This window comes from Microtus oregoni, unplaced genomic scaffold, assembly GCF_018167655.1.
Source record: "Microtus oregoni isolate MIOR12 unplaced genomic scaffold, Mior012 000038F_ref0000394, whole genome shotgun sequence".
Lineage (NCBI taxonomy): Eukaryota > Metazoa > Chordata > Mammalia > Rodentia > Cricetidae > Microtus > Microtus oregoni.
In genome coordinates, this window is record NW_024543097.1 from 24,613,142 (window position 1) to 24,746,470 (window position 133,329).

Below are 133,329 nucleotides of genomic sequence, written 5' to 3' on the forward strand. Positions count from 1 at the left end.
AACGGTCACCTCCATTGTGAGGCCCAGGCCCCCGAACACTGGAATCAAAGAGTCAAAATCTATCAGGCACATGACTGGGCCCCCTCCCCTGCAGCAAGACACTCCTGTCCAGAAGGACAGGGCACACTGTCTTCCCAGCCAGCTCCTACGGCATTGGGGCAATCATACCAGCTTCATGCAGTGGCCACTGGAGTTACAGAGCAAATGTGTCTGTGTCTCACCTCCAGGTCTCCTCTCCTTACTCTCCCCTGGGACAACAAGCTAATTTAAGTCCCACCCAGCCATAGGATGATGTGGATAACCCAGGTTGTCATCAACATAGCCATTGGAAAACACTGTTGACACACCACAAGAATCCACCGAGTCTTTCAGCAATGAGCATTCCTGCATGGGAAGTACAGATGTAGGAGACCAGGACCATCATGACCAGTGCCCAGACCCGAGATGCTAGCAATGAAAGCAAAGTTACATCCTATCCCAAACACACAAGTCAAGCCGCAGCCGTGGGAATATACACATAGGGTTGGGTGTGCTTATGTAAGGAGTGGGGCAAACAGAAGCATGGTATAGGGTGTGTGTGTGCACTGTATATGGGGTATGGGTGGCATGTGGGATGTATGGTATATATGTGGTATATATAGTATATGATATGTGTATGTATATGTGTGTGATATATATGTATGTAGTGTGTGTAGTGTGTGAGATATGGTATGTGTGTGGTAAATATGGTATGTGAAATTAGTACGTGGTATGTATAGGTCAGTATGTTATATGGTATGTCTACTGTGGGTCTGGGTGGGTCTAGTGATATATATATTCTACATGCTGCTCATGGTATTTGTCATGTGTGGTATGTGGTGTATATGATACGTGTGATACCATATGTGGCATGTGATATAAGTTGGGGAATAGGAGCTGTGAGGTGGCTTTATGCTATTTATGGCATGTGAGTGAGGAGTGGCCATATGTAACTATAAGATGTGTAGTTCGTGTGTCATGTGGCTTGTGAAGTATGTGTTGTATGTGTAATACATATGGTACATAGTGTCATAGTTAAATGTCCTGTGTGATATGGGAGTGAGTAACTTGAGTGGGTATATATGTGGTGTAGTGATCATGGTAAAGCCCGTGTGTGTGTGTGTGTGAGAGAGAGAGAGAGAGATGGTGTGACATATGGTGTGTATATGTGTATATGTAGTGTATGGAGGGGGACCTGTCAAGAGTGGGGATATTTTGTACATGGCACATATGGTATGTGTAGGGAGGGTAGGGGTTTGGTGAGTGATTGTGGGTGCAGAGTATGCAGGGTATGGGGCTATGATGGGAGGGCTATGATGTATATACGATATATATCTTCATATGTATATTATTTAAGGAATCTTTATAGGTAGAGGACTAAGATAAAAATGTTTTTAAGAAGCCAGGAAAGAGACTGAAGATAGAGTTCCCTCTCGACATGCAGGAAGCTCTGGCTCAGTCCCTACATCACACAGACAGCATCTCAAAAAATGACAAAAAAATGACCAGGGGAGAGCTGGGCATGGAGGCGCTGGCCGGTATTCTCAGCTGCCTCAACTGAGGAGAGACGGTTTCCATCTGAGGCCAGCTTGGGCAACTGTCCTGGTTTGCTCGCAGTTACTGGGATGAAGACCATGGTGAAAAGCAACCTGGGGGGCTTACACATCCCGATTATAGTCCCTGATTGAAGCCCTGGCTCAACTAAAAAGGGCTGAAGCTGGAACTTGGTAGTGAAGAGTTTACCTGGCATGTATGAACCAAAGCCATGTTTTTAACAAAAATAAACCAGGAAATCATGTGTGGCTCCCCCGGTGTGGCATGAGGGAGGTCACTGAAGACACTCTTTCAGGGCTGGATCAGCGCTCAGAGGTGTTAGCTCAGGTTTCCATAACAACAGACCTCAGACTAAGCAGATGGTGCAACATGAATTTATTCTCTCACAGTTCTGGGGCTGGAAGTACAAGGCCAGCATGCCGTGCGGCCAGCCTCTGCTGAGGGCAATCCTCTGGCTTCAGAGGTTGACTCCCACTCTGTCCTCACACAGCTTCTCGACTGGTCTCTTTTCTTATGGCACCAGTTCAGTGGCTCGGGGTCCACCCTAATGATCTCATTTACCCTTCGTTACTCCTTCGAGGCCCATCTCCAAATTCAGCCTCATGGAGAGCCCAGAACTTTCGTGTAAGCGTTTTCAGTGAAGAGGACTCAGCCCATAGCAACAGGGTGTTTGGGGAGAGAGATAGCAATACCAACACTTGTATTTACAAGATACAAAGCTCTGAGGAGAAAGGAACCACCAGGCATGCTGGGGAAGAGGAGGACACCACCTAACCCCTCTCCGGGAGGCTGAGGTGCGAGATGGAAGCACAATATATTTGGTAGGGGCTCAAGGAACCACATGTGAGAACACAGATGTGTGGGCTAAGTCTACACCTACAGAAGCACTAAGAAGCTTCCAGATCCTCCATCAGTGGCCAATATGCTTACATGGGATATGAAGAAAACACGACCCCTGGGAGCCATGTTGCCACGTGCTAAGGGTCAGAAGTGGCATTTTTAGGAAGTCACACATAGACTCCCGAATGCTCGAACCAAGGGAGTTCCAGGCTTGAGGAATGATGGTAGGAATCAAATACCAGCTGTTCTAGAAAATGTACCCCGTCCTCCAAAACTGCACTCGCAAGTCAAATGCCAACGGCGATGGGAGAAGCAGCCACATGGGTGCCAGGCATCCAGCCCCCTTCTCTCAAATGCATTCAGGGGCAAGGGCTATGTCAGTGCCAACTTAAGAGCCTGCTATTCGCCTGCCACCTGGGAAAGCCCTGTGGATTTCCAGGGAGGACATAAACGGAGTTTCTTTGGTCTCAGAGGGAACAAAGTGAGTTCAGGGTTAGTAAGTCAGCCAAGAGCTGAAAACACAAGGACCAAATGCAGTTCATCAAACGGTTATTGCTTTGCTCCTCACGGTGATTGGCTAGTTTGCCCTAGAAAGAGCAAAAGCCAAGGTCTGAAAAAGCTACCCAGAACTCTCCAAGTGTCTTTAGTTTAGGGCACGCCAGGGAGCGCTGAGAACGAATAGGGATGATCAAGGGTCAGAGGAGCCCTACAAAGGCTGAACTTCACCTTGTCAGCTCACGACCTTCTTGGGTTAAATCGATCCACACTAATCTAACTGCCTGTGGTGAGCGAAAGTGAACATTCTCTAGATGCTAGAGTCTGGAGCAGTGTTTCTCAAACGGTGGGTCACAACCGCTTTGGAGGTCGAATGGTCCTTTTACAAGGGTCATATAAGATATTCTGCATATCAGATATTTACATGATGGTTCATAACAGTAGCAAAATCACAGTTGTGAAGTAGCAACAGGATAATTTTTACAGTCAGGGTTACACCACAGCGTGAAGAACTGTATTAAATTAGGGTTGCAGCTTTAGAAAGGTTGAGAACCACTGATCTAGAGGTAGGTGACGTCATTCAGAGATACAAAAAATATGACCTCAATTTTGATGCCCGACATTTATCAGAGTTAGCAGACATTAGCAGGAGAGACAGCTAAGCAATAAAGGGTAAAGGTAAGGGCTGCTCCTATAGAGCTCATTTCAGCTATCAAGCAGCCCTCTAGAGCTCTGGTTCCAAGGGATCCTGCGCCCTCTTCTGGCCTCTGTGTGGCCTCTGTGGGCACTGCATACACATGGTGCATAGATTAAACACGCAGGCAAAACACATAAAGAAACTAAATCGGGTCTTTTTCATTGTCAGATATACTGAACATGACACCAAAGGAAATAGGCCACAATACTGTTTTGGAAACAAATGTCCAACAACAACAAAAGAACTGATAAATAAGACATAGGGTTGTTAAGAGCAACCAGGGACAGCTGTTGGGGAACAGCGTGAAGAGACACAGTAAACAAAACTAGTACAGAGAGTGCATGCAGTGGAGTCCATTACCAGGAAATTCCAACAGACAAAACCAATCTGCAGGGATAGGGATTTTAGGAACTGATTATCTTTCAAAGAGATGTCAAACACAGAAGACATGGGGAAGACTTTGGAGTTGTGGGAACTGAAAACATTTCGAGCTGGGTGAACTTCTCAGGGATAGAAAGGTGTGCACAGAGCACCTCATCAGGTTAAAAAAAAAAACACCGAGGACCTACCTACACATTTTGCTATATGCAAGTTATACTTCATCGCAAAATAAAGACCTTATTCAAAATCAATGAATAGAAACCCAGGGCCTGACTTCCCAGGCAGATTGGACACAGCTGAAAGGACAGAGTACCTGGAGAAAAGTCTGGAGAAAAATTCCACAGAGAGAGAAAAATGCAGTACTGGGGAGATGGCCCGATGAATAAAGCGTTTGTTGCACAGTTGTGAAGACCTAAAGTCCCAGAACCCATGCAAGGCTAAGTGTGACGATAAGGGTCCTCGACTCCAGTGACTGTGATGAGACAGGCAGCAGAGACAGAATTCCCTAGAGCTCAGAGGCCAGCTAGCCAGGAGGATGCAGTAGCACGAAAACAAAGAGACCTTGTCTCAAACAAAGTGAGGGGTGACAGACAAGATTGTCGTCTGACATGTCTTCACACGTGTGCCATGACACACACATGAACAGAGAGAGAGAGAGAGAGAGAGAGAGAGAGAGAGAGAGAAGGAGAAGGAAGAGGAGGAAGAAGAGGAGGAGGAGGAGGAGGAGGAGGAGGAGGAGGAGGAGGAGGAGGAGGAGGAGGAAAGAAGCAATCAAGGAGCAAAGAAGGACTGGGGAGATGTCCTAGTGGATACAGTGAAGACCTGGCATTTGAATTCCCAACACTAAGGCATGGCAGTCTCAGTCTGTAATCTGTTGAAAGACAGGACAGCCGGTTGTGGTGGCGCACGCCGGTAGAATTTGCTGAAGGAGGCAGAGGCAGGAGGATCATGAGTTCGAGGCCAGCCTGGGCTACACATTTTTAGGGGCTGGAGAGATGGCTCCGCGGTTAAGAGCATTGCCTGCTCTTCCAAAGGTCCTGAGTTCAATTCCCAGCAACCACATGGTGGCTCACAACCATCTGTAATGAGGTCTGGTGCCCTCTTCTGGCCTTCAGGCATACACGCTGAAAGAATATTGTATACATAATAAATAAATAAATATTTTTTTTAAAAAAAAAAGACAGGACAGTAGGATCCCAGGGGCTCACTATCCAGGCAGTATGGCCAACGAGCGAGTTCCAGGGTTAATGAGAGACTGTCTCAAAATCAAGTTTGGAGAGCAATGGAAGAAGACATAGCCCTGACCTCTGGCCTCCTGCGTACTTACAAACTACATACTTGGGCCTCCGTCCACAAAGACAGGCGGTGGCAGGTGCACATGGGGACTCCGCCTTGTGGTGTGCCCACGTGATGGGAGAGGCAAGGCGATTGGAGGTCTCTAGGGCACTAACCCCATTCAAGAGGTTCCACCTCATGACCTCATCACCTGATGGAAGGGCCACCTTCTGGTACCACCCCTTTGGTGAACATGTTTTCTACATGAATTTGGGGGTGACACAAATATAATGCAACAGGGAATAATGGGCTAAATTTGGGGATGGCAAAACATTCAGGCTATAGCAAGGAAATGCAGTTTTGCTTAACTAGACTTTTTTTTTTAGCATTTTATGGAGTATGAGGCTGTAGTATGAACTAAAAATGGATGAAAAGTGGGGCCAGACCCCACTTCTGAGTGCCAAATGTTATATCCTATTTTCTCCTATGTGCCTCACCATGCCTCAAATTCAACATCTCTACAGTCGAACTACCTAGCATCTCCAGCTTAGAGAACAAAATGCCCTTTCCAGCAGCACGAACCAAAAATCTAGGCCACACCCTAACGCCCTCCTCTTCCTCGCTATCATTATCTGAACCTCCAAGGTCAGAACACCTCCCTTCTGTTTGACCCAGGCCTATGTCTACCCCCTCCACCACCCACCACTAGCAGCATAGTACACATGACTAGGACCAACAGGACCCCAGCAATAACCAAACTGCTGGCTGCGCCCAGGCACCAAGGCTACTCCTGCAGTTGGCAGCTCTTTCCACAGTGCAAACCCCACTGTGACTACTGTGCCAATCCCTGTCAAACCATCATGTGGATTCTCCAGGCTCACAAAGCACTGACCTTACTAAGGATGCCTGTGGCCTTTCCTGCTGGCCACTGTAACCTCTGTTGTTCCTCTGCCTCTGGCACACTCATCATCTTTGCCCCTCAAAGTGCCAGTGCATGTTCCTATAGATCTCTCCATCTCTGCCCCTTCCTCAATACCTATTCCTAGATGTCAAACATCAGTCAAGTGCAGCTTCCCATCGAAGCCCTCTAACTAGCCTGGAGGGATGGTCCACTCGCCAGGAGTCTTTGTTCAGGAACCCTGTTAAACCTCAAGAGAGCAGTAGCCGGTTCCCAGCAAGGACCCAGAAGTGCATGCAGGCTCAAAAAAAAAAAAAAACCCTGGTGAGGGAGCAAATGAACTCCTTTCTCCTTTGAGACAGGCTTGAGCAACAGGGCATTCTTAGTTCCCCCCTACAAACCCAGAGAAACGAAGGAAAATAGTGAAACAGTCACAAAGGCCAGGGCAGGCGCCTCTCCCTGTGAAAGAATTGGAGGCTCTGTTCGTAACTGATTAATGAGGCAAAAATAAGCCACTGGGAATGCACACATCACCTTGAGAATTGTGCCACAAAGAAAGGAGAAGTAAAGTGCTGGGCAGCACAGGCATGTGTGCTCTCCGACCCCTACACAGCCACTCCCCGCCTGTTCGGTAGCGAACACGTTCCCTAAGTACTTCCCAAGGAAACAGCCCGAGCGGTCTTTCCCACAGATTTGAAAATTCCTTATAATAAAAATGTCAAGGGTGAAATAAGACAATGCATTTTCCCAGCCCTCCATCAGGCCAAATTACATATAAGAGCCAACATCTGAACAATAAAACCGGAATGAGGCTCACCTTTAACTTGTTGGAACCCTGGTTGAGGTCGGGATTAAATCGCTCAGAGGTTGAAGTGAAGGTTTTCATTTCCCAAGGCTTTTTCAGACACGAGGCACAAATCTCCTTGGCCCCTTCCCAGCCTCCTCCCTGCCTCCTTCCAGCCTGCCCTGCTTGGCCCCCCGTAGCCTGCAGCTTGACCCTACAAACCCTGGAGAGACACTGATGGCTTAACTCGGGACAACCAGATTCAAATTCCCCGCTATAACCTAATCAGAGTGAATCCAATTTCCCTATTGCCGTGTCTTCCCTACTGATTTTCCCCATCACAGACAGGAATGAAATGGCAAAGCAGCACGGATTCACCCTGCAGAGATACCAGCTCATCTCCTTGGTCTGCAAAGGAAGGAAAGAGCATCCAGAGCAGAGACCTAGCCAGTCTCACACTTAAAGCCTTCTCTGCCTGGCAGGTTCTCTGTCCACAGTAAGCCTCGCCTTGTATAGAACAATGAGGCCAGCCCCTTCAACACCAGGCGCTGCAGGACTTCAGCAGTGCAGCCAGGCCCACACCTCTCCTCTTCCTGGCCCGTCTGGCTCTGCAGATAACTGCTCTGGCTTTCGTCCCGTGCTCTATGGACATTGACAGGCAAAGCTTGAAATCCATGGACCACTGAGTTTCACTGACAGAGCAGCACTGGGAACAAGACAAACTAGTTCTAGCAACCCCATAGCCAAGGTGATGTCAGAGAAGACCATGCAGTCATGAGCCATTCTTCTCTATCGGACAGAGAGGCCCAGGCTGTCAACTCCCTTCTCAAGTAATGAGACATCAGAGGAAGCCTGATGAACCAGAGCAAGACCAGGGTACCCAAATGTAGCTGAGACGCACTCATCACACCAAGAAACAGAAGCATCCTGGCTTGAGTCAGAAGAGGGTCAATGAACACGGATGTAGGAAGTCGCTGGTGAGGATTCTAGGGAAGCCATCATCAAAACGCTCAACAAGGCCCTAGAAACAGGCTGGAAACCTATGAAATAGAAAATTGTCTCAGCGAAGAGGTGGAATCTAAGAAAAGGAGAAGAAATGGAAACGTGGCAACTGGAAAAACACAGTACCAAACCAAAGTGGAAAACTCGCTGGGTGGGCTCCAGGAACAGATAGCAGAGGAAAGAACATGGATAGGGAGGAGAGAACGCACACATCCCACTGCGAGCAACAAGGAAAGCGAGTGGCTGGGAAACACAGAGCTCAGAGGCCTACGAGATCATAGCCAGGAAAGCCACACTCCAGTTCATCTGCTTCGTTCATTCAGTTCTGGGAGAGACGAGAGTGAGCAAGAGATTGAAAAATCACGGCAAAGAAAGAAGCAGCTGAAATTTCCCAAGACGGACCAGGAAAGGGGGTTGGGTGGGAACACAAGAGGCTGTCCTGGTTTCATTCACGTTGCATAATTAAAACAAACAAAAAAAAAAAACCTGCCCCTGACCAAAAGCCAACAGGGGGAAAGCCATTACATGGCTGACAATTCCAGGTCACTGTCTATTGTTGAAGAAGTGAAGTTCCAGCCACGCAAGCATGCAGAACTGAGGTCAGGTCCCAAGCACCCACTAACAGTGAGATGCTGTGACAATAAGCCCTGTAACCCTAGCACTGCGGCGATGGACACAGGATTGCTGAAGTTCATTGGGCAGAACTGATAAACTTCAAGTTCAGTAGAGACCGTCTCAGAAAATTACAGGTAGAAGAGTTGGAGAGATGGCTCCGAAGTTAAGAGCACTGGCTGCTCCTCCAAGGACCTGGGTTCAATTCCCCGCACCCACATGGTCTCAGGGGATCCTCCACTCTCGCCTAGCCTCCTCAGACGCCAGACATGCGTGTGGTACACAGACATACATGCAGACGCCCATATGCATAGAGTCGATAAATAACTCAAAAAATTAAAGGCCAAGAGAGGAATATATTCAATGTTGACCTCTGTCTTCCACATACATGTGCACACACATGCACATATGACACTAACAAATACATTCAAAACACACACTTTTTTTAAAGGTTACTAGATTATTTTTTAATAATGAAATTATTTTATGAATATATAGTTTTTGTTTTGCTTCACTTTCTATTTTTTTATTTTTTAATTTATTTATTTATTAAAGATTTCTGTCTCTTCCCCGCCACCGCCTCCCATTTCCCTCCCCCTCCCCTAAATAACTCCCCCTCCCTCATCAGCCCGAAGAGCAATCAGGGTTCCCTGCAATGTGGGAAGTCCAAGGACCACCCACCTCCATCCAGGTCGAGTAAGGTGAGCATCCAAACTGCCTAGGCTCCCACAAAGCCAGTATGTGCAGTAGGATCAGAAACCTATTGCCATTGTTCTTGAGTTCTCAGTAGTCCTCAATGTCCTCTATGTTCAGCGAGTCCGGTTTTATTCTAGGCTTTTTCAGATCCAGGTCAGCTGGCCTTGGTGAGTTCCCGATAGAACATCCCCATTGTCTCAGTGTGTGGGTGCACCCCTTACGGTCCTGAGTTCCTTGCTCGTACTCTCTCTCCTTCTGCTCACTGATTTCAGTCCGGTGCTCCAATGTGGGTCTCTGTCTCTGTCTCCTTTCATCGCCTGATGAAGGTTAATATTCAGGAGGATGCCTATATGTTTTTCTTTGGGTTCTCCTTATTTAGCTTCTCTAGGATCACAAATTATAGGCTCAATGTCCTTTGTTTATGGCTAGAAACCAAATATGAGTGAGTACATCCCATGTTCCTCTTTTTGAGGCTGGCTTACCTCACTCAGGATAGTGTTTTCTATTTCCATCCATTTGCATGCAAAATTCAAGAAGTCCTTGTTTTTTACTGCTGAGTAGTTCTCCAATATGTATATATTCCATACTTTCTTCATCCATTCTTCCATTGAAGGACATCTAGGTTGTTTCCAGGTTCTGGCTATTACAACCAATGCTGCTATGAACATAGTTGAGCATATACTTTTATTGTATGATAGGGCCTCGCTTGGGTATATTCCCAAGAGTGGTATTGCTGGGTCCGGGGGTAGGTTGATCCCGAATTCCTGAGAAACTGCCACACTGCTTTCCAAAGTGGTTGCACAAGTTTGCAATCCCATCAGCAATGGATGAGTGTACCCCTTTCTCCACAACCTCTCCAGCAAAGGCTATCATTGGTGTTTCTGATTTTAGCCATTCTGACAGGTGTAAGATGGTATCTTAAAGTTGTCTTGATTTGCATTTCCCTGATCGCTAAGGAAGTTGAGCATGACCTTAAGTGTCTTTTGGCCATTTGAACTTCTTCTGTTGAAAATTCTCTGTTCAGCTCAGTGCCCCATTTTATAATTGGGTTGATTAGCCTTTTACGGTCTAGTTTCTTGAGTTCTTTATATATTTTAGAGATCAGACCTTTGTCAGTTGCGGGGTTGGTGAAGATCTTCTCCCAGTCAGTGGGTTGCCTTTTTGTCTTAGTGACAGTGTCCTTTGCTTTACAGAAGCTTCTCAGTCTCAGGAGGTCCCATTTATTCAATGAGGCCCTTAATGTCTGTGCTGCTGGGGTTATATGTAGGAAGTAGTCTCCTGTGCCCATGTGTTGTAGAGTACTTCCCACTTTCTCTTCTATCAGGTTCAGTGTGTTCAGACTGATATTGAGGTCTTCAATCCATTTGGACTTGAGTTTTGTGCATGGTGATAGAGATGGGTCTATTTTCATTCTTCTACAGATTGACATCCAGTTATGCCAGCACAATTTGTTGAAGATGCTCTCTTTTTTCCATTGTATACTTTTAGCTCCTTTATCGAAAATCAGGTGTTCATAGGTTTGTGGGTTAAAGTCCGGTCTTCTATTAGATTCCATTGGTCGACTTCTCTGTTTTTATGCCAATACCAAGCTGTTTTCAATACTGTAGCTCTGTAGTAGAGTTTGAAGTCAGGGATGGTAATGCCTCCAGACGATCCTTTATTGTATAAGATTGTTTTGGCTATCCTGGGTTTTTTGTTTTTTCATATAAAATTGATTATCTTCTTTTTTAAAGAGAGAAACAAGCAAAGGGGAAATCAAGACATTCCCATGATAGGGCATTTTGGAGTGACAGGAAGAAAAATGCCAAAAGACTAGAAATACCAGTCAGTGAGGGCTGGAGAGTTGGCTCAACAGTTAGCAGCACTTACAACTCTTGCAGAAGATTCAGGTTAGGTTCCCAGCACCCACACACAGTGGCTTTACAACTACTTGTGACTCTAATTTCAGGGGATCCAATGCCGCCTTCTGAGCCCCATGGACTCCTGCACACGCATGGTACGCATAAAATAATTTTTTAAAAAGTCAGTCAATACAATCACGCAGGCTTTAGGGAAATCTTTTGCTAAATGTTCGTGTTTTTCACACTTGGAAAGCATCTCAAGGTTCCCGTTGGCAGATAGCGAGCAGCTGGGAAATTGCTGAGTTGTCTTAGGTTGTTTGAAGCTAATTTGGAAGAGGTTCATTCAGTCTCACCAAGAAAAACATCTTCACCTGATCACTCTGCTTTTCAAAATATTTCCCATCCTTATTTATAAGTTAGATTTCCCACAGAGAGCATCATATACTCATAAAAGTTTGAATTCCAATCGCACGCTTATGCCAGATGGAGCTGCCAGATTTAGCCAATAAAAAATCTAAGAGGCTCTATTAGTCCATTTAAATGTTGCATAGAGCACAGTAATATTAAAAAACCAGTCACTGCTTGATACTCACTGAGTGAGCATCCTGTGTACGGAGTGTACATAGGCTGACAGCCCTGTGGGATGCAAGTCTCTCAGTCTGTGACACAGGGATTCCTTCTGGTCAAAGGAAACAACTGAGAACCCCACCCCTCCAGGAACCCACCAAGGGGCCCCGCATCCCAAGTCAGCAGTCCTGGCAATGGCAAGTACAATCATCCTCAGAAGTGGTCCATTGCCATGGTGCAGCGTAGACTGTAGGATGGGTCTGAGTTTCACAGGATGGAGCCTAAGACCCCGTGGGATGCTCTAAGGGGTGATTAGGGCTTGAGGGCTCCATCCTTGTAAGTGGGATTGGGAGAACTAGCCTGGGTCTGTTGCCCTTCTGTCTCTTCTATCATATGGAGACACAGAACTCAAAACACCATCACAGAAGCAGAGACCTGGCCCTCCACAGACGCACAACTGCTGGCGCCTTGATCTTGGATTTCTCTGCCTCTCCAACCCTGGGAAATATACTCCATTGATTTGTTATACTAACGGGGACAACAAAGACACTTGCATGAAGATTCTCAGGGGCTTTTTCAAAGTTTTAATTCATACATGGGTAACACAAATCTGGTCCTTCTGGTCTCTGAGAGGAAACAAAAGGTTTAAGTGTCAGGCAGAGACCAACTAGGTGCCTGTACAAGTGACCCTGGGACATCTCTGCAACCAGGACACTGATCCATGCATGTCCACATGACACGACCCATCCCAGGCCCTCGAGGTAGGTGAGTGGCCAATCTACATTCCAGCCGAATAACAAGCACTCTCGGTGGGACTTGGTCAGGAGCATGGGCCTTGCAGAGAGCTGGAGAGCAGCTGCCACCAACGTGCAGAAGGGGCATAGACAAGGGAGTAGCCCCAAGAAAATATGGCTGGGGGAGAGGATGGCAAGCAGCCAGGGACGCACTTGCCAGGACAGGGTGAGATGTGTTCCCAAGTGACAGCAGCAGTGGATGAGAAGGGGGAGCAAGCTGGACTGGGCAGGACTCAACCCAAAAAGCTTCTTAATGCAAACACAGCTTCTTCTCACACACCTGGAATTCCCATTGCATTTCACAAGCCCTGCAATTCGAGCTCTTGGGTAGAGCGAGACTTCTCCCAGCTGGCCCCAGGGTCCCCTGAACTGAGCTCAGAGTCCACGGCTCACCACAGCTTGGCTGAGGACCATGGTCACTCCTTCCAAAACAGCATCAACAGCCCACTTGGGATTTCAAAAGCATAAATGCAGATTTTCCATGAGTCCCTTATCAGGCTGCTGGGTGTGAAGCCAGACCTCAGATCCAGGAGCTGAGAGAGAAGGACTCACCTCAGGGAGCCTCCGTGGCCCAGGATAGGACAACAGCACCCCATGGTCTTGGCAGATGGTCCTCTAGAAATAGGTTCAACCTACAAAATGAATTCACTCTTGTCAAAGCATATCCTTCACTCATTCACTCATTCATTCATCCATCCAGCATCTATAAAGCACCTACAGGATGCTGGCTCTGTAAGGGTAGGTAAGGTAAACAGGAAGAAAATGGGTTGCTCCTTCCCTGACTACAGCCACAGGCTTCTATGGGGAACACCAGCTGATAGGCTAATGTAGCCTAAAAAGTCCCAAAGAATAGCTTCCTCTTCTGCCCAAGGGCATTGCTGAGTCCATGGACCAGAGGATGGGGCCTAGTGTGGAAACTGTCTGGGCATATCCAACACCATCATGGTGTGAGTGTGACCACAGCCAGCGGCACCTCTGCCCTACCCTGAGCATCCACGTCCTCAGTGAAGATGAAAAACAAGCTGAATTCCACGGGCCACTCAAGGACAAAAAAACAAAAAAAACAAAAAACCCTCAAACCAGGGCCTGTCATTGTCTCCACCACTACTACCACCACCATTGTGCCATCCCAATGCTTAATCTAAAGGGAAGGCAGTCTTCTACCTTCTGCCTCTGTGCAGCTTGTGCCTGCAGGTTGGGCTATGAAGAGCCAGACGGCAGAACAGAGACAAGCAGGAGAATGAGGGAGATCTTTATTCTAAAAGCAGAGAAACAGGGCTCTGGATCCCTTATCCAAAGTGCTTGGAGCCAGAAATACCGCAGACTGGATTTTTTTTTTCCTGTTTTGGAAATATTTACATAGATATAACGAGAAGGTATCTTGGAAATAGGGTCCAAGTCTAAATGTGAAATTCATTTATGCCCCATAAACCCCTTATATATGTACATAATCTAAAGGTAATTTTAGGCAATATTTTTAAGAACTCAATGCAAAAAGCAAAGAAACAGGCTTTTAGGACATGGAAATTTTGAATTTGCAGCATTGTGTTAATGCAAAAGAAAAGTTGCTGATGTGGGAGCATTTGGATGTTGGATTTTCGCATCAGGAATGCCCCGTTTGTAGCTCCATCGGAGAGTGAAGAGAAGCTACTGGCCTGACATAAGAACATGGAGATCAGGTGACCCTTGCCAGCAGCCTGGAAATCGGAGAGCAAACCACAAGCCTGTGGGGGAACTGGAGGTTTCTACAGCTGGTGCTCAGGGGGTCACATGTGTACCTTGGCTTTCTGTGGGAAATCAAGAGTCGAATCTGGGGCAGTTAAGTCATTGAGACCTTCATTCTGTCAGGCCTGGACCTCCACCAATCTCGCAAGGAAGCATAGAGCACTTCCAAGTCACTGTGACATCTCCCCTGGTCTTGTCACAGTCCTACATGACAGAGCCACACAGGACAGACGAGTCACCAACAGACATCCAGCGCCCCCGTCGGCATGCTGTCCTTTGTCAGGGAGAGGTGAACAGTGAATGGCACATCCGCCTGTCACTGGTGTTCAGAGAAGCCTCCGTCAACACAGGCCTCCTGGACACTTGAATCATAGGCCACACAGTCCACTAAACAGTGGACCCTTCCCAACACACCACAAAGAGCATTTGGCCATCCACATTCATGGGTGCTCCATCCACAGATTCAATCAACCACGGATCAAAAATACTCAGGAAATAAAACTTCCTCGGTGCTGAACAGGAAAGGAACCTTTTTCTTGTCGTTTCTCCCTAAACAATAAAGTATAACAACCATTGGGCCATTTGTGTTATATTAGGTGTTTAGGTATTACAACTAATCTGTAGGTGATTTAAGGGATTATGGAGGCATGCATGCAAGTTACATGCAGATATTATCACCTTCTCATCTAGGCATGATGGTGCATACCCATGATCCCAGCATGCAAGGATTTTGAGGTCAATCTGGTCTTCCCATCTTTTCCAGCCCAGCCACAGTTATATGGAGAGACCTTGTCTTTAAAGTTAAAAAATAAATAAATAAATACAATTACCCCTTTTATATTAAGGCTTTAACACCATAGATATTTGGTTTCCTAGTTTGGGGGTCCTGGACCCAATCCCCCATAGATCCAGAAGGATAGCCAGACATCACCCTGAAGGTCTAGTTTGTAGATGCAGAGACAAGTTCAGGTGTCCCATTGCTCTTCCAAGGGCCCACACTGGTGTTTGAAACCCTAGTCTCAAAGCCTAGCTTGAAAGCCCTGGCTCAGCATCAACCTCAGATAACCATGTTGTCTCTGTTAGGGTTTCTACTGCTGTGAAGAGACACCACGACCATGGCAACTCTTATAAAGGAAAACATTCAAGTGAGAGGGTAGCTTACAGTTTCAGAGGCTCAGTACATTATCATCACGATGGAGAGCATGGCAGTGTGCAGGCAGACATGATGCTAGCTTCGTCTTGATCAGAAGGCAAGAGGAAGTGGACTGTGACAAAAGAGACCTCAAAACCCCCACAGTGACACACGTCCCTCAACAAGGCCACACCCCCCAAAAGTGCCACTCCCTATGAGTTTGTGGGAGCCAATTACATTCAAACTCCCACATATGTGTATGGACAGAGGCGAAGGCAGGCAGAAACCGCTCACCTCCTTCCCATGCACGTATGTTCCTCTCCTTCTCCCTCCATTTCTACAGGGCCTTCCAATATAGCCCAGGCTAGTCTGACAATATGTGCTCCACAAGTGTTAAGGCTACTGGCATGAGATACCATATCTGATCCCACCCAGTTTTCTTAACCACTCCCTGCTTCAGATGGGCACTTTTGCACTCTACGTTGCAGGGGAAAAAAACACCCACCTCCCTGAAGATCTGAAGCTGTGTCTCAAAGTCAGGCAAGGGAGTGGTCAAGTCAGAACTGAAGGGGTCGGGTCTCAGAGCCAAAAGCAAGCCGAGACAATCTCAGCAGTGCTAGATGGAAAGGGTGCTGTGAAGCAAAGACACACTCCCACCCCAGGCCTCACGAGCATGGGCTTCCGTGCCCGCTGCAGACTGGCTTCTCAGGGGAACGGACCTGGAGATGGCTTCTGGAGGCAAGGGCATCTTTTGAGTCTGTGGGAGAGGACAGGACACGGGAGCACGTAAAGCAAGAAACGGACCTCCGTGCAGGCTGGTCCGTGGGAAACACAAATGCTGGTTCCACAGTTGGAAGTATGGGTACGGTTTGTGTAACCGGCCAAGACGAGATCCCTGGTTGTCCAGGAAAACTGCAACCTGGGGCTTTCATCTCCAACTCCACCATCCCATGGCATGTTCGTCGTCTCTAACTGAAAGCAGGAAGAGACAGAAAACGTGGCCATAGCTTGGCCCAGGGTTCCTAGGGACATGTGATCAGAGCCACAGCTCGGAGAGTGTGCCATGAAGGAAGAACAACCTTTCTTGGTGGAGAGCCACCTGGCGCCATGTATGCCCACTATGGTCCCAATATATTGTGTTCAACATGCTGCTAACCCCTTTGCTATGTTTTCCTTGGGATTTTGCATCTGTGCTTATCGGTGAGATGGGCAATATGAGTTTTGGGGGACTTTATTTTGTTTGGGGTGGGTTTTTGCTTGTTTGTTTGTTTTTCTTTTATTTATTTATTTATTAAAGATTTCTGCCTCCTCCCCACCACCGCCTCCCATTTCCCTCCCCCTCCCCCAAATAACTCTCCCTCCCTCATCAGCCCGAAGAGCAGTCAGGGTTCCCTGCCCTGTGGGGAGTCCAAGGACCTCCCACCTCCTTCCAGGTCTAGTAAGGTGAGCATCCAAACAGCCTAGGCTCCCACAAAGCCAGTACGTGTAGTAGGATCAAAACCCAGTGCCATTGTTCTTGACTTCTCAGCAGTCCTCATTATCCGCTATGTTCAGCGAGTCCGGTTTTATCCCGTGCTTTTCCAGACCCAGTCCAGCTGGCCTTGGTGAGTTCCCCATACGAGACAGGGTTTCTCTATGAAATAGTCTTGGCTGTCCTGGAACTCACGCTATAGACCACACTGGCCTTGAACACACACAGCTCCGCCTACCTCTGTCTCCTGAGTGCTGGGATTAACGGTGTGAGCCACCACTGCTCAGCGTTTCCTACCTTCTTTAAACATCGAGGATGCACTCACTTAACATGAGTTTTCTGGCACTAGTTGCCAGAAAGCACACGTGTCTGCTTTAACTCCCCCTTGTGTTCTCGGGCTTCCTCCCTTTCCTGCTGCCTCAAGGCTAGGCTCTGTCCGCCAGCAGAGGTCGCCAGAGTAACACTGGAGGAGGAAGTACCAGCCTTTCCTGGCTCTGAATTCTTCAGTCCATCCCAGTGGCCATGGTTACAAGTGCCATAACCCAGTGCATTTAGAGTCAACTCAGCCAGCTTCCCCATAGGGGACCCAAAGACACCCAGAGCATACTGAAGACACCCCCAGCCCTCAAACCACTCCATAAAGGGTTTTTTTTAGCTGCTAGCTCCTGAATCCAGCTGTGCCGGCAGGCTTCTCGAGTTTGACAGTACCATCCTTCCTCACAGGCCCCCACAAGGCATGCTGGGGGGAGGGCTCTGTCCCTTATGACAGCTCGGTTCCTTGCTTGCTCATTTTTTGCCTCATAAATACAGAGCCTCTCCTGCTCTGATAATCCAGGAAAATGTCTCTGGTAGCTGTTGAACTAAAACTACACATGACCTCTCCATGAAGGTGCCCACTGGCGCCTTAGGAAGGGCTTCGTCCCCAGACAGCTCACCCACTTCCTTGGGTGCTCTTTCCAAGGGTATTCCACAGAAAGTTAGATTCTCTCAAACCTTCCTTGCTCACACTAGTGCAATTATGGTCACCTGGAATTGGTACGAGAGGTGACGTGGAGATGGGTTCCCAAGGACGGGCTTTGGAACTGATCTGTGGTCGTACTTGTGGGCTTATGCAGGGCTCAGCTTACAGCCGATGAAAAATAAGATACCTGTGCTCAGAACTGCCTGCGATTACTAGCACCAGAGCAAGCTGTCGCCTTGGAGGACTGGGACAAGTCAACTGAAGCAAGGGCCTTAGGAGCCCCAGTAGCTGCTAGACCAGTCATGTGCCAATGGTAATGACCTCAGGGGCTACAGTGTGGGACTGGATCCTCTGAGGGCACTAGGAGCTGGCAGAGAGGAAAAAATAGGTTTGGAAGCCAGCACAGAATGGTGAGGCAGGGAGAACAAAAGAGCTCTAGCAGTGGTTCTGAAGGAGCCCCCTGCCACCTCACCCCTAAACTTACATGCAGGCGGCTGGTCTTTCTGAGATTCGGAAAAGATATAATTGCTTTGGCTGTGAACAGTGCTGAGCTTACAGCTTTATCAATTCTCTTAGCAGAGTGAGGACATTGGCAGGGAAAGAACAGAACCACAGGATCTTTACTGGGCCCAGGTGAAACTTGGAATCTGAAATCCCATCATTTTGAGTTTGACTTCTAGTGCCAGCAAAGATGTACTTCCTTTAACTGGAAATCTAATCTCACTGGGAGTAGGGGCTTTAAAAGGATTGCTCATTCTCCATATTTATAAAACTCATGTTGCCATCAGGCCTACTGCTAGGGCCATATGTAGATGTGTCCATTGTGGCTGGGCTTCCTATGAAGTTTCTGCCTTGTGTCCAGTTGTGATATAACGTGGAGGTCTCCACTTACTGTGAGGTTTCTCTGATAAGTAATGGTGGCTACACTTATCTGTGGGTGTAAGATTTAGAATTTAGTAAGGATTTATGCCAGTCTAGCAAAGTGATGGATGCATATTCTTTTAGCAAGTGCCAGGCATGGTGGCATCCACATGTCTGTAGTCCCAGCTTTTGGGATATTAGAAGCAGGAGGATCAGGAGTTCAGGGTCATCATCAGCTACACAATGAGTCAGAGAACAGCCTGGGTTACATGAACCTTTTGGGGGGGGGGTGTGGAATTTGAGCTCCCAACGTCCAGTTGATGAGTGGGAGGAGTGAGAATATGAGCAAAGAAGTCAAGATCATGATGGGGACACCCACTGAAACAGTTTACCTGAGCTAATGGGAGCTCACCAACTCCAGTTGGACAGGGAAGGAACCAGCATAGGACCAAAATAGACCCTCTGAATGTGGGTGACAGTTGTATGCTGGGGCAGACTGTGGGGCCACTGGCAGTGGCACCAGGATTTATCCCTACTGCTTTTACTGGCTTTTTGGAACCCATTCTCTTTGGATGGATACCTTGCTCAGCCTAGATATAGTAGGGAGGACCTTGAACCTTCCTCAAAGCAGTGTGCCTTACCTTCTCTGAGGAGTGGATGGAGGGTGGGGAGTGGGGAAGGTGAAGGGAATGGGAGGAGGGGAGGAAGTAAGAAATAGGATTGGTATATAAAATGAAAAAAAAAGTTTTTTTTAAAAAAAATAAAATTTTAAAAATTGTTTTGGTTGTTTTTTGTTTTGTTTTGTTTTTCAAGACAGTTTCTCTGTGTAGTCCTGGCTGCCCTGGAACTTGTTCCAGGCTGGCCTCAAACTCAAGAGATCTACCTGCCTCTGCCTCCTGAGTGCTGGGACTATAGGTGTGCACTCCCACCACCCAGCTTAATTTATTGTATATATGTCTGTGTATCACGAACATGCCTGGTACCCACAAAAGTCAGAAAAGATCATCAGATCCCTTGGGACTGGAGTTAGATGACTACCAGGTGCTATATGGAGACTAGGAACTGAACCTGGGGTCCTCTGCAAGAGCAGCCAGTCCTTTTTAACTACTGAGCGAACTCTCCAGCCCATACATGAGACTCCCTTGAAAAATGTTTCACAGTGTATCTTCTTGCCTACTATCTGGGATTACCCTCACATGCACACCTTTTTTTCTTCAGAGGCAGTAATTCTGAACTCTGTTATGTCTGGGGTATGTCTAGTCAATTTCTGCTGTTACTGTCCCCTTCTACCCTCTCTATGTCCTCTTCGCTATTTCCTGCCTAATTTTCAGCCTTTCTCCTTTTGGGTGACTACTTGCCCTTCTCTGTGTCGGTAGGGACTGTCTAGCTTCCATGCACACACTGTCACACACTGTCCTCGACCTTCCATCCATCCATCCTGGCATGGCTAGACTTGCCGCCACTGTTCTTACTATTATCCTCTCATCAGGCACACCCACACACTAATCCCAGCTATCATGTGATGGTTTTTATTGTGTTAACTTTTTCTTGCTCAACTAGTTTTCATTGTTCTGATACTGATCAGTAATTGTGGTGTTTGGTGTCCAATGCTGAAGACTAAGCAAACATCCCATATGCCTGGAGCTTTACCTTTTCATTATGGAGCCTCAATTTCCTCTGTAAACTTTCTTCCTTTTTGGCTTACTCCTTCATTTTGAAGTATATCCTCGAGTAATTTCCTAAACTTTAAGAGTTCATAAGTCTTTCAGAGTGACTTTTAATTGATTTGGAAATAATTTCCCTTCAGAAATTTGAAGCAGAAGTCCCAATGTCTCTCATTTCTATAGTGCCATCGGGGTGCTGGAGAGATGGCTCAGCAGCAGCTGAGAACACTAGCTGCTCTTCCAGGGGACCTAGGTTCAATTCCCAGCACTGACATGGCAGCTCACAGCTTTCTGTGGTCCCAGTTTCAGGGGAACTGACACTTTCACAGACATACATAAATGCAGGCAAAACATGAATGCACAGGAAATTTAAAAAAAAGTCAAGTGAAGTGCCGTGAGCACTTATAGCCACTGTTTACTGGCTCCAGCAGTTTCCCGGTCTGAAATCACAGTGCTCTTCCTGACATTAGCACAAGCTTTCCCTGGTGATCTGGAAAGGGAGTCCTCTGAACAGCATGTTTGGTCATTTCTTTCTTTTTTTTAATATTTATTATGTATATAATAGAATATTGTATATTATTCTATCTGTGTGTATGCCTTCAGGCCAGAAGAGGGTGACAGATCTCATTACAGCTGGTTGTGAGCCACCATGTGGTTTCTGGGAATTGAACTCAGGACCTTTGGAAGAGCAGGCAATGCTCTTAACCACTGAGCCATCTCCCCAGCCCTCCATGTTTGGTCATTTCTGTGGCCACATACCACACGGCTATCTGCATGTCTTTCCTTTGTGGCTGAGATGAGTTTTCAGAGAAGCTGCTGTAATTTCTGCCTGAAGAGCATTGTGGAGCAGAAAGTCTTGTAGACTGAAGGTTCAATGTTGTCTCCCATAGGGCTGAAGGGGTTCAACCGCTTAGTGTGTGGTAGGCAGGAGCTACTTGCTTCTTAGAAAGCTGGTGGCCAGTTTTCCTGTTTCACCCTTTTCCTCAAATACGTGGGAGGCACCAGATGTCAGTTCCAGACCTCCAGGAGCTCAGACTCTCTATGTTCCCTTGTTTCTCTTGCAGTATTTTCTCAGGTTGTTCTGAATTATCATTTATCCACTCTCTTGAAAGGCTCCATCATGTCAAGGGGATTAGGAAGAAGTAATGGCAAACAGTCACACCGAATCATACAAGAGACTGACTTATGCAGCTCTCACTGGAGTGAACCAAAGGTCCAAACTCCAACCTAAACAGTACCATTATGAGGCAGGCACAGTGGTGCACACCTGTGATTCCACCAGGAGATCAGGAGACCAAGGTAATCCTTGGCTACACAAGACCCTGTCTCATAGAAGAGTTCCACATGGAAGATGAAGATGGAGGGACGATGCATCCATCAGTCCATGGGCAGGCAGCCTCTGCCACACAAACGGTTGAAGGATGGTGGAGAGAGACTGGGGACACCTTCCTTCCTTTCAGTATTACAACAGGTGTTAAGGAATGGAGACAACCTCTGAAAGGGAAGACACAGAGGGCACTAGGCAGCCACACACTCAGAATGAAGAAATACTTTATTCAGTTCATTCCCTCCAGCTTATCCAAAGTTGCCACATCGCTACCTTCAAATGACAAAACAAATCACAAATAACATGGGACAGAAAACGGCAATGTCCACCTCCTCCCCGCAGCACAGAATCACTGGCTAGAAAGCTGTAGACGCAACTCTCTTCAATCCAGGAACTCGAGCCACTAGGCGAAACGGGCTGTTAGGTAGTTAAATTGTGAGCAACACTATGGGTTCCACCCTGCAGCCCCAGAATCCTCAACAGCTGTAAACTCCCGCAGTAAAGCCTTCTCTCCAGTCATAGGGAACTCTGCAGGAGCCAGTCCGTTCTACTTTCTCTGTGCACACAGTTGCACAGGGGGCTGATAAAATGGCTCAGAGGATAAAGGCACTTTCCACCATACAGCTATCTGAGTCAATCCCTGGAACCCAAATGGTAGAAGGAGAGAACCAACTCCCTTAAGCTGTCCTTCGATCTCCATATCCACACCATAGCTTACATGGGAATGCATGTAAACACAAACATACACATCACGCACAATGGATGGATGGATGAATGAATGAATGTAAATAAAAGACTGCACATGAAGGAAGCTTCTACCCAGTAAGATACAGGCCACAAAATTAAGGCATTTTGGAGGGAAATCAGAGGGCAAAAAGCATTTATTGTAACAATATATCAAAAATGTCATTGTACTTTTGAAAGCTCTTAACTAGGCACAAGGGCAAAAAACAATCTGTCCTGACCACTGCAAACAAGCACACGCTCATCCCCAAACAGCAAAGAGGGGGTTGAAGTGAGCATGTCTCCAGCACAAGCACACAGACCCCAACACCAACAGAAGCAGTGGGAGCTGTGCAGACACTACAGGAAAAGCAGGGCCGGTTAGCTGTCAGGAGCAGTCACACTGCGTGTGCAAGAAAGCCATGTTCAGAAACGCCGATCTCCAGTCAGATTTACAAAACAAGAGGCTGAACACACAGTTCAGTGGTAGAGTGCTTCCTCATATGCACAGGATCGCGGTTCAATCCCCAGGACTGGCTGAAAAGATCTCCGTGTCCAACACATGTTGAGGCTCGAGAAGGTCCCCCTATATCCTTCTCACTTCATCATCTTTTGTCAGGCTAGAGTGTAGAGCAAATACTCCACAAATCACTGTTCACTTCAAGACCTGAATGTCCCCATCTGTGGGGCTTTCTTGGAATGACCACAAATCCCTAACAGTAAAGCACATGGACCTACTACTTACTGCATGCCAAGGAGTATGGGAAGGAGAGGGGAGCATAAGGACAAGGAAGGAGCTCCCAAGTCAAAGAGACAGCTTCCAGAAATCGCTCTGTGCTGATGGAAGCCATTAGACCCCTGCAGGGCAGTGCCTAGTGGGCAGACAGTAAGGAGACAAAAGGACCTGCGGGTGCCATCACAGCACCCTAGGTGCCACTGGTTCCCAAGGCCTGAGTGGGGGACAAACAATCCCTCCTGTGGATGGCCTCATAAATTTGGGGTGGTAGAGGTCCATCAAAAGCATGTCTAGACTTCTTAGGCCATGTGCAGTGACCCTAGAGAATACTCTCGGACCCCAGGTGTGGGGAAGCTGCAGGCTATTAAAAATCCAAACTGTCTCATTAGTTTGTAACATCCACTATAACCGGACTGGTGCCAGGATATCAGCAACACGTAAACTTGAAAAAAAAAAATCTGTGAACTGCAACCAAGAGTGTTTTAAATGCAAAGACATAGACCGCACCATCACTTTCAAGCCAACATTCTAGTATCTGCCAGGAAGGACATGATGGCCGAATAAGACAAGCCAGTCAGCTGAGGAAATTGGATTTCCTCTAGCATTACACGCTGCCCTTCTCCTTCCCACTGCACAGCTCTCTGCAGACGCGCACTGTGGGCTGCAATGATCCCACTGTGCCACCAGAGCACAAGGTCAGTACTACAGCGCCGGCTCTCAGCATTGCTACCACCATTAAGTGCACTTCCATTAAGACCACGGGACAGAGACCACTCCCAGAGGGCCTGCCTGTGTCAGCTCTCACAGGACATCACTGGAGTCCACTGAAAGGCACAGCACAAAGGTCCTCCTGCCTGCAGTGGAGCCTCCACAGCTCCAGGAATTGGCTGAAACAGGTCAGGGCATGCTTATCTCTGCTCAGGCCCATATACGGTACTTTCCTTTTCAGAAAATTTTTATCTTAAAAAAAAAAAAAAATCATACGTGCTGGAGAGATGGCTCAGAGGTTAAGAGCACTGACTGCTCTTCCCGAGGTCCTGAATTCAATTCCCAGAAACCACATGGTGGCTCACAGCCATCTATAATGAGATCTGGTGCCCTCTTCTGGCATATAAACATACATGGAAGGAGTGTTGTATACATAATAAATAAAAAAAATCTTTAAAAAAAAATCATACGTGAAGCCAGGCAGTGGTGGCACATGCCTTTAATCCCAGCACTTAGGAGGCAGAGGCAGGTGGATCTCAGTGAGTTTGAGGCCAGCCTGATCTACAGAGCGAGTTCTAGGACAGCCAAGACTGTTTCACAGAGAAACCCTGTCTCAAAACAAACAAACAACAACAAAATTTTTAAATCATGCACGAAAGAATAGAGGGAAAACTTTCAAACTGATGGTCCTTAAGCCTGATAACAGAAATGGCCAACATTTGAAAATTGCTAATTACCTACTTAAAAAGTATTTTTGCCTAAATTTACCTAATGTCAAAACAAAACAATCAGGGAAGAAGAATATAAATAAATAAATAAATAAATAAACAAACAAATAAATAAATAAATAAGTGTGTGAATAAATAAAAAAGCAAATAAATAAAGTGATAAACATCGCGAGTACAATAGCTACAAAATGTATGACATTGGTAGGTTTCTGAAAATATGTCTAAAAGCACACACAAAGATAAATTCTGAGGCATCAGCACTGGCTAAACTCCAGCCTGCCTGGCCAAGACTCAAGGCACAAACCTCTGTTTAAATCAAGTGGCTGCCCCAGGAATAGCAACAATCACACAGATCCCCCTTGGATAAGCAGGGACAGCTTCAGGCCCCTTTCCTCTGGGCCACTGAGCTCCTCTGCTAGGGCCAGCTCAGTCAGAAGGCAGTAGTGTCATCAGGCCTACCACATTTCCACACTAAGGAGACACCCAGAGCTCTCAGAAATCTGTCGAGTAAACAGCAGTCCTCACCAAGGCCACATCAGCTCCCCATGGTACCTCTCATGATCCTGGGGTGCTCACAATAGTGTTGCTCTTTCCTACCTGTACCTCCTCCTTGAGAGCAACAAAATGCAGTACTTTCATAGAGCTACTGAAACAAGGAGGTGTGTCCTCAGTCAGCACCAATGCTGTTTCGCATTCAGGTTTGCCAGCTCCAAGTTTTAAACAAGCAGCAGAACCTCACAGTGCTGAGATTCTGAAAATAATAAGCACAGGGGATGCTACTCATGTGGCCTGGGCCCCCTACAGAACAGCTGGGGGACGTTGGGGAGGAACAGGCTCTGGCCCAGCTCATTCCCTCCCCAGACACAGTACTCACTGGCCAGGGCTGGGGCAAGGCCCACTAGAACTCCATGTAGTGCATTTTGGCCAGCTTGGTGTTGCTGCATAGGGCCATTCTGAGACACTGGGGTGAGGTTTGGAACTCCATCCACAGATGGTCACTAAACCACATGATGGTTCAACAGTAAAGTATCATTACAAGTTAGTTTTCTTTCATGGTCAAAATTTTAACAGATCTAACATCTGCTTGCCCCTAAACATTCTCAAGTCTACAATCACCACAGATGCACACAATAGTCCCAAGAGGTTTCAAAATGACAAAATGCAATTTCACCAAACAGGAGCAACCCGAGGATGCTCAAGGCTATGCGTAGTTCCTGATCCAACTGCCCATGACCCTCACACCTGCACTGAGTCATCTCTCTCACCAACAACCCTGGGCAGGACGGGGAAAGATCTCTAGGACTGCCCACAAAGGCACTGAACCAGAAAGAGGGAGACACAGCCTCTGGTGGGCACCAAGCAGCAGGAACTGCTTAGCCTGGAACCACCCAGGTAGCCCATACAGTTCCCATTTTCTGTACGGGAGGATCTGTACAGAGCACCCCAGTGTCATCTTATCCTGTAAGAAGTGGCAGTGAGTGCTATTGGGATGGTCCCTGGTCTGAATGTGGGCAGTCACTTCCTGGCTAGTTCTAGGTGGGCCTCCTAAAGGTAATCATTGTCTGAAGATCCCCAGGGTGAGACGTCTATCAGAAAACCTTTGCCAGGACAGGTGCTGCACTGTGGACACTGTGCTGGGACCTCCATGCACTGAGATAGCAGGCAGTGTATGCAGCCAAGAAACCATCTTGGAATGAAGACACTTCCAAGAGAGAATGCTGCAGCAGTAAGAAGGGACACGCACCTAACAGCACATACAGACAAACCCAGGCAGGAAAACAGACTGTGTGTGTTTCCTACATGTTTTCTTATCAAAACTCTCTTCATGTTTGGATATTAAGCCTTAAAAGAATAATTAATTGCAAAGCAAGAACATAAAGACCTTTGGAAGATACACGCTTCCCACTAGGGCTACCACGAGGCTTGCAGGTTCAACCCATACTGCACACATTTCACAACCCATTTCATTAATATATAACAGTAAAAATCCAGAACAGATATTGAAGAAGAACAAAATTAAGTTTGTATGCCCCTCCTCTCAGTTGACAGTGACTCAAGGAGTGTTTGATGGCCCAAGCACCTGAGACAGAATCACAATTCAAGAGAACATGGCTGTTTCTTCTTCACTGACAGTCAGGGAACAAGTTGGCAGCGCAGGACATGTTTCACAGGATATAAGAGTCAACTTTCACTGCAGATGATTGGCTTCCTCACTGCAGTCAACGCTGCATCTGAACTCTACTCATAAAGCAGAAATTTCTTTATAGGGTCTGGCAGTGGCAGCGAGGGAACCAGATGCAGTCGGTATTTGCCAAGAGCTCTTCTCACAGCAACACGGCACAAACTCAGCAAGGTCCTGGGAATACCTGGAAAGTGTGAAGGGAAAAGGTTTATTCCATCCTGGTTCTAAATGGCCAAAGCTGACTATGGTGGGCACAACTGCACTAACATAGCATTCCTAATCTCAGAGCCAAGGAGGCCCCGGAGGCAAGGAAGGCCTTGCTATCTTCTTCCATCTAACCAGGCATGAGTGCATTTGATGGCCCCACCTCCTGTAATCCTCAGTGCCCTAAAAAAGGCTGTCCACGGGAGACCCCAAAGATGAGAGCAAAAGACCCACACTCTTGCTCTGTCCCAGCAGGGGTAAGGAGGCCTGGGGACACCAAGTTTGTAGTACTTGAATTCAGAGATTAGGCTGGCAGTCCTGCCCCAAATCAAAAAGATACAGCCAAGGCCCTACTTCAGGAAGAAAAGGCGACAAGAAAAACGTTGTGAATGCAAGCAGCTTCGTTCTTTCAGCCTGTTTCCCACCTGGCCATCAGCCAGCAACTTGGAGCTAAACAAAATGTTTCCATGAACTGGCTTGGATATAGACAACAGAAATACACTGGTATTAATGTTCTTTGGGAAATAAGAGACAACAGGAGCCTATTATTTGTGTTTTAATAAATAAAGCTTGTCTGAAGATCAGAGGGCAAAGCAGCCACACTAGTCAGCCATACAGGCCAGGCAGTGGTAGCGCACACCTTCAATCCCAGCAGCCACACTAGTTAGCCATAGAGGCCAGGCAGTGGTGGTGCACGCCTTTAATCCCAGCACGAGAGAGGATTATAAAACAGGGGGAGACAGGTTTTAGACTCAGTCTTCAGACTGAGGATTCATGTAGACAGGATCTCTCCTGTTTCAGTCTGAGGTAGAGATAAGAGCCAGTGGCTGGCTGCTTTGCTTTTCTGATCTTCAGCTTGAACCCCAATATCTGGGTTTTTATTATTCTTCCTAGAAGAGACCGAATATAAGATTATCAATTCTGATATCCTCTGACGGGATGGCTGGAGTGAGGGAGAGAGGGCACCAGGCAAAAATTAAGATAGACACACAGGACAATTTCTGAATTCCAGAGAGCACTGACAGCAAACCCAAGCACAGGTAAATTTCAAACTCTCTTGCCACTCACTTATTAATTCCTTGGCAAACTTCTACACAAACTCCAGATCTTATTTTAATAAAAACTGGATTATCACAGAACTCAATCTAAGGCTGTTTGAAGGGAACTAAAAAAAAAAAAAAGAACTCTAAAAAATGAGCTTATAACTGTTCAATAAATACATGTGAAGTCAGATATAAAAAGGGCTGAGAAAGCAAAGATGAATAAGAATAAAACAAATGACCCATGAATGAGAACACCATGATGGGTCAACAGGATGGCTCAGTAGGAATGCCACTGCCACACTTAATTACCTGAGTTCAACCCATAAAGACTCCTGTAAGCTTCCCTCTGACCTCTACACCCATACTATGGCATGTGCATGATTCCCTCGCACATACATAAATAAATATACTAAAAATATTATTAAAGAAAATGACATGATGAAACCCCTCACTTGGTACAATGATCTAAGAGACAAATTAAGAAAAAAAAACAAACTAAGAAAAAAAGAAGTAAAAAAGAAAAAATGTGAAAAAGAAACCATTAGCTAAGAATGAGGTCAAAAAGCAGAGCAAAACGGTAGAGAACATAATTCTAAGAACGTTGAAAGCATACATCTACTTTTATAGATTTCTGGCACCAGCTTTAGGTGTTTGGGAATGGCAAAATAACCATCTGGAGCTGGTGAGAGTTCAGTCGGTAAAGAGCTTGCCCTGAAAGAACAGGGACTCACCTCTCAGAGAAACCGAGTAGTATACATTCTGTCATCCCAACACTGGGCAGCGAGGGACGCAGATCCCCGCAGTTCTGCTAGCCTGAGAGAAATACCCAAGGCTGTCCTCTAGCCTACATTCTGTCCTCTCTCTCTCTCTCTGAACGGCCACTCTGGAGAACTACTGGTCCTAACCGAAGGCTTTATTTAATTAAGTGCTTTAACTGGAATTTCTTGGGGGGGGGGGGGGGAGTTGCTATTTTGTAATTAAGATTTATTTATTTTCATGTGTATGGGTGTTTTGCATGCATGTATGTCTGGGCACCATATTCATGAAGTGCCTGCAAAAGCCAGAGGAGAGTCTCCTAGAACTAGAGTTATAGACAGCTGTAAGCATCTGGGAATCAGGATTCCTCTGAAAGAGAAATCAGTGCTCTGGTTCAGTCAACTCCAGATCACAAGACAGTACTGAGCTCAGGCTACTTACTTCTGGCCTCTTTAAAGACCTGCAAGGCCTCAGGGTCCATCTTCCTTCTGCCTGTTGCCTCTGGGCCCAGTGATTCCCACTTCACCAGGTTCAGGTTGGCTCCAAAGTCTACCAGCAGGCTCACAAAGGCAGCCTCACAACCATGGCGCAGGACAGCATCCATAACACACCCAGGGGAGCCCCTGTAGAATTTCTGTGTGTTGACAGGACCATTGCAATTGAAGTCAGGATTTGCCCCAGCCTTCAGAAGGAGCCTGAAACACTGAAGGTTATGGTAGGCAGCACTGATGTACAGAGGACAGACCACCAAGGAGGTAAGCCGCCTTGTGAAAAGGGTCTGGGTGTCAGGAGTCAGGTGAGGGTTGACATCAACATCCGCCCCATACCTACAGAAAGAGAGAAATAAGTTATAAGTCAAACTCACACCACAGAGCCTGTCTAGCACTCTGAAGAAGGCATCTGACAGGAAGCCTCTGGAGACTCCACAGGTCATACACAGTCTACCTGCAGGAACCATATCCAAAGACTCAACTAACCACTGTTGAGAAATATTTAGGGGAAAACTCAGCCAATAAGGAACATGTGCAGTCACTTTCCTGTCCTTACTGTCTAGACAATAGATTACAACAGTACAGCACCTGTAGTAGTGTTGTATTTTAAGTTGTCTATGTGCCAAGACTACATGCAGAAACTCTACTGTTGTATCAAGGGATGACTTCCAGCAAGAGAAAGCAACAAATGAAAACATGGAATCCATTCATGCACATTCCAAAGGGAAGTATTTCAGATTTTGCAAAATAAAATAATTCAAGACTATACAATTTCAGAGGTAAAAGAAAAAAAAAACTTTCAAATTCATTATAAAACTAATACAATAACCCAACTCAATTTTAAAATCTACAATAAGCAAAAAATTATAATAACAAAGAAAATCCAAATACATATTTAGAAAGCAGTGTACCAAAAACTCATGGGATTACCCTAAAAATTAAAAATTAACTCTAATATTAGAAATTCCATTAACAGAATATATTGTATTAATGGATCTCAAGGAAAAATACTGATTAACACTAATAATGCAAGAAGGCAAAAGCCAAGAGTTATACATGTTTTAAAATATCCTATGAAACAGAAAGTGATAGCCATTTCCTTAAAGTGATAAAATACATTTTCTGAAGCCAGAAATCATCATCTTATTTCACAGGAAGTACCAGAGTACCCCTTGCTACAGGGAAGCACAGCACAGACCCTCCACATGGTGGCCTCTGTGACGCCGATGCTGAAAGCATGAGGAGTGTAACTGGCAAAGGCGATCAGATAAACAAGGCTGGAAAGGAAGAAATGAACCATTCTCTATGCTCAGAGGAAAGGATTACAAAATCTAAAAAGGTGTACAAGAAATGAATAAACAACAAGCAATAAGATAATTCACTAACATAACAGACTAAAATGACAGCCTTCATATATACATACATACATACATATATATATACATATATATACACACAAACAAAAGCCCAGCTTAAAGATTAAGTAGAAAAGCAGTAGCCATTATGACAACAAAATAATTTTTAAATGATCTATATAAACATAAACATAATAAATAAGAGTTATAAGAACAGACCTAAGAAATAGACATATCAAACACTAGAAGAGGCTCAGAATCTCACAAATTTTCCTGAAGTTGATTTTATGAATCAAATTAACTACTGAACTACTGAAGCTAATTACAAATAAATAGTACCCCTGGAACTAATACACTGGTTCTAAAGCTCACTGGAAGATGAAACAAGATCAAAAGCAGGGCTGGAGAGATGGCTCAGAGGTTAAGAGCACTGCCTGCTCTTCCAAAGGTCCTGAGTTCAATTCCCAGCAACCACATGGTGGCTCACAACCATCTGTAATGAGGTCTGGTGCCCTCTTCTGGCCTGCAGGCATACACACAGAATAATGTATACATAATAAATAAATAAATTTAAAAAAAAAAAGATCAAAAGCAAAGCAACCATGCAGAAGAGATAGCGCCACCATAAGAAGGGCTTAGTATAAAGATCTATAAAACTATAACACAAGCATGTGGATGAGCCAGAAGACCCATGTAAACTCATACAACATCTTACAACAGACCCAACTGCAAGCATAAATTAAGTATATACAGTAAATAACTATCTTAAGAGGGAAGAGTAGTTTTGAACTTTTTAAAAATGTTTTTAATGATTTATTTTTATTTTATGTACATTACTGTTTTGCCTACATGTTTATGTTAGACCCCCTGGAACTGGAGCTACAGACAGTTGTGAGCTTTCATTTGAGTGCAGTGAAATGAACCCAGGTCCTCTGGAAGTGCTCATAATCACTGAACCATCTCTCCAGCCCTTGGTGTGGGAGAATTGTCTGTATTCTGCCAATCATGTTTTAAATAAACATTGATTGGCCAGGCAGGAAGTATAGGCAGGTCAACCAGACAGGAAGTAGAGGCAGGGCAATGAGAACAAGAGAATTCTAGGAAGGAGGAAGCCCATTCCTCCTAGTCCTGCCCAGACCACTGAAGAAGCAGGATGTGACCTGCCCTTATGAAAAAGGTACCAAGCCATGTGGCTAACATAGATAAGAATAATGGGTTAACATAAGTTATAAGAGGTAGTACAAAGCCTGAGCTAATGGGCCAATCAGTATATTACTTATGGAGACCTCTGTGTGATTTTCTTTGGGACCTTGCCGGCTGTGGGAACTGGGCAGGACAGAAACCCCAACAAGCAGGCCCACATGTCACAAGCCCTGGTCTTAAACTTTTTGATACTTTTTTCCCACAGCCGGCAAGGTCCCAAATTGGAAATCCATATGGGAAAAGAGAGAGTTACATCCATTAATCACAGTGCACACCAAGATAAATTCCAAACAGACCAGAATTTACAAATAAAGGGGGCTGGAGAGACGGCTCAGTGGTTAAGAATACTGACTGTTCTTCCAGAGGACCTGAGTTCAATTCCCAGCAACCACATGGTGGCTCACAACCATTTGTAATGAGATCAAGTGCCCTCTTCTGGCCTGCAGGCATACATGGAGGCAGAATGTTGTATACATAATAAATAAATAAAATCTTAAAAGAAATTTATTTTAAAAAAAGAATTTACAAATAAACTATAAAACCATATAGAAACTGGAAAGATTATTTAGGTCAAACTTACCACCTGGGGCTGGTGAAATGGCTCAGTGGGTAAAGAACCTTGTCAGGACTGATGGCCTGAGTTCAACCCCTGGTACCAAGACACTGGACAGAGAGAACCAACTTCTGTGAGTTGTCCTCTGACCACCACACCCATGCATGCCCCATGCCATGGAAGTGCACATACGCATACATACACACACACACAAGATAAACAAAATTTTGTTAGACTGAAAAGTACCCTAAGGTTCTACTTTGTGTCTGTAGGGTGGGGAAGTCCAGTGTTTACTGACTGTGCTTTAATAGAAACAGAACTATCACTCTTTGGAACAATCCCTGAGGAGACACATTTGGTACTTCTATCAAAATTACACACACACTTACCCTTGAACCCATCCGCCACACTTCTTGGGACTTGTTCCCAAGACACATTTGCAAAACTAAGATGATGTGTGCACAATGCAATTCATTAGAGCACTAATGAACTGTTCCTAACAGCTGAGCCAGGAAACTACCAACAGGGACTGGCTGGTTTATCCCTCAGAAGCAGAACAGGGAAGCTATGAAGGGAAGGAGGAATGTTGCTCGATACAGCTCTGGAATGTCTTCCAGAGCACATGGATGTGTGAGAAAGGTGAGATAAGAAAAGTGTGCAGTTTATACTGATCTTACAGGTTTTCATGTGCAAATATAGAATACTCAGCCACACACATACATTTACTCATTTGTAAAAGTGAAGGACAAATCATAGACCTTTGTAAATGTTTACCTAGAGGGAAAGGAGAGATCAGGACAATGAGACAAGGTTAGAAGTTAGACCTTTTCCAATATCCCTTGTTGTGTAGATTACAGTTGGAACCATGCAAACACTTTACATGGTGAAGCAACCACTAAAATGTGAGAACAAAAAGGAACCAACAAACCCAAGTACATCCATAACTGGTCAACCACATTATGCTCCCCAATATGATGAGTCTTCTTTCAGACAGTCTAGACTGGATTAGTGGAGATAATCCCAGCATCAGATTTAACTGCAAGGACCTGAGGACCTACACAGGAAGCATAGCTTCCCAGCAGGGTAGCATCATGCAGCCCTGCCCAGAAGGTAGGTGCACAGCAATAAGTAAGCGATTTCCTAGAGCTGATGTTATGAAGATCTCTCACTAGGTATAGGTGCTGAAGGACCCACAGATAGTCTTTTTTGCCTGCCCTTGGCATGCTCCATAAACCCCCAAATATACAGCATTTAGAGTTGCCTGAGGGCAAGTGCAAACTACCTATCTGTTTTACACTAACCAGGGGTCAGCCAGCTGCAACAGGGAGGGTAGCCTGGCTCAGGGGGCAGAGTCCTAACAAGGCAAGCAAGGTACCTGCTAAGGACAGGGGCTTGGCATAAGGCAGTGGAGCCCAAATGGGACAAGAAGAAGTGAGGGGAGGCAGGAAGAGATGCAGATTAAGTACAGACAGCGTATGATGGGAACAGGAAGTAATATGGACACACACCCTCAGCTCCAGGTAAGGAACAGCAATGCTTCCAGAGTAGAACACACTCCTAAAAGTACTTCATTTCAGGTCTTGGTTTCTTTTTTGAGACAGAAAAAAGAAACACACAGTTTGTTGTACAAACTGGTGGCAATCTTTCAAATAACTATATAACAGACCTCTGCTTCTCTGCCCAGCTTAGATCTTTGTTTCTGCACAGATTCTTCACTGAAAGTAGACTGGACTCTGTAGGACTTACTCCAGGACTGACTCAGGAAAGTCTACAATGAGCTTAGACTATCCTGTTATGTGAGAAAGTAAGGATGTGTTCACCAAGCAGTAGGGACATGTCAAAAGCACACAAAGCTGGCCTAAGCCACTAGTAACATTAATGTGATCATCAAAGTAACAATGATGTATTGTAACTCCACTGGACAAGAAACCATAAGTCTACACTAAATGAAACGCACGGCATATATATATATATAACTAGTATTTTGTTGGGAGTCATTTTGCAAAATGACTCCCAACAAAATACTAGTTACAAAGGGAAGAGCAGCTTTACAATGAAAAACCTGGCAGACACCACTATCATCTAAGAATCAAAATGAAAGGCAGGAGAAACAGGATCAATGACAGCAGGACTTACTTCTGCAAGATTCCTGCCCAATAGGATCCTCTACAGTGGCAAACCAGTCACCTATCTGTCACCTCAGTCACCTGTCTACTTAAGCCCTCTCTGGCGTGTCTCACAAACTGTGTCATCACCTGAGTATTTCACTTGGAACAGGAAATGACAATACACAGGGACTCAACTTGTGGGGACTGATACTCGGGGTCCAGGAAAGATGGGATAATACCATTTTCCCTGCCTGGATGACAGACAGCCAACAGTCTCAGCCAGCAGTCCTGCTTCACAATCTCTCTTTACCACTTCAGGTGACTAAAGGAACTGGAATCAAAAGTGCTTCTTTGGGGCAGCCCAGGCCTGGGGACACACAAGGCAAATATTCTTTATTGACTCCTTTACAAATAAAGCCTTACTTGTGCTCTGAGACTCTCTAGGAGTGAGAGGAGAATACAAGCAGAAAACTGTTCACTCACGTCACTTTTCAACTAGCAAAAGGAAATCTATGTCTCATACAGTTCTTCCTTCCTTATTAGGGGCATGTCTTCCAGATTGTTTATAATCTTTGGGTGACAACCAAGAAAGAGAACTACAGGCCTATATCACTCATGAACATCAACGCAAAAATTCTCAATAAAATACTGGCAAACCGAATCCAAGAACACATTAGAGAAAAATTATCCATTATGATCAAGTAGGCTTCATCCCAGAGATGCAGGGCTGGTTCAACATACTCAAATCTATCAATGTAATCCACCATATAAATAAACTGAAAGAAAAAAACCATATGATCATTTCATTAGATGCTGAAAAAGCATTCGACAAAATTCAACACCCCTTTATGATAAAGGTCTTGGAGAGATTAGGGATACAAGGGTAATATCTAAATATAATAAAAGCTATCTACAGCAAGCCGACAGCTAACATTAAATTAAATGGAGAAAAACTCAAAGCCATCCCACTAAAATCAGGAACACGAAAAGGCTGTCCACTCTCTCCATACCTCTTCAATATAGTGCTTGAAGTTCTAACAATAGCAATAAGACAACATAAGGGGATTAAGGGGATTCATATTGGAAAGGAAGAAGAAAAGCTTTCGTTATTTGCAGATGATATGATAGTATACATAAAGGACCCCAAAAACTCTACCAAAGAACTCTTACAGCTGAAAAACACCTTTAGTAATGTGGCAGGATACAAGATCAACTCCAAAAAATCAGTTGCCTTCCTATATACTAAGGATAAGGAAGCAGAGAGGGAAATCAGAGAAGCATCACCTTTCACGATAGCCACAAATAGCATAAAATATCTTGGGGTAACTCTGACCAAGGAAGTGAAAGATCTATTTGACAAGAACTTTAAGTCTTTGCAGAAAGAAATTGAAGAGGACACCAGAAAATGGAAGGATCTCCCTTGCTCTTGGATTGGGAGGATCAACATAGTAAAAATGGCAATTCTACCAAAAGCAATCTATAGATTCAATGCAATCCCCATCAAAATCCCATCAAAATTCTTCACAGACCTGGAGAAGACAATAATCAACTTTAAATGGAAAAACAAAAAACCTAGGATAGCCAAAACAATCTTATACAACAAAGGATCATCTGGAGGCATTACCATCCCTGACTTCAAACTCTACTACAGAGCTACAGTATTGAAAACAGCTTGGTATTGGCATAAAAACAGAGAAATCGACCAATGGAATCGAATAGAAGACCCGGACTTTAACCCACAAACCTATGAACACCTGATTTTCGATAAAGGAGCTAAAAGTATGCAATGGAAAAAAGAGAGCATCTTCAACAAATTGTGCTGGCATAACTAGATGTCAATCTGTAGAAGAATGAAAATAAATCCATATCTATCACCATGCACAAAACTCAAGTCCAAATGGATTGAAGACCTCAATATCAGTCTGAACACACTGAACCTGATAGAAGTGGGAAGTACTCTACAATACATGGGCACAGGAGACCACTTCCTACGTATAACCCCAGCAGCACAGACATTAAGGGCCTCATTGAATAAATGGGACCTCCTGAGACTGAGAAGCTTCTGTAAAGCAAAGGACACTGTCACTAAGAGAAAAAGGCAACCCACTGACTGGGAGAAGATCTTCACCAACCCCGCAACTGACAAAGGTCTGATCTCCAAAATATATAAAGAACTCAAGAAACTAGACTGTAAAATGCTGATCAACCCAATTATAAAATGGGGCACTGAGCTGAACAGAGAATTCTCGACAGAAGAAGTTCAAATGGCCAAAAGAAACTTAAGGTCATGCTCAACTTCCTTAGCAATCAGGGAAATGCAAATCAAGACAACTTTAAGATACCATCTTACACCTGTCAGAATGGCTAAACTCAGAAACACCAATGATAGCCTTTGCTGGAGAGGTTGTGGAGGAAGGGGTACACTCATCCATTGCTGGTGGGATTGCAAACTTGTGCAACCACTTTGGAAAGCAGTGTGGCGGTTTCTCAGGAATTCGGGATCAACCTACCCCCGGACCCAGCAATACCACTCTTGGGAATATACCCAAGAGAGGCCCTATCATACAACAAAAGTATATGCTCAACTATGTTCATAGCAGCATTGGTTGTAATAGCCAGAACCTGGAAACAACCTAGATGCTCTTCAATGGAAGAATGGATGAAGAAAGTATGGAATATATACATATTAGAGTACTACTCAGCAGTAAAAAACAAGGACTTCTTGAATTTTGCATGCAAATGGATGGAAATAGAAAACACTGTCCTGAGTGAGGTAAGCCAGACCCAAAAAGAGGAACATGGGATGTACTCACTCATATTTGGTTTCTAGCCATAAATAAAGGACAATGAGCCTATAATTTGTGATCCTAGAGAAGCTAAATAAGAAGGTGAACCCAAAGAAAAACATATAGTCATCCTCCTGGATATTAACCTTCATCAGGAGATGAAAGGAGACAGAGTCAGAGACCCACATTGTAGCACCGGACTGAAATCCCAAGGTCCAAATTAGGAGCAGAAGGAGAAAGAGCACAAGCAAGGAACTCAGGACCACGAGGGGTACACCCACACACTGAGACAATGGGGATGTTCTATCGGGAACTCACCAAAGCCAGCTGGCCTGGATGTGAAAAAGCATAGGATAAAACCGGACTCGCTGAACATAGAGGACATTGAGGACTACTGAGAACTCAAGAACAATGGCACTGGGTTTTGATCCTACTGCACATACTGGCTTTGTGGGAGCCTAGGCAGTTTGGATGCTCACCTAACTAGACCTGGAAGGACGTGGGTGGTCCTTGGACTTCCCACAGGGCAGGGAACCCTGATTGCTCTTCGGGCTGATGAGGGAGGGGAACTTGATTGGGGGAGGGGGAGGGAAATGGGAGGCGGTGGTGGGGAGGAAGCAGAAATCTTTAATAAATTAATTAATTAATTAAAAAACAATCTTGGGTGACAGTGTAACAATCTGGTACCTATTGAGCAATAGGAAAGACAGTTTTTGAAACTCATAAAAATATACTGAATAGGATCCAGTTCATTTTAATCCTAAATATTTTCTAAATTTCTCTATTGCTTTTATTATCTCTACACACCCAAAACAGCTGAACAAGTCAATATAACCTTGAACACACAGAAACATCATTTCTTACCTTCTATCCTAAAATATCAGCAATGTAGAGCAAGGGAATTTACCAACAAAAAAAGGAAGTACCTTACAGAGAGCCAGAAAATGGCAATAATGAAAGATGAAAGGCATGCCTACAGGAAAAGTGATACAGACAGGCCGGGAAGTTTGGGTTTTATTTTGATGATATTACCCATTTAGTAACTTACCAGTACCATTTCCATTTTTGTCTTTGTTATTTTTGGCTGTTTGTTTGCTTGCTTGCTTGCTTGCTTGCTTGCTTGCCTGCTTGCTTGTTTTTAGACAAGGTCTCATCATGTACCCGACTGGCCTAGAACTTGCTATGTAGACCAGGCTGGCCTCAAACTCATAGAGCTCTACCTGCCTCTACCTCCCCAGTGCTGATATTAAAAGTGTTCATCACTACACCCAGCAAGCTTCCATTTTCTAAAAGTCAATCATCATAAAGTTTAGAATATAGGGAAATTTTAAATAAAATAATACGTTAATATGCTTGCTTGCCAGAGTAGTGCCCTGTGCTCCACAGAGGAAACAGGATATATCATCTGAAATGTCCACAGGGATTTCTGAACTAAAATGGAATTTCATTAACTGATCCTACTCAAAAACATTTCCAGTGTGCAAAGGATCTTCCTGCCAAGCCTGATGATTTGAGTTCCATCCCTGGAACCCATATAGTGGAAAGAGAAAACCAGCTCCCACAAGTTATCCCCTGACCTCCACAGGCATACTATGGAATGTGCATGAACATGCGTATGTACACACACAAACACACAAATATAAAAAATTCAAAAATATAGCCAGGCAGTGGTGGTGCACACCTTTAATCCAGAGGCAGGCAGATCTTTGTGAGTTTGAGGCCAGTCTGGTCTACAGAGTGAGTTCCAGGACAGCCAAGGCTGTTATCAAGAGAAATCCTGTCTCAAAAAGCAAAAAACAAAACAAAAAAATTAAAAAAACATTTCCACATTAATGCCTTAAATTCTCTAAGATGCAAAAGCATGAATTCAAGGTAGTTTATATAGCCATGCTAGAAATGACTAGATGAGTTTCTTTGAAGCCCAAACTTTATCACCCTCTAATTTAAAACTTCCTCGATCATTTATCTTTAATCTGTAGCTGATTAGTATATAACCCTTTTGGAAAAATATACTTCCAGAACCTAGTTGAGAAACCACTGCTGGCACTCTTCTACAAGGGAACTTTTACCTGCTTCTTTTCTTTTTTTTTGGGGGGGGGGGGGGAGACTGTATTTATTTATATAAGTTTGATATTTGATGCTAAAGGCTCTTAAACTAAATCTTCAATACAAATTTTAAGACTTAAATTAACAGTGATAAATTGTAAAATCCTAATCATAGAAAAGCTTCCAACTCATTTTTTTTTAAATCAATCTTATTTTACATACCAATCCCAGTTCCCTCTCCCTCCCATCCTTCAACTCCCCTACCTTCTCCCCATCCCACCCCCCATCCACTCCTCAGAGAGGGTGAGGCCTCCCATGGACAGTCAACAAAGTCTGTCACCTGTCAGATCACCAGCCGCAGGACCAAGGCCCTCCCCCTGTATCTAGGCTGAGCAAGGTATCCCTCCATAGGGAATGGGCTCCAAAGAGCCAGTTTATGCATTAGGGATAAATCCCGTTCTATTGTTAGTGGCCCCATAAACTGCCCAAGCCACACAACTGTCACTCACATTCAGAGGCCCTAGTTTGTCTTATGCTGGTTTCCCACCTGTCAGTCTGGAGTCAGTGAACTCACACTTGCTTGGGTCAGCTGCTTCTGTGGGTTTCCCCATCACAGTCTTAGTCCCTTTGTTCATAATATCGCTCCTCCCTGTTTATGACTGGATTCCAGGTGTTTGGCCCAGTGCTTAGCTGTGGATCTCTGCATCTGCTCCCCTCAGTTACTGGATGAAGGTTCTATGATAACAACTACCCTCTCACTAAGAGCAAACTAGCTACCTAAGCTACACTAGCCCACCCTAGAACTAGCTGGCCTCCACATTAAGGGATGAATAAGACATCTAGGGTGGAAAGATGCTACTCAAAGTATAAAAGGGGAGAACAAAAGCTCGTTCAAACAAAAGGAAATGTAATATCAATATAATTAAATCACAACACTCAGCTCAAAATCTAATTGAAATGCAGAGGCAACTGACAAAAGTCACAACAGTAATTACAGACTTACACATTTCTCTAAATTTTGGCTGCTTTGATGGCAAAGAAAAAAATGGGGATCCTGAAGAATAGAACTTAGGTTAACACACCATGCAAGCATTCATAACAATGTGTGTGAGGGGCATCAATAATGAAAAACTTCACTGTTATTACAGAATCCTCTTCCAAAACTCTAAGAACAAAGAAGAAATCAACCTCAACTATAGCTATTTAAAAAATTGAGCTTTGGAGGCTGGAGAGATGTCTCACCAGTTAAGCATTTGCTGCACTTGCAGAGGACCAAGTTCAGTTCCCAGCACCCACATCATATGGCCCACAAATACCTGTAACAACTCCAGGGGATCTGATACCCCCTTCTGGTACCCACACATGGTACACACACACGAAATTTTTTTTAATATTTCAAGAATAAGGATGCTAATGTATAAACTGGCTTTGTGGGGGCCCATTCTCTACAAGAGATACCTTGCTAGCCTAGGCACTGGGGGTGGGGCACAACTTGGCCCTGTCTCAACAAAGTGATGGAATAGACTTAGTTGACTTCCCAGGGAGGCCTTACCCTTCTCTGAGGAGCAGATGGGGAGTAGGGTGGGGGGAAGATGGGGGGAGCGGGAGGAGAAGAGGGAGGGAGACTTGGGACTGGCATGTAAAATTAAAGAAAGAAAGAAAGAAAGAAAGAAAGAAAGAAAGAAAGAAAGAAAGAAAGAGGGGACTTTAGAGGATATGGCCAAAGCTATAAATGAAGGTAAATTTCATTGAAAGTTTACATTGTTGGGCTGGAGAGATGGCTCAGTGGTTAAGAGCTTTGCCTGCTCTTCCAAAGGTCCTGAGTTCAATTCCCAGCAGCCATATCTGCTCACAACCATCTGTAATGAGATTTGATGCCCTCTTCTGGCCTGCAGGGATACATGCAGGCAGAACACTGAATAAAGAAATAAAGAAATAAAAGAAAGTTTACATTGTTAAAAATAAATAAGCACACAACTCAAAAAGTTAAGAAAAATAACAGTAAGCATAAGGTATCAGTGGGTGAGAAAGCAAAGAAGGGCACTAATGAAGCAGTCCTTCCAAGTCCTCTAACAAGCACACTCTTAAAGTAGAAAAAAACCAAGTAGAGAAACAGGCAGTACTGACCTGATAAGAGCCTTCAGGATGTCATCCCTACCCACGCGAGAGGCATGGTAGACAGGAGTGCTGCGGTGGTGCCGGCTGCCATTGGGGTCAGCACCAGCTTCTAAAAGGATCTCAGTGCTCTCCAGGTGCCCATTCACTACAGCCACATACAGGGCAGTCTGCCCCTTGACATCCACTAGGTCCACCTCGGCTCCTTTGCGTATGAGGAAGTCCACACAGTTCCCATGGCCTGCAGTGGCTGCGATTCTCAGTGGTGTACAGGGGAGCCAGCCACAGCACCAGACAGACTTTTCATTGATGCGGCTATATGGGGAACACAGGGAGCTTATGAGAGTCACCCCAGGCAAATGAGCGGTTCTCCCTCTTCTCACACTGGCAAAGGCTCCCAAGAAAGACAGCTATTTAGGTAGCCAATGCCAACCCCCCAGTTTTGGAATACCTTCACCTGTGTTCTGTTTTCTGTCTCATGGTGCTAAGCATCAAACCCAGGATCTTGTACACATTATGCAAACACTCTACCCCTGAGCTACATTTCCAGCCCTTTGTGTTCTATGTCCTGAAATGCTTCCACAATTGTCCTGCTGAACTTAAGCAGAGAAAATAGGCATTTGGGGTCCAGTGACAAGGAAACTAGGGGCTTCAGCAAAATAATCAGCACTAAAACTGAGATTTCTAGTTCTTAGATACCTAACCTACATTTCAACGCCTATTCCTCTACAATACTTATATAGATCCATCAGGAACACAGGGCAGGACAGGAAGGGCCATGCACGCCCTCTTACTAGTGACCACCTATAAAGGTCCAATGCTGGAATCCTCTCCAGATAAAGACAATCAATAGTAGTAATCTATCTCCTCCTACCCTGACCCAGAATAACTGAGAGTCTAGGAGATCATTAAGATTATGGGGGCAGCATTCTTGGCCAGCAGTGGCAGCCAACTGTCCAGACACAGCTCTCAGACAGTATGACCACCAGAAAAGTATTTATGCTGTCCACTGACCCTCCAGGTCAGAAACCAAGGTGTGTTTAACCTCAGCTTCCACACTGAAGCAGAAACTAAGGACCATCCCATAGGCAGTGTCTCTCTAAACCAGTCCTGGTGTTCCACCTCCAGTCATATATAGGCTGATACGGGCCAATAAAGTCCAGGAACCCTCCAGAACTCACCACCAGAGACATGGACAGCAAAAGAAAATGTTAAAGAAAAAGGACATTCATGAACCCTGAGTTTAAGAAAGGAGCCAGTGTGGTGGCATGGGCCAATAATCTAGAACTCAGGAGGGGGAGGCAGGGGTAGAAGGGTCTGGAGTTCAAAGCCAGCCTAGGCTATTAAACTACATAAGGGCCAAATGTGAAGGAAGAAATAGGGGAAAGGGGAGAAAAAGGGAAGAGAGAGAAGAGGACAAGGAGAGGAGAGGGGACAGGGAGAGGGAAGGGGAGCACAATAGGAACTTCACTGAACTCTTTCATTCTACTGCTCTGTCTGTATGCTTAAGTCTTTCAGGGGCTTGAGCCACATTAAATAAATTTAAATTTTGTGCTTGGTTTTATTAGGTTTATTCATTTTATTTCACATATGGATGTTTTGCCTGTACATATTTTTTTGTGCCATATGCATGCTTGGTGCCTGCAGAAGTCAGAAGAGGATGTCTCATGTGAGTGCTGAGAATTGAAACTGGGTCCTCTGTGAGAGCAACAAGTGCTCTAACTGCTAAGTCATCTCTCCAGCCTGTGCTCTATGAAATAATGCTAAGACATCAGAAGGATAAGAAAGGAGCACATTGGGCTGGAGAGATGGCTCAGCCGTTAAAGGCTAGGCTCACAACCAAAAATATAAGAAAGGAGCACACTCCTGGCTGGTTAGGAATCCTTTACTTGGGAATTGTCTACACAAAGGCAGTAGTGTAGGTCTCCCACAGAGACTTCCATCAATCCACTGCGTCCACTCCTCCAGGCAAAGTAAAAACACAGAAGTATGAAGTCCAGTTTCATTTGTATTCAATATCATTCAGACAAAGTACTCAAGGAGCCCCCAGAGAAAATGATGGGTGCTCTCCTAGCATCCTGCACAGGGAGACAGGGCAAGACTCTCAGCTTTAAAAGAAGATCCAGGACTCAGTAACTGGAAGGATTTTGTAATCAGGAGGCCAGGAAAAGAAAACAAAGGAGATGGCACCACCACATCCCTACAGTGGGAAGTCAGCTGGCCTATGGCTGATCACTACAGACCTGAGAAGTGAAAATGAGAACATCAAAGGAATGGCAATAAAGTAGTTGTAGAAAAAGGACTACTCTGGCTAAAGAGCCATTGGAGAAAGGATGAAGAGATGGCTCAATGGTTAAGGGCATGTGACACTCTCAAAGGACCTGAGTTCGATTCCCAGCACCCACATCAGGTGGCTCACAATCACCTAATTTCAAGGGATGACTTCCCTCTTCAGGACCCTGTGGCCACCTGTATTTACATGCACATACCCACCCGTCCCCCATACACACATAATTTAAATGAATAAAATAGTCAGGCATAGTGGTTGGTGCACACCTTTCTTTAATCTTAGCACTTAGAGCACAGAGACAGGCTGATCTCTGTGAATTTGAGGCCATCCTCGTATACATAATAAATTCTGATCCAGCCAAGGCTACATAGTGAGACCCCGTTTTAAATAAAACATCTTTTTTTTTTATTTTAAAGAGCCATAGGGGACTTTGAGGGGCAAGGCCACTACTGACATCTCTAACATTGCCTTCAAGAAAAACACTGAGGAAACTAATGCCTAGATAGAACAAATTACCAGAAAACACAAAGGTCAATCACAAAGCCAGACTTGAACCCAGGGACACCTGCCCACAGTACCCGGCCACCAGTAATTCTTCTTTTTGTCCCTCCAATAAAATCAAAAGGCATTCCTGCAGCATCAGTCTTAATCGGCAATCCAAACCACAAATTTCAGTCTCCTGAAGACCCACAGGCTAATACCTGCTACCAGCCCCAGCAGGGACACTCACCTCCGGTAGCTCTCCTCTTGCAGTAGATTCCTGAGGGTCTGGAGGTCCCCTACATAGGCTGCATCATGGAGCCTTGTATCTTCACAGTGCTCTAGTGGATGGTCACAGAACTGTTCCCTCAGCCACTCCTTCAGATTAGGACCTGCATGAAGAGAGGGGCTCCTATCAGTGTGGGAAACCATTAGCAAGGCCAACCAAATAGGACGCCTTCTGCAGAGGCTCCTTCCTGCCCAGCCACACAGGAACTTTCAAATTCCCAGAAAACCTGTAGGGTTTCCCTTATCAAACTAGCCATCCCTGACACCAAGCCTGATAAAATTCTTTTTCTAAAAAGAAAAAAAAAATGTCCTAGTCCATGTGATCGACTGGGGAGCAATGGAACAATGAGCCAACAGGAACTTTATAGCATAGAAGATTCTACATAAAGTACTGCCAAATTAAAATCGAAAATATTACGCCAAAAATTCTAGCATGTAATTACTCTAATTTATCCCAAGTATCTAAGACCATCTTTAAAATGGGGCATCTGAAAGGAGAATGGCAGCCATCTCCTTTACTACAAAGACAGCTGGTTACTAAAAACCAAGGGCCAAACAAGAGTTGCTATACAGAAGGTAGGTGAGTTTCCCACCCTGCTGCTCTGAGAAACAACAACAAAGGTGTCTAGAGAAGAAAAACCTCAGCAGAATACTACTGCATCTACAGAGGTCCGTGTGTTAGAGGCCTGCCCAGTATGGTAGTGCTGAGAGACAACACAGCTCTTTAACCAGTGTGGCATCACATGGGCCACAGGGTCAGTGGGAAAGTGTCTTCCTGCAGGTCTGCAGAATTTCTCCTGGGATCCTGGAGAGGTCTTATCAGAGGGTAATTATAAGAACATGAAACCTGCCCCACCTAGACTCTGGCTTCCTGGTTAGCCAGGAGATCACAGTTCCTCCACTGGTGTCTGCCTCGAGGTACCTACATCAGAACCTGCACCATGAAATTCAGCCTCTAAGACTGAACTAAATAAATCACTTTTCTTTATAGTTATCCTATCTCAGGTATTTTGTTGTAGCAATGAAAATAACAGGAAAAGTCTCAAATGTAACATTGTATAAAAATTACACTTCAAGATGTCTCAATTAGTAGTACTTGCCATGCCAACACCAGCCCTTAAGCTCAGATCCCCAACACTCATATAAAAAGCCAAGACCAGTTGCACACGCCTGTAGTTCTACCAGGGGTAGAAACAGGAGGCTCCCTAGGGCTGTGGATCTCTGGGCTGGCTAGCAGCCAGTCTAGCTAAATCCAAATCTGCAAACTCCATATGCAGTGAGAAACCTTGTTTCAAAAATAAGGTGGATAACACTAAATGTTGACCTCTGACCTCCACATATACATGTGCACACACACGCACAAAAAGAAATAGAAAAATTATAACTAAGTAAAAAACTAAAAAGTAAATGCATAAATACAAGTACAGCCTATATAACAAAAAATAAAGAGGACTAAATAGAAAAACCATACGTATTATGTACTAGAATGAGAAGATTCAATATAAAAGAATTCCCAAGGTTACCCATAAATAAAATGTAGCCAGTCTCTTCAGAAATTTAATACGGGATATGCCAAAAATATTCCAAAATTTATTTGTAGATATACATAAGGGAGAATTGTTTTTTGTTTTAGTAAGAATAATGGGCGTGGTGGCACACTCCTTTTAATCCTAGCATTTGGGAGGCAGAGCAGGTGGATCTCTGTGAGTTCAAGGCCAGCCTGATCTACAGAGTGAGTTGGAGGACAGCCAAAGAAACCCTATCTTAAAAAACAAAAAACAAACAAACAAACAAAATAATGGGGTGGAAAAAAACTCTATCATACTAGATAACAAAACTCTCACCAAACTGAACAAAAACAAAACAAAACAATAGCAACACAAAACCAGGCATCAAAAGCAGAGAGAGAAATGTAGTTAATGGAGAACATTTGTACAATTAATCACCTGCTTGGAAACATCTGCATCGCTGCTCACATCAAAGTCCAAACTTAACTCCAGGAGACTGATGTTTTATAAAAACTTGCATCAAAAGGTGTTATAAAAACAGCACAAATTCTAACTGCTGCGATACAAGTTTCCCACCCTGTGATGATGTCCTAGCATGTGACCAGGCATCATTCTAAAGCATACCCTTCACAAACAGGCTTTTTCTAGATGTTGTTTTCATATTCAAACAGAATGTCCTTTGAGTCCCTACCGAATACAAGACTCTCCTAAAGGGACAGTGTGCTGATGAGTAGGTGGGCATCCTTACCCTCCAGGATCTGAAAGTCCACTGAAGGGGGAAGACAAAAAGGCTAATGGCAACACAAGGTTCACAAACACCTACGTGGCTCCTTCGGATCCCACAACCTGATGTGCTGCTGCACATCAACAGGTGGGCATCAAGCCCAGAAACTGCTCTTTAAGGCTCCATCCAGGTCCTCCTCCAATCATTGCCCTCCACAAGTACAATGCAGTTACCGATGGATATACAAGTCCAAAGCCAAAGTTGGGGAAGAAACAGATGTGTCAAGAAAGTGGGCACCAGAGGACTTGATCAGCTCTTTGGACCTCTCTTTGCTCATCTCTCTTCAAGGCTACCAGCCCGGGACCAGGGCACCCTCAGAAATTCCCCCAATTCTAGAGTCAAAGGCCACTTCATGTTTGTGTTTTTCGGATTTTCCATTCCAGTGACAACACAACTACCCCCGATAGCACTCAAGACCAGTCTCTCCACCCCGAGCTGGACACACTAACAAAACAGGTACTGAAAGGCCAAAACCAGATAGATTCTTTTACAGGACCCTTCTCCACACTAAGGAATAGCTGTCTTTTACCCACCCCATGAGTGTCTCCCATGACACTCCTGCATGACAGAGCAGTCCACTCGGAGATCTTGTCTGTCCCTGAGATCAAAGTCAAAGCCAACCAAAGTTTTGAGTGGCAAAGGCTTTGTCTAGCCTTTTCAGGTCACCCTGATAACCTCGTGAGCCAAGCCAACAGTAAATAAATAAATTAAATAAATAAATAAAGCCTGTTGACTTGATGGAGGGAGGGAGGACAAGACTGTCATTTGTGCGGCCTTCTGAGATTTTGATACCTAAAAGAGTTCCCTGAACAAAACAAGCGCCTCTCCAAGACCAGAGATGGGCACAGCAAGGTCCCTACCACACGCATGGCACTCTCAGAAAGACCCCATGTGGGACTTCGCACCAGGAAGTTCCTCTCCTGGGAATTCTCGGTTTCACAGTGGCAGTACGGCAAAGTGGAGATGCTGGGGCAGATGACGAACGTCAGTCTTTCTCTGCAGGTAGGTGGGTCAAGCGCCGCTGTAAGCGCTGTGTCACTGGCAGGCTCTCTGGGGACAGCATGGTCGTCAAGGGGGGTAGGGGGTGTCCAGTGGCTACGAGGCGCTGACTGGCAGGACGGGATGAGGAAAAGGAGCCTGCCCTACAGCGGGCCGACCTCTGAGGACCTTTCCTGACCAGTGTGCTCAGACCTGGAAGAGGATCCGTGCTCCGTGTCACGGCTGTGGTCACTGACTAGGATCGGCTAACAGGGTGGCAGTTACAAGACCAACTTTGGAAAGAAAAAAATCCCGCGAGAGGGTTGACCACGGGAGGCCGAGAGCGGGGGTAGCGCCCTGGGCCCCACGATGCCTGACGTCCACTAACTGACCCCGGGTGCGGCTCCGCAGACCTGGCCGGCGGGGACGTAGGACACGGGCGCTGGACGCCAGAGCGTCATTCTGACTGATCCAGAGACGCAGCCCCCGTTCCCCACCACCCCAAGCCGCTCACGTTACCTGCGGCCCTCGGGCCGGCCCGCCCTTCGGGGCTCCCGCCCTCCGCCATGCCGACTCGGCCCTCGGCCTCCGCCTGGACCCCACAGTGGTCCAGCCGCCTCCTCGGCGACGCCGTCAAAGTGTCTGAGGTACACCTGCGACGCCAACGGCAGGTGGGCGTGTCCGGGGCTCGGCTTCCGGCCAGTAAGCGCCTCGCTAGCGCACTTCCGGCTCCGCCAGCGGGGCGCTCGGGTCTCCACTTCCGGCCTAGCTAACGGACTTGAGCGCCGTGCTGGATGGAAGACAAAACTGCGAGGCGGCGTCTGCGAAGGAAGCTGCAAGTCTAGGGAAACGCCTTTCCCCTGGGGGCGGAGGCTTATTTGCATGCTTCAGGAACTTCTGATTGGCAGGTTCTGTCCCCACCACGGGGAAAAGGCGGGACGTGGGCGTGGCCGCTGCGGCCGAGTAGAACGTTCTCGGCCCCGCGCGGCGGCGGAAGGTCGTGTAGACTCGAGGCAGCGCCTGGCACCGGTCTTTACCGTGCGGCTCCCGACGGTGCCTTCCGAGTCGGTGACTTGTAAAGTGGTGTAAGTCGAGTGCAGCCCAGAATATCTCCATGGAGCCAGCCGTGCTTGTAGCCTGGCGAGGCGTGTTGACCGAGTGACTTTCCCCAAGCACTCTCGATTTTACCCCGGTCGCACCGTGGGCGTCGCTTTCTGAACAGCTCTTAAGCTTGGACGCCGTCGGGTCCTTCCGATCTCTCCCTCGCGACTTAGGGAAAAGTCTCTTGCAGGGGAAGGACTCCAGGGAGCCGGGAAGGCAGCGCCTTAAGGAGACAGAAGCGCCCCGCCGTGCGTTGAGGTGGAGGAGAGTCACGGTAGTTGTGACTTATCTGCATCTTTGTGTGGTCATGGCACACCAGCTGAGAGCTAATAACCCATAAGTACCCCCACATATCCTCACGCCAGGCTGGCTCAGCTACCCAGGTCTGTAGAGCTGGGTGGGGCAGCCTGGAGCCATGGGCATCGAGGGTGTTGAAGGGAAAGAGAAGAGACTCCTGCGGTGGTGTTTGGGCTTGATAACAGCAGAGAGCGCTGCTGGCGTGAGATACAGGTGACACCAGTGACGCTGCAGGGAAGAGAGCCAGGTGGCCCAGCCTTACCGCTCTACTCCACAACTACAAATCCCTAGTTCGGATGTCTCGAGTGTAAAACCACCCAGATGTGCACGGACGGATAAATACACATCAAAATGTGGCCCTGTGGACTATCCACACAGCCTTAAAAAGTCTCGGTCCCGGGCTACAGTATGGACAACCCTGGAGGACACTGTGCCCAGTAAAATAAGCCACCTATAAAGAAGAAATCGTGCACTCGTAGGAGGTCACTAAAGGAATCAACTTGGTAGAAACAGAAACGGAATAGTGGATACCAGGTTGTGGCTAGAAGAGGGAGTTCCTGTGGTAAGGGAACAGATAAAACTCCTTGCTGTCACCCGAGCCAGAGAATGTCCCTTTTTTCTCATAGAGACTGCAACTCAGGCCAAACTGGATTCATGGCTTTGACTCAGACAAGAATTCTAGAACTAGTAAAAGCAAATCTGAGGTTTTATTAAAGATATTTTAACATAGATTTAACCACAAGACTTAGAAGAGAGTATTAAGACGTACCCAAGTGTAGCTCAAGGGAGTCCCAAACCTTAGCACTAGCTACATACACCATTTTGATGACTCTCAGCTTAGATCTCAAAAGGTTACTCCAAAACTATATGTGTATGTATATATGAGATTATAGGGTGGCTTCAGATGTGCCTTGGATGGAATTATAATCTGAAAAAGTAAAACCAGGAGCCACTGGTTGTGTACGGAGTTTTGTACATGTCCTTTCCCGTAAATCAAGTTTCTGGTGAGAGTCCTAGAAACTGCAGATTTATTGGAGGAGGGAAGGCCTTGAGCCATTGCTTGTGCCGAAATTCCTGCTTCTCTGTAGGCCAGAGGCTTCAACCAAATTCCTGAATGAGGGGGCTCCTCATCCTCCTCACGACCCCATAATTTCCCTCTCTATCCTACCTCAGAAGGAAGGGAAAGCAAAAACTTTTTTAAAATTTATTTAACTTTATTTAATGTGCATTCGTGTGAGGGTGTCAGGTGTTGTGAACTGCATTTTTAGACAATTGTGAACTGGGAATTGAACCCGGGTCCTCTGGAAGAGCAGTCAGTGCTGTTAACAGCTGAGCCATCTGTCCAGCCCCAAGCAAAAACTTCTTAAAGACTGGGGGCAGTGCATGGAGAGAGGGTCTTACTCTGTAGCCCTTGACTGGCCTGGAGCTGACTATGTATGTCTGGCCTTGAACTCATAGAGATCAACCTGCCTCTGCTTCCCTGGTGCTGGGAAAGTACACCACCATACCTAGCAGATTGGTTTTTCTCTTTATTCAGTGTGTGTGTGTGTGTGTGTGTGTGTGTGTGTGTACATGTGCGTGTGTACTGTGAGGGGCCAGAAGAGGGGGTTAGGCAGCCTGGAGCTGGAGTTACAGGCAGTTGTGAGCCAGTGCCAGAAACTATACTCTGCTCCATCCCACTGAAGTTAGTATTTTAATGGGAACAATATCAGTTTGGAAAGATTAAAAAGGCCTGGGGTTGATTATATTGTATTTGCTTATGACTTTAAAAAGGTTAAAATGGCTAATTTCTTCAGTAGACCAGGCTGGCTTTGAAATCACAGAGATCAGCCTGCCTCAGCCTCCCAAGTGCTGGGATTCAGTGACCCAGCACAATTATTTTTTAAAGAGATTCTGGGACTGTATGTTTTTGTGTCCTTTTTTGTTGTTGTTTTGGCTAAAGGGGTGTGTGTGTGTGTGTGTGTGTGTGTGTGTGTGAGAGAGAGAGAGAGAGAGAGAGAGAGAGAGAGAGAGAGAGAGAGAGAGAGGTGAGAATATGAAGTTGGGTCAGTGGGAGAATCTGGGAAGTTGGGGAGGGGAAAGAATATGACCAAAATACATTGTATAAAAAATTATTAAATAAAATAAGGTTTTGATTAGGTAGATCTTGCCTGGATCGGGTTGTCAAAGTTTCTGGCATGCAGTCAATTTCAACTGTGCCACCTTCCCTGGTCCCATGGGCTGCCCTCTTTTTTCACAGCCTTTGCATGGAGGTGATGCGACTTGAGCAGAGCCTTCCTCTCACACCACCATGCCCCTCACCTGCCTCTACTGCTCTCCTGGGGAGGTCAGCTGCTCTGGTAAAGAGATTAACAGCCCTTGCTGCCTGAAGGTAAGGTGGTCTCTCACACCCAACACATGGCAGCACTCTTCGTGCCTGGGGTAAGGCAAATGGAAGGACCCACACTTTACCATCACCCCCAAAGTCAGAACCCCAAGGTCAGGAGCCTGATTAGTGCTGTAGCTGTACCCAAGACCTCAGAGTCTACAGCTAACTGGGTTAAGCCTTTTCTCAAAGACCACCCAACCCCACATATCTCTCCCTTACAAAATCCCAGTTCTCCCAGGTTTTCTGAGCTCAGAAAACCTAACCAGAAAGGAATCCAGCAAGCAGCCCCTCATCCCATCTCAGCCCTTTCCCACTGCAGGCAGGTAGAGGGCTTTCCCAAAACACAGCAGGGACACCAGCCTGAGGCCCCAGTTGCATATAGGGAAGGATGCTGCCCACCCCCCAATCAGGTATGCTGACCCTCCACGGCTCCTGCCCTGTAGCATGAGAACTATGCAATAGATTGAATCAACGGCGGCCTGAATGGACATTTCTCCTGGTCCTGACCCCTGGGCAGTGTTGGGCACATCTACTATTCTCTTATGAAGCAGCATGTTTGGAACTCCATCCTTGGTGGAGATGGGAAGATTCTTCAGGTTTCACCACTGAGTCCAGAATTTCTTTTCCTGTCCCTGCTTGCTCTACAGACATTGCTACCCAAGCCCCAGAGCCAACTTGTGAAGTGCCGGGAGGCAGAGTCCACATCCTGCTGGTGGACCCCAAATGGGGCACTTCCTCCACAGATCAGTTCTATCCCTGTCACTGTAGCTGGTGGGAAGTGCCACTTCACTGGATGATAACCCAAATTTGGGAAGTGACCCCAAATTCCACGGGTGACATGTACCAGATATAGAAAATCTCAGAACTTTATGGACAGCCCTTATGTATATTCCTGTCATAACACTTGGCTGAAGGTCATTTTACTCCATTAGAATAAAAATCACAGAGGTAGCTCCCACGGTGCTGACAGCCCTGCATACCCGAAATTCACATGCCAGACTTCCAAACCTCAGAGCTTACAGTTTAAGCCCCAGTAACTAGAGCCTTATGGTCCCAGCCTTTCAAAGCTAGGTCCTCAAATCACAGCAATTCTGTGCCTTCAAAGGTGGGGGCCCTGTAGCCGATGTCACAGTTCCAAAGCTGAGTGACCAGGTCCTCTGTTACCTGAACCAGAGGCTCATTGCTCACTGAAGAGCCAGGAACCGGCAAAATGTGGAAAGAGAAAAATTCTCAGCTCCTCTCTGCCCTTGCCTGTAGCACTGTTCCAGATGTTAGGAAAGATGAACAAAGCCAGGGAATGTGCAAGCGTACATACAGCAGCCAATGGGAGACATCCACAGCTGTCCCCCTGCCACCAGGGTTTCAGGCCCCAGCATAGAAGGCTGTGAAATCAGTCAGTCAATTCAAAACCTCTCCCTCTTTCCCTCCTCTCCCCTCCCTTCTTTCTGATGGTCTCCAGCTCATGGCAAATCTCCTGCCTCAGTCTCTCAAGTGCTGAGATTATAGGTATGAGTCACCACACCCAGCTAAAACATGTTTACTTCATATTTAAACCTTTTGAACAATTTAATTTCAAAAACCAAAATCTGTCCACAGTTGGGCCCTGGAATGTGACACTCTTTTGAGAAACCTGTGCCCACTCCAGAGTGTGACCACTGTCCTTACTTTTCTTTTGAAAAAAAATAATGTTCTTTGTATAAACTGTATACATGCAGTGCCCAAGGAAGCCAGAAGAGGTTCCGTCTGGTACTGCTTTTCCTGGAGCTGGAGTTACAGGTCCCCTGAAAAGGTGGCAAGCACTCCTCTCCATCCTAACTGTCGTCTCTCTTAACTCCCATGCTTCAGTATTTGTGAACACTTTTTCTAAGTAAACACAATACTGGCTTTGTCCTGACCTACACTGCAATTCTTTTCCTGCAGTGAAGAATCCTGGCTTCACCTGAGCAGAGTCTGAAAGTGCTCCACTGATGGAGGAAGGTCATTGGTTAATTAAATGAAGAAACTGCTTGCCCTGATAGGTTAGAACATAGGTGGGTGGAGTAAACAGAACAGAATCCTGGGAGGAAGAGGAAGTGAGCTGAGAGATGCCATGCTCCCCTCTCCCGGGCAGACGCAATAGCTCTGCTCTCTGAGGCAGACGCACGCGATGAAGCAAGCCACCAGGTCAGACATGCTGAATCTTTCCCGGTAAGACTGGTGCTACACAGTTTATTAGAGATGGGTTGATCGGGATATCAGAATTAGCCAGTAAGGGCTAGAGCTAATGGGCCAAGCAGTGTTTAAAAGAATACAGTGTCCATGTAATTATTTCGGGGCATAAGCTAGCAGGCGGCCAGGGTGCTGGGGGCGCAGCCCCGCTGCTCCTATTACTACACTCCATGAGCTGCTGGAGGCAGGGGTGGCAAAGACAGCAATTGCCTGTGTATGATGCCTCCTGGGTCCTGGCTCGTGGGAGATTTAGAGCTAAAGAAACCTCAGCCTGAAGTGGGAGAGGACCAGAGGAACAGTAACTCAGACACAAAGCATCTGAGAGTTCCTCCCAGCCCAGATCAGGAAGTGAATCCAGGACAGGAGGGCTCCAGAACACAGGACTAGTTTCACAGCAGGGTAGGCTGGGGCTGCAGCCCCTCCACATCCTGGACTCTGCCCTTCGCTATGTGGTCCTCACTGCCAGGTAACATTTTCCTCCCATAAAGCATAGCTTCTGTCAGCTGGACTCATAAATCTGCTAATGACCCTTGAAGGCCAGCTTTGTGCCCCTTAGGCAGACATCTGGGGCCCTTTGTTAGACAAGTCCAGCTACCCACCCCACCCCCTACCTCCTATTGTACACACACGGACGTGGCTTCTTTGCCTCCTCACACCATCCCAAGAGCTCTTGGTGTCCCATCTGTCCATCAGGGCCCTGGGCTCCAGGCCTGCTCTACCTGTGTGACCCCTAGCATTTACCTCACCTCACCTCACCTCACAGCTTCCCGAGAAGCTAACTCCTACATTCATTTCTCCCTCTACTGGAATGAGTGTGTGTTTCTCTCATGGGAACTTGCCTGGGTTTATGAGGACAAGTGGATCAACGTCCCTCAACAGCCAGAGCCAACAAGATCCAGGAATGCGGGGACAATGGACCAGAGTAGAGCATTGAATAGTGACCTCCAAGAGAACTGGCCCCTGTGAATGCAAATCAGCTACACAAAGGTCATTGCAAACGTCAGTGAAGAACCTCAGCACCAAGCCACTTGGAGTAGCATAGACTCCTAGGACAGTTTATTCCCAAAAGACACAGATATTACAGGCCTGGTCCCCAGTCCGTGGTATTAGAAGTTGTGGAAGCCTTAGGAGGAGCCAAATGTCAGAAACTGGGGTGACTGGGAATGTACCATCAGACTGTGGGACTGTGGGACCCAGACCTTCCTCATTCTCTTTTACTTCCCTGCCCATGCAGTGAGTGGTTTTGTTCTGTCACGTGCTCCCATAAAGTACCATCTTGCCACCAACTCAAAAACTGTGAGAGACTGCTCTGTGGCCTCACCAGCGGGCCACCAGGCTCCTCACTCAGAAACTAAAGGAGCGCTTCTCACCACACGCCCACACTGTCTCTGGTTTCCCTTGTGGACCAGGAGCAAGTCCAGCTGGATCCCCAGCCAGGACTTGTGGTGTATGAAAGGCTCCCCTAAAGGACTCGGAAAACAGAAGACAAAGAAGTCACAGCGTGTAACTGCTCTTAGCTGTGCTACCCTACCCACAAGCTCCATTTAGGGGACTTTTTCTTTCAGAAGTTAATTATTCTCATGCTTAGAATTTATTTCCACCTGGGCCCCAAACCAAAGGCCACAGCACAAAGCGGGGCTGTTGTGGAAGCTGAGGCTCCTGCAGAGGCCACACCGGGGTCAGAATCAACGGCACTACCTTGGGCAGGGAACCAGCAGAAGGCTATTTCTGAAGCCATAAAGGCTCTAAACGCCCTGCACTGCAATTAATAAATATCATTGTTGATAGACAGAAACAAAACCCGCCTTCACGTCTTGATTTGGTGGCCCGTTTGGTGAAGCACTTACGAACAGGCTCGGCCAACATACACACATAATGGCTTTAATTACATCCTGTGAATTTATTTTTCCAGAGAGAAATATTTCTGAGGGGAAATGTCCATAAAAGCAGCTTTAGCAGAGTGTGGTTGTGTGTGCATTTCCTATAGGAAATCTGTTTAGTTTAAATCCCAGCCTAAGGGCAAAAGACAGGGGACCCAGAACAGCCTGCTGACAGCCCAGAGGGGTGGTGTCTGGGGCCACTGTGCCCTTTGCTCTTTGCCCCTGAGATGACTCTCTCAGTTCTGCACTCAGTAATTCAGACCTATTCTTAGGAGAACGAAGGGGGCTATGCTTTCACGGCTGCATGCTGGGTACTGTTGTCCTCCCATGTGAGAACCCTCCCGGTTAGTAGGACAAGGACAACAAAGACAGGTTTGAGATGGAATTCTATTTTCTTAGTAATACGTGGAGTCACAACGTCAACTCTTTTCCAGGGACCCATTCTCACTGAGATCCCTGAGAGCTGGCCACCTCCCCAACTGTTGTTGTAAAGTAACTTTTTTTTTTTTTTTTGGTTTTTCGAGACAGGGTTTCTCTGTGGTTTTGGAGCCTGTCCTGGAACTAGCTCTTGTAGACCAGGCTGGTCTCGAACTCACAGAGATCCGCCTGCCTCTGCCTCCCGAGTGCTGGGATTAAAGGCATGCGCCACCACCGCCCGGCTAACTTTTGAATTCTAGCACACACACACACACATCAATGTTATATTAACATGTCTCCATATGCCACTTCTCTTTTTTTTTTACATCACCAATACGAACCATACTTTGTAACTTCCTGAATCTTTGGCTCTCCGGCTTCCATGACAGGCCTAACATCCAAGCACCTGATCTGCACTGATAGATGCTGAACCCTGTAGTAGGAGCTGCGGGGCTGCATTCCGCCACCCAGCTCCCGCCACCAGCTACCTTTACCCGAAATAACAACACACAAACTGTATTCTTTTAAACACTGCTTGGCCCATTAACTCTAGCCCTTACAGGCTAATTCTCACATCCCGATCAACCCATCTCTAATAATCTGAGTAGCATCAGTCTTACCGGGAAAGATTCAGCATGTCTGACTGGCAGCTTGCTTCATGGCGTCTGCCCGGGAGAGGGGAGCATGGCCTCTGTCTGAGGCGTCTTACCTCACTTCCTCCCAGCATTCTGTTCTGTTTACTCCTCCCACCTATGTTTTAACCTATGAGGGCCACGCAGTTTCTTTATTATAATTAACCAATGACCTTCCTCCATCAGAACCCAAGCGCATGAGGGAATTTTTAAACACAATGAAGTTGCCTCCAGTTACTTCAGTCCTATCCAGGCCCACTTTCAGGCGCTGAAGAGACAGCTCAGAGGGCAGAGTGCCTGTAGTACAAGCACGAAGGGTTGAGTCTGTATCCCAGCACCCACATACGAAGTGGCACAGGCACAGCCACACAGGAGTACAGCCCCAGTGCTGGGGGAGGAAAGGGACAAGACTGGAGGATCATGATCTTGCTGGCCAACCAGCCTAGCTGGCAAAAAAAAAAAAAAAAAGAGTTCCAAGTTCAGTGAGACTCTTATTAAAGGGTAAGAAAGGGTATGGAACATTCAACATCCTTCTCTGGCGTCTGCATACAGGCATGAACACATGCACACACATGCATATACCACACACACATGCATGAGCACACCACACCACACGTACGTAAATAATCCACGTTGCCCATGTCCTTACTCACAAACATATAAAATTGTGACCTTGGTATATACGTATACTCCTTGCTTTCGTTTTTATCATAAGTTTAAATTTTTTTTAGATTTTTTGTTTATGGATGTTTGCCTGTATATGTGTGTGCCGAGGGAGTTCAGAAGACAATGGAGCCCCTGGAGCAGGAGTTACTGATGGTTCTAAGTCACCATGGACCTGCACCCAGGTCCTCTGTAAGAATAGCAGATGCTCTTAACCCCTGAGCCATCTCTCCAGCCCTTGTCATGAGCTTAATGCTTCATTTATCTGGACAAAATTTTCTCTCTGTTACACAAAATGTTTCTGATGTCACAGTGTGTGTATGTGGGGGTGGGGGAGGATCAAGATATAGTTAGAAAAGAGATGTCCAAAAGTCAGAGTTTACATAGTTTCATGGATTAGATACCTGACTCATCCTCGGAATGGAAACTGCTAGAATACCATATACAATGTAATAAGTACCTTCTTCAACTCTGCAGTAATACCTTTTCTCAATAAATGCCAAGCAAGGCCCTTGGTAGGGAGAGGCATAACACATCAGAAAGACAGATCACAAACAACAGACAGAAGGAAGGAAAATTCAAATTTTGGTTCATACTTGGTCAAGAAAGTAACAAGCAAGCAGGGTCTGGAGGTGACTGGAGCCCCGCCCACTCTCTCCAGAGGCCTCTTTGCTCTGTAGATATTGTGACCTTCTACGACTTAGGAGTCCAAGTATTTTAACAGCAAGATGGATGTCTTGACAGGTTTAAAAATAAAGGAATGAAGAGGTCTTGAGTTTTAGAGGCAACAGGAGAGCTCTCTTGGAGGAGCAGCCTGCTGCGCCTGGCCCCTCTGAGGCTCTGAGAGGGTTGGGGAGCAGCGGCTGTGAGGATCCCAGAAGAAATGCGTCTGTGCACAGTATTGCAGGCCGCAGGGCTTACGTGGAGCACTTCCAGGATGTTTTCAAACTACTTCAACCAACTTAATGCTTAAAACCCGCAGCTAAAGAGATTTTCTGTTTGCTTATTTGTGCCCATCAAAAATAGAGGGTGAACTTGGCTAGTTCAGGCAGCTTGGAAAAGCAAGGGAAGATCACCAAATCCTTTGTCAACACTAACTGGACGCCTGCCCACCCCAAATTCTCACTGGCACTCCAGGCACAGCAGGGAGGGTAACTCTGTCTTCACATATTTACTCACTATTAGTTTGTGTAAAGTTGACCACTGAGAGGAAAACAAGTCCGAAGGTTAGCCCTGAGCTGCTGCTTCAACTGTGTGTCTGGGTCTGTGTATGAGTGCATGTGCAGAAGGGAACTTAGGCCTCACCTTCCTCCTCATCTGAGGCAGGGGCTTGTTTGCTGCTGCAGAGACCAGGCTGGTCCAACCCCTGGGGATTACCTATCTCTGTCTCTCATCCTGCTGGAGGATGCCCTGGGACTGCAGATGTGAGTTACCACATCTGGCTGTTTTACGTGGGTGCTGGGGTCCCGACTCAGGTCCTCACACTTGCATAGTGAACGCTTTACCCACTGCATCCGGGCTATTTCCACACACTTCCTCTAAGCCCAGATTAGCATCGGCTGAGTCTGTAACTTCAAGTCCACACTTCTAGAAAACTTACGAACCACAGGACGGAAAGAACTAGGGATACCACTTCTGTACTCTCTCAAAATAATTTGTACATCTCAAGACAGACAGTCACACACAAAGGCCTTCAGAAATGTCACAAGTGATCTTTAACCTTCAGCAGAGGATGAGCAGGCTCATAAAGTGTCAGTCACTACAGGAAAAGCAGTGTGTCCCAGTATGGATGAGAAGTTATTTCCCCTGAACACACCCGAATATTAAAAATCCAAAAGCTTGCAACCTTTTTTGCATCAACTTGACAATCTGTACACTTATAGGAAAAATAGGTGATTATTTTAATGATTTATGTATAAAAGAAAAATAAAACTTTATGGTACAATCTGATAGACTACAGAATATAAAATTTACTCACATACAGTGTATATAATTTTGCAACATAAAAATTCTATTCATATATACAAATTCAAAAAGTTTTTATATATATCTTAACTTGGGCTGCATAGGGTTCACTTAGGGTTATGGCTAAGTCATTCAATTTATTAGAAAAGAGATTATGAACATACAAAAGACTATTGACAAACAATCCTTCCCTCCCCCTCAAACTATTCAGAAGCATCTGGTTGGCAGAGTAGTGTGCTGTGCTTCAGCAAGGAGAACTCCTACCAGCTGAAGGGAGTCTACATACTGTCCCTATAGCCCCCAGTTGAGAACTCGGCTGCTGCCTTCCACTGACTGAGAAACACTAGCTGTGCCGTGTGTAAGTCTTTAGGAAACAAAATGTGCTCAGGCAGTCTTCACACTTACCAGGGCTCGCCTTGGTGAACATAATAAATACTCAGAAACATGAGGGTCATCTCAGACCTTAAGCCGGTAAGAACCTCCAAAGACAGTGAGACCCTTTATACAATAATTCAAGACCTTAGGAAGTATTTACAGTACTTTATGTAGGCGAAAAACTGAATATAAACCATAAAAAAATAATTTATGCACCTTTAAAAAAGGAAAACAAACACAAACTCTAAGTTGGTGTACTCTCTTCCTTAGTCTCTCGGCACTCCCAGCTCTTGGTGCATGCACCTACATGAAGGAAAAGAACTGTGCTGCCCTTCACGCTACAAGGTCTGGGGGCCTGGGGGACTGCTTATCCATGGGGAGTACCCTAGAGGCTGAAGAAAGCCAAGGAGGCGGCCCGGGACAGTTTCCCATCAGACAACGTCCATAAAGGCCAGACTGAATTCTCTTTCGGCATCTGAACTTCAAGGGTCAAGAAAAGCAGACAGCAGGGCCATGAGGGGACTGCCCCGAAGCACGGGCAATAGTAAGAGGGCAGCATTCCCACACAGGTGACAGGCACCTTACAAGGACACAGGCTGAAATGACCCCTTTCAGGTAGAAATCAAAATGTAACTTAATCATTTCAAGCCTCGTTCTATTTTTAAGTACCCACCAAAAAGTACACAATCACTCTTTGCTTGGTGCTGGTAGGAAGTCAGTCCTCCTGGGAGACTCAAAAGCCGAAATAAAGACCTGCCGTTTCCCCAGTGGGGTGACACAACTTACCTGCTAGAAAATTCGGGGGCAGGATTAAACAGGCTTCAGCAGAAAACATATTTGCCAAAGAACAAAGAAACAAGCCCTCCCACAAAGGCGAGCTGAAGACTAAAGTAGCGAGCACTGCAGCTGGAAGGAGGTAAAACAACACGGCCTTTTAATAAGTTTAGCGCCTAAACCCAAAGTTCTGTAGCTAGCTGGGTCCGGGCATCTGCAGTCCATTTTCTCAACAGACTGGGACTCAGAGTGACAGTTTCCTGCCTTTTCTCCCATCATGAGGATGGGGGCTCCATCTCTGCAGGACTGGCCGTTCACCTTCGGGACGTCAGGTTGATACTATGCACCATTTTCTGGATCTTCTCCTCGTTCTTTAGGATGTTGGCCTTTATGGCACAGATCTTGTCCTGCTGGTCTTTGATCTGCTGCTCCAGCTCAGACAGCTCGGCCTTCAGGGGTTCCACTGCACTGTCTGTGATGCTGGGGGGTGGAGGGAGACAACGAGCGGCTCATTAGTGTCCTGAGAGTTCCGTCTGTGACACTTCCTCCAACCCAAAAGCCAAGAGTTAAGTGTCAGACCCCTAAGATGGTGCCAAGCACCACTCACAACCGGCAGGCCTACAGTGCAAGCAACCCTGAGAATGCCAAGCTTGTTAACTTCCCACAAAACCAGGAGAGCCCGGGGCTTTATGCTGGCATAACAGAGAGCTGCTTCCCCAGCCCATGTAAGATTCCCTTTAAAAGTAAGATGAGAAAAAAACTAATATTTCCTCAGTGACAGGTTTGAAGTCCTCAAAGTATACACACAAAAAGAAGCGAGGGGCAACAGGAAAGTGGGCTACCGAGTCCCCACAGACAGTGGGACCCAGCCTGGACCAGCCAGGAGACACCTCTCCTCTGGATAAGGCTCACAGGACTTAGAGGGGCTCCCTCTGCCCATGCCCTATTTGTTCAGCAGGGACAGGTGACCTCTTCACTCTTGGGCAGAGCACTGGAACAAGCACAGACTATGCCTCAGAATGCTGGAGTCAAACGTAACCTTTCCCTGCAGGCTGCTAAAGCCTATAACAGCCCTTTGCTGCAGTAGAGCAGGGTCAGGTTTTACAAGCAAGGCTCTCAGGGCTGACACTTGAATCAGCACTAGTGGTCTCGGTGATTTTTTAGATTTCATCATGTTGCATACTTAAAAATTCATAGGACTAAACATAATAGTAAGAAAGAACCCCACATTTGTTGTCTAATACAAATACAAAGCGGTCAGTCCTGAAACCATATGCACACAATAAAAGCAGACTTAGCAGGAGTGTTTACGTATTTGTGTACACACAGATATACATATACAATCAAAAAGAAAAGGCTATCCATTTGAGAGTGGGGGCATCAGAGGCGCTGGAGGGATACTTAGGATGGGCTGGAGGAAAGAAAATAGGAAAAGTGATAAAAGTGATGTGTAATTCTACTATGAAATTAATTTCTTTCTTTTTTTTTTTTTTTTGGTTTTTCGAGACAGAGTTTCACTGTAGTTTTAGAGCCTGTCCTGGAACTAGCTCTTGTAGACCAGGCTGGCCTCGAACTCACAGAGATCCGCCTGCCTCTGCCTCCCTAGTGCTGGGATTAAAGGCGTGTGCCACCACCGCCCGGCTGTTGAAATTAATTTCTCAGAAAATTAATTAATTTTCTCAGAAAATTCGGGATCAACCTACCCCCGGACCCAGCAATACCACTCTTGGGAATATACCCAAGCGAGGCCCTATCATACAATAAAAGTATATGCTCAACTATGTTCATAGCAGCATTGGTTGTAATAGCCAGAACCTGGAAACAACCTAGATGTCCTTCAATGGAAGAATGGATGAAGAAAGTATGGAATATATACATATTGGAGAACTACTCAGCAGTAAAAAACAAGGACTTCTTGAATTTTGCATGCAAATGGATGGAAATAGAAAACACTATCCTGAGTGAGGTAAGCCAGACACAAAAAGAGGAACATGGGATGTACTCACTCATATTTGGTTTCTAGCCATAAACCAAGGACATTGAGCCTATAATTAGTGATCCTAGAGAAGCTAAATAAGGAGAACCCAAAGAAAAACATATAGGCATCCTCCTGAATATTAACCTTCAGCAAGCGATGAAAGGAGACAGAGACAGAGATCCACATTGGAGCACAGGACTGAATTCTCAAGGTCCAAATCAGGAGCAGAAGGAGAGAGAGCACGAGCAAGGAACTCAGGACCATGAGGGGTGCACCCACACATTGAGACAATGGGGATGTTCTACTGGGAACTCACCAAGACCAGCTGGCCTGGGTCTGGAAAAGCCTGGGATAAAACTGGACTCTCTGAACATAACGGACAATGAGGACTACTGAGAACTCAAGAACAATGGCAATGGGTTTCTGATCCTACTGCACGTACTGGTTTTGTGGGAGCCTAGGCAGTTTGGATGCTCAACTTACTATACCTGGATGGAGGTGGGGGGTTCCCTGGACTTCCCACAGGACAGGGAACCCTGATTGCTTTTCGGGCTGAGGGGGGGGGGAGACTTAATTAGGGGAGAGGGAGGGAAATGGGAGGCGGTGGCTGGGAAGAGACAGAAATCTTTAATAAATAAATAAATTTAAAATAAAAAAAATGAAAAAAAGAAAAGACAGTACAGTTTCATTTTGGCATGGCAGTACACATTTTCAATCACAATGCTCAGAGGCGGGTGATCTCTGTGAGTTCAAGGCCAGCCTGGTCTACATAGTGAAGTCTAGGCCATCCATGCTACACTGTGAGACCCTGTCTAAAAAAACAAACAAAAAAAAAAAAAGGAGGGAGGGGAACCAATTCTAACTCAGCTTTTTCGTAACATGAATTTACAAATTTATCATTCAGTCATATCATATGTTCTGGGAAAAAAAGGGTCACACATTAAACCACATGCTTCTAGATTACTGACTACAAACACAGGACACCTTTCTAAAGAAATCTGCTCTAAATAAAACAACTCTCTAAATAAATCTCACTTCTCAGTGGCTAGTCTATTTCTTTAGTAACAATTCTGAACGAGCTCATCAGTATCTCACTCATAGCCCTTACCTCCCTCTCCCCTCCTGCAGCCCCCAGCTCTCCCTCCCCTCCTGCAGCCCCCACCTTTCCCCTCCTGCAGCCCTCACCCCCTCCCCTCCTCCTGCAGCCCCTACCTCTGCTCCTTGCTCAGGGCCTCGGCATGCTGCCTGTTCTCGCTGTGCCACAGCTGCAGCTCGTTCTGCATGGCATCGACGTCCTCCTGGATGTAGTCCATGATCTTCCCCAGGGGCAGTGCGCTCTTACACAGGGTCTGGATGGACACGCGGAGCTTCTCTATCTCCTTCGACACAATGTCCTTCTCCTTCTTCCAGGCTGACTCAAAGATCAGTGAGCGCTCCTTCAGTTAGGGGAAGCAGGAAGATAAAGTCTTTAGGAGTGAGCTAGGCAAGTTAGAGGCAGCAGAAGGAAAACCTGAGGACCAGAACTTATCAGAAACTAAAGTGTGTACTCTGCAGATTCCTCGAGAAGCTGGAAAGACAAGTGGAGGACGCATGCACAAATCACCCTGTACAGAGAAGACACGGACAGTCAGCGAGCACAGAGAGCTCACAAAATTCAGTGGCAGCGAGTAGATAAACCAACATGAAGAGGGACAAGAGACAGAGGGTTCATTGGAGGTGGCACGTGGCCAGCAGTAAGCCATGAAAATGTGTCTAAGAACACCAGCGGCTCCAAGCGCAATGCCAGGTGCAGGAAGAAGAAGCTGGGTCTCTAGTGATTGCTGGTGAGGCAGTCTGGGGTGTCTTTAAAGGCTATCCCAGGCTACAGCTTGAATAACAAAGGGGCCTTTGAAAGGTGACTGGGTAACAGGGGGTCTCTCTTCACCCTGGAGAACTTCACAGTTAGGAGGTGGGGCCTGGCAGGAGGAAGCCGGCATGGGGAGCTGCCTTTGAGAGTGCAGCTTGCTCCTGCCATCTCCGCTCCCTCTGCTCCTCAGCTGCAGGGGTGAGCAGCTGTGCTCTGCTGCCAGCACACCCTCTCCACCATGATGCTCAGCCTCGCCGTGCCCCCAACCCGCCCTGTCCCCCCCTCCCAGCAATGGAGCTGACTCAGCACAGGTGGAAGCCCCAGAAGCTGCAAACCAAAGCACAACTCTCTCCCCTGAAGATGTTTTCCTCAGGTATTCTGTCACAGTGACAGAGAGGCGATTAATGCACAGACAGTCTAGCAAAGGAACAGTCAAACATTTACTCAGAAAAAAATTAAACTTACATTCACAATAAAATCTATACATAGCAGGGCAGAAGTGGCACACACCTTTAATCTCAGCTTTCGGGAGGCAGAGGCAGGCGAATCTCTAAGAGCTCAAGGCCAGCCTGGTCTACAGAGTGAGCTCCAGAACAGCCAGGGCTACACAGAGAAACTGTCTCGGAAAAAAAAAAAAACTATGTATAAACATTGACATTTTATTCAAGCTAGTTACAAGCTGGACACAGTGGCATATGCTTGTAATTCCAGAACTTGGAAGGTAGAACCAGGAGGATCAGAAGGTCAAAGTTATCCTCAGGTACAAAGCCAGTTTGAGGTCAGCTTGAGATCTGTCACAATAAAGATAAAAATAAAGGAAAACAAACAAACAAACAAAAAGTAGTCACAAGCTAGAAATAGCCCACATATGTTAAATAAACTATGGTATATCAATACCATGGAAGATATACAGCAACAAACACACACACATGATCACCTGGACAACTCGTGGAGAACTATGCCAAAGGAAAAACCCTGCTAAGCTATAAACTGAGTCCTCTCATATATACAAGCTTGAAACGCAGAAGGACAGAAGCAGGGGCACGCACACTACTGACGGCCTGGAACAAAAGGTGGGAGAGAACAGGTTAAGTTATAAAAGGGCACTGAGAATGATCGTGTGACAGGAACGTTCTGGAGCTTGACTATGCTAGTGTCGGTAACCGGGGTGTGGGGGAAACCCCAAAGGCGAGGTGGGGGGCTTCAGAGCACATTTCCAGTGCTTTCCACAGCTCAGAGAGATCCAAGGGTACCTCAAATTAAAATGCTTTTGTTAAGAGAGATGGGAAAGCCAGGCATGGTGGTACATGCTTGTAATCCTAGAGTCAGAAGTGGAGACAGGCAGGTGGGCTTGCTGGCCAACCAGCCTGCCTACTAGGTGAGTGAGACACCTTGTCCAGTAAGAAAAGGCAAACAAGCTAGACAGACAGCTCCGTGCTTAGAAGGACTGGCTCTCTTTCAGGAATCCAGGTGCAATTTCCAGCACCCACATGGCAGCTAACAACATCTGTAACTCCAGTTACAGGGGGTCAAACCCTTCTGGCTTCTATGGGCACTAGACATACACACATAGTACACAGACATATATGAAAGCAAAACACCCATATACATAAAAAAACAACTTTTTTTTTTTTTTTTTTTTTGGTTTTTCGAGACAGGGTTTCTCTGTAGCTTTGGAGCCTGTCCTGGAACTAGCTCTGTAGACCAGGCTGGTCTCGAACTCAGAGATCCGCCTGCCTCTGCCTCCCGAGTGCTGGGATTAAAGGCGTGCGCCACCACCGCCCGGCTTAAAAAAACAACTTTTTTTAAGGTGGACAGTGCCTGAAGAACTTGATACCCGAGGTTGTCCTCTAACCTCTACTTGCACAGACGGCACATATTCATGTATACGCATACACATCTGCGTGCGCACACACACACACGGGAGTGATTCTATAAAACCTTTTAAACTAAAACACTAATGACTAAAAGGAGAATAACTACTTCTAAGGGGAAAATGAAGTATATTATATGCAAATCAGTAGGCCTCTCTACATCTGCTGCTGCAGAAGCTGAGCAAATGCAGAACAGCCATACGCTTACAGAACCATTTCTCTCTAACAGGAGCAGAGTCGAGCACGGCACAAGCTACCATGATGTTGAGTGACAGAAAGCAAACTGGGTCCTGTACAGTGGGCAGGGGCAGATCTCCTGCAAGGCGGGATCCAGATGTGAAGGAGAATTGGAGCAGTCTCTGGGAAGGAACACGCAGGGGAGGCTGGGGGCTGGGGAACAGGGAGTGTCACAGGTGGGAGACAATTGACTAGTGATGCACTGGGAAGGTAGGGACCGGGGGAAGCATATCTGTCTTTGGTTAGTTGTTTCATGTTTTGTTTTGTTTTAAGATGGGGTCTCAACTGGCCTCAAACTTGCTATGTAGCCAAGGACAACCTTGAACTTCTGATCCTTTTCTCCACCTCCTGAGTGCCAGGATAACAGGACTGTGCCACCAAGCGTAGCTTAGGAGAGTATTTCAGTCATGATTTTTTAAGTAGAAGTCTTTCATTGCATTGTTGAAACCCCACAGATCAGTCTCACACTCCGGGATCCTGTTTCAGCAACCCCATCTTACCAGCCAGCCTCTGCACTGGTCCTTTACAGAGACACAGGTAACATCCACTCCACACCCCTGCCCACCGCGGCCTCGTTTCTAACTGCTGTGACTTGTGATTTGAAACAATGTCAGTATCATTCTGAATCAGAACCAACTCAGCTTCAAGGCCGCAGACACTCAACAGGCATCTGAGCTCACCTGGACCCTGCACACATATTCTTGAGGCTCATTCTCCTGAATGACAAGACTGATGAGGTGAGAATGCACAGGCCATGTGACACTGTGATCATGTTCTGTGCACAGTCACAGACTCAAGGACCTCTCTATTAAAAAACAAACCCAAATTCCCCCAAACTAACAGACCTCTTCTTAAGTTTTCTGAAGGAAACCAATCCTAGAAATAATAATAGTTAATATTGTTATTGTATTAATAGTAGTTATTATACAATAAAGCTGCTGTTATTATACTATATATAAAAATAATTATTATTATAATTATTATATAATATATTATAATTATTATTATTGCTATTAAGGTCATTGAGGAAACAGCACTGAGTATGTCCCCTCTGCCCCTCTCACAGAATGTCAATGGAAACAATGTCCCTAAGAAATCAACTCAAGCAATACAAGAATCACAGGTAAACGAAGCCAAAATAAAAACACTTGTGTCTGGAACTGAGCTTCAGAAAAGGGCATTCTCTAGAACCGCTCACTGGGAGTTGACATGCGGCTGATGATATCACGCCACCTGGCGGCCAAGTAAGAATCTGAGGGGCAGCCCAGATGACCAAACAAGGAACCAAAATCCCTCACAGGAGACTCAGTTAAACAGACTGAACAAGGCTATTTACCTAAATTAAAATATAACACGGGAGGGTTATTTTGTTCATTAAGAGGCATCTGAAGATACAACATGTTTTTACATTTCCCCGGTTTTTTTCTACCGTGTCTCATGCAGCCCGGCTGGCCTCCAGCTCCTAGGATTACAGGAATATGCCACCATGCCCTGTTTTAAATGCTCCTCTGTGATATCACCCATAATTTCCTGACAGTTGTTATCTTTTTCTTTTAATAAATATAAGCAGGTCACAGGTGACAAACAACCAGATCCCACCGGACACCAACAGGACCTGATTCACAGGAGCAGGAGGCAAAAAAGCAAAATCACAGGGACTTTAAACCAACCGGGTGAGAACAAAACCCATGGGAAGAATGTTTCAGTAGCTACCTCTGAACAAGAGCATTTACATCTGATCAGAGCAAACCGAAATAAAGAGGAGCCAAGAGGCAGCAAGATTTAAAAAAAAAAAAAAGACCTGAAGACCTCGAGAGAGAAGCAGTCAAATGCGTTAGACGCGAACTCTGTTTGTGACTACTCACACAGTGCACAGCGCCTTCGCCTACCAACTTCAGGAAGCAACAACTGTTAGAGGGGAAAGGACACTATGAAAACTGAATTTTGAGTTGCTTTTCAAAAAGTTTTCATGAATTTTAACTAAGGAAAAAGTGCCAGTGGAAGCTAGTAATCCTAGTGTATAACCTCTTGAGAAGCAAGCATATAACTGGGAAAATGCATAAAGCATTTAATACAATAAACATACAATTATAAAATCAATAATACAGTAAATATGATCCATGTATTTATTCTATCACATGTAGTTCAAGTCCATTAGCACAGCAAGAAATCTCTTTCCTTCCAATGAACTTCAAAGCCAGGCTGGAGGAATACCCAGATTAGAAATATTAGAAATAATAGAAATAGAAGTGACAGGACAAAAGGTACGCCTGATTCATGAGTCTGGTCCAGAAGCACTTAGCTAAGCACTTAGATGGAGGGGAGGGAGGAGGGATGAACACAGTCTGCTGGCAACAGGCAGCTGCTGTGCTCGAGCTGAGTGGGATGTACATTTAGGTGAAAGTGTCGGCATGGAGCTGGGAAGAGGATTTACTCAGCCGGTAAAGCGCTCACTGCTGAACATGAGGTCCTGAGTTCAGTCCCTAGCACCCACGGCAGCAGTGCAGCCTTTGCTACCAATGTTGGGGAGGTGGAGACAGGAGGGTTCCTGGGGCTTGCTGACAATCCAGTGCAGCAGAGCAGTAAGTTCTGGGTTCAGTGAGAGACCTTGCCTCAAAAAATAAGGTGAAGAGCAACTGAGGACACCCTTGTTGACCTTTGGCCTCCACACTCCTCACCTACCAAATACACACACGCAGGCACGCACGCACTCACAATGACCCAGAATAAAGTATGCGAAAATGTACAGTCTCTTACCTGTTTACCTTTTAAAGTGTACTGATTTGATTTTGTGTTTATGTAATGAATATGCATGTATGTGTCCAGATGCACACGCCTATGCTCACTTGAAGCCATAGGAAGGTGTCAGGTGTATTCCATCACTTTCCACCTTATTTCTTTTGAGATACGGTCTCTTCCTGAACCTGGGCTCATGGTTTGTTTGTTTTTTTTTGTTTTGTTTTATTTTGTTTTGTTTTTGGCTAAGCTGACAGCCAGCAAGACCCAGTGATCCTCCTGTCTCCACCTCCCATAGTGCTAGGGCTACAAGTTTGTGTGGGATTCATACTCCAGTCCTCATGTTTGCACAACAAGGTCTTTTACCAAGCCACCTTCTAGCCCCTGGTTTACTTAATAAACAAAACAAACAAACAAACGACAGGATGCTAGATAAGCACTAGAAAACTAAATATTCAAGGGAATCCAAAAGAAAAAAAGGAAGGTGGTAATGGTGTGACAATAGAGGCATTTGTCAAACTGAAGCTGGTCAGCTCCAAGGTCCAGGCTGGTGCCAGAGGGGGATGAAGACAGCCCGGCAAGCAGAGGAGGCCTGGAAGTGCAGGCCAATCCCTGAAGTCGAAGTCGCGTACTTCAGAACAGCCTGGCAAACACAGATGGGGTAAACAGCTCCCCAGGAAATGTCACGGAAGAGACAGCTGGAGGACCCCATTTCTCATCTCCCTTTGTGCCAAGCTTCCTGACATAAATGCCCACATGGGAGACCACCTCAGCCCACCTAAGCGGCTCTCTCCCCTGACCCTGTACCTGTCAAGGCTTGGGCCTAAAAACCGGCCCCAAGCTTCACGAAGGGTAATGGAATCTGACTGTAGTTAACAAACCAACAGAGGCCAAAATACTCTCTAGTGTTCTCTGTGACAGTTATGAACCAACTGCCAGCAAGCATGCTAAAGTGCAGGGCATGCCTTCACCTTCATCTTTTCTTGCAGGCTGGAACGCAGTTCTGAGGAATTGAGTTGGAGCAGCCATATTATCCCACGCCTAACTTCGGTTAGGCATGTAGAAGGATGACTAGGCCATTGCCAGCTGGATTTCAGCCTCCAGACATTGACATATCAAACAAAATTCTCCTGACCTCACTGAACTTACGATTACTTCAAAATTAAGAAGAACTATAAAAATGTATGCAACTATTAAAGAAATTGACTCAGTAAATCAAAAAGCTTTGAGAGAATAAAAGATGAAAAGATTGAGATTTCAATGCTCAGAAAACAGCAAGGAAAGAGACTAGCAAGGGACACAGTGGTGGCCAGGACAGAGCAGGAGCAAACAGTGGGCAGAACAGCAATGGGAGGGCAGGGACCTAGAGAAGGACAAGCAGGGAAAGGGGAGCGAGCAGAGGCCTGCAATGGAATCACTTCAGCCTGAAGAAGACAGGCAGCAAGGAGACAGTGGAGTTCTCCCAGGGGCTTTGTTGAGAGAGCCGGTGATGTCATCTGGCAGATTCACCCTCAGGAACAGGCAGAGACACACAAGTACACAGAGATGCTAACAGCAAAGAGAAAAGAGCAGAGCCGGGCCCAGTAGTACAAGTTTGAAGCTAGCCTGGTCTACACAGCAAGTTCTAGCCAGCTATTGTCACACAGCAAGACATCAAACAGACAACCAAGCAGTAATATAAAAACACAAGAACGAAATAAAGGACTGCAGAGTATGGTTTGCATTTGGAATGCTGTAAAGCAGTAAAAAGTAAATGAACCAGAATATATAAACACAGACAAACCGCTTTTTCTTTTCTTTTCTTTGCTGACATGCTAAGGATTGGGTCCAGACCCACCAACATGGTAAGTAAGTGCTTTGCCACGGTGTTGAGACTAGAAAGCAAGTGGCGGAGAGGCACCGACTATGGGACCACTTATGTGCCATTCTTCAATGGAGAGTTATTACACATTGTGTAGAATGCACATCTAAAGCCTGTTCCAGCACACAGGAGGATGAGAAGCAGCAAACTCAGGCAGGGAGATCCTGCAGGACCGAGTGTGGGCTGTGGGCAGCTGGCAGGCACCGAGGTGCTCCCACTGCATTTGCAGTGCTCTATCTCTTAAGTTGGGTACAGGGACAGACATAACAATACACAAATACCAGTATCAACATAAGGAACGAGTACATGAAAACCGAACAAGTAAACAGAAGCAGGCAAGAGCTGATGGAGGAAGGTCATTGGTTAATTAAAGAAAGAAACTGCTTGCCCTGATAGGTTAGAACATAGGTGGGTGGAGTAAACAGAACAGAATGCTGGGAGGAAGAGGAAGTAAGCTCAGAGACGCCATGCTCCCCTCTCCTGGGCAGAGGCGATAGCTCTGCTCTCTGAAGCAGACGCAATGGAGCAAGCCACCAGGTCAGACATGCTGAATCTTTCCCGGTAAGCGCACCTAGTGGTGCTATGCAGATTATTAGAAATGGGTTAGGCAAAATATGAGAATTAGCCCATAAGAGGCTAGAGTTAGTGGGCCAAACAGTGTTTAAAAGAATACAGTTTCCGTGTAATTATTTCGAGGCATAAGCTATCAGGCGGCCAGGGTGCTGGGGACGCAGTCCCACTGCTCATATTACTACAGAATGGTGCCCAGATGTGTGGACAACTGAATCCACTGAAAGCCTGAGAAAGCCTGGGAAAGAATAAAGCATGTTTTCTTGGTAGCAACAATTTCTCCGGTCTACTCTGCTTGCTAGAGGCAAGCAAGCTCTCTCATCTAAGAGAGGCTTCCTGACTCAGCTTTAGCTGCAAAACCCTGCAGCTCATTAAGAGGTCCTGCCATGAAACACTTAAACGGTGTTGACGAAAAGCTGAACACATGCTTTTCAGTTTTCAGCCATAGCAGGAAAAAAGCTGCGCCGTTTAAAAATGCCGGCTTTCTGGGCTGTCCTGCCAGGGCAAACTCTGACTCTTTTACGCAGGCCATTCGTGCTGTTTGCAAGCACAGGCTGCTGAAGCTTGCTTGCTGGCAAGGACCTTGAAATGCCATAGAGTTGTGGCAGTAAACATGGCTACAGCCAGTACCTCAGCCATGAGGCTGGAAAGCTAAGGAATGGGCTGGATCCAGCCGTCAAAGCCACAGCTTTAGTCCTACTGATATTGCTTGGTAAATTAAAGACTCATGTGGTGAGAAAAAGAGAGATATACAGTAAAGAGAGATTCAAAGAAAAAGAAAATTTCTAAATGGTTTACAGTGTGTTAAAAATATATGCAAGCTAAAAGTTAAAAGTTCTTAAAAGTAAAAAAAAAAAGGAAGAAAGAGGGTAGTTGGGTGTGGTAATACACACCTTTAATCTCAACACTTTGGAGGCAGAGGGAGATTGACCTCTGTGACTTCAAGGTGTGGTAGCACACGCCTTTAATCTCAGTGCCTAGAAGGCGGAGGCAAACAGATCTCTGTGAGTTCAAGGTGTAGTAGAGTACACCTTTAATCCCAATGCCTGTGAGGCAGAGACAGGCGGATCTCTGAGAGTTCAAGGCCAGCCTGGTCTACAGAGTTATTCCAGGTCAAAGTTACAGAGAACCTGTCTCAAAAAGCAAAAAATAAAAGTAAAAATAAACAAAATAGAGGTTAAAATAAAGCGCACAAAGATGGAAAATACACAGAGAATTTTGATACTGTATGCTATTATGCTCTCTTTGAATTATTTGAATGCTGAGGAAAGAGCAACAGCTGCTAAAAGATATTTGTTTATAAATGCTGCTGAACTAATCCAACATAGATATTTTGAAAATGCCTTGACTTTGAAATTTGGATCTAAGGACACGATGCTTTGGAAAGGAGTTTTTTATTTTGTTTTCACAGAGGGTGAGAGTCTGTGGATTGCTTCTATTCCAATATGGTATGATGGACCACGCCCTCCTGAAGGGTTGCTGTGAACACCTTCAAAAAATTACTTCACTCAACTGCCAACTGAGAAGACCCTGGCACACAGGTTATACCATGAAAGACCCAATTAACGACGCCCCCATTCAGCAGGAAGCAGTTTGGGGAGAAAAAACTGCGCCCATGTTCCCAAATATGGTTTATAAATGTTCTTTTACATTTAAAGGGGGATATGATATAGGTATGAATAATTTGCATTGATATGGATTTTGCTTTAGTGATATAAATTTAAGGTCAATTTTATTATATGTATATGTATTTCTGCTCTTGATTAAGGTATTGTGATTATGTAGTTTATGTAAAAATGTAATGTATATAGGTTGTTAATAGATAATCAGAATAGTCAAGTTTGTAGTTATGTTAGTTAAGATTTTCTAGATGTACATAGATATATTTTAGATAGGCATTCTTTATATCTTTCAAAGATTATAGAATATGGCATTTTAAATGTTTTAATAACTTAGGGCTTTTCATGACAATGAGACACAACTGCTCCTGGCAGCACCAATCTACTTAAAGAGGAAGATGGGCATCGAAGAGGATCCTTATGGAGTTTGATAGCCATTTGGGCAAGAAACTGCTCTTGCTTGAACTATTACATAAACTGGACAAAGAGAACCCTCAGAGAGAGGACTGCTGAACTTGCCTAAAGGTGAGATGGTCTTTCGGGGTTCCTGATTCATGAAAGATTCTGCGAGACATTTTGCAGGACACAACAGATAGTGACTGAACTGCCTTTGAAATTTCCTGCTTCATGGAAATGTCTGCTGGAAACTATGGGCCTGTAGGCCGAAGATGGATGCCCCAACGGTACAGAGAAACTTTGGGTGACTGTCCAAGCAGCGAGATGTCTCTGTCATTTCTAGAGTTTTGGATTTCTTGTTTGCTTAGGTAATATTATATCCTTCTGTAGTCTTTGATGGAGTTAAAGAATATATAGATAGTTATAGTTTTCCTTAGTTATGAAAAAAGATAAAATAGATGTAAATATTGTAACTTTTACTTGATAACTGTTTTGTTATATGTAATTTTGCTATGTTAAAGTTAAAGCCTTTCCTTTTTTGTTTAAACAGAAAAAGGGGAAATGATGGAGGAAGGTCATTGGTTAATTAAAGAAAGAAACTGCTTGCCCTGATAGGTTAGAACATAGGTGAGTGGAGTAAACAGAACAGAATGCTGGGAGGAAGAGGAAGTAAGCTCAGAGACGCCATGCTCCCCTCTCCTGGGCAGACGTGATAGCTCTGCTTTCTGAAGCAGACGCAATGGAGCAAGCCGCCAGGTCAGACATGCTGAATCTTTCCCGGTAAGCGCACCTAGTGGTGCTATGCAGATTATTAGAAATGGGTTAGGCAAAATATGAGAATTAGCCCATAAGAGGCTAGAGTTAGTGGGCCAAGCAGTGTTTAAAAGAATACAGTTTCCGTGTAATTATTTCGGGGCATAAGCTAGCAGGCGGCCGGGGTGCTGGGGACGCAGCCCCACCGCTCATATTACTACAAAGAGCAGTGATTCCAGCAGAGGCTGAGGCGAGAGAATCATGGGTTTAAGGCCAGTCTGAGTTACACAGCAATACCCTGTCTAAATGAACAAACAGAAGAATGAGACTAACACAACTGAATCTAAGTTACCAGACTTTTGCTGGATTTTGTTGTTGTTGTTTGTTTGTTTGTTTAAGACAAGGTCTCACTGTGTAGACCTGGCTGGCCTGGAACCTAGCCTGTAGACCAATCTGACCTTAAACTCAGAGATCTACCTGCTTCTGCCTCCTGAGTGCTGAGGCTAAAGGTATGTGACCCACACCTGGCTAAATGACCAGACTTTCCACGGAACCAATGAAGTCAGACTCACTACAAGGGCCACATGAACCAGCCCAAGACTCAGTAAGGACAGAGAAAACACAGAAAACAGGGGAGAGGAAAGGAGAACAGCTGGAATGACCTTGCCAGACAGAAAGCACAATGCTTAAAGCAAGGAGAAACACGATGGTGTCAGATGCACACCCGAGTGTGAAGGATGGTTATCACTATCACTAGCTGGCTCTGCACAAGGCAGGGAACTAGATCACCACACGCATACTGAGTCCGGACTGAACAGACATTTGAGGGGGAAGCAGATGCTTCAGGTACAAGAAAGAGTAACATGACTGACTACTTTACAGCAGACAGAACTGATATAAGAAAGAAGACCATGAAGATCTGGCAGCAGGTAGGACTGATATAAAATACAGCATGCTGGGTGCAGAGAAGAGCTCAAGCCTGTATCACAACAGAGAACTTTTAAAACAATTTAAACAATGAAAAATAGGACTTCTTTAGCACGAAGTTAGGTAAGTAACAGACTGGAAAGATTATATATAGGGAGACTCAAAGCTTGATCCCAAGCAAGCAACCACAATATAGACAGGCATTACATATAATATATACATCATATCCAGGAAAGCACAACAATAACAAGAAGACATCAAAGGGCAAGGGTGATGATGGGAGGCAGCCACAGCAGCAAGTTCAAATCCCCAAAGCTCCGGAGAGGGAAAGGCTTCCATACTTCACTAGTTCCTTCTCCACTGCTGTGACAAAATGCCATGGCCAGCGCAGCTTATCAAAGGAAGGACAATTTATTTGGGCCCAAAGGTCCAGAGTCCATGATGGCGCTGTGAACACATGACAGCAGGAGGAGGAAGCTGAGCGCTTACATCTTGAACCACCAAGCAGGAAGCAGAAAGAGCAAATGAGCGATGGGGCAAGTCTTTAAACCACCCAAGCCTGCCTCCCAGTGACACACTTCCTCCAGCAAGGCCGCACCTCCTAAACCTCCTGAAACAGTGCCATCACCTGAGCATCAAGTATCCATGTGTCAGAGACAACAGGGGACATTCGCATTCAAACCACCGCAGGCACCAAAACTCAGTCAAGGTATTTTAGTGTTCTATCCTCTTACTAATGGGACTTAGCCCTTCTTTTGTGGGAGCTTTCACGTGTTCACCTCTGACCTTGCTGGAGGTTGATGACAGACAGGACTGTATCATAAACAGTTTAAAACACACACACACCAGTAAGAAAGATCCTAGGAGTCACACAAACATAGAACTCAACTCACAGTAAGAACCAGGCCTGGAAACCCCCAGCTCTTAATTTGCAATGACCAGGGTCAGTGGTCAGCCTGTCCTCTCCTCACAAGTGCCAGGGAGAATGAGCAGGCCAGGCCAGAAGGGAAGCTGTGGAGTGGAAGCAGAACAGCCTACCCATGCAGCTGCTGCCTCACACCACAGGCAGGACAGTCCACAGCAGCACCCACAGACAGACGCTCTCTAGACGTCAGCTGTTGGGGCGGGGGAGGGCATTTATGCACATGAACAAGATCACTGATTTCACATCTGTTCACCACCGTGATAGCTAAAGGAGTTTTCAAATGTCCAGGTCAGCCCTGCTCCTTACCTTCTCGCCAGGCTTGGACGGCTGCAGTTTCTCATAATCCTTCTTCGTCTCCAAGATCTTTTTCACAAGCCCACCTGTTAAAAATCAGAAGTTTTCAATCTAAGCTTATTCCCCCAAGAAGCGACTTATTATTCTTAGACCTCACTGGAAAGACGGACAAAGGGCTGAATTTTCATCCTTTCTCTTTCCATATCAAAATGCCTTCCTATTGTGCGCTAAAAGAGAACACAGTGCCACCTGCTGCTGGCAGAGGCTAGTCACAAAGTGTCACAGAGGAGTTTTACAAATAAATAGATTTTTTTTCTTCTTCCACAAGTTAAGAAGAAATGTGGATTTACACCCTAAATGTAACTAACCATTGCAAACAGAGCAGTTCTAATGGCTCCTCAGAGCTGCTGTTTCTTTTAGATTAGGCAAGAAGACTAAAGTCATTTTAGAATTCTCCATGGTGTAAATAGCTTAGGAAATACTGCTTTACTGTGCCATGTGGGCTGCAGGGGGCGGTGTCATCAGCAGTGTGACTGACTGCCTACCCTGTGAGCCACAAGGACCGGTGCGGCACGGGCCACCACGGGGCAAGCCTGGCACAAATGCTACGGAGGTGACAGCCACTTTCTGGTTGAATTGAAGACCTATTTCACAGAAGAAAACTGGCCAAGCCCTGATGGTTGGAAAGTTCATCAGTCCCAGGAGAGAATTCTTCCTCTTCTGCTAACTGGACAGAGCATCAAACTGCCCTCTAATTTGTATCTCCACCCACAATCAGCCCTCAGACTTCATAAGGGAAGCTTCTATCCACAATCAGCCCTCAGACCTCATCAAAGAAGTCTCTACCCACAGTCAGCCCTCAGACTTCATCAGGGAAGCTTCTTTGTGCAGTGGATGGTGGCTAACGCACAAACTCACAACTAATCAAAATACATTTCATGAAACTCTCAAACAATTAATAAAATATTATACTTAAAAGTGTTTTGGGGTGTTCTGTTGTTTTTTTGCTAGGCAGTGATAGTGCACACCTCTAATCCCAGCACTTGGGAGGCAGAGGCAAGTGGATCTCTGTAAATTCAAGGTCAGCCTGGTCTACAAAGTAAGTTCCTGGATACCCATGGCTGTTTCACAGAGAAATCCTGTCTCAAAAAAATACAAACAAAAAAGCTTTTTTTTTTAACCTAAATATGTTTCAATGAGACTGAGCTGATGAAGTATGACTCACATGGTATATAACACACCACTATGAAAAGAGGCCAAAACTGGGCCTCTGTGCTGGAATGAAAGTCAGCAGACTATCAAGTTCATACACATACACACACACACACACACACACACACACGCACGCACGCTTTTTTAAAATGGAAATAATACTCATATTTTTACCTGCACCTAGGGGGAGTACAGGAAGAAAGAACAAGATCTAAGGTCTTACACCTCAGTGCTGGATAGGGCGGTGTACACTTATAATCTCAGTGATCATGAGGCAGAGGCAGAGGATGGTCAAAAGTGGTCCCCACGGTCAGTTCTAGGCCAGCCAGAGCCACACAATGGGCCCCTGCCTCAAACAACAACAGCGAAAAAAACAAACAACAAACTTCTACTTCTTAACGCATTTCGCTGTGTGCATTTAACCTTAAAGCTATGGGAATATTTTATATGAATAGAAAATGAAACTGAGTTAGGTATGGTAGCACATGCTTATAATTCCAGCACTTAGGAGCTGAGAAAGGAGGATGGAGAGTTCCAGGCAGCCTGGGCTACATAGCAAACTCAATTCTCAGGAAAATTTATGTGTGTTATGTGTGTATACAGGCATTAATTTCTTGGGCAGAAAAAACATGATTGCATTGTGACCAGAGCCCATACTACAGGTCCGCATGGTGGCAGCAACAATGCCCACCCTAGAACACAGCTAGGCACAGGATGGCCACTTGCATCTCTGTGAGAGCACTCACCGTGCTTCTCCTCATCCTCCAGGTCCCCTGCCTGCACCTGAGCAGAAAAGGAGAAAGATCAGGTGTGCTGAGTTTCAAAGTCATTAAACAAACAAACAATCAATCAAATGTAAACCAGAAAAAAACCTAAAGAAATAAGACAGCTTACTAAAAAATTAGGGGAAAAAACTGTATCTACATAAACTGAAAGCTGAAGTCCTAATTTCTAACTATATTTACTGAAAACAGGACCCTCTGGTGAACTAACCATTTCAATTTCTGACATTTCTGCAAGCTGAGGGGCGGCCTCCACCACAAACTGCTCATCATCCTCGTTGTCAGAATTCTGTGAGTCGATGATCACATTGGAGACAGTCTTACCATTTCCTGACCTAAGCAGGACAAGAGTCACTGACATTAGAAGCGGCCCTTCAGCCACCAGCTGTCATCAGCCCCAGGCATCTGGAAGCATTCAGGAAACAGTGGGGACAGGGAGAACGCCACCTTTCACCACCCAAAGCCTCCAGCTGCCACTCCAGCCCTCGGCCCCAGCCTTGCTGGTCCTTCCGCTCCACAAAGGCTCTTGGGACTCCTTGTTCCCTGACATTGGCTCTAAGATAGACACAGGATGGCACGTGTGACCCTTCAGGCCACACTGAGCCAGGACTTCTCTTCACAGGGCAGCTTCTCCAGGCCCAGCCACCATATCCATTACCCTTCTGGCATGTTCAGCTCTGGGAACCCCTTTTGTTTCTAACTTTGTGCAATTAGGCCTTCAACTCTTCTCTCTTTTTATGCTTCTATCTAGAGGTCAGACAAACACAACCCAGCAAGAGCCCGTGAACACACACACTTCTCTCTTTTGCCAGTCTGGAATGCATGCTGCTCTGTGGCTTAAGGCAATGACCTAACCCCACCTTTCCTCTAAAGCTAGTTTTCCCAGCACTGCCTCCTACAACCCCACCTAGTCTCTCAGCACAGGCTCAAGACCCCTGCATCCCAGGGCCCACACACTAGAGAACACGGGTCAAGTTCTCTAAAACCTCGCAGCCCGGCAGCCTCACCTGTCTCCTACCAAGGTCTCAGTGCTCTCTTGTCGTTTGACCCTGGGAGGTGCTGGTCGTGCACTCCCAGGCCGAGGTATTCTTCTAAGTATTGGAAGGAAAAAATAAGACATGAAACACACAATCATCTCACAGTGGACAAAGTAAAAACTTAGGTTAACATTAGTACTCATTCCAATGCCACTGTTAGCATGACAGTCAGTCACACTCTGCAGACGAGCTGCCATCCGTCAGAGCATCACAGACATTCGCCATTACTAGAGACTTCTCCAAACTGCTACAATGTTCCAAACATGGTCATGTAACCCAGGTACAAGAAAACTATACAAGTAGTTTTCGCTTACTGTGTACAGATAACTATGACATCACACAAGTGCTGGATGCAGCAGAAGCTACGGTGCAGCACAGTGTTGGTGCAGCAGAAGCTACGGTGCAGCACAGTGTTGATGCAGCAGAAGCTACGGTGCAGCACAGTGTTGGTGCAGCAGAAGCTACGGTGTAGCAGTGTTGGTGCAGCAGAAGCTACGGTGCAGCACAGTGCTGATGCAGCAGAAGCTACGGTGTAGCACAGTGTCGGTGCAGCAGAAGCTACGGTGCAGCAGTGTTGGTGCAGCAGAAGCTACGGTGCAGCAGTGTTGGTGCAGCAGAAGCTACGGTGCAGCAGAAGCTACGGTGTAGCAGTGTTGGTGCAGCAGAAGCTACGGTGTAGCACAGTGCTGATGCAGCAGAAGCTACGGTGTAGCACAGTGTCGGTGCAGCAGAAGCTACGGTGTAGCAGTGTTGGTGCAGCAGAAGCTACGGTGTAGCAGTGCTGATGCAGCAGAAGCTACGGTGTAGCACAGTGTCGGTGCAGCAGAAGCTACGGTGTAGCAGTGTTGGTGCAGCAGAAGCTACGGTGTAGCACAGTGCTGATGCAGCAGAAGCTACGGTGTAGCACAGTGTCGGTGCAGCAGAAGCTACGGTGTAGCAGTGTTGGTGCAGCAGAAGCTACGGTGCAGCACAGTGTTGGTGCAGCAGAAGCTACGGTGTAGCAGTGTTGGTGCAGCAGAAGCTACGGTGCAGCACAGTGTCGGGTGCAGCAGAAGCTACGGTGTAGCAGTGTCGGGTGCAGCAGAAGCTACGGTGTAGCAGTGTTGGTGCAGCAGAAGCTACGGTGTAGCAGTGTTGGTGCAGCAGAAGCTACGGTGTAGCAGTGTTGGTGCAGCAGAAGCTACGGTGCAGCACAGTGTCGGTGCAGCAGAAGCTACGGTGCAGCACAGTGCTGGTGCAGCAGAAGCTACGGTGTAGCAGTGTTGGAGCAGCAGAAGCTACGGTGCAGCACAGTGTTGATGCAGCAGAAGCTATGGCAGGAAGCACCACAGCTCATCCTAGGAGTGGTCACAATTCCAAGCACTGGGGAAGGACACACCTGAGATTGGAGGAAAGTTCACTGGGGACTTCGGCATTCTCTGACACCTCGGGCTTATCTTGGCCAGCAGGTCCAGCTTCTCCTTCTGAACAGGTGACAATCCAATCAGCAATTCAAAAAGAATTCAACAGTAACAAAAAAAATTTACTCAAATATAAATACCAACTAATTCAAATATAAATATTTAAAAAGGCATCAATCAAATGACTGAAAATTTCAATGAACTCTTTATCCATCACTGGTGAAGACAAACAGAAGGGGTTTGACATCTAAATCAGACATCCGGGGCATGCGCATACGCAAGCTCTGTTAATGCAAACTGGCCAACTAATCAAAGAGTAAAACTCAAGGGCTGGATGGATCCAGGCAACAACTTAACACCAGGAATGAATCAGCACACCTAGACAGTCAATCGCTCAGCCAATCACAGTCCGCTCACAGGCTGGACTCATCCTAACATCTAATTAACCACAGAGTAGTGACAGACATCAAAGTCACACACATTGGGGGCCCTAGAAGCGTGTGAGGCTCAGTTGTAAAAGACGCAGTCACCAAGTGCCTTGCGTTTCATTGCCCTGATCTGCATTTCTAATTTATCTATAGTAGCTGCTATATTCTTTTCATAGTCAGGAAATAGTTTGTTTTGTTTACGAGACAAAGTCTCGCCATGTAACCACAAAGGGGCTAGTTCTCTCTATATAGACTAGGGTGGCCTTAAACTCATAGAGCTCTACCTGCCTCTGCTTCATGAGTGTTATAAGAGCATGCAGGACCACTTAGCTAAAACACAGATTTTCCATTTTAATAAAAAGATTAAGCCCACAAGTTACAAGCCCAAACTACTAGGACAATGGGATTTATTCTAGTATTCAAAGTAAAAGAAATTTATACTTTAGAAAAAAGTAAATGTAAATTCGAATTTGAACATTAGAAATAAACTTTATACTCTGAAAAGAACCCTGAAATGTGGCCTTTTCAAGATTAAAATACATGAACATACAGAGGTAGGTGAATCTCTGTGAATTTGAGGCCAGCCTGGTCTTCAGAGCAAGTTCCAAGCCAGCCAAGGATACACAGAGAAACCTTGTCTCAAAAAACCAAACAAACAAAAAACAAACATGTATAATCCAATCTAAGACTGAAACTTAAAACACAGCCAATTAACATAAATTCAAATTCATATGGTATATTTCCTTAGTATTTCACTGGTATATTTTATAAGCACAGAAATAAGAGCTCATATTGACTCTGCACACACACATGACAATACCAAATACATCAGAACCGCTCTCACCTGCGTCACTGGGAGAGTCACCTAGAAGAGAAGAGCGTCAGAAAATTAGCCTTCGTGTACGGGAAGCACAGCACAGTGAATCACTGAGCAGTCAGAGACAATACACCTCCAATAACTGGGAACCTGCTAGGGACAGGGTCCTCTGGGCGCTTCTCTAGCATTTTTTCACCACCAGTCTGCTGTGGTCAGAAGAACCACAACACTGCACATTAAACAAGATTGTGGCTGGGCAGTGGTGGCACACGCCTTTACTCCCACCACTCAGGAGGCAGAGGCAGGCGGATCTCTGAGTTCAATGCCAGCCTGGTCTACAGAATGAGTTCCAGGACAGCCAAGGCTACACAGAGAAACCCTGTCTTAAAAAACCAGATGGGAAAGAAGGAATGGGACTGTGAAGAAACTGTGCCACAGAACTAAGTGACACAAATCCTGAAGTCACAAAGCCATGAGAAACAAGCTGCTGTGACAGCTCGGGGCCAGCAGGACCAGCAGCCCAGCCCTCCCTAATGGACCAGCTTCCTGCAGCCTAGACTGCACCTTCACCCAGGGTCCTTTCTCTTCAAGTGTTGCGCTCTGGGCACAAACACGGCCCGTTAAGTCTAAGGTCCCCACAGGGTTAACTCAAACCCAAGCTGTGGGCTGGAGATGCAGAAGGTGGCAGAGCTTGCCAAACAACTATACATCCCTGGGTTCCAATCCCAGCACCACCAGACAAAAGAACTGAAGGCACATAATCCTTGGGTCACACCCAGGAACACCTTTACACAAGGTCCACACGGTGAGGGCTGGGGCACCTTGGCTGGGGAAAGCAATACACATTCACATGTGCCCTTCTCTACAAGAGCAGTCCTGTCCTCACAGGCACAAGGTGAGGACCCACGTGTGGGCATGGGGTGATGGCCCCTGGAATCTGACCTGAACATGAGCGCTACAGCAGAGTTCCTGGACAAAGTAATCTTAGGGAGACAAGAGGTCTTGGGGCCACAAAAAGGGGAGATGACCTAGGATCTTTTCTCTGTGGCCCCAGGAAACCCCAGTGTCACAGCACAGAGTGGGAAGTGGTCAGGATTAGACAGTAGGGACTCCAGACAGAAGGACAGTAAGAAACAGCAGTGGGGACCCAGAACAAGCGACAGGCATGCGGGACTCCCAGAAGCAGGCACTTGGACCCTCAGGTCCTCAGATGCCCACAGACCCAGCGCCTCCTGCAGGCTGCGCTGTGCTCTGCTCACTTCTGCCCCTCTCTCCAAGCCTAAATCAACACAGGGCCTTTGAAATCACCAAAAATATCACTGTCTCCCACCGCTCCACACCAAAGCCTAACCTTTCTAACAAGGCCACCTGAAGTCGGGAAGAACCTGGCTGCACCCTCTCCTTCCTAGGCCTACATCTTGCTTTGCATACTTCTGCTACACCAGGCCAGCCAACTCAGCACTTCCTGTCAGGAAGGCTGGTAGGATCTCCTGTTTCCCAGGTCACCTCAGGCTCTCCCCTCCCTCTCCTTCCATCACTTCCTGTGCAGTTGTTTACCCCTATGTTCACAGCCTCACCTCAGTTCCTGTACCAATGCCAGGACAGGTGGCCCCTGTGGCCCTACTCTCTCTCCCATGCATTTCCTGCCTTGGTCCTGATATATATTTGCTCTCAGACAAATATTCTGCATTTAACCTAGCTGACAACCATTGTCCCCACCATGGCAGCCCCAGCACAAGCCCAGCCTGCTGGAGGTCCCCAGGCTTCAGGAACAAACCGAGGGCTATTCCCTTGCAGTCCCCCAAAGGTGCACCTGGAGACTGCAGGAACCACAGAAGAGGACCAGGCAGCAGCCACAGTTTTGGGTCTAATGTCCTCTGAACAGGAATGGCCTGCAGAGCTCTGACCAGTGGCCCTGGAACCTGTTTTAGAGATCATTCATGACACCGTCGGTGTCACAAATGCCACCACTCCACACTAGGCCCATGACACTCCTGCTTGTGTTACCAAGCAATGACCTTGTTTTATGGGGAAGACAGGCGCGCCTCCCTTGCCACATGAGGGTATACTCAGCCCGGGCCGTCCCCTGAGAGGACACCAGCGCCTGGCAGCTGGCTTCCTCTATGCCACTTAGTTTCCTCCCACCAAGAGCTGTGAAGGGGTCGTTCTTACCTTTCTGCTTTACTGCTGGCTCTGGCTCAGCGCTCTCCCGCCATAGACTAGCTGAGTTATCATCTGAAATACTAGTTCAGTTAGTATTGGCTTCTGAGATCCTGACACAAAGAGTTCAAAGCTGGGCACGAGACTGCGCCCTGCAGGGCTAGAGACTAACGGCCTGCCCAGCACTTGCACGTCTGTGTTTTCACACCTGCCACATGCCAAGGACAACAGGGTGGCTTCTGAGAACATGCGGCTCTGGGATGTGAGCGTGGCCTGGACCTCAGGTCAGCTGGGATCAGGGAACGCCCCACTCAAGCAAACTGGCCCTACCTCCCCACCCTAGAACCACTTATACCACCTCCCACCAGCCAGGCCTGAGAGACAAGCTTCGCACAGCCAGCACATCAAGAAAGAAAGAGCAAATGTGTCGTGGTACACATCCCTCAACACACTAAAGAGTCCCAGATACTGTCAGTTGATCACTAATGTTCAAGTCTTAAAAATGGGAAAAGGTCATAGTGTGAAGTAAATACTTCCCATATTAAAAACAAAAGGGTGAGAGAGGGGCTCAGAGAGCAGACTGTGCATGGCAGCGGGCGCAACTCTGAAACTGACCCATCAAGGGCCCCTGAAAACAGTCTGCTTCCTAAAACCCAACTGTGTAACTTCTTAAAACCATTCAATCTGGCCAGCCTGGTCTACATGAGCTATAGGCTCCAAAGCTATAGAAAAACCCTGTCTTGAAAAACAAAAACAAAACAAACAAAAAATACTACCCTAATAGTCTGAATGAAGTGACCAAGAACTAACTACACACATTTCATAGAGCACAGCCAAAGAGTGAGCATGAAATTCTAAGACCTAAGAGCAAGCAAGCTCTGCGGCTACGGACTGCCAACTGCACCAGCCCCACTCAGGCCAAGCTGCCTCACTGCCCTGGTAAGTGCCAGCATTTCTGGTCTACCAAACCCAGCATCACAGTGAAAAGTGCAAATACACCGCTGTCTGTCTATGGGAAGCCCACTGTGCCGGGGCTCTGTTCTGTCTGTCTGCCTGCCTTTATTAGTTTATTGATTTTGGGGGTGGTGGTGGGATCCAGGCTTGGCCTCGCCTGGTATGTTCTAGGCCAGCATCTTACCTCTCAGCTCAGACACTTTAGAATCTTACCCTTCTCAAGCTCCACTGGTTTTGTTTGTTTGCTTTCACTGTTTTTGGAGTGGTTATTTTGCTTTGTTTTTAAGACACAAGTTTGCTTCCTGTAGCCCACATTGCCCCTGAACTCAAGGTGCAGCCAAGGTCGCCTTGAACTCCAGATCCTCCTGCTTCCTCCACCAAGTGATGGGATTACAAGCAGTCACCATTATGCTCAGCTTCCACTGGCCCTCTTTAGATTTTTAAATTGTATTTATCATTTGGGTGAGAGATAGAGATGTAACCCACGGGTGTGGGCAAGCACGTGGCAGTCAGAGACCTTCTGGAGTCAGTTCTCTCCACTGGTCCTGCGGACTCAGCTCCAGTCAGGCTTACAGCCGCACTCTCCCGGTGTTCTTAACAGTCTTTACTACTCCAATGCTGTATTAGTGGTTCTGCACAGGTGTTAGCTAGCATGCTGGGCTGCTGTTAAATCTGATTACATAACCACATTTTCAAACAGTGGAAAATAATTTTTAAAATATTAGAACACAGCTTGGATTTTAAATGATAATCAGAAAATAAATCTGTCCAAAGTTGTTATGTCAGAGAATGTCTATTTTGTCGTGCTGGATTTGGGAGCTGCATCCTGAAGTGTTTACAGAAAATTATCACGATGTTTTTATTGTACATTGTAACCGTTCCTAAAAATCCACAGCTAAGGTAAAGCAAGCATAAAGGGTTTAAACTTCACTAGGCACTGGGTGAGCTGCACTGCTGTACTTTGCTGTATTTTTGATAATAGCAATGAAACAAAATGAGTGAGGTAAAGTGAGCAAAATAAACGATGGCTTAATGCGCCAGAAAAAACAGGAAATGTGCAACTAGAGAGACCAGCACACATGGTGCAAGCTCGCACTACAGCAAGTACGCCGGAAGCAGGTACTCATGGGTAGACTCCTGGTGAGCTCAACACACCTGAAGAAGCGAAATGGGAACAAAACCCATCCACTCCCTTCTGGCATGCCACAGCAGAACTGTCATGTGCATGAACCGGCCAGCCAGCAGCTGGCGGCTTTCTTTGAAAACACAGGCAAGCATGTTGGCACACCTGCCATTCCAGCTCCTGCAGGCAGAAGCAGAAGGATCTTGAGTCCCCAGCCAGCCTGGACTAAGTTCCTCTCTGAAGAACTAGGAATAAAAGTCTGTCACAGGGAAAGGACAGCTGACATCGGGACATTGGATCTGGAAATCATATCCATGCAAGGCACTGAAGAATCCACAGCTGCTGGTAAATTCTCAATTCCAAAACAACTGTGCTGGAAGACAACGCTAGTGACCGTGATGGCAACCAGGCAGGTGGCACAGAGCTAGCTCCTGGCTTGTGTAGCAGACAGGTTGGGGAAGAGATGCCTGGGGCACCTCCACACCAGGGCTCTGCTGCTGACCACTGCTATCTAAATCCACAGTATCAACCCTACCACACACGGGCAGCATAGGAACCACACCCTGACCCCCCTTCTTAAGGACAGAACTTATGATTTCACACCTGTAGATAAAGATTCATAAACTGTTCAATATAAGCCTAAGAATGGCTTCTATTTATTTTAAATCAACAGTCCCGCTGAGCTGTCAGTCTTAAATAGATTACATCTCACTCTGAGAGCAGCTTTCTCCAGACCCAAAGCAATGAGGAACACCAAGGCTCAAGATCATGGCTCAGGGAACCACCTGACAGCTTGCTCCAAGCCAGGGGGGTAAGCAGAAGAAGTGGGGGTCATCCACTGGTCTTGGGTGAGGAGTCACAGCTCAACAGGCAAAGACGCCCTCCTGGCTCTCACATTCGCATCGACAGATGGGAAAAGCTCTTTACAAAATAAACATTATTACAAGATGGGGTTACAGTGCCAGTAAGAGCACTGACTGCCCCAGTTTAGAGTCTTGCATCTGACCAACCAAGACTGGCAGCCTGGGGAAGCCACAGATGACTTTCCCATTGCATCTTCTCACCAATAAGGGAACAGAATGGTCCAAACATCCCTCTTAACGATGTGAGTTCCAAGAGGTCCCCATGCACAGATAAGCCAGCCATCTATATTTTTAGAATTGTACTGTTTGCTGCACACTATGCAAGCCTGAGCCTGGATACCTACAACCTACATAAAAAGCCAGGGAAGGTGGCACATTCCCATAATCCCAGTACCAGGGATGTACTGGCCTCCTGGCCAACCAGTCTGAAAGAAATGAAGACCCTGTTTCAAAAACAAGGAATAAAGAGGCTGGAGAGCTGGCTCAACAGTTAAGAGCACTGGCTGCTCTCCCAGAGGACCTGGGTTCAATTCCCAGCTCCCACATGGCAGCTCACAGCTGTCTGTGACTCCAGTTCCAAGGGATCCGACACCCTCACAGACATACGTGCAGGCAAAACACCAATACACACAAAAATAAAAATAAGTCAAAAAAGAGGGAAAAGGCAGCAGGAGATACTCAAATGTGGACCTCTGCCCTCCACAAGCACACATGTGCACATATACAGACAATACACACAAAAGAAAAACAAACTGTACAAAATCTGGGAGGTATGAGGCAGGCTAAACCCAGAAAAATGTTATCTTCTCCTAAAATCAAAATTGGTGTTGAGTGCAATTCAAGGATTCTGTGTCTAAAGATTCTAGTTCTAAACAATGTGCTTTAGAGCTCAGGAAACTAGAGTGCTGGCAGTGAGTGGGACCTTGCACACTCTGTCCCTCTCCAGCTTTAACTGTAATGACTGTCACAATGCCTGCAGACATGCTCTTTAAGGCCTCAAAAAATTTACACATTTAGAGTGTGGCGTGTGCATATGTGTACGTGTGGGGGCCACAGCACGCATGTGGAGGTCAAAGGATGACCTGTGGGGGCCAGTTCTCTCCTTCTACCATGTGGGTTTCAGGGACCAAACTCGGGTTGCCAGGAATGGCGGAAGGCATCTTTGCCTGCTGAGCCAGCTCACTGACCCACCTGTTAAAGCCTTAATGGTAGAGAATTGTGAATGAAACAAAGGAGAGCTGGTGGGATATAAACTGTAACTCTACGGAGCCACCACACTATCTCACTGAACTTCAGCACCAAGATGGGCAAGGGAAGGGTGGCGGTGGCACTCAGGAGGTAGAGGCAGGTGGATCTCTGAGTCTGAGGCCAGCCTGGTCTATAAGAGGGAATTCCAGGAAAACCAGGGTCTCTGTGAGTTCGAGACCAGCCTGGTCTACAGAGCTAGTTGCAGGACAGGCTCCAAAGCCACAGCGAAACCCTGTCTCGAAAAACCAAAAAAAAAAAAAACCAAAACAAAACAAAAAGATGAGCAAAATGTCTTGACCTACACCTTACATGTTATGCACATACATCATGCCTGTCAAATATGTGTATTAGCATGTGTATGTAATATACAGAAAGGCATGTAGCTAAGTGTGACACACATCTGTAATCCCAGCATCTAAGATAGGAAAATCACTGAGTTTGAGACCATCCTGGGCTATAGAATGAGATGCTGTCTCAAAAGAACGGACATATTGGTGGGGGGGGGAGGCCTTAAAGATTTACTTCATGCCTGCTTAAGAAAATTATCATGTAACTTAGCAAATTAAATCAAACTGGAAGGTAAGTCATATTTGACCCTCAGTACATAGGAGGAAACTATGGTGAGAATTAAAGTGCTTAGAATAAAAATAATCCATGGCTACACTGACACGTAAATATTTTGTACCAAAATCATAAAGAATTTAGACTGAAGTACGGTCTCTCTTAACAGTGCTACCGACGTGGAACTGTTTGTATCAAAACCAGAGGAGTCAAACTGAAGGGTGCATTTCTCTTACCTATTTCTGAAGCTGTCGCTTTCTGATCTGGTTCATCATTTAGTCCCGACACTATGGAGTCTAAAATCTTAGCTGAAATATTATCCTCTTTCCTTCCTGACATAAAACAGTTAACAGCAGATTAAAATGCTGAGAGGCGTTTGTATTTGGGCTGCTTTAGTTGGGGTTTACAGGGCCTACTACCAAGGTCACCAATAGACTGTCGTGTCCAGTGTTCAACTCTCAGCTGGACCTGGCACCCCTTAGGAGACTAAAGTCCCCTCCAATGTCCTTCCTTTGGCACTCAGGATACCCTCTCCACCTTTCCTCTGCTCCTCCATGCATCTGGGCTCAGGACTATCTAAAGCTGCACTGTGGCCAGCACTGCAGACTAAGAGCACTCATCTGTGGTCTCCACGCTCTAACTGACTCACAGTCTGTGCACGCACACATGCGCACCTCCGCTTGCTTCAGACATCGCAAACTTGATTGCTGCCATCTAACCCACCAACCAGCACCTGTGCCCCAAGTCTCCCAGGTGGGTCTTCCCTTTGGGTCCTTTCTTCTCTAACTAGTGATATCCAATCCATCATATGTACTGCCGAATCCCTGACTCCTACCTGCTCCCACCATGGCTCTGGGGCTGTGCCGCCATTATTTCATCACGCACCACCATCTCTCAACGCTACAAACTCTAATGTTTTCTGGCCTCCACTCCCACCCTCCAGAGCCAAATCTCATCCTTACCCTGTATAAAATCCACCCAGGCCTTTTGCACACACCTGCAGCCCATACAGTCAAGAGGACAGTTTCTCAGGGTCCTGCCAGCTGATGTGGGCCCTCTCTCCACTCCAGTCTACTGCTGGGCTTCTGCCACATGGGCACGCCTGCAGCAGTTCAGTCTCTCCTGGGGCCTGCTACAAGGCCTATTTCTCCCCAGGCAGCTCTGAGCTGATGCCCTGGCTCCCTGAGGCTCTTCCTGCCTGAGTCCCTCATTCCTGCTTCTCTTGGGTTCCTCTTCCTTCCCTTACACAGGTTTGCATTCCAGCAGGCTCTTTATACTTTAGATTCTGCACAGGAGAGAAAGGAAGGTTCAGATGGGCAACTTTAGTCCAAGACTGACATAAAGCTGGATGTGGCAGCTCACTGTGGCAGCCTGGCAGAGCCCACAGTCCTTCCCCATCTACTGGAACCCGGGAAACACTCTGGAGATGAGGCCTGATATCATACAGGAGCAGGCACTGGGTGGCCACCCTCTGTGGTCAGAAATCACTCAGAACAAAGGACCAGACACTGACTATTCCGCACAGACACGCCCTCCCAGCTTCACTACTGCTCGAGTGATCTTACCAAGCTGCTTCATGCTATGGTCCTTCTTAGCTTTATGGAAGGAAGCATTATGTTCTTTTTCAGGGGAAAGGCTATGTTCACTGGCTCTAGAGGCCCTTCTTCCTGACATGAAATCGCACAATAGAAATAAGTGTTAAACTTACAAATGCTGCGGTTACCAAGCAAAGGAACTAAGATGAATTCAGTAAGTTCTGAATATACAGATATATGAATATATGCAGATATATGTATGTATATACACACACATATATATTTTGAACTGTTTCGGAATAAGTAAAAGTGTCATATTCTCATATGTTTCTTAAGTGCTACAGTGATTCCAGAAGAGCCTAAGAGTCTATTCATTCCTGAATCCTTTGTTCTTTGTAGTACATGCAAAGCTCACCCTGTGAACCAAACACCCAAGCCCTGTGTCCTAGGCACCTTTGAGTCAGGACATTTGCTCAAATGATGACCCACTCAAGAAAGACAGAATGTCTGGTGTGGTGCCAACCTTGCTGAGGGAAGGGCCTCTGGTGAGTCAGTGCCTGGCCAGTGAGGCTGGGCAGCTAAAAATCAACCAAGCTGCTGCCGGCTCAGTGAAGCTCACAGTCAGAATTCTTGCAAGTCCCTGATGGCAAATTCTCTTGAGGATCATAGAAGAGAGGAGACCCAGAGTAGGGTGAGGAAAAGGAAAAGAGAGACCGTGTCACTAAGCACTGACAAAGGAACAGGTATTGGAAAAGAGAGTGTGGAATGTATGCTCGCTCTCAGGAGGCTGAGGCAGCCTGCTGGGCTACGAAGTGTGTTTGAGGCTGGATACCTAGTAAGACCCTGTCTCAAACAAAACCACCAAGAAAAAGCAGGATGAGGAGGAAAACAGGGCTCCCAAAAATAAAATTAAAACAATACAAGGTTTCACCAATTGCCTCAAGTGAAAGACTCTCCAGCACACCACACACACAGCCAGGACTTCCCAAACTATGAAAACACAGCTAACATAAGTCATGATGAGTTAGTCTACCTACTTCCTGGCTGCGGGGTAAGCATAAGTGATAGAGTGATTTAAATTCATTTATCTGGAAGAAATTTAACTGAAGAAAAAAACAAAATAAAACACCCCAGGCATGGTGGTACACACCTTTAATCCCAGCAGTAAGGAGCCAAAGGTAGAGGAATCTCTGAGTTCAAGACCAGCCAGAGCTATACTGTGAGACTTCGTCTCAAAACAATTTTTTTTAATTTATAAAGATAAACAAATCAAAACAGTACAATTTAAATAAAACTTCTTTTAAAATAGCAACAGCAGAAGGCAGGTAGTAGACACGTGTCCCAGAGACCAGGGAAGGGCAGTTCATCAGGATGCCATCCTAACAACCCAGAGCGTCAGTCAGACCGTCAGTTACAATGAGGAATTTACTTAAAAGACTAAATAGCAAAAATGTCTATAAAATCAATCTTCATGTCTCAAACCTCTAGACACATTCCAAGAACTTCAAGTAGCTAAAATATTAAGTGCTTAGAAAGTCAGAAACCAAACCAAGGGGAAAAGAACTAAGAAACCAGAAGAGAACATTTAAACACTACAGTCATCCTAACAAGGAGTGAGTGCCAACGACCACCAGCACTGCACTCCGGAGGAGTCAGGCCACTGACGGAGGTGTGCCAGAGCCACCAAAAAGTTACCACCATGGGAAAATGCAGTCTCACTAGGAATTACATCCCCACATTTACCTGGAACATCTGGAAAGCTCTGAAGCACTGGGAAGGGATGAAGGAAGTGTCTGTCCATGGAGCCCTGTGGCTAAGGCCTAACATCACCCTTGCCCTTTTACCATCAACTGTCCCTGTGGGCTTCTGCCACAGACGGCACACATAGGAAAAGGCTTTTAGCATAAAATGTCACCACAACATGACAACTAGGCGAGGCGTCACTGCTGAGTGAAAACCCCAACCACCATACTCCTGCTACTTATGACGTCACAGGCTAGAAAGAAGGTAATTCTTCCAAAACTATTATTGCTCAGCCAAAGCCACTTCGTACTTCAGTGAAGTTCGTAAGCCTCCAACACTAGCGGCTGTCCCAGGATCCCCAAGCTCTCCTGTCCTGTCTGCTAAGCAAATCCCAGTCCAGGCCTGTGAGGCCATTTCTCAACAAGAGTCCTTCTTTAAGTGCAACAGCATCTGCCTGGGGGCTCTCTGTGTCTGATCTGCAACAGGGTTAAACTCTTTCTACCAGAGCAGAAGAGCCAATGAGACCGAGATGGCTGACAAGTAATTCTGAAAGGAAGTTCAACGCACCCATCAGAGTTCAATAGGTTCTCCTGCCCTGGGCAGCACGAGCTTGCATGTATATATATACACACACCCCTCTGTGGATATGTGCAGACGCCACAATCTCCAGTTTCAGCGTCTACACCCCCTTCCCGGGTGTGGCAGTGCTGCTCCCCAAGGCTCCCTTCTAATACCCCCTGGCCAAACACAAAGGCCGGCCTCCATCCCAGCTATGTGCACAGGCAACTTTGCAGTACCTTCCAGTGAATTCTTGGATCGCCGTTTTGATGCTTTTAATGGCAAGGACCTGGATGCTCCCGCAGAAACCTCAGCCTTAAAGGAGAGAAGGAAAGGAATTACTTGGCACATTGCACATCGATTCTATCAGAACTTACTTTTCACGCTCTGCTGGAAGAGTGTAACGGGACACATCTTTGGCCTGAGGGACCACACCAGCCCATGTGACTATAGCCTCGAACCTGAAGTGAGAAGTAGAGCTAAACCTCCTCGCCCTGCATGTAGATCCTTCTGCACCACTGACTGGGAAATACTGTGAGATGTGCCTATGGGGAGTCTACCTCTGCTGCTACACAGTCCCAGGCTGAAGGACAAGACACTTGTCCACTGTGCTGCGCAGCAGGTGATTTCCTCAGAGGCTCATCACCTCAGGGGGTAGCATCTGCACAGGCTAAGATGTCACAGGGTTAATCAGCAATATAGCTTTGCAGGGCCCCCTTCTTAGATGCAGCCCATTACTGGCCAAGAGGTCACACACGGTACATGACCGCACTCAATTACGGTAATGGATTTGTACAGAACTCTGTAAGTAAAACCTTCTCGCATGGTTTAAAAACAAAAACAATAATCAGATTAAAAGGGGGGGGGTGTCAGAGAGAACACAGTACAGCCCTCTCCCTCAGTTCCTCCCTCCCTCCTCCTCTCAAACCTTCACCCCTCCTCCTTCTTCATTCTCTCTACCTTCTCCTCCCCCAACCTCCCCACCCCCGCCTTGCCTAGCACAGTCTGCCACTCTCATCCCCAAATAGCCCCATGGCCTCCCCAGCCCTGCTATAGTTTCCTGCATCTCCTGGTTCTGAATACTTCAAGATGAATTATGGAAGTTGGTTTCAACTCTTCAATAGTTCCTCAACACCTATGATGAAGCTGGGTGGTGGTGGTGCACACCTTTAATCCTAGCACTCGGAAGGCAGAGGCAGGCGGATCTCTGTGAGTTTGAGGCCAGCCTGGTCTACAAGAGCTAGTTCTAGGGCAAGTACCAAAGCTACAGAGAAACCCTGTCTCAAAAAAAAAAAAAAAAAAAAAAAACCCTATGATGAATCCAGCCTCCCCAAGCAGACCAAGATGGCCTGCAAAGGGATGACACTGATTATGGATCAGCTACAGAAGAAACATTGTAGGGTCTGAAATTCACCAGGCAAAGCTTAGATGGATCCCTCTACCTGGCTGTCCCTAGAAGCCACCTCCACCATCTCCCCCAGATGAACTACACATACTAGCCTTTTCATGCAAAGATGTGCATAAACCTCGAAGGGCCCACAGAACGCCATTCCACCTGCCCAGCAGGTGATAAGCCAGGCACACCGCAGGTGGCACAACAGGTATTAAACACACCCTCTCCACCCAAGCCCAGCAGACCAGAGAGGACAGAGCACTCCACAGCTTCGATGCAAGTCTAAACCGACATCTCTTAAAACTGTTCCTCGGGGGCTAGGAAGATGACTCAGTGGGTTAGAGTGCCGGCTGCCAATGACCCTTCAGCTCAGTTTGCCAACCTGATAGATCCGCAACCACCTGGGAATTGGGCTTCTGGGCGTGTCTGTGGGGTCACCTTGGGTAGATTAATGAGATGGAAAGACACCCCCACCTCACTGTTGGTGGGACCAGTCACTGGCTGGAAACTGATCAGATCCCTAAGCTCCTGTGGTTATGTCTTCCTTGCTATGACAGACTGTGAGTCAAATTAAACCCTTTCTCCCTGAAGTTGCTTTTGTCAGGGGATTTTCATCGCAGCATCAGAAAAGTAACTAAAACATCACGCAAGCAGAAAGGCCTGAGTTTGGAACTTCAGAATCCACACAAAAGGTGGATGCATGGCACATGTGTCTATAATCCATCTGTTCTTACAGAGAGATGAAAGGTGAAGACAGGAGAACCCCAGGAAACATGGCCCAGTTAGCCTGGGGCATAAACCAGAAAAACAGCAAAGATCCTGTCTCAAAAGAGGTGGAAGAGAGGACTGACACCAAGAGTGTCCTCCAGTCTCCACACACACATCATGGCAGACAAATGGCTACACTCACACACACACACACATGCACATGCATGCACACACAACATACACATTTTGCATACATGTATACACATGCATGCATGCATACATGCCTCACACACATACATGCATGCACGCATACACATGCTTCACATACACACACACACACATGTGCACACACTCACACATACATATTGGCTTTTATTGTCAACTTTCCACATACTAGAAAAACTAGAGAAAAGGAAGCCTCAGTTTAAGAATCGCTTCCATCTGAGTGAGGTGACCCAGTCACAGAAAGACAATTATCATATGTACTCACTCATAGGTGGTTTTTAAACATAAAGCAAAGAAAACCAGCCTACAAACCACAATCCCAGAGAACTTAGACAACAATGAGGACACTAAGAGAGACTTACATAGATCTAATCTACATGGGAAATAGAAAAAGACAAGATCTCCTGAGTAAACTGGGAGCATGGGGACCTTGGGAGAGGGCTGGAGCGGGGAGGAGGAAGGGGAGAGGTACAGAGGGGAGCAGAGAAAAATGTAGAGCTCAATAAATAAATAAATAAAAATAATTGCTTCCATCAAGAGCCAGGTGTAACGGTGCAAATCTCTCCTCCCAGCACTCAGGAAGCAAAGACAGGCTGCTCTCTGAGTTTGAGGTCAGCTAAGTCTACAGAACAAGTTCCAGGACAGCCAGCACTACACAGAGAAACCCTGTCTCAAAAAAGCAAAGACAGAAAGAAGCACCATCAGGTCTGGGAGCATGTCTGTGGGGTACCTTCTGGACTGCTGACATGCGCAGTGCCATCCCCAGCAGGCGGGCCCAGACTATAGAGAAGCCGACCGAGTCTGGGAGCAAGGCAGTGTGCGGTGTTCCTTTGCTCTCTGCTGCAGTCCTGCCTCCAGGCTTCCTCTGATGATAGGCTGGGATGTGGGAGTATACACCACACGAACCTTTACCTCCCCCGGGTAGGTTTGGCTCAGTGTTTTAGCGTGGCAACAGAAAAGCAAACATGAACAGACAGAAAGTCCGGTTTGTAAACGTTACCTCCATCTCTGCTTTGGCATCTTTGAAGGATCCATCTGACTTTTTAGGCATCTCCCCTGAGCTTGCTGACTATAAAAAGAAGAACTGTTAAAATCTGTAATATTAACAATGAAAAGCAAAGTGCCGAAATACAGCACATGGCACGGAGGAACACACAAGACATAGGAACACATTGCCGCTCCAGGTTTGAGAACCATGTTATTCTACCAAGAAGTTCCAGAGTCTTCCAAGAAAACTGCAGAGATCTAGAGACACCCTCGGGTAGGTAGGGCCTCTCAAGAAATCACACAGGACACCTGGGATCCAGCAGTGAGGGGTGACGTGACTGTAAACCCACTCCTGTCTTCTGGGTGTCTCCTGATAATGGAGTAGCTGCAGAATGGAAGGACTCCTCACAGCTACAGTGAAAAAGCTGTCGGGAACCAAGTGAGTACTGTAAATTCCATCTTACTCCTTAAACTAGCTCTCTGAGAACAGAATCATTAGTAATTGCTGAATTCAGGTCAGCCTCAACCTTCACAGCCATAGCTTCTAGCCTCAGAGAGGCAGAGATGGTGGCCAGGCCCCAGCAAAGACTGAGCCAGCAATTAGGCTCTAATGCCACCCTCGAGCCCCGCTGACTGCACACCTTTGCACCTTTCTTCACAGAAGTCCACCAGGCAGCCTGAGAACATCTCCTCCTTCTAGACAGTAATCTAAGAGCCTGGGAACTGGCCAGAGTAGGAGTGGCTGCAGCAAAACCCCAGAGGGTCCTTTGTGAGGGGTGTCACATCTGCATAGCACTTCTAGCCACAGGAAACTTCACTGTTGGCTTCCCAGACCCCCAAAGCACAATAAAGGCACCCCCAGATCAATAGCAGAAGAGCAAGGAGAACAGAAACACCAGATCTCAGCAAACTAAACTTCACTTGACTGTGGTTTTCCATCCTTTGAAACGAAACCATCACTTGCGTTTGGCTCTTACACAAACCCTCCTATCTGGAACAGCAGCAGCTTCAGTGAGCAGGACGTGTGGATGCTTGATCTGGAGTCAGGCCGAGGAAGGCTGTTTGTGTGAGGGACTGCCTCGCATAGTTGGAAAACAGCAGAATACACCTGTGCCTCTCAAAACTCAGCTCAGTGAAAAGTACTTCCTTAGGCCACTAACAAGAGGTAATGAGAGGAAACAGCTCATTTCCCAAAGTCATCAAGGAACCCAGGTTACCATGACACGGGTACATTATGACACTGGGTACGTTACTCTGGGATGTGTGTGGGAAGTTAAAATGTGACTTAAATAGCAAACACCCAAGTAAGTGCCCAGCAGAACACTAAACACAATTACCGACAAAGTGACACAGCCTCACCACACCAGATCTAGAAAAGGGAACACGCTGACACCCAGACAGGCAGTCCCAGGACACCGGCACAGCTGGTCCACTCCTCTCCCAGACAGTCACCTTGCTGCAGCACAGAGCAAGATGACAGCCACAGGTTGGTTTTGGGCCAGCCTACATCTTGGCTGCCCTCTGGTCAACAGCTGCAAGCAGACAGACTCTCAGCCTCTCTAGGATGCTTCAAGCACACTGGGCTCTAGCCACCTGTGAGAGGGTTCTCTGGACATGCAATGAAGGATGACCTAGATTTAACTGAACTGGGAAGACCTGCAGACCATGGGCAGCATCACTCACGGGTTGGGGTCCCAAAATAATTATGAGAGAAGGCAAACTGCTCTGGGACTCCATTCTCCGGGGCCTGCTGTCGAGTCCTCTCTGTCGGGACAGACTACACCCTGGAGCCACAACAGGAAACCCAACCTTCTCTTGTGAGCTATTTGTCACAGCGCGGAGAGAACTAACTAGGCACCTGCATTCACAAAGCCATGAGAAACAGGACAGTTTCCTAGCCAACCTCAATTTTACCTGAAAATGTCATTAAAGAGGAAGTACAGGAAAATGGAGTCTTAAGACAATTATAATGCGTAAAGAAACTTTGAAATTAACTTGAATCCTTGATAAGCTCAGTCATGTCCACACTCCAGGGGAGACCACACCTGGATATGTGGCGAATGACACAATTTGCAAACAGCAGCAGACAAGGGACCTTGGGATCGTCTAGTGAGATAAAGCAAGGCCAACAGCACACCAGCTCACTGTCAGGCAGGGGCTTTCTCCATAGGCCCAGCAGGGAACTGTCAAATGCTATACTCTGAGGACAGGAGACATTTGGCAGCAGTGTTTCCTGGCTCCCTCTCTGAATTCCCAGACACTCCAAAAGCTGCTATGAACTCATCAGCACCATCCAAAGATTCAAGATCGGAAGAGCCTTCTATCCCCTGCCTGATGCCTGACTCCTTCCTTCACCTAAGGTCTACTATACACCTACTACGTGCCAGCACTCAACTAGACCAGGAATTCAATGGTGAGCAGAAGTACCGCCCAGAGTATGTGCTCAAGGGTACTTTCAATGTTTGAAAACTTCCTGAATAATGCTGAGTTAAATGGTTGAACTACTATTAATAAGTAACAAAAACATTTAAAGTTTTTTTTAAAAACTAGGCCAGTGAGACAGTTCAGTGTGTAAAAGCATTTTCCATGCAAACCCAGCACCTTAAGTTAGATCTCCAAAAGCCAGCATAAAGGTTAGGAGAACCAGCCGGGCGGTGGTGGCGCATGCCTTTAATCCCAGCACTCGGGAGGCAGAGGCAGGTGACTCTCTGAGAGTTCGAGGCCAGCCTGGTCTACAAGAGCTAGTTCCAGGACAGGCACCAAAGCTACAGAGAAACCCTGTCTCGAAAAAAAAAAAAGGTTAGGAGAACCAACTCCATAAAGTTGTCCCCTGGCCTCTACACTGTGGCATGGACACACCCACCTTTACAACCACTTCATGCACCATACTAAGCAATTAATAAAGCATAAATAAATTTTTAAAAAAATTTAAGAAAGACACCTGACACAAAACTGGTATCTCTTTGAATTACTACAAGGAACCAAAGACAGCTACAACTCAGTGCCAAATTTCCTAGGATGACAGGTTCAGCAGCAGCAAGATGGCTCAGCAGTCCTTGCTAACGCTTGCAGAGACGCAGAGTTCGATTCTCAGCACCCACACATCAGGTGGCTCACAACCACCTGTGCCTCCAGCAAATGTTACGTGCATCCGCACAAATTTTTAAAATTAAATTTAAAAACGAAGTCTTTAAAAAAGCAAAAGGAGGGGCTGGAGAGATGGCTCAGCAGTTAAGAACATTGCCTGCTCTTGCAAAGGTCCTGAGTTCAATTCCCAGCAACCACATGGTGGCTCACAACCATCTGTAATGAGATCTGGTGCCCTCTTCTGGCCTGCAGATATACAGACAGAATACTGTATACATAATAAATAAATATATATATATTAAAAAAAAAAGCAAAAGGAGGGCAGATGCTGTGTTAGGGAGCACGCCACTCTCTCCCTGAGTGGGCCTCGGGGCTTGGATTACGAGAGCTGACTCCTCCTGCAGAGAACTTGGGTTCATTTCCCAGCATCCACAAGCAGCTCAGAACCTCCAGTAACTCCGGCACCAGGGGATGTAATGCCCCCTTCAGGCCCCAGGGCTCCTACATATACATGGTGCCCATGCACTCATTCAAGCACATACATAATCATAAAAATAATAACACATCAAAAAGGAAGTCGCAATCATGGCCATGCCTTTCTCTCTGGCTTGTCTGGATCTCTGCTTTTCTCCCTGTCATGGTCCCGGGAATGCTCCCCGTTCTTCGTTTTCCGCCGTTCCCGGTCTTTCCCCTTGTCGCGGTCTCGGTCCTTCAGCCTCTCTTTTTCTTTCCCGCCCTCACTCCTCCTGTCTCTCTCCTTGTCCCTTTCGGCTTCTCTGTCCCGGTCTTTGTTGCTTCTGTCCCTGTCCTGCTTGGCCCGTGTTCTGGCTTTCTCCCGTTCTCCTTCTCTGTTTCTGTCCTTGTCAGAGTCTCTGTGTCGGTCTCTGTCAGGCTCCTTGGCCTTCTCCTTGTCCCTCTCCTTCTCCCGTGGTTTGTTTTCGTCCTTCAGTTCCTCCTTCTGCTTGTGCTCTGCGCTTGTGCTTCTCTCCTTCACCTCAGAGTTCCTTTTGTCCTGAAGAAAAGCGTATGGACACATACGTCATTTTCACATTTTACTTAAACTATGAAGACCTGCTGTTTCGAAGATGCGCCGCCTACCACTCACCTCTTTATGAGTTCTGGACTCTTCTTCCTTCACGCCCTTGTTGTCAGACTCGGGTGCTTTGGAGGTCCGTACGGCCCGTCCTCTCGAGTCTCCCTTCTCCCCAGCTAAGACTCTCTTCACTGCCTCATCACTGGAGAGCTTGTTGGCCATGCCAGGGAAGGGGAAAATGATGTCAGCACGGACAACCAATGAAAATGGAGCACTCAAGGACAGCTCATCAGACAGATTTTCTTCCCGCTACCGCCATAAAGGACATTTGGAGGATAAAACATAAAACGGTAGTGACAAAGCCCCCCATTTGACAGCCACTACTAAGGACACCCAAGCTAATAATTCTGCCGCCCCTCGACCCGGACTGTGAGTGTGAACTATGTGTGGCTGCAGTAACCCACACAGCACTACAAATGTCTTCAAACAGAATCCCAGGATCTAATCCCCACACATCTATTAGTACAGTTATTACAAAACAAAAGATGTAAATTCTAAGAACAACGAGGGAAAAGTAGAGCCTGTGAGTCACTGGAGATGCAGAGAGTGCCATCCTCCAGAAGACAATGAGGGGCTCCTCACAGTCAGACACAGAATAATCAGCATGACCTGGCCACCACCCTCCCGGTTTACAGAAAAAAAAAAAAAAAAAAAAAAAAGTTGGTCTAAAGAGACAGCTCCAATCTGTGCCCAGGGAGACACTGTTTGTGACAGGCAGAAAGTGGGAGCGACAAAGATGTCCCTTGACAGACGAGTGGACAAACAATGTAGTCTATCCACAGAGCAGAGTATTGCTAACTAAGTGGGAAGAAAACTGACCCCGATATACAGTGGGTAAACTCTGAGGACGCCATGCTACTGAAAGGACAAATACTACCACATCCATGAGGGACATGGACAGTCACACTTGTGGTGACACAGGGGACAACTGAGGTAGGAGGAACAGGAGAGTACATTCTTACCTGATGGGCATAGAATGTTAGTTTCGCAAACGAAGCTTAGTGACAGTGACACCACACATCACTAATGTATTCAAACTAGAGCACTAATGCATTCACACACTCAAATGCATGACGACCAGGACGGTTGCCACTTGGATTTGACACAACAGAAAGCTACCTCAAGTGTCATCAAACACAGATTCTGGCTTCTGCAGCCCTCCCAGTCATCCAGGGTACTGGAGAGCTCTCTGTAGGCGGACTTTTCTGTCCCGCCAACCAATTCCCAAATAACCAGAGAGAGCAGCACAGGACCTGCTCACTCACACAGCTGCTCTACCTGCTCTACAAGCATGGACGAGGAAAGCTTTCCCACCAGCTCGACCAGTCTAGGACACGCTGCCTACCAGGAAGGCTCCCAGAGGCAGGCTTCCACCTACCTTGTTGAGGCAGCACTTGCCAATCAACTGAAGCAACTCATTGGTTCTCTCAGGTTCATGCCCAGCCACGATTCGAGCTGGTTTTGCTGCCAAGGGTTCTCCTGAGACCATCATGACCACATCTATGGCCTTCTGTAGGAAGCTAATTTTTGCATCTTTATCCTGAAATATTTCCATGTAAGAGACAAATATTAAAATAAATACTTTAGGGCTAGAGAAATGACTCAGTAATTGAAAGAGTATAGAGTTGTTACAGAGGACCCAAGTTTCAGTTCCCAGCACCCACATCAGGTGGCTCATAACCACCTGTAACTCTGGCTCCAAATGATCTCACATCCTATTCTGGACTCCACAGGCATTGCGCTCACACATTAACCACATGCACACACACACACACACACACGTGCACATACACACACGCACACACACGCACGCACACATGTGCACACACACACACACACAGAAGTTTTTGGGTTTTTTTTTCCCTTAAAAAGGAAGCCATGAACTTGGGAGGGAAGGAATGTAGGGAACACCAGGGGAGCAGGAGGGAGGCAGCGGTAAACAGATATGAACAAAATACTCTGTAAAAATATATGAAATTTTCAGCCGGGCGGTGGTGGTGCACGCCTGTAATCCCAGCACTTGGGAGGCAGAGGCAGGCAGATCTCTGTGAGTTCGAGGCCAGCCTGGTCTACAAAGGGAGTTCCAGGACAGGCTCCAAAGCTACAGAGAAACCCTGTCTTGAAAAACCAAAAAAAAAATATATGAAATTTTCAAAAGATATTTTAAAGTAAAACTTCGATTTTGAAATAAATACTTTGAGGCATCTGTACTACCCTCGGTATATTCAATAGGCACAGAATGCCTCCTCTTTACATGAAAAACTATTTTTAGATGGATGACAAATTCAGGATTTCTGATTTTTTTATAATCTTTTATGAACTTTCATTGTTTACAACAAAATCTACTCATTCAAGCTTTCGGTGCCATTAATGGGCTAGCATTAACCTAGAAAACACTCCATCTGTTTTGGGTCTTTTGTTTGTTTTAGAGATATGGCCTGTGTGGCCCAGGCTAGCTTCGAACTCATGTTTCATCTCAGCCACCCAAATGCTAGGAAAGCAGATGTACCCCACCATGTCTGGCGACTGAGTCTGCTTTGCTTTACTTCTATGTTTTGGAATAGGGTCTTGCTGTAGCCTTGCCTTGTGTGTACTCACTATGTAGTCATGCTGGCCTTGAACTTGCAGCGGTCCTCCTGACTCAGTACCTGAGTGCTGGGATTATAGCTATGCATCAGCAAAGCTGGCTGTAATTGTTTTCTTCCTGTGCGTGCATAGATGTGTATGTGCACAGACATGAGGGTATAAATGTTGGGGCTGTTGTACAAGCGCAAGTGTGTGCGTGCATACGGAGGCCAGAGATCAACCTCGGATGTCATTTATTCTTCAGGATATATCTATTTGGTGTGTTGAGATCCTAAAGCTCACTTATTTTCCTAGGCTACTTGGTCACCAAGCACCTCTCCAGCTCTGGGATTCCAATATACATACCCAGCTTTTCACACGGGTTCTGGGGGATATAACTGCAGTCTGCATGCTTGCATGGCCAGCCCTTAACCAACTGAGTTCTCTCTTCAGCCCCAAATTCTGCTTTTCAGAAGATCAATTTAGCATAGCATACTGTTATCACGAATGAGAAAATGAAACAAGAGAAGTATACATAACTCAAAATCAGCCTTGTGTTCTACCCATCAAACTGTATAGTGGTGTGCAGCTTGGAAAACATGCTCTACTCCTGAAGGCAAGGGTGTGGAGAAAAGGAACTCACAGTAGAACCTACCTTGACGTTGTCTGACTTCATCTCAGCATCTGTATAGAGGCCCTTCATGAAGCCAGTTATCCTGATCACCTGCAGAAGGCAGAAGGAACCATCATATGCATCTCACTGGACAGCCCCTGCACTGACTCACCCACTGAATCCTACTCCCAGGAGAGGTAAGAACCCAGTCACACCTACAGCTCTAACTGCCTCATCCCCTTCCTCAACAAAGGTTTGACACCTACTAAATTCGGGGCCCAGGCTTCAGAGAACAGTCAGTTAAAGAGACAGCAAAGACTATTAACGCTGAGCTGGTACTGGGAAGGGAGACCAAGAGGTACCAGGGATCATCCCACTGGGGCCAGAGACTGACAAGGAAGAGCTTGAATGTACACACTAAACAAAAGAAAACAACCACCAAGTCCAGGCTGACAGGTTCTATCAGAGGGACCAAAGTTAAGAGGGATGGCAGGAGCCTGAGGCCACGGTCACAGCAGGCCTGACTCCAGTCTCTTTGCAGCAACTTGAGACCACAAACCAAAGCACTCAAGGAGACACAAAGAGCTTTTATATAGTAGAGGACCTGACCACACAAACCTTCGCCAGGGCACTTAGAACACACTGGTGGAATGAACTCCAGAAAGCAGCTACTTAGCCTGGGTATCTAAAACCAGTTCCAGACAGTCTGTCATTTCTTAACACCATGGAGCGTTCCTCCATCCAATCACATGTGTTCTCTCCCTATCGTGCCCCTCCCAACAAGTAACCTATAACCTAGTTACCTCTAGCAAAGCACTATGATTTTCTGTTCCTCTGTGCCCCTACATCTGGCTAGAGTCCTGGGTTCTCGGAGGGGTAAGTTACTAGACAGTCAGTAAGACAGGCAGCAACAGCATTTAAAACAAAAGTAAAAAAATAAAAAGCCATCAGGAATGTGAATGTGGTGATCAGTAAGGACTCGTATGACCAGGCAAATGGTACACAGTAACCACGTTACCAGGAGGCAGGCTTAAAAACATCGGCAGCAAGACAGCCCCATGTGAATGCCACCTCCTCCTCTGGGATGGGGCTACAGCTACTTTGGCTGCATCGTACTAGTTATTAATTAATCTGGAAGAGTCCATCTCAGAACAAACTACAGGAGAGTCACTACTCTGCTGGGCTGGGCTTGTGCCAGGTCATTTTGAGAAGATAGCAGGCACATGGACCACCAGAGCATCCTGCTCTAAGGTTTAGAGATAACAGCTGGCATGGGGACCACCAGGGTATCCTAATCTAAGGTTTAGAGACAATAGCTGGCATGAAGGCCACCAGGGTATCCTAATCTAAGGTTTAGAGACAATAGCTGGCATGAAGACCACCAGGGCATCCTGCTCTAAGGTTTAGAGACAATAGCTGGCATGGGGACCATCACGGCATCCTAATCTAAGGTTTAGCGAAGGTAGCTGGCATGGGGACCACCAGGGCATCCTGATCTAAGGTTTAGCAAAGGTAGCTGGCATGGGGACCACCCTCAGGACAATGGCAGTTTAAACTGTGAGCAGTAACTGTGACAAGAGACATCCATTAAGAGGCTTACTTAATGAAGAAACAGCCAGCTAGCCGCAGCTAACCCATGAAGGTGACTTGAATGTGATATTCAGGGAGAGAAAAGAACCTACCAGGAGCCGGGCGGTGGTGGCGCACGCCTTTAATCCCAGCACTCGGGAGGCAGAGGCAGGCGGATCTCTGTGAGTTCGAGGCCAGTCTGGTCTACAAGAGCTAGTTCCAGGACAGGAACCAAAAGCTACGGAGAAACCCTGTCTCGAAAAATCAAAAAAAAAAAAAAAAAAAAAAAAAAGAACCTACCAGGAGGCTTTCTACCTGGGATCTGAAAATATTTCCAAGTAGGGCAACTCTGACAAGGAGGCAACAGCTAGTATACTTATCTTTATACCAGAACATACTGGCTTCACTACTGGATCCAGAAAAGTCTAGAAGAAAAGCACCTCACACCTTATCTGTCTTCCTGCACATCTCTTCTGCTTCTCCCTCCCTCTCTCCCACCAGCCCCACTCCATTCCTGAGTGACTTCAGGATGAGGTGCACTCAGAAAGTCATGGGCTGACAGTGCAGAAAAAAAGCACAGGTTTGGCAGTCTCTCCACTGTGATGGGCCGGTGCCAGACTGCCTCCTTCGTGTTGGAGGGCAGCAACTGCCTGCTTCCCAGGGCTCCCACAGCCAGTCCCTTTGACCAGCCAACGGGGTTCCTCAGGATGTGAGTAGATTCTAGAGTATTCCTGGGCACACCTAAGACTGCTAACAGACAGGGCCCTGTTCCTCCACAGCACCCATTACAAGCTATGGTAGGAGGGCCAAAATGAGTCAAGCAAAGGGTGGACAAAGATGCTCAACCAGCTGAGAGGAGGAGGGACAACACCAGGGGAGACCTTGAGCTCTGGAGACTGACTAGTAAGTCCCAACAACACCCCAAGTTCCAGAGTACCCTGTGGACCATGCCAATTGTGCTCAACCCCTGCAGCGATGCTCTGGAGCTACCAGGAGCCCTGACAGACTCCACACAATTGTCTGTTGTACAATGCTAGGTACCTCATCCAGGGTAGCTCCCAGGAGATTCGCTAACAAATGGGAGACATGCTCTAAAGAGACACAATGGTAAGTGGGAAGAAAAAATCTGAGTGTTTTTGGGGGATCCCAGAAGCCTCCTTGTAAGAGGTGGCAAAGTAAGGCAGGTCCCAAGACCTTGTAGGCCTGAGTCTCCAAAATGGAAGGCACCACGGCCCTAGTCAAGCTCTCACTTGGGCCCCAGACAAGGACCTCCACCCTACCTTATACTCAACTATAAGCAGAACCCAATTCCAGGCCTCCAGCATACACTCCAGCTCCTAACAGCACCCTGACCCTGAGCCCCAGACCTGTTCCAGGGCTCAGCCCCACATACTGATGTATGTATGTATGTATGTATGTATGTATGTTCCTGGCCTCCACCCCCAATCCCAGTCTCAGCTTCTGGCCCCAGCAACCCGTAACTTACAGCTTGACTCTGAACTCCAGACCCTAACCCTGACCCTTAGATCTCCACACAGACCACTTGATCCAGCCTCTAGCCTGGACCCTCACCTTGGTCCGGGCCCACAACCTGGCCTGTAACCAGCCAAGCCTGGCCCTCCAAACCTACAACCAACCCTAGACCCTGGATTCAGCACCCTCCCCATCAGCCTGGCCCCAGACCCAGGCCTCAGACCCGCGCCTGGCATTGACCCTCCAACCCAACCCGAACCTGCAACCAGTCCTGACCCTCACACTGACGAGCATCCTCTATGCTACCCTGACTCCAACTGAAGCCCAACCCTGACCCTCACCTGGACCTGCATCTCCACCCTCACCCCACTCTCATTCCACCAGCACCTGGGGCCTCCCCTCACTCACCTCAGTCTAGATCTGCACCCCGAGACTGATCTTCACTTCCACCTGAGCCCTGATTGTCACCCTACCCCGACCCTCACTCTACCTGAACTCGACCCTTATTCTGACCCTCACCTCAACCCGCATCCTATTCAGACCCGCATCCCACCCCGACTCTCACCCCACCCGGACACTCACTTCGTCCCGCACCCAACTCTAACCTTCACCCCGACCCTCACCCAGTCCCACACCCTACCCCAAAGCCTCAACCCGTCCCACACTTACCCTGACCCTTAACCGGTCCGGCACCCTACCCCCGCCCTCGTCCAGTCCCGCGCTCTATCCCTTCCCTCACCCCACCTCGACCTGAGCCTGACTTGACCCGCACCCAAGCCCGCGCCCACCTCAGTGATAATGTCGTGCAGGTAGCGGAACGGCGGCTTGTTCAGCAGCTTCTCGGTGAGCGGCGGCCTCCGGATCACCTTGCCCAGAGCCTCCTGCGTCCGCCGCACCACTGCCGCGTTCATGGCGCTGGCGCCCGCGACCACCCGCACCCCTCCTCGCGCGCCGCGCCTCCGCCCGGTGCCCCGAGATGCCCGCCGTCCCGGCGCGCCGGTCTCCCATCCCACAGTGCACCGCAGCTCGCCACCGCGCTTGCGCGCGCCACTCACGCCCGGTCTCTAGGGCCGCGCGGCCTTGGCAACGGACGCGCGCCGGCCCGGCCCAACCCCTCCGGCCTCTCTAGCTAAACAGGAGGACAAGCGCTCGGCCTCGGTGGAGGCTTGAACCAGAGCTGCCCCGCCCGCCCCACGCACCCCAGGGAGCTGCACATCGCTGCCCAGAGACCCGGCTATTCTGTGTGAAAAAGGAGCGAACGTTTCTAAAGAAAGCGTAGGAAGAGACATGTTTAAAGTAACACCCACCAGGAAAATAACACTTCACATTAACCTGGAGAACGGATTTGGCTCCCTTCATCCCTTCATTCCGGTTCCCTACCCAGCACCCTCTGCCTTGGGTAATCTTGAAAATGCTGCCAAAGGAAGGCATGTGGGGAAACTGTGTCCTTCCACATTTTCTGTGCACTTAGTTCGCCAGAGCTGGCCCAAAGCTGTGAAGTGGCTAGGTCCTTAAAGGAGGACGCTGCAGCCTTCCGCCCCTGCCCCTGCCCCCGCCCCCGCCCCCGGCCCCAGGCGATGTAGGAGAGAAGCCTGTGGTTCTCACGGGTGGTGATCCTCCCAGATGCCTCATGAGAATCAGATGCCGCTGTGTCTGAGATCTGGAGTTCCTCCTCCTCCCAGATTGAAGGAACCCCAGCTAGGACGTTGTCCCTAATCTGCCTACCATGGCCACATCAGGGCGGCTAGAAACTCTTTAAGAGAACTCTCAATCCTGAACCCCAGATCGAGTTGGTCTCCAGGTGGGCAGAATTCAGAAAGCAGAGGTCCTCTCTCTAAACACTGTCCCTGAGAACAGACCCACATACACAAAGGGGTAAATTAAAGATACCGCCGACCTTTGGAGTTTACTGAGGACCTGGGTCCTAGGCCATACAAAGGGAAGGTGATGTCTGATCCTCTCTCAGCCTGTAGAGTGCAGGAGAGTAAATGGAGCCAAGAGGCCCTGTGGAGGTCCAGAGTTCAGGGTTTCTTTGGAAGCGCTAGCCACCAAGGAGCCTCCAACCCACTTAAGTTCAAAGTCTCTGAGAGGATCCAGGACAGGGAAGTATTGTCAACCAACCCCTCTGAGAACTGACCTAGGGGAGGCAACCATGTGGTAGCCTTTGAAGAGTATAGTTCCATCTTCCAGAGCTGCTAGTCCATCCCACCCCTCTGTACTGGTGAGAGCTTGGACAACATTCGGGTCACAGAGAAAGCAGGCCCAAGAAGATGTAACCACCTATTCCCAACTTCAAGAAAGATCTCTAGATCCAGAGCCTCCCCAGGGAAAGAACGCAGAGGCCAACCTGGAGCCTTGAGTAGGGCCACTAGCCTAAATCCCCCCATCCCCAAGATATGCCAGAGAACAGTGAAGAGTCATTCATGAAAAAGGTAACTACTTAGGGAAAAAGAACAGCAAAGAAAAGGTTTCTAACACAAAAGACTGGCAGGGGAGGCTTTCAAAGTGAGCAGTTTCTGAGGCAATGAATGAGATAACCATGGCTGTGAGTCACCCCAGGAAAGAGAAGCCACAAAAGCAAAGTGGCTACCTCCCCCAGCTGGGAGGCAAACATTCCCTGAGACAAAGACCTGAGGATGCCAAGAACCCAGGATGTGGGTCAGGTTTGTGGAAGTGCCTAGATTTGGGTACCAGGGTAAAGAGCAGGAATCATGCTGAGGGCAGACAAGCCTTGCCGATAGATACAAGACAAGATGTTGACTCCATCTAAATCACAGATAAAACAGTCTTTACCATAAAGTTATGGCAGATGGTCTTTCCATTCTTTTACTTGCAATTCAAAACTGAATAGCCTGCAGTTTGTTCTCTAAGCCTGCAAGCCCTGGTTGTGGCACCCAAAGCATGTTCATGGAGCAGAGCACATGGCAGCAGCAGGCACCTCCCCACAGGAGGTAAGCCTCTCCTGTCATTGCTCTCTCCACTCCTTCGGTCAGGAGTACAAAGCAAGGAACCCACTACTAACATCCAGCCCCAGATGCTGGCACCTCCATTGCTGAGCCTCCTGTCAGTCTGGTGGAAGCTGGACAGAGGCACAGTGAGGGAGGGAACCAGGGAGAGGCATTGTCTGGAGGTTTTCAGGACTTTGACAGGGTTGGGGTCTGGGTCCCATCACCCCCAAAGGCCTCTGAACTAATAATCATCCCAGTTTCCCGACACCTTTAAGCTCTGCTGACCACAGCTTCTCTTCAGGGAGCGGGAAAGCTCTCCTTTGTGGGCACACAGAGTTAGGGTCAAAAGCCCCACTAGGAAAGCGAATCTGGGGGTATCACAAGCCCTGCCCACTTCTGAAGAGGAGGAGCCAGGTAGGAGCAAGCTCCCAGCCTTCCTAGGGAAACTGATGTGTAGGAATGGAGGCAGCTCAGCGGTAAATCCTAGCGTGTGTGAGGCTCCAGGTTCCATGGCCAGCACCGCAGAACAAGAGGACTAGGAAGGCTTTGCAGGTGACTCAGGAAGCCCCTACTTACGCTCCTGCCATCCACCTCCCTCTCAAAGCAAGGTATAGTTTGTATATTTGCTTTAGTCTTTACTATGTCATTTATGCGTTTATATTTCTTTCCTTTACTAGGGTATAATTCACAAATATAAGTCATATAACTTTGTTGCATACAATATGACATTTTGATATTTGTATATATGGTAAAATGTTTAAATTTAGGTTATTATTGTGTCATTGCCTCCAATGTGTTTCATTTTATAATGAGACTATTTAAGATCTAGTCTCTCAGCAGGAATTGGGTAAGCAATGTGTTGTTATGATCCATAGCCACTATACTGTAAACATGAAGTGTCTTTTCACCCTGTGCAGCTGAAAGTCAGCCAACTCATACAGCCCCTACCAGTACCCTTCACTCTCTCTCATTCTCTGAGTTCAACTTTAAATTCTACATGTGAGTGAGAGCATGTGGCATTTGTCCTCTGTGCCTGGCTATTTTACTTAACATAATGCCCTCTAGGCTTATACTCATTGTTGGTTTCCTTGTTTTATGGCAGAATATTCCTCTGTGTATATTATATCTGGCTTATCCATTCATCTATCAATAGCTACTTAGGTTGATTAATATCCTAGTTAGCTTTAATTGTAAAGTTGATACAACCTACAATAATTACAAAGGGAACCTCAATTGAGGAACTCCCTAGATCAGATTGGCCTGTGGGTCTATGTGGAATTCTCTTGATGATTGATTGATGCAGTATAGACCAACCCAGTGTAGGCAAAACTGTCCTAGGCTGTATAAGAAAGCTAGCTGAGCCAGATGTGGTTGCTCACACCTTTGATCCCAGTACTTGGGAGGGAGGCAGAAGCAGGAGGATTCCTGTGAGTTCAAGGCTCCCTGGTTATATGGCGAGCTCCAGGACATCCAGGACTACATAGAGAGACATACATATATATAAAACCGGGGAAAGAAAGAAAAGGTTGATCATGGCCTGCCTGCCAGCAATATCTTTTGTAATTCCTGCCACATTTCCTTGGCTCTGACTTCCCTGATTAGAGGAAATACTTTACTGGATAGCAGCCAGGCCTGCCTTCAGGCTCCTGCCTCAACTTCCCTTGATGTTGGACTGTGATCCAGAATCGTGAGCCAAGTAAAACCTTCCTATCCCAAAGCTGCACTGGATTTGTGTATTTGTCACAGCAACAGAAGCGAACCTCGGATGGTTATACGTTGTTTTCACTTATTATTGATTTATGCTTCTGTGTGTGTTTGGGACTTGTGTATACAGGAGCCTACAGAGGCTAGGAGAGGCCATCAGTCTCCCTGAAGCTGGAATCCAGGTGATTGTGGGCCACTTGATATGGGTCCTGGGAACCAAACATGGGTTCTCTAAAGTGCAGTAAGTACTCTTAATCCCTGAGCCATCTCTGAAGCCCATGGATTTTCCAGTTTAGTTTAGTTTAGTTTTTGTTTTTGTTAGACAGGCTCTCATGTTCCTCCGGCTGTCCTCAAAATCACTATGGAGCTGAGAATGACCTGGAACTCCTGATCTTCTGCCCCCACCTCCCAAGTACTAGATTACCAGAGTATGCCTCCACTCCTGGTGTTTATGTGTACCGGGGATCTGGATTTGTGCATACGAAGTCAGCAATCAAGCTGAATACCCAGCCCTGATTCCATATCTTGAACAATGCTGCAATATACTTGGGGATGCAGGTAGTTCTATAAGACACGGATTTCCCTTGCTTTAGATATACACCCAAAATGGGACAGCTAGGTCAGATGGGGTAGTTCTCTTTCAGATTTTCAAGGGCACACTGCTTTCTACAATGGCCTTACCACTTTACATTCCCACCAACAGCATCTTCTTTGCTCCAGTCCTCCTCACCAGCACTCCCTAGGGGTGTCTGGCTCTATAGAAGAGTTTGTTCGCCATCCCCCTTTTCAAAAGATTTATTTATTTTTACTTTGTGTATTTGAATGTTTGCCTGCATGTATGTCTGTGCACCATGTGTGTGCAGTGCCCACGGAGGTCAGAGAGAGCTTGGGGTCCCCTGGAATTGAAGTTACAGACAGTTGTGATCCACCATGTGGAGGCCAGGAATTAAAACTGGGTCCTCTGGAAGAGTAACCAGTGCTGTTTAACCTCTGACCCCTCTTTCCAGCCTCTCATCGTTCCTTTTTAATGACATAATCCCCAGTTGCTTTCTGTCACAACCAAACTTGTCTTATGGGCTGAATTGCATCCTTCTAAATCCCATGCTCAAGTCCCCAGCACCTTGGAAGATGACTCAGTTTGGAAACAGGAACTTTAACGAGTTGATTTATAACTAAATGGTCACTAGTGTGAACCTGAATTCAAATCCAATCTGACTGGTGTGCTCTTAAGAAGAGGTTAAGACACAGACAGACAGACAGACAGACACACTCACTCACAGAGTGATGATCACGTAAGGTCACAAGAATAATGCAAACATATACAAACCAAGGAGAAACTCCTTGGAACAAAACCAACCCCATCAACATTTTAACTTTAGATGTCTAGCTTACAAAACTGAGCCCCCAAACACATGGTGCAGGCTGTCCCAACCTCTTTAGGCTAGCGCGCCCCAATAAGTTCTGTGTGGCCCATGGTCTTTGGTCTACAGCTAGCCCGTGGGGCTCACTGGCTATTGACAATGGAAGAGCAGCAAGTTCCGCGAAGCCAAACCTACCTGCCCCAGGACACAGAGTGAGACTTTGCCAGGAACCTGGCCCAGCCCTTAAGGAGCTCAGAGCTTAGGACAGGACACACTGTCCATGCATTTGGGAACTCAGATATTGTGCCATGCATCCCACATGAATGAATACGGTATAATAAATGCTCGCTGTTTATTTGGCCCTTGCTGTGTGTCCGGGCCCATGCATACTTGGCCTCTGAGACCTGCCCAAACCTGCCAGTGGAGGGATCACTCTTTCCATTTTCCGGATCATGTTCCGAGGCCACAATGGCTGTCTCTGTTCACATGTTCATTGTGGAAGTCAGAGGAGGAGATGGATGGCAAACAAACAGCTCATGGGCTGATCAGCAGAAGTTTATGTGCAGCCTAGGAGACATAGGTCTGTTGGCATAGCAACCCAGGCTGTGATCCTACCTCCACTGGACTCTTGGGTCATGAGTCAGCCTTGGCCAGCAAGAGCCCAGACTTTCTGTATTCCTTATCTTCATATGGATACATCCTTGCCCATCTTTTGAGCATCAAAAGTAGATCATGTTTGAACTGGAGAGATGGCTCGGGGTTAAGATCATTAGTTGTATTTCCAGAGGACCTCAGTTTAGTTCCCAGCACCTATGTTAGGTAGCTCATAATAGTCTGTAATTCCAAGTCTGGGGGATTAAACACCTCTGGCCTCCACAAGTACCTGAACTCATGTGTACACACCCACCTGAAGACACACACATCCACTATAATTAAAAATAATAAAAATAGGGGCTGGAGAGATGGCTTAGAGGTTAAGACCACTGGTTGCTCTTCCAGAGGTCCTGAGTTTAATTGCCAGAAACCACATGGTGGCTCACAGCCATCTATAATGAGATCTGGTGCCCTCTTCTAGCGTGCAGGCATGCATGGAGGCAGAATGTTGTATAAATAATAAATAAATAACTTTAAAAAATAATAGGCCAGTCGGTAGTGGTGCACACCTTTAATCCCAGCTCTCAAGAGGTAGAGACTGAAAGACCCTCAGAGAGGACCTTTTCCTCCAATGAAGTCCCCAGAACCAGGACACTCTGAGTCCAGACCACAGGATGCAATTAGCAAGAGGTTTATTGAGTAAACACAGGTACCTGCAGGCAGCAAAGTCTTTCGGAGGACTTGCGCACCTGCCAACTGGAGAGCGGGCTTTTTATAGGGAAGAGCAAAAAGCAAGTTTACAAAAGCAAAAGCGTGGTTATCGGAATGAGGCGGGGGGGGGGGGGAGGGTGGGCATGACTGTTCCTATCTCATAGATATCCTGTTTTGCAGTCAACCTGCTTTGTTGATGTCTTATCTTATTGACATCCTGCCCTGCAGTCTTCCTATCTCATAGACATCCTGCTCTCTCAAGCACATGGGATGTTCTTACAAGAGCAGGCTGGCTGCTGATCCAGAGAATTTTTTTTTTAAAGCAAAGAGGACGTTCCCCCGGGAGCATGCTAGCTGCGGGTTTTGAGGAGGGGGTCTGTAGGGTCTTTCAGAGACAGGTGGATTTCTGTGAATTCAAGGTCAGCCTGGTCTACAGAGTAAGTTCCAGGAAAGTCTCCAAAGCTATAGAGAAGCCTTGTCTCATAAAACCAAATAATAATAATAATAATAACAAATATTGTTTAAAAGTAGACCATACTTGAACTCTCCAGCCTGTTATCTTATATCATTTTCATCAAAGTATTTGTTTTATTGAAATAATGCAAGACAATACTCATGACCCTTGCTTTTTGCCTTCCCCAGTGGCCCCTAAAAAGTAAATTGCATAGATGCAGAGGCCCAATTGCTTTGTTTGATCCTCAGTCCCTTCTACCTTCAACACTTCAGACACACAAGCACTTTGGCTTCCTTCATTGCTGCCATAAAACATCTGTCAAAAGCAACATAAGAGTTTATACTGGCTCACTTTTGCAGGGTCCAGTCCCTCGTGGCAAGGATGGCATGGAGCCAGAAGCAACTGGTCGCACTGTATCCACAGTCAGGATGCGGGGAGAAATGCATGCTGCACCTTCGCTGCCATCTTCCTTTCTGTTCAGCCCAGGACCTTAGGCCGTGGGAGGATGCTGCCCACATTTGGGACACCTAATCTAGAAACTTCCCGATGGACGTGCTCACAATTTTGTCTCTTAGGTAGATTTAGAGCTTGTCCTACCTAGCTTTCTACTGCTGTGATAAAGGCCATGGCCAAAAGCAACTTGGGGAGGAAGTCCATCATTGAAGAAAGTCATGGCAGGAGCCCAAGGTGAGAACCTGAGGAAGGACCTGAAGCAAAGCCATGGAGGAGTACTGTTTACCACTTGCTCCCTGTGGCTGGCTCAGTTACCTTTCTTTCTTCTGTATACTACCTGCCCAGGGGTGGCACTTTCATATCAATGGTTAAGCAAGATCTTGCCCCCCACAGACTTGCTTACAGGCCAGCCTGATGGAGATGTTTTCTCAGCTAAGATTTCCTCTTCCTAGATGACGCTAGCTTGTGTCAAGTTGACAATAACAAACAATACAACCCCACAGAGCTAACCAAGGCAGTGATAGCATTAACCCTCACAGGCTCCTTGTTGAATAGTGACTAGATTATGATTAGAGATGTTCTTCCAAAGGGTTCTTAATAATCTGACTATAATTTAAAAGTCTACTATGGTTTTAATAAAAAGGGAGTGTTAACAATGGTCCTTATATAATGTGGCAGTAATGATGTGTATGCATGCATGCATGCGTGCATGTGTGTATGTGTGTGGGTGCATGCGTGTGTGCATGTGTGTATGTGGGTGACTATGAAAAACTCCAGTAGTTCTGGTTTCTCGGAGATTATTTCCAGATGTTGTGATTTATAGGATAGTTGTTTTAATTTTTTTATACTTCATTATTATCTACATCTATTCCTCAATAAATAGTAACTATCAATTTTTTAAAGTTTGAAACTGTTAGCATTGGGAAAAAATTGGGACGCCTTTGTGGGAAACACATCTATACACCCTGATTTCTCATTTTTGGTTGACTTTCTTCTCTATCGATCACATCTGGAACTGAAGTTTACCCCGAACTGGAGAGAGAGCCTGGAATTAGGGAGACAGCTGTGCAGTGACAGACAAATCTAGTCTTCCAAGTCCCTAGTCGTCTTAGCAGCTCATGAAGGATTTGTACTTAAGAAGCTCGGGAGAACCCTGCAATCTCACCCTGTGTGGAAACCTGAAAGAACCCCTCCCTGAGGCAGGATCAGGTCCCAGCAGCTCGACCTGAGTCTTTCCTGTGAGAAGCCCTGGGCTGGGCGGTGATGGCACATGACTAATTGCAGCACTCAGGAGGCAGAGGCAGGTGGATGGGTCTCTGTGAGTTCGAGGCCAGCCTGGTGTACAGAGTGAGTTCCGGGACAGCCAGGATTGTTTCACAGGGAAACTCTGTCTCAAGAGGAGAGAGACAGAGAAAGACAGAGAGAGACAGAAAGAGACAGAGAGAGAGAGAGGCCCTGGGCCTGGGAATCTGAAGGAGTAGCTTAGACACATGCAGAGCACGTGCCTTGGTTTCTTTCCCATTGCTGTGATAAACTACATTGACGGAAGCAACACAAGGGAGAAAGGGTTTATTTGGCTCCCGGTTCCAGGTTCCAGTCTCCCATGGCAGGGCTGTCGCAGGGACAGGAGCATGAGAGAACTGGTTACAACTCATCACAATCAAGTGCAAAGAGAAGGATTAGTAGACACAGGCGCCTGCACAACTCATGCAACTCATTTCTCCACCCTCATTCACTCAGCGCCCCCCCCCCTTGTGCCCCCACACACAGTGGGCTGGGTCTTCCTATGTCAATTAACAGAATCAAGATAATTCCCCCACAGACAGGCCCAAGGACTATCTAATTTAGACAATCCCAAACTGACACTCTCTTCCCGGGTAATTCTAGATCATGTTAGCACTTTGCTGGAGGGAGGAACAAAGGCATGTATCCTATTTCTCAAATAATGGATAAAAGGAAAAAATCTCCTTGTGCTTAAGTCCTAAACAAACACCATAAAAGTCTAGCTGACTGGTCTCCAAAGTCAAGCACTATTTGCCCTTTCAGAAAAGAAAAGTGTGGACAGGGCCCACAGGTCAGGCATGGCACAGACGCTTGGAGATGTCTGCCGGAGAGAGAAGCCTTGGCAGGCAAGAATCAGAAGACGCACCTCAGGCTAATGCCAAGACTTGGGGAGCCTCTGACACAATGGGGAGCCTTTGGCCTTCCTATCTTCCCATGTCCTCCACAGACTCATCTGAACCTCGGCTACCAGGCCCACAGGGAGTTCTCTTGCCTGGATATCCCTACCTGCCATTCCCACATGCCTGTGATTCGGCCCTGCTGACCTCATGGCCCCACATAGACAGCCTTGAGCAGACACTTCCGTTGCTGTGTTGGCTCTCTCAGGGTCTATACTGCCTCTTCTGGCCAGAATGCAGCTCCCAGGAGGCAACTGAGACCCTGGATGTCTACTCAGGACACCCTAGACATAATCAGCTGGCTGGATGGAGGGAATGAGGGAGGAAGTCCTGAACAGAGGCCTGGCAGATCCTATGGCATGTTACCAGATACCCCCTCAGATCACAGCCCTTGCTTCCACGGCTGTCAGGAGTGTTGGCCTCTGTAGTCTCCTCTCTGGGGAGCCCTGACCAAAGCTGTTTTTCTCAGTCCCACAGCCCCAGGGAGCCTATATTTAAAAAAAAAAATTGGTGAAATGAAACCTTAGTTTCCAGAAGTTTCTCCCAAAAGTTGTCTCAGGAAGCAGACTCTAAAATGAGGCTTGAGAGCTAAATCACCACCAAGGGTTCAGAAAGGGACAACTGACTGTTAAGACTTAAGGCCCGCTCGAGCGCGGAGTGGCGAGCGCGGCACAGCCATGGGGAGTGGGATGAGCCAGATCCTGCCTGGCCTGTTCATTGGCAACTTCAAAGATGCAAGAGATGCAGACCAATTGAGCAGGAACAAGGTGACGCACATTCTTTCTGTGCACGACAGTGCCAGGCCCATGATGGAGGGAGTTAAATACCTGTGCATACCAGCAGCAGACTCACCATCTCAAAACCTGACAAGACATTTTAAAGAAAGTATCAAGTTCATTCACGAGTGCTGACTCCAGGGTGAGGGCTGTCTTGTGCACTGCCTGGCTGGAGTCTCCAGGAGTGTGGACACTGGTGATCGCGTACATCATGACAGTCACTCACTGACTTTGGTTGGGAAGATGCCTTGCACACCGTTCGAGCTGGGAGGTCCTGTGCCAATCCTAACCTGGGCTTCCAAAGGCAGCTGCAGGAGTTTGAGAAATATGAAGTGAACCAGTATCGCCAGTGGCTGAAAGAAGAATATGAAGAGAACCCTTTGCGAGATGCGGAAGAAGCCAAAAGTATTCTGGCCGCCCCGGGAATTCTGAAGTACTGGGCCTTTCTCAGAAGACTGTAATGTACCTGAAGTTTCTGAAATATTGCAAAGTTCAGGCTGGTGCTGCCAAAAAGAAAAGTGACATAGAGTTTATTTTTAAGTGTCCAGTAGTAATTTGTAAACTTGTTTGTATTTTCATTTTAAATTGAAAGCATGTATAATCATGTTGGAACACATTAAGAACTATGGAGACTCTGTAGCAAGAGAAAATATTTGCCTTAACTCCACTACTGTGGTTGTTCCTTTGGCCGACGGATGCTCGCCCAACAGCCTCAAGAGCTCTATCACACTGCTTCCTTCTGTTTCATGAAGTAACTGCTTCTCATGAACGCTGCCCAGGGAGGAAAGCTGGCACCTGGGAAGTGTAGTGCAAACTCTGCCCTCCTGTTAAGTTCTCCAGCTCAAGACATGTCCCAGTGTGTTATGTCATCCATGGCTGTTGTCTCCGTGGTAGAATTAATTACCAAAAGCTGCTCACGTTCATCGATAAAGGGCACGGCAACCAGAAAAAAAAAAAAAAAAAAAAAAAGACTTAAGGCCCAAGAAGGGTAGCCTTCCTTGCAGCGAGGTTCGGCGGCTTGCCAGCAGGGGGCACCATCTCCACTATTTGAAAGGACTTTGCTCTCCCATGCTCTGTTGAGCTGACCAACAGAGGCTGAAGACCTTCAGGACAGCACAGAGACTTGCTGCCGCAAAACAGAACTGGCAAAGAATCAAATCCAAAATTAATTCCTAGGTAGTGGATTTCCACACATTCTCAACTGAGAAGCCATGGGGCCCTTTGACTGGGTAGAGAAAGAATATCTAGGCAAATGTCCCTGATTCTTCCAAAGAGCCAGGCCTTTTCAGGTGGCCCACTCTTAGGCAAGACCGGAAATCTTCCTTTTCCTCAAAGACAGCAAGGTGATTGTGACTATTCCAGAGCCCAGCCCCTTCTCCTACTCCAGCAGAAGATTAGAGTCAAGTCACAGCAGAATCTCTTCGTGACCTTCCGGGTCCACCCAGAGAATAGATATGGTATGTCAGGGGTTGCTGGTACTCTGGGACCAGGCAAACAACACACAGGACTGCATCTAGGACCCAGGGATCTGGAGCGGAATGGATCACACAGCTGCATATGAAAGTGGACCAAAGCAGAAAGGAGCCTTCCCATTTGGATTCCAGACCTGAAAAGAGGGATAACTCTTGACTGTGGAGACTGAGCATTCTCAAATGGCCACCAGTCATGAAAAAGATGGAACTCCGGTTTCCTTCCTAGATAGAGCTCCCTGTTTACATCAATGCTGGATACTGTGGGGAGCGTTTCCTGAATCTTCGCCAGTGTTGTTTCCAATCTGCAATGATACTGATTTGATTTCAAGAATCAAGTTTTAGAGAAAGGGAATGTTGAGTGTGTTTCCAGGGTGATAAGCAGGCTTGTTGGGGAGTCTCCCAGCCTAGACCATAGGCAAAAGGAAAGGAAGATGAGTCAGGTAGGTGGGCCAGAGCAGTAAGGCCGGGGATGCTTGGGCAGCCTCAGGGAGCAGGAAGTGAGGATGATGACACAGCCCCCATCTAAAAGGAGCCATTAAAATCCTTCCTGGGCAAGCAGTCTCCCAGGGCCAGATAATGTGGGAGTCACCATGAGCCTCCCAGGATAAGCAACTCGAGAGTCCTTTAGTTTACTCTCGTTTTTTTTTTTTTTTTCTTATTCAAACAAAATCAAGTGTATTGTATATACTGTGCTGGGCAGAGGAGCAGGCTGAAGCATTTTCAGACTATTTACAAAGTTTAACCATGTTTCAAAAGTTCCTATCTGTTCCGACTCTGGCAAATCAGACCCTAAGCTGACACGCCATGCTTCCCTGTATTGCCCAGCAGAGGCCAAGCTAGGTAGTGCTAGCCAGAACCTTGAGAAGCAGGAAATGTCAAGTGAGTGGTGTGTGGTCCCTATGACGTGAGCAGGAGCAGGAGCCTGCTGGAAAGTTCTGCCTTCTGTTTTCTGTCAAGTGGTGTTTTTTTTCCCATCAAGGCAGTTTTAGAGCTGACTGCCGGCTAGCAGTAGCCACCGTGCTCCGGACGCCACGCTATGAACATTTAAGGAACTGCCTCGTTTAATCATCAGAACAATCCCAGGACAAGACAAGACAAGACCCCAGTTGACAACAGGCAAAGGATAAGAACAAGCCTTTCTCCAAAGAAGATCTACAAGTGACCAAGTCGTTTAAAGACAGATGGTCAGTGCTGGTAACTGGAGAAATAAATGCAAGTCCAGAGGCTGAGAGAGGACTTAGTGGGTAAACCATACAATCAGTCGGTGAAGCCTGACAATGTTTTCTTCAATTACAAATTATATATATGCGTGCTCTATTTGCATGAACAACTTTATGCCAGAAGAAGGCATCAGACAGAAAAGGGCAACAGATCCCACTGTAGGTGGTCAAGAGCCACCATGTGGTTGCTGAGAATTGAACCTGGGCCCTCTGGAGGAGCAGTCAGCACTCTTAACCGCTGAGTCATCTCTCCAGCCCAAGCCTGACATTCTGAGTTTGGTTCACAGAGACCTACATAAAAAGCTAGAGGTGGCCAGGCGATGGTGGCGCACGCCTTTAATCCCAGCACTCGGGAGGCAGAGGCAGGCGGATCTCTGTGAGTTCGAGACCAGCCTGGTCTACAGAGTGAGTTCCAGGACAGGCTCCAAAGCCACAGAGAAACCCTGTCTCAAAAAAACCAAAAAAAAAAAAAAAAAAGCTAGAGGTGGTAGCATGCATCCCGACACTCCTAGGACTAGATGGGAAGTGGAGAAAGGAGAATCTCCCAGAGCCTCTTTGGCCAGCTAGTCTGGAGTATACAGCACAGCAGCAGAAAAACAGGAAAGACAGACCTTACCTCAACAGGGGCCAACAAAGGAAAAACTTGACTCTCAAAAGTTGACCTCTGGTTAAGAGCACTGACTGCTCTTCCATAGCTCCTGAGTTCAATTCCCAGCAACCACATGGTGGCTCACAGCCATCTATAATGAGATCTGGTGCCCTCTTCTGGCATGCAAGCAAACATGGAAGGAATGTTGTATACATAATAAATAAATAAATCTTTAAAAAAAAAAAGTTGACCTCTGCCCTCCACACATGTCATGGAGCAAATACTCACCCACACATACACAGAAACATAGGTATGTGAAAGAAATGCAAATCAAATCATAATGAGATTCCACTTCTTGTCTCTTGGGCTAAGGGTGTGGTTTGAATGTGGGCTGTCCCGACGGGCCAATGCTGTTAATGTTTGCTTCTGAGCTGGTGGCACTGAACCTCAGTTGTGTAAAACGCTGCGTGCCTAAAAGCAAAAATGCTTGGGGCTGGAGAGATGGCTCAGCAGTTAAGAGCACTGGCTGCTCTTCCAGAGGACATGCGTTCAAATCCCAGCACCCACATGTGAGTTCACAGCTGTCTGTAACTCAGTTCCAGGGGTCCTGACACAGGCATAGTTGCAAGCGAAACACCAATGCACATAAAATAAGAATAAATAAGTAATTTTTAAAAAATTGTTTTAACTAGAAAAGCTGTTCAATTCCATACTATGTGCTTTACCATGGCGGCTTTTTATGTATTTATCAGGGCTGGAAAGATGACTCAGTGGATGAAGCTCTTGCTGCACAGGGGTGAAGGCCAGACTTTGCATCCTAAGCACCCACATAAACGCCAAGCAAGGGTGGTGGCCCTCCTGTAGGGGGTCCTCTGTGCCAACCAGCCAGCTCCACTAGCTGAGCTGGTGAACTCCAGGGTCAGCAAGAGACCCTGCTTAGACAAAATGGAGAGTGATTGAGGAAGACACTTGGTGTCAACTTCTGGTCTCTATATGCACACACACACATGTACATGCACACCTGCATTCATGCAGACACACAAACACACGTGCAAACACACACCCTTTAAAGGAGCTGCCAGTATGAATTCCGTTTTGTGGAGGAGAACACCGAGCCTCAAGGCTTTTATCAGTATCTTGTGAGTAGCTGATGGCAGATCTAGTCTGGGGCTGGATAGTAATGGCCACAAAACCTAGGCTCTCCTGAAGTTATTGACCCTTGGCCATTTGGAAAATTATTCCTGAGATGACCCCATGATGGGGAGGACATGACCATTTCTGGTCTTTCCTGAGACAGAGATCCAGGCAAGTTTTCTCAACGTTTGTTTAGCAATATAGGCCATTCTCTTTGTTCAGTCTAAACGGACATATTTTATATGAGCTTTGCAATTGTTATAAATTTAGGACAGATAATACTGGGCATAATGCTGGGATTGAAGGGGGGAAAAACCAGGTCTGCACCACTGCAAGAAGCTGCTGAATGAGGCCAGGTTCATTCTGGGGAGTCTCGGGGGTCCGCATACAGGAGGAGCATGGAGTGGCTGTTTTTGTTGAGTGTAATGAAATGTTACAAACAAACAAAGCATTCAACTTGCTGAGACTTAGAAGGTTCTCCGCCAACAAATGCCCGGTCTACCCTGATTAGTTCCTAGTAGTGAATGTGGGCTATGCTGGGCTTGAGTGTGAGCCTGCTGTTTGCCCGGTGATTGCGTCGGGGTAGGGCAGGGACAGGAGCTGGTTCCCAGCTGGCCAGAATGAACCCATTAACAGCTGGGGCCTATGCATTCAGAGAATTCCCATTGTTCGCTGTTGACTTTATGTCTGCAGAGAAGTTGAAACCTGAAAAAGGAAACCACAGTCTTCAAATTTTTCTAGAAAGAAAAAAGGGTGAGATGTCACTGGAGAGTCACACCAAAGCTTTGTTCCCACAGGCAAAGACTCCTCCAGGCAGCTAAAGCACGCCCAGGACAACTGGAGACCAGCCACAGGGCTCCTGGACAAAGCAAACAAAGGACAGGACTGCTACAGAAACATTGTTAGAGAAAATAGGTCAGTTTTTTAATGATAGTGGAGATGGAGGCCCCTGCTCGCTCTCTCGCTCTCTCTCTCTCTCTCTCTCTCTCTCTCTCACACACACACACACACACACACACACACACACACACATTGGGCAATACATCTGACGGGCTTGGGTATCTAGGATAAACAGACATGGCTCTCAAAGGTATCACTCAGGTGACTTTGGCTAGAGAAACCCCAGCCAGAGGGTGAGAGTTGCCAGCAAGAGAAGCCAGACTTTGAGGCCCACAGTGAGCACCAACGGATGCTAAACTGCATCCTCGCCAGCACAGAAAGTTTTAAATGGGAGTTCACCTCTAAGTGTATGCAAATATGACCTGGCGTTTGACCTTAGCACTGACTGAGGAGCAGAAGAAAACATAGGGGGAAAAAAAAGAGTAGAGGAAGAAAGGAGATAAGAAACTTTGGATAGAATGGATCTGTGGTTTGACCACGATTTGAGCATGTGCCCCAATGACTCGTGTGTCAGAAGCTTGGTTGTCTGTGAGGTGGCACTGAGAGGGGTCGGATGCTTAAGTGGTGGGGTCTACTGGGTGGAGAGATGACTTAATGATTAAGAGCACTTGGTGCTCTTGTAGAGGACCCAGATTCAATTCCAGGCACCCACATGGCAGCCGACAACCATCTGTAACTCCAATCCCAGTGGAACCCAAGTCTCCAAGGGCACTGCATGCCCATAGTGCACAGATACACATAACAGGCACAAACACACACGCACAACCTAAAAAAATTAAATCAAATCTGGGGCCTAGTGGTACTCATTGGAGGCTCCATCCTTAAAGGAATTAAGGTTATTATCAAGGAACCCCAGGTTAGTCTCTAGAGAAAGTTATTTTAAATGGCCGGCCCTCCACCTCCTCTAGCTTCCTGTCTCATCATGTGACCTTTCCCTCTTGGATTCCTGCTGCAGCACCATCCACCATGACACAGCATGGTCAGGGAGACCTTTCCAGAACTGGCAGAACATTTACACACCAAAGCTGGTGCTGTGAGGTGAAACAAAGCTTACCTCTGAGGGGGAAATCATTTTTAATTTAAGTAAGCTCCAATTTGAGGAGGAAACCTACAGGTGACCTAAGGTTGAGGCAGGAAAGTGTAGGGGAAAACAGCAACCCAGGGATCCACTTGACTTGAACTATACCTGCACCCCCTTTTAAAACAGTGCACTGCGAGCAAGGAACTCAGGACCGCGAGGGGTGCACCCACACACTGAGACAATGGGGATGTTCTACTGGGAACTCACCAAGACCAGCTGGCCTGGGTCTGGAAAAGCCTGGGATAAAACCGGACTCTCTGAACATAGCGGACAATGAGGACTACTGAGAACTCAAGAACAATGGCAATGTGTTTCTGATCCTACTGCACGCACTGGCTTTGTGGGAGCCTAGGCAGTTTGGATGCTCAACTTACTAGACCTGGATGGAGGTGGGAGTTCCTTGGACTTCCCACAGGACAGGGAACCCTGATTGCTTTTCGGGCTGAGGTGGGGGGGACTCAATTGGGGGAGGGGGAGGGAAATGGGAGGCGGTGGCGGTGAAGAGACAGAAATCTTTAATAAATAAATAAATTTAAAAAAAAAGAAAAAAAAAACAGTGCACTGCCCAGCCTGGGACCTCACCCCAGCATCAAACTGCGTGCACATTACTCCATACAACACAAGACATCTCCCCTCCCTTAGTAACTAAACTCTTGGTGATTCTCCCTTCATAGTTACTTTCATTTCACACGTGACCCAGGACACAAATGGGAACTAGAGACTGGGGATGATCTAGCATGAACCAGTTTGGATGTATGTACAGTAGAGCAAACTGTATCTTCTGAATAAACCTTGGGGGGGGGATCCTGTTTATTGTTTTCTTCCTCTGTATAATTGGGTGTGCATATGATTAAAACTAAATGCACTGTAGGAAAGGATATGTATAATAATGACCTACAGAAGCTAAACCTGTCAATCAAAACAGAGATCCACCCACACACTACAACCTTTAGAAACCAACTTCTCCTTGTCTTCATCTTTCTCCTCTTAAATTGGCCTCCTCTTCCTCTTAGATCCATAAAAGAAGTCAGGGACAATAACCCCTGCTCCTGGACACACTAGTTTCCTTGTAGTATACTTTGCACTGTCTCTTTAAATAAAACCTCTTGCTATTTTACTCTGTGTGTGCTTTTATTAATTATCTGAATAAGACACTAAGAGCCTAGAAACACCTAGCTCAGTCTAAAGAAAGCCATTGACAGCAAGGTTATGATACAACTTAACTCCTAGGGTGAGACGCCATCAAAAAAAAATGCCTCTAAAAAGTGTTGCGTAATAGTAATAAAAACTGCACAGTATTGGCATAAAAACAGACAGGCTGATCAATGGAATCAAACTAAAGACCTAGAAGTAAATCCACACACCTATGGACTCTTGGTTTTTGACAAAGAAGTCAAAATTATATGGAAAAAAATAAAGCATCTTCAACAAATGTTACTGGTCTAACTGAATATCAGCATGCAGAAGAATGCCAATAGATCCATATCTATCACCCTGCACAAAACTCAAGTCCAAATGGATCAAAGACCTCATTATAAAACCAGATACACTGCACCTGACGTAAGAAAAAAAAATGAGAAATCACTTTGAACACATTAGCACAGGGGACACGTTCCTGAACAGAACACCAATGGAGCTGGCACTAAGAAACTAAACTCATGAAACTGAAAGTCTTCTGTAGGACAAAAGGACAAAACAGCAGCCCACAGACTGGAAAAAGATCTTCACCAACCCCACATCTGACAGAGGGCTGACTTCCAAAATATATCAAGAACTCAAGGGACTAGACATCAAAAAACCAAATAATCCATTTTAAAAATGGGGTACAGATCTAAACAGAGAATTCTCAATGGAGAAATTTCAAATGGCTGAGTCACTTAAAGAAATGTTCAGTATCTTTAGCCATCATGGAAATGCAAATCAAAATAACGTTGAGATTCTATCTCACACCTGTTAAATTCAAAACCACAAGTGACAGCTCATGCTGGAGAGAATGTGGAGCAAGGGGAACATTCCTGCATTGCTGGTGGGAGTGCACACTCATACAGCCACTTTGGAAATTAATGCTTCTCAGAAAACTAGGAATCCATCTACCTCAAGATCCAGCTATATGACCCCTGGACATACACCCAAAGGACATCCCACCACACCTCAAGGACATTTGTCTAACTATGTCCATAGCAGTTTTATTCATAATAACCAGAAACCGGAAACAACTTAGACGTCCTTCAACTGAAGAATGGATTTTCAAAGTGTGGTACACTTACACAATGCAGTATTACTCAGCTATCAGAAACAAGGACAACATGAAATTTGGGGCAAATGGGTGGAACTAGAAAAGATCGCCTGAGTGAGGCAACCCAGACCCAGAAAGACAAACATGGTATGTTCTCACTCATAAGTGGATGTTAGCTATAAAGGACAACCATGCTACAATCCACAGACCCAGAGAACCTAAGTAACAAGGAGGAATCAAGGAGGGAATGCATGAATCTCACTGTGAATAAGAAATAGAATAGACATAACCAGTGGATGCATGTGGGGCGGTGGGAATAGGAAGGACCAGGTTGGGCAGGATGGAGGGAGAGAGTACTGGGAGAGACGACTGGAATCTGGGGGCATCTCTGGGATGTGCTAGAAACCTATGCAATGGAAACTCTCTGGAATCTATGAGGGTGACCCTAGCTAAGACTCCTAGCAATGCTGGATACAGAGCCTGAACTGACCATCTCCTGTAGCCTGGAAAGACTTGCAGGGGAAGGACTGGTACACCAACCCAGCCACAAATCCTCTGACCTACAATTTGCCCTGCCTACAAGATCTGCTGGGGTAAAGATGGTGCAGAAATTGTGGGAGTGACCAACCAATGAGTGGCCTCGCTTGAGACCCACACCATGAGAGGGAGCTCACCCCTGAGGGCTAGAACTCAGAGGAGGGATACCGCAGAGACCTAGGAGAGAACCAATTACAACTGACAACAACACGGAGTCAATCAACATGATTCCTAACGATAATCTGCTATACTCATAGATTGGTGCCTAGCCCAACTGTTGTCAGAGAGGCTTCACCTAGCAACGGATGGAAACATACGCAGAAACCCACAGCCAAACATTAGGTGCAGCTTAGGCGATACTGCAGAAGAGGGAGAGAAAGGATTGTAGGAGCCAGAGGGTCAAGGACACCACAAGAAAATCCACAAAATCAACTAACCTGGGCTTATCGGGGATCACAGAGATTGAACCTACAGTCAGGGAGCCTGCATGTGACTAACCTAGGTCCTCTGCATATATGTTACAGTTGTGTAGCTTGGAACACCTAACAGTGGGAGCAGGGGCTGACTCTGTTGCCTACTTTTGGCACCCAACCCTCCCATGGGATTGCCTCGTCCAACCTTAATAGAAGAGGAGGCGCCTATTGTCACTACCACTTGATGCACTATGCTGGCTGATATCTATAGGAGGCCTGCCTTTTTCTGAAGAGAAACAGAGGAGGAGGAGTGGATGGAGTTGGGGCTGGGAGGAGAGAAGGGAGGGGAAACTTTGGTTGGGATGCAAAAACAAACAAATAAATAGAGTTGAAATGATGAATTTTGAGTTTAGAAGAATTTTGGCATTTGAAATGGGTAGCTAGGGAGGAGGAAGAATGGGAAGGGGTGGGTTGAGGCCTTGTGTGACTCAAAGTGAGGTCTTGGGCATTAGCAGAAAGTGAAAGTTGGGGAGAAATGAAGACTTCTCTTATTCTATGACAGCTGGCCTCTAAGCAGCCGTCCCAGCATCGAGGTCAGTTGGAATATAAGCATTCAGTTCTATGATTCCGTGGGAGGTCACGGCCCCATGCTTAAGGACCTGTGCTTTGCACAAGCCCTGCACTACTGAAACAGTAGCACAATGACCGAGATGGCCAAGTGACCATCAGGAGGGTTGTGCACGCAGTGTGGACACGCGGGTCATTGAGATGATTCAGGTCCTGGGATGGTCAGAATGTGGCAGGTTAGTGAAAGCGACACCATTTCAAACTGAAAATGTGCTTATTTCTAGATCCCATTGAATGTTTTTAGATCAAGTTGAAATCCAGCAGTTAAAAGTGTGGAAAGCAAAATCTCAGATAAGAGAGACAATGCTATAACAAAACCAGGAAAATGACATGGAGTTCCTGGAAAATAAGTAAGGTAGACATTGTTGTTCCACTGCCTCTATAGAAATGCACACATTCTATAAATGGTTTGAGTCTTACAAAGAGAAGTTCCATGGATGAGGGATGAGGACAACAATGGGTAAAAGAATAAATATTTAGGAGGCATGAGAGATGGCTCAGAGGTTAAGAGCACTGGCTGCCCTTCTGAGGTCCTGAGTTCAATTCCCAACAACCACATGGTGGCTCACAGCCATCTGTAATGAGATCTGGTGCCCTCTTCTGGTCTGCAGGCATACGTGGAGGCAGAATAGTGTATACATAATAAATAAATCTTTTAAAAAAAGAATAAATATTTAGAACATAGGTAGGGATTATACTGGCTTAGTAAAGTGGTGGTTGTATGTTCTCTACCAAGATCCCTAAACATCACTAGCCCTGGGTAGCTGACTAGGTTTCCAGGGCCAGGCCTGATTTCCCTCTTCTTGAGTGGGTCTCAAGTTCAACTAGAGAGCTGGTGGTTACCGCCAAGGTATGTGTGCCCCTACTGCACCATTAGGGCTATTCTGTCATGCTCATTATTGCTGTGGGTCACTGCTGGTGGCTTCCTTCCTTTGGATGTTTTCATGGAGCTTTCTGGTACCATGATGGCCAGTTGTCAGGGAGGAGGCTTTCAGGCCAGTGCCAGCTCAGGGGCCCCTGGGCCCTGTGTCTGAAGTGCACACTCTCTTCAACAATAAGGACTCAACCTTCCACCTCTAAGGAGCAATCAAGGGCAATAGCAATAGCTTGTAATGTTTGGAAGTCTCTCGGACAACCCTGGCCAACAACTTAAAAGAGGGCTTCTCAAGCCTAGTGTTGGTGCTTTTGTTAAATGGTCTGTGGCTCCTGGGGGAGCATCGAGAGCCTAGGAAATTTCCATTTAAACTTTATGTATGTGTGTGTATATAGATAGATAGATAGATAGATAGATAGATAGATAGATAGACATTGAATTAGTTATATCAGAGGAATTTTTAGGGAGATAGTTAATAATATAAATCCTTTTAACTTTTCAGACATCCTTCTGCTCTTTTACCCTCCTTCATCTTCTGTCTTATCTCCCTCCCCCTCCCTAATCAGAGTTACCCATTTCCCCCATTTCCTTTCGAACCATAATCAATCAAAATGCAGAGTGGTGGAGAATGATTCCAACTGATAACACCTGTAACACAGCTCCTGCACCGAAGGTTCGGGATCACTGTGGAAGTGGGGAGGAAATTTGTAAGAGACAGAGGAGCATGGAGTTTGTCAGATGGTGTCTGCTAGACATGTCAGGAGCTACACCCATCGAGTCTTACCAACACAGCTGCCTAGTCATGCTAGCACGGATGGAGGAAAGTTCAGGAGGCTTCAAGCCTACACAAAGAATACACACAGAATACTGAGAGCCGGAGAAACAGTCTTCCCCAGTTAGTCATCCAATACCAGATGGTGAGCCCTGAAAGCATCCATACAAGTAACATACAGACTAAATGGGATATATATATATATATATATATATATATATATATATATATATTGAGGAACACACACACCAACAATGAAATAAAAGGATATGAATTTCAAAGAGAGCCATGGAGGTTACAGGGAGGAAAGAGAAGGGGAATGTGCAATTATATTATAATCTCAAATATTATTATTATTACTGCTATTATTATTATGTTTTTCAAGACAGGGTTTCTCTGTGTAACCCTGACTGTTCTGGAACTCTCTCTGTAGACCAGGCTGGCCTACAACTCAGATATCCACCTGCCTTAGCCTCCAGAGTAGTGGGATTAAAAGCACGCACCACACACCTTTATTGTCAGCACTCGGGAGGCAGAGGCAGGTGGATCTCCATGAGTTCAAAGCCAGCTGATCTACAAAGTGAGTTCCAGGACAATCAAGGTTCTAAAAACCAAAGAAAGAAAGAAAGAAAGAAGGAGGGAGGGAGGGAGGGAGGGAGAACTGTTAATCCCAGCATTCAGAAGGCAGAGACAGGCAGATCTATGTGAGTTCAAAGACAGCCAGTTCTCAGCCAGTCTTACATTGCAAGTTCTGAACCAGCCAGGTATACATGAGACCCTATCTCAAAACAAACAAAAAGAACTCTTTACACATCTCCTTGTGTTTGTTGATAGTGCACAAATTCTATGTATGTACATAGCTTGTGTACATAACGATATATCCCGAGAAAAGCACATTTTTTTTGTATTTAGCAATATTGCCACTTCTGCTTTCATTTGCCTCACAGACCGACCCATGCTTGTTATTCTTTTTTCACCACGCTAGAGGGTTTGCTTTTAACAGGACTGGCACAAAGCCTGAGTATTGAATGTCATGAGTCCCTCTAGGGACTAGCAATTGCTCTGATTTGAACTGTGTTGCATTGCTGACCTCCCAGTTCTATGTGTATGTGTGCCAAGGTGTGTGGTGTGTGTGTGTGTGTGTGTGTGTGTGTGTGTGTGTGTGGTTTATTTGTTTTGATCATCCACCATTTGCTCCGAGGCTGTTCTTTGTTTATAATGTCTGCAAAGGTTTGGACCAGAAACATAAACTTGGTAATCTCCTGCAACGAGTTGTTCAAGATAGCATGAAGTTCAGATTTACCGAAGTACTGAAGATAAAGTCTGGGACATGGATAAAAGTCAAATAAAAGCTGTGGCTTCACCACGTGAAGAATTCAGCTCCACTTCTAGTCACGTGACCAGAGGCACCAGGCAAGCCATTCTAAGCCTGCACTAAGCATCCTGTTTTAAGAAATGTTTTATTTTATATGTTAGAGCTGATAACTTTTAAAGTCCAACTTATTTTCCTAATTATAACCATACTTATTATAATATATAAACACATTATATATGTTACTTATATATTCAAAGTTATGTACCTTTTTTCTGGTTTTTTGAGACAGAGTTTCTCTATGACAGTCCTGGCTGTCCTGGAACTCACTTTGTAGATCAGGTTGGCCTCAAACTCATGGAGATCTGCTTGCCTCTGCCTCCCAAGTGCTGTGATTAAAGGCGTGTGCTACCACCGCCCAGCTTATGTACTTTTTTCTGCGATTATTGATTGGTGTGAGTGTGTGTGTATGTAGATAGCACATGCATTTACCCACCGAGCTACTTTACTGACCCTATGTAAAATAAATTATCGTGCGATATATATAAAGAATCCTAAATGTATAAAAAGAAAACTGATGTTTCCTCATATTTCAGAGAGGAAGGATGTAAAACCAGGTATATATTTCTGGTTTGCTTTTTTAAAATATATATACTCACACAGAGACGGGTGGCAGACACACCTTGCCACAGGTAAATTCATTTTAGAAGAACAGCTTGCAAACCTGGGTTTCTCCACCTAATATTTGGCTTCAAGGTAAGTGTTTCAGGTGGAGCCATTTCACAGCAAACCTTGCTCCCTTGAACTCCCTAGATTTCAGAAGAAGACATTCCAAGACTTCTGTGAGCTCCCCCTGACCTTTGACCTCAAGGACAACCATTCGAGGCCAGAATGGCCAGATTAAAGCAGGTTTGCGATTCTGAGTGATCAGTTAGCACATCAGAAGAGCAGGGACTGGATAAAGGAAGCACTGGCGACTTCCATCAAAACCTAAACACCTGGGGAGAACATCTTGTGTCCACCAAGAACAGGAGTGGTACCCAGTCCCTGCCACTGCAACGAACCCAATGCTATCATTTTGTTGTCGATGTGGCTGCCTTCTAGCAAAGTTCCCATCTAAGGAGCTTGAGGTCTCTGTGGCTTTGAGAGGTGGCTGGTGGGGAACAGTACCTGAAAGCACCTGGTGACAATGGTCCCCACTTTCAATCTTCATAAGAGAGTTCGTGAATTCCAGAAAGGCGATTCCTCTTTGCGGCTGAGCAGAGACATCTCTTGTTTTCTAAGAATGTGCTCTAGTGGCCATGCTGATCTGAGCCAGGGCTGAGGACTGAGTGTCTCTCCATATGTGTGGCCTTGATTGGTTTGCCACTTTGCTAATGGGGTCATAGTGGCAGCTCAGAGTTGGTCACAGTGGAATTTCTTTCTTTTTTTTTTTTTTAAACCATAGAAATGGGCACATGCTGTAAACTTTGGCTTCCTTTCCTCTACTGGTTTTTTTTTTTTTTTTTTTTTTTTTTTTTTTTTTTTTTTTTGAGAGCCAGCTGTTAAAGATTTACTATCACTCTGTTGAAGTCATTGCCACAAGTGAGAACTAGTTCCTGGTGCCTCCGCCAGACACTGCAGACATAGCACTCCACATCACAGAGGGACAGTCGAACGCCTGCTGAGCCCTGTCCTCCATCCGCTGAGGCTTAGTGAAGATCCACTATACTGTATGTGCCTGCAGAGCCTCCCGGCACAGGTCAGCCAGTTCTGCAGGTTGGTGGCTAGTGGTCAGGCTCCTGCCAGAGCAGAGCTCTGGACTGTGCCCCTGGCTGGAGGCCTGTAACCTGAGACCTGTGGGAAGGCTAGGGGCTTAAGCCAAATACCATCCTACAGGCACCTGCCCCACAGGAAGGATCTGGCCAGAGCAGAGTCCTCTGGGGAAGTAATTGCTCCTGCTCCATTGAAGTTTCTGGAGAATTGGGGGGAGGGGGGTGGTTCTTAGCCTATCTACCCAACGATCCACATCACAGGGTCAGGGCCATGCCCCTCACTGGCTGATATGAACACTGGATGCCTGTCAGGGTCTCTGACCCTCGTCATCAGGTTCTAGGCCTGATTTTCAATAATCTAGCAAGTTCTACAGGAGCTAAAAATTTCAAAACCTACCTTAGAGGCCCCAAGGCTTTCAAAATCTCTCTTAAATGGAAACTGTCCTAAGCCCATCCCTTTCCTTTTTCCTGGTGTCCAGGTCCAGCATCACAAGTCATCTTTCTCCATTGTCATGGTCATTGTCACTGCCCACCAAGCACCGCGTCTCGCTGATGTCCACTGCCTCGTTCCCTCTTTGCCCCACTTCCATTACAGCTGTCTAGGCCAAGAGTCTAGTAATTGTAGTGCTGCCAACACTAGGTTATTTGCAGGGGTCAGCGAGCCTTCCCTGCAAAGAGCCAGATTGCAAACAGTTTCTGCTTTGAGCCCTTCTTTGTAGGGTCACAGGGAAAGGGGA

At 46.5% G+C, this 133,329-nt stretch overlaps 2 protein-coding genes and 1 pseudogene across 3 annotated transcripts; 1 reads left to right on the forward strand and 2 right to left on the reverse strand.

Moving 5' to 3' along the window:
• Window positions 1-24,305: 24,305 nt before the first annotated feature.
• Window positions 24,306-48,246, reverse strand: LOC121433338 (ankyrin repeat and SOCS box protein 1). Of its 2 annotated transcripts, XM_041631701.1 has the most exons (5): window positions 48,180-48,246; window positions 44,353-44,494; window positions 41,345-41,647; window positions 29,117-29,502; window positions 24,306-26,856 (listed from the first exon to the last, which is right to left on the reverse strand). In XM_041631701.1, the coding sequence occupies exons 1-5, from the start codon at window positions 48,226-48,228 to the stop codon at window positions 26,729-26,731; spliced, it is 1,008 nt and encodes a 335-aa protein (XP_041487635.1). In that variant the 5' UTR covers window positions 48,229-48,246; the 3' UTR covers window positions 24,306-26,728. The 2 variants fall into 2 exon arrangements, with proteins under 2 accessions (XP_041487635.1, XP_041487636.1); XM_041631702.1 differs by lacking the exon at window positions 41,345-41,647.
• A 10,863-nt stretch (window positions 48,247-59,109) lies between these two features.
• Window positions 59,110-107,490, reverse strand: LOC121433334 (TRAF3-interacting protein 1). The gene is made up of 15 exons (XM_041631696.1): window positions 107,279-107,490; window positions 103,491-103,559; window positions 101,649-101,810; window positions 100,283-100,420; window positions 99,773-100,189; window positions 96,104-96,172; window positions 93,017-93,092; window positions 82,060-82,080; window positions 80,766-80,850; window positions 79,358-79,441; window positions 78,562-78,685; window positions 78,315-78,351; window positions 76,369-76,442; window positions 63,531-63,754; window positions 59,110-60,820 (listed from the first exon to the last, which is right to left on the reverse strand). The coding sequence occupies exons 1-15, from the start codon at window positions 107,399-107,401 to the stop codon at window positions 60,655-60,657; spliced, it is 1,869 nt and encodes a 622-aa protein (XP_041487630.1). The 5' UTR covers window positions 107,402-107,490; the 3' UTR covers window positions 59,110-60,654.
• Window positions 107,491-117,570: 10,080 nt separating this feature from the next.
• Window positions 117,571-118,225, forward strand: LOC121433536 (annotated as a pseudogene).
• The last annotated feature ends 15,104 nt before the right edge of the window (window positions 118,226-133,329 follow it).

What these genes read in the sequence shown, in the direction of transcription:
- LOC121433334 (XM_041631696.1), bottom strand. Translation starts at nt 107,401, where the DNA reads ATGAACGCGGCAGTGGTGCGGCGGACGCAGGAGGCTCTGGGCAAGGTG. An exon ending in AGTCCAGAACTCATAAAGAG is followed by an intron (nt 100,190 to 100,282) that starts GTGAGTGGTAGG and finishes GCTTTTCTTCAG; the next exon opens with GACAAAAGGAACTCTGAGGT. An exon ending in GGAGGATGAGGAGAAGCACG is followed by an intron (nt 76,443 to 78,314) that starts GTGAGTGCTCTC and finishes GATTTTTAACAG; the next exon opens with GTGGGCTTGTGAAAAAGATC.
- LOC121433338 (XM_041631701.1), bottom strand. Translation starts at nt 48,228, where the DNA reads ATGGCGGAGGGCGGGAGCCCCGAAGGGCGGGCCGGCCCGAGGGCCGCA. An exon ending in CAAGAGGAGAGCTACCGGAG is followed by an intron (nt 41,648 to 44,352) that starts GTGAGTGTCCCT and finishes TTCCCCATATAG; the next exon opens with CCGCATCAATGAAAAGTCTG. An exon ending in GGTCTTTAAAGAGGCCAGAA is followed by an intron (nt 26,857 to 29,116) that starts GTAAGTAGCCTG and finishes CACACTTTCCAG; the next exon opens with GTATTCCCAGGACCTTGCTG.